The sequence below is a fragment of the Trichoplax adhaerens genome, genomic scaffold, assembly GCF_000150275.1.
Source record: "Trichoplax adhaerens TRIADscaffold_1 genomic scaffold, whole genome shotgun sequence".
NCBI classification, from domain to species: domain Eukaryota; kingdom Metazoa; phylum Placozoa; class Uniplacotomia; order Trichoplacea; family Trichoplacidae; genus Trichoplax; species Trichoplax adhaerens.
The window spans coordinates 8,390,922-8,535,100 of record NW_002060943.1 but is presented as its reverse complement, the minus strand read 5'-3'; the positions used below and the strand labels follow the sequence as shown (position 1 = coordinate 8,535,100).

Sequence of the window (144,179 nt, the reverse complement as noted above, 5' to 3'; positions counted from 1 at the left end):
ATAGCTATAGTATCATAGTATTATTAGTATTAGTATGATGTTATAGTTAAACGCTATAGTATTATGGTCTTATTAGTATTAGTATTAGTATGATATTCTAGTTAATAGCTATAGTATCATAGTATTATTAGTATTAGTATTAGTATGATATTCTAGCTAATAGCTATAGTATTATAGCATTATTAGTATTAGCGATAGACTGCTATAAAGTGTCCTAAACAAGCCTTTAGCTATACTATTGTTATACAACATCCAAAACATGACTTTATAAATACAAAGATAATATGACTCCAGTCCAAAAAAATGGATTGCTAATTTCAGCTTAGTCATGGTGACAAAGCATTCCAAAGATTTCTATACATTCTATGATAATACAGCACGGCAGAGAGATTAGATATGAGCGATAGTATTACATTATACCCTACCTTAGCACAGCCAGCCATATAAAGTATTATACCCTGCTGATTCAATTGATCTAATCCATACTGTTTACTAGCCATTGATAAAAGCTCGTTTGCTATAGTAAAAGGAAAATTCAAATTTCCCCGGTTGATTAATTAATTCATTAATTAACATCTCAAGCTAATTAATCTTTATCATTCGCCTTCAAGATGGCACGCAATATATTTTGTAGCCGCAATGATCCTTTTACACCAGTATGGGTTGATTTTGGTTTGTCAGTTTGTTTCTATAGAGTAATCGCAGGCTGTATATTACTCTTTCTTTCCTTTATCGTTGGAACTGGTTACTGCATTCACTTACGAAGGCGCTATCATGGCAAATCGAGCAGTAAAATTCCATCGTCATTTGCTTACAAACTGCAACATTTAGTCGCTTTGGCCATGGCATTTATCAACGTTGCTTATATCATCATCCATGCTATCATCGGTAAGGTACAAGTCATATTGTTGACGACTGTCATACCATTGTAGCTATGGGTAATTAGTAGTAGCCATGACCGCCATCATTGAACATGATGGGTAATATCTACTTTTTATGCAATGCCGGCTTTTCATCCATAACAGTAGTAACCTTCTACATTCTTTCGCAAAGTGATGAGATCACATTATCAAGGGATTAGACATACTACTAGACAAGTAGAAATCGATGGATAGGTTATGTACATAGCTTTTAGTACATAGCAAAGAATGGCACATATGCTAAGCATGGATGATGTCTTTCCATCAATACATCCTTATTGACTACATCGTATCGCCATAGCGGGTATATTGAATACTTCAATGTTAAATTATACAGTAGTAGATCACATTATCAAGGGATTAGATATACTGCTAGACAAATAGAAATCGATGGATAGGCTGTGTACATAGCTTTTAATACATAGCAAAGAATGATACGTATGCTAAGCATGGATGATATCTTTCCATCGATACATCCTTCTTATTGACTACATCAAATCGCCATAGCGAGTATATTGAATACTTTAATGTTAAAGTATACAGTAGTAGATCAATGATTAACTATGCCAAGTAACTGATACTTATGAATTTTTCTGACAGTTGATATATTAATTACTCTTTGTATAAGATACTGCACTAAAAATACACAGTAAGAGGCTTCTCTTGTACACTTGTAACTGTAGTTCTGTAATGTGCTCCATACTCGTCATTCAAATTGATATTGCACCTGTGACTACAAGGAGGCAATTAGGCAAGCTATCATGTGAAGATCCCAAGTCGATAGTTTTTTTTACTCTTGAGTAACAATAAATCGTGCAAAACATGGATAGCATTAGGTGCGGAATCACCCGTTTATTCATCAATTGAAGTTCGACACAGAGATGACTTCATATCGGACTGTAGAGATAGCTAGTCATACAGCACGTATAGAAGAAAAACGGTTTCAACAGTTCTTGCGATTTACACTATAAAACAATAATTAATGAATTCAAATGGCTAGAAATTCAGGCATTGATGGCATATCTCATAACGAATTACTGTACAAATTAAATACACAATCGTACGAAACATCGAGGAGTAAACACAAGTATTAATTATCTCGTACATTGTATGGCTGTGCAGTTATTGTAGCATTAAATTGAACTGATATCATGCATGGGCATGAAAGTTAATTTAGTCTATTTTGTTAGATTAGCTAAAGCAGTAATTTATATCACACAGCACGAAATTAAAGACAGATATCATGGGCCAAAAAGATAATCCTGTACTGTATAGAAACAAATAAATTGCAATGCTTGCTATGATAAAAAGCATCTGAGTAACATCCAGCATTACGAGTACCATAAGCAAACACACACAGAAGGTACATTGATTTTTGCTGTTAAATTCAATCAATACTGTGCCACTTATACACTTGCAATTTATTGTAGTAAGACTAAATTAGATAAAGTGTAGATGACATCGTACTCATGCATGAATAATTGATAACGAATTATGCATGTTCAGCCAACTCAGTTAAGTATAGTTTGCATTATGACCTGTGCTAGGTATAGATTAATTCGATGGATTCTAGACAGTCAAGAAAGCTAATGTTTACGGTTGTAGATGAAGCTGTAATGGGATCAGAAAGTACAATGACAACTTCAACCACTCATCATATGATCAAGCTGATACATAATTGATAATCCCATAATTAATTTACTAATATGACTTTAAAGTGACTGCGGTACCAAAATTTTTCGGTAATTTATTAAATAGAAACGACTGGCAGGCTACCTCCTGATTATATTATTGTAGCTGCTTGCTTAAGTTTCTTGGCATGGACTTACTCAATGCTAGTTATGAAGATTGAAAGATCTTACATTTTGCGATCTAAAGCTACAAGACATGGATGGCCATTATTTCTATTCTGGTTGACTGCCTTTGCTTTGGAGAATATAGCATTCATATCGTGGAAAAGCCCTCGATGGTGGTGGCAAATGAAGCGAAGCAGTAAGTATGACAAGTTCGGCTCTCATAATTATTATACAGTACTACGCTATAATGTCCTAGATTTTGATCACGCCTCAATATAGTTATACGCGAATATATCTGTATTGGGCTTTGCATTTATTTGTAATATACAGTAGTGCGCTAATATCATGGCGGTGACAATCGATTGCTAGTACTCGTAATAATTGCAATTTTTTTCTCATTTTTTAGTCGATATTGCCGATTTATGCGTCTTCATTTTGAAATATATCGGTGCATTTTTATCTCTCCTCCTTGGCTACCACGGTGCTGCCTTCAGTATTATGCGTCGTGGAGCACGCTTTGCACTATTAGTCAACGCGGATGTCGATGAGGTAAGATAATTATAATAATTATTGCAATTGTGAATCGGGCAAATTAAGCGATCATAACTAGCTCTACTTTACTGTTCTTACATTTATTAATTAATGCATTTAATGTTACGATGTAAATACTATGAGAGACGGTACTGCAAGATTAGTGTAATTTCGTTAGCCACTATACGGCTATTGAATCCTTTATATATTCAGACTGAATGACCATACTTACACTTAAAATAAATTAGCTATATTGGCTTCTTAATTGGATAGACGAGGTATGGCAGTGATTAATTAGTTATCAAAGAAATGATTGATAAATAGTGATATTACGAAGTAACCGTTACGTGTGACTAAGAATTCCTCATTGCGATCCTAATCATGGTTGTTTCGATTGAAATCATCACCATTTGTAATAAATTCTACTGTAATTCACAATTATTATAATTACCTTTAGTAGGTTTTGTAAGCTTCTACTATTTGTTCATATCATTCTTCCGCAAGAAGTAAATTCTGCTCTATGTTGTATCGTTGCATATATGTTAATCACTATTGCATTTACGTTTTGATAGGATAAAGAGGACGGGAATATAACATCAGAGTCGAAATCGACGTTTAATGCTATCAGCACTAAATTTAAGATGTTATGGCCGTATGTATGGCCTAAAAAGAACAAGTAAGTTTTGCATTCGCATTTTATATTGCTACGAAAGCCACGCTATCAATATTAATGGATTGGTTTGGTATGTAAGTGAAGTAAAATTTTATAACTGGATAATACTCTTCTCATTGCATCTAGGAGACTTCAATTCCACGTTGTATTATGCTTTATCCTCTTGTGTTCTGTGAGAGGAGTCAATTTATTGGTACCATTATATTACAAATATATTGGTAAGTTAAACGTTTTTAACAAATATTTGTTATTGTATAGATTTCTCTATCATAGTAACTTGAAACGTTAATGGTTTTCTCAAATCGAATTTTTATAGTAAATGCCCTTACCGGGGTTCATGGTAAAATTTTAATGCCAACCGGGTTAATTTTCGCGTATGTTGGTTTCAAGTTTTTACAGGGAGGAGGAGTAGGTAGGTTTACAGATAATGCCTACATGATTACATATTAAATTTGATCTAGAAATTTATTCTTATAATTGATGTAACATTATATTTGGCGTTACATTCAGGATCAATGGGCTTTGTAAGTATTATTCGTTCATTTTTATGGATTCGTGTTCAGCAATATACAACAAGAACCGTGCGTGTAGAATTATTCGCTCATCTGCATAGGTAAATAGATTGAACTGTCAATTAAACGATTGAAAAGACTTAAGTTTAACTAAGAATACAATTATTTTCATTAAAAGCTTATCCTTACAATGGCATTTAAATCGTAAAACTGGTGAAATCTTACGTGTTATGGATCGTGGCGCTAGCAGCATTAATACGCTACTGAGGTACAGCATAAATATCAAGCATCAATGTTCGCTTCAATCAGTGCGATTATTAATGGAAGTTTTACTATTTATATTATCTATAGTAATGTCATTTTTAGCATCCTTCCAACAATAGCTGACATCATTATAGCTATCATTTACTTCATACTGGCCTTTAATGCTTGGTTTGGCGTTATCGTATTTTTCGCCATGGTATTGTATCTGATTGCTACGATATATATAACTGAATGGCGAACAAAGTTTCGCCGAAAAATGAATAAGCTGGATAACTCTTCACGAGCTAAAGCTGTTGATTCCTTAATAAATTTCGAAACTGTAAGCAGGTCAATTTTAATTAATTTTTTAGCTATGGTATGAAATCAGTTTTACATCCTAAATAAAATTATTTCAGGTAAAATATTACGTTGGAGAGGAATTTGAGGTTGACAGATTTAATTCTGCGATTGTTGAGTATCAGGTGATACGATAGTAATCAATTAAGATTAATATCATTTTTTACCCGAGATATTACAAACTGTCTATCCAAAAACTAATAGATGTAAATCTTTTGCTTTCGCCAATTTATTTTCATTAGAGATCTGAGTGGATTAGCCTAGCCTCATTGCAATTATTAAACCTTTCACAAAGTATCATTATAACTTCAGGACTTTTGGCTGGTTCTTTACTTTGTGCGAATCTTGTAGCGGAAGGATCCTTGAAGGTAATACTGGTTATGGTTCTACGTACTTTTACACTAATACGTGTAATATTAACTTCCAAAGTTTAGTATACCTCTCCGCCTATGAGCGTGTACATTCATTACGATACTATTAACTCATTATATACTCAAATTAAAGTTTGTTTTCTGTACGGTCACGTACCAATCCCTAGGTTGGCGACTATGTGCTATTTGCTACTTATATAGTGCAACTCTATGCACCTCTGAATTACTTTGGGACATACTACAGGTAGCGTAAATACTGTACTAGGCTGATTATTTTTCTAAGCAGATTTAGCAGTGCTTTTAATTATTTTATACTGTCGTTGACTTTTGAAATTATAGAACTATACAGCAATCATTTATTGACATGGAAAATATGCTTGATCTAATGAAAGCTGAAGTAGATGTATGTACTTATTAGCATGTAACGGAATTTGCAAAACGTTAAATATCTTATTATTACGATGTACTTTGTACTAACATCTCTCTGTACTTATTTACAAAGTACGCGGCTCATTCCGATCTAAATTTCAACTTGTACTACACAATGAATTACATTAATCTGATGTTACAATTTCTTTGCTAGGTGAAAGATATTGATAATGCACCAGAACTCAATGTAACTAAGGGCGAAATAGAATTTCGGGATGTTTGTTTTCATTATAACTCTAGGTGATGATAGCGTTGTTTTGATAAAGCTATTTTCTACGATAGTTATACAGTTTCTAACATTTAACATTGATATTCTGCTTTATCAGTCGCCCAGTTCTCAAGAACATCTCATTTTCCGTTCTCCCGGGGCAAACTGTAGCTTTGGTAGGGTTCTTCATTATGTTACTGACATAGCTTAGCCCTATTATATTATGATGAAATGTTATATCGGCAATACGAGTATCGGTCACTACATACAGTAGAACCGAAAAATTATCTTATGGTACCACAATTCTACTTGATCATAGTACACTGATTATTCATTTTTTCTTAGGTTGGCCCATCCGGTAGTGGTAAAAGCACAATAATTAGACTCCTATTCCGCTTTTATGACATCCATAGCGGCACGATATTATTTGATGGTCAGGATATCACCAAGGTGAGGTAGTATTAAAAACCAGTTTAGAATCATAAACTTACTGTATTAGATGCTTTTGTACGAATTTATTTTTCTATATTGAGTAGCATTCTCTGTATAGAATATATGTACTGTACTATCATGCTTAATGTTATTTCCTATTTTAACTTACATTGCTATCAAATCAAGATTTCTCAAAGATCTCTAAGGAAAGCTATAGGTGTCGTTCCTCAAGATACTGTTTTATTTCACGAAAGTATTAGGTACAACCTTAATGGATTATTAAATATATCATAGTAAAGAGCGTTACTAATACGCCAGATAATCATTTTTCTTTTCTTGCATCAATTTAGGTATAATGTAAGGTATGGCCGTGCTGATGCCAATGACGATGAAGTCGAGGAAGCCGCAGCAGCTGCAGATATTCATGACCGCGTGCTACGCTTTACAGACAGTACGTATCGTAGTAAAGACAGTTATTCTCTTAATTAAATAATTTTTATTACCTAATTATGGTTACCTGTTTCACTAGAATATGATACAGTCGTTGGTGAACGAGGGCTAAAACTGAGTGGAGGAGAAAAGCAAAGAGTAGCTATTGCTAGAACTATTCTAAAGTCACCTCAATTTGTGTTACTCGATGAGGTATGTCTAGTAATACTATAATTACAATCGAAGCTGTACTCGTAGGTTCGATTCAAGAAGTTTCCAAAGTCTGAATTTAATTTTAATCAATAAGGCTACATCTGCCCTCGATACTCAAACTGAACGAAACATACAAACTTCGTTAACTAAAGTATGCGCAAATCGTACCACAGTTGTTGTCGCACACAGGTTAGTGAAATGTTTAATAGATTTACTCGTTTCGATATATAAAAGGAAACTTAATCCTGCTTTGCTCTATTTAATTAATTTTCTATAATTAGGCTATCAACTATCATAAACGCTGATCTAATCCTTGTACTTAAGGATGGAGAAATAATAGAGAGAGGACGGTGAGTTCATAATTAGCGGTTGTTATTCTTACTATGATGAACTTAGAAACGTTATTGCTAACATCTTTTCTGTAGCTAGTTTAAGTTTGATCAACCATGATTGTCAACGTATGCGTATATATCTTAGGCATGAAGATCTTCTTGAAATGAACGGAAAATATGCACAAATGTGGGCTCAGCAAAGTGAAAATGAAGAAAATAATGATGCTAGTCGTAATCTTATTTCTCTAGAGGAATAATGGATCGTATTTGAAAATCAATTAGCTCTACTTAAATATATTTGAATAGTTAATTATTATGTAGCACTAGCGCTTACTAATTAATTTCGACGCCTGAGTCTCGAAAAGTTTTACTTTTTAAAAGCACTTATGCAAAACGCCTTTGCTGTGATGCAAAGTACAGTAACATGAACTCGGCTCAAATAGCGTCTAAATAATACTACGTTTACTGCGGTAATGACTTACCAAATAAGTTCCTTTAAATTATAACTTGTTACTCTCATACTCGGGTCTCCATTAGATGGTGATGGTAGTTATTTTTATCGAACTTCTTGTCGATAGTTTCTAACTTTAGCCACTTGTAATATTTACCAACCGATGTTGCTGTCATACAGTTATTTACACCTTGCTGGATAATCAGTAGGATTGAAGTTACGCGTAAATCTTTTATTTTATTTATACATGCGGTATGTGATACTCTGAACAATTAGTGCGCCGTCAAAATAGCATCTTGAGTGCATTGATTAAAAAGTGGAGTTCATATAAAATCAAAATGAAAACTTTTGACCACTTTTATATAATAACTGTTGAAGCTTGAAACTTTACTCTTTGCATTATTATAAGGCCAAATTTATTGTATATAAGTCTTCAATTCATTGTAATCCCAAATATTAAAATTAGTGATTTATTATAAATTTTTGGTTCTTCTCGTTAAAGATATCTAATTTTACCTGACTTGAATATCTTGTAACGTGTTGTAAGGAATACTGTACACCACAATCGCATCAGGCAATAATGATTATAACATTCATACAATGCAAAATGTCACATTAGTGACATCTTGCTCATATAATTTTAAAATTACCCAATTCATTATCTGAGTCACCTTCAAGAATGGTAGTAGGCATATAATATAGTTTTTTTACATAACCGCATTATAAGATCGGTTCTTAACGTGAAGAATCTTAATAGCGTATACGTACATATACAGATATCAGTATTTCGTGATATAAACTGGCATTCTATCGATTTTGCTGATCATCGTAATGATTAAAATGTACGATTCATAATCAATAATAGTTTTAAATTTGCAACATATAGATATGCCGTCACCGAAAGCAATTAAATCGTACGCAGCTTGTAATAAGTATGTAATTATGCCTTGCTAAGTAAAATAGATTACAGCAAGAATGATCAAGCTTTGATTACATAGCTTCACGAGGATACTAAGCAGGGCTTAGCGAAACATCTCTAAGTGATTGCATTAATATATCGGTAAAGTGAATAGTAAATTAAGGCTAATTTATCTTAATCTCATCGCAAATACGATGAACTTCGACTTTACAAGAAATTATATTTTTTAAGATACAAGAAAAATAAAAAATTCCTTTGTGAATCACCAAAATAAAAAACAGTGAGCTGAAATTTGTTATAGCAGCTCTGTAGCTTACCAATACTAAAATGTAAAAATATCTTTTAAATAAATATTGTACAGCAGTTATTACTTATTGAAGACATGATTACTGTGCAGCTATAGAAAAATATATCTTATATGGGATAGATACAATTTTAATTGATTTTTTACTAGCTGCTTTAAACAATAATTGTTCCTAGAAACAATGATTTGAGATGATCCTACGTGCAGGCAAGAAAGTTCAAGATTATTAGAATATCGGTTGATTTAGAGGTCGAATTTAATGTCGTTGTCGTTTTCTATTCTTCCGCCTCTTTACCGGATTGAATAATCTCAAAACTATCCCTTACAGTAGTTCGGCAATAAATAAAGAATAAGCATTCTGCAACTTCTATTACGGTATTTAGATCCATACCAGTCGTCAAGCTTTCGATATTTGAAATAATTGTAATAAAAATAAATTAATTGCGATTGTATGGTCTCCATAACTGTAAATTAAGTTCACAATATAACTCACTTATTTAAACATGAAAATACTTCCGTTGCATCCGCCGCTTTCATTATGTTTGCTCTAAATATCATCAAGACAGCGACACTTACAAAAATGTCAAATGTAAATTCAGAGTTAACATCAACTTCTAAGCCATGAACACAACCACCTGTATAGTACAAAACATAGAAAATTCTATTAACAAGCCACCAACTCAGCATACTTATAACATCATATTAAAAAATCATTATTGTACCTCCTTTTTCTATTTCTAATATTCTTTGTTGTTCAATTGCCATAGCACCTTCATATGAGTGGGGTTCAAGATGCCCACTATATATGATTTCAAAAATTTTAAGACTATCATCAAACGCAAATTCCCTTTTGAAAGTTAGCAGTAGCCATCTGAAAATGATTTTAAGAAGGTTTCATGATTTCATTCATCCAGTGACAAATAACTTTTAAGTCAGTTTCTAAAGGTAACTGCATAACGTGTAGCGTTAATTAATATCTTATGCCAATATTTTACCTATGACAGATCATGAGATCGCTAGCATTGAGAGATTCCAAATATTCAAATAATTTACTATCAAGGACCATGAGTAATCGCTGAACTGAAGCTAAAATAGGAAGTAATTAGAATCTCATTAACTTAAATATATCGTCACCAGATCTACCTTCATCAGGCGTATTTACATCGTAATTATATAAAAGCTATTTCACAAAACGAGTTATAAAATGAAACCATAATGAATTGAAAATTGTACACTAACACTGTAAGCTAGATATATAGTATTAATTGTGATTCTACATGAGACCAACAATACAACCTTTACAGACAGAGTACTGGTTATATAATCAAAATATTTCGTATGAATCGCACCGATTTTAAGTAACATCCCACTTTCGCGAAAATCGTTTTCTACTCTTTCAATAAAATAGTTGAAGCACCAGAAAGCATCAACTTCAGATTCTAAAACTACTAGAAATCTACTCAGAACATCATTCATTCCTTGTGCATAGGTGACACCTGAATAGAGAAGAATATCACGAAGATTAAATTACTCCTATTATTGTTGAGTTCCAAATTTACACTACCGGTAATACATTTATTGTAGATGGAATAAACAATACCTGGGTGAAAAGCGGCAAATGTTATTAAAATATGACGCAAACTTTCTAGCCTTTTATCGCCCTGTTCACCTCTACGTAATGATTGTTCCATAAGATATGGTGTCAACATTAGTACTTTTACATGAATAAACTACAAAACAACTTAGTTTAATATTTAAGAATAACCAATAAAGCAATATAAGATACATAATATTTAGGATCTTAAATTAATAATTGAGAGCATGGAAACGAATCTAACTAACTACTAACTGATAAAAATCAATGACACGATCCGTTCGAGGAACATCTTTATCAATAGTGCGTATAGCTTGAAGAGTTAAATTTTCATCAAAAGGCTGGCGACACGCATACAGCTATTAGAAATTAGGTTAATAACATTCATTGCGGTTAATATCTTAACACATTGGCCGATTCTTACAGTTAAAATACGATTAAGTGATAGTAACAAGAGTACACATTCTGTACCACGTCGCCACTGATTGTTATGTACCGTATTACAAATGTCCTACAGAGGTTACTAGTATTCAATCACACGACATACTTCTAATATAAACTCAATAATGTATCAGGTAATTTACTATACCGTGGCATCTGTATATAGAAAGTTGAAATGTTGTTGTTGCTGGAAATCGCTGCAGTCATTGTTTAAATAATATTTAGAGAACTCGTTCTGTAGTTCGTGTTATCACCATGAATTCAGTTACATTGGAATAAAAAAAAAAGTATTCAAATTGGGTCGTTAAAAATTTCAACACTAGATGATTAGATAACTTTGATGCTCATTCAAAGTGAATTTCTATGGTGACTACAAATTTGTTAACATTATTACAACCAGTCAAGAACGAAGCAAAATATACTTTCTGTTACAATATGATATCATAATTGTACTAACTTTAACTTGTTTCTGTACGACCATGAATACAGGTTCATCTGAATTAATATTATTAACATCATCCTGATGATATACGTTATATTTTCTTAGTTCAAACTGCCAGCGAGCCCTTAAGGCAAAGTATCTTACAGCTCTCTCTTCGTCTAAAGCCTGCCTTTCTCTAAATGTGGAATTAAACAAGTACATTCCAAATAGAAATTTCCAAACATCTTTGCGATCAATCGGATTGATGCCACCTATCATAATCATACGTATTTAAGATAAAATCAACATTTTCTTGACTACTATTGCTTCAAGTTATGATTACTGAAACTATGAATTTAATTGTTCGTACAGAACGATTCAAATTAATATACTGTTTATTTCTGATCTTCCACGAAAAAATTAATGGATAGAACTGTTAGTAATATCAGTCGATAAATGGTATGCTACCACTATATACCTTTGAATATACGCTCGCGTATTTTATCTTCGTTAGTAACTCTACCATCTTTATCGATATGCTTTTCCCAAATTTCTTTTGTTAAAGGCGATTGAGCACTACGGTCATTAACAGCTGCAGTACGCTTCCATCCAGTTAAATTGAGATTATTTCGGTCACCTTGGCCGGTAGCGAGAACATCTTCTAAGATAGCAGACTTGCTTTGCCCTTCAGCATGACACGCAGTTGCAGCGTTCACAATGACTTGTATACCCCCATTACATTCAGGAATCTCTCCTTCGTCCTCTTCACCATCAATACAATGAGCTACATTACCATCCATGCTATTAACTATTATGGTAATCCACTGAATAGCTATTCATTCATCCATGTAAATAGAATGAGAACGAATTGAAAGCTAGTTAATAAAGATAAGCACAGTGTGTTATAATGTTGGCAGAATTACTCAACATTATTTTATAGGCTCAACAAACGAAATACAAATACTAAATTTATAAGAAACGGTACCGTTAACGTAGAGATCTGATTTGGTTAGCAAGAAGATAAGTTCAAATATTCGCTATACGAGTGCATCATGTTGCAATATGAGTTGCAAGTATGACCATTCACTATACTGTTATTTAGTTGATAACAAGTAATACATGTCACACCCCGACAATCATTTCTTCTAGTTAATCGTAGCAATCTTTACAAGATTATAAAACATCATAAAGTAAATAACCTAAACATCATATATACACCGTAATGATAGAGTAATCGTCAACAGTATACACATACAGTATTAACAACAGGCAGTCTTGATGATGCCTATTTCAACAATATTAATTTTTATTTAGTAATAGTTAATAAATCCGGTATTATGAGGATCATAATTTGGAGTGTATCCTTATTAAAAGTGATCCTATCGTGTATTCTCTACTATTAGCATGTCAAATTGGCACTCAGCACGGCACAATTACTACCTGTAAAGCATTCCTGCTGCAGTTACTACGATGCCAGTTAGTTGGTTTACGTTAAGAGTTGATGTCATCTTTGATGATCAACTGAAATTACAGTATCATTTTGATATACCATTTTTAGTCTGATAAGTTAACTTGGGCATGAATACCTCAATGCCTAAACGTTCAAGGAACAAAATTACTAATGCACTTACTGTGAGACAGCCTGTAGTTATGTGAACAAAGCATAATAAATTAAACAACTACTGTACCCTTATCGTAAGTATGTATAGTGATAATTCTATTATAACGCCAAACGGCTAGGGTGCAGCATTCCTTCCTATACAACTTGATTACGATATTGAAGAAAAGTCTACTTCAGTTTTAATCTATCCGCTTTAATACCCGTTGGTTAAAGATGTAAATGAGTTTTCTTGCTAGGCAGCCTGTGTACGTCTCGAATATATCCAATTATAAGCTGTTTATCCAGTTTCTGCAAAAGGTGCAGGCAAGCAGCTGACACAATATCTATTACTACGAACAATCGATCCCAAATATAGTATGTATTCTTCGTCGTATGTAAAATTGAAGACGAGGAAAGTTGTATCTACTATCAATTAACCAAACCTATTCCATTTTGATGATAGAGTTGGCGTCATCAAACTGAACCTAAAGTCTCTACTTTTACTGACTAGTTGAAGGAGAATAAAGTTCAAGTATGAACAATGTTGTCACTGTTGGAGGGGTGCATTGTCGTCATTCTTTTTATTTCCATAACAAGATGAAATTAGCAACATTGTTCCTACCTACAGGCTATAATATGTTTGTTATTGAAATAGTCATATTGTATCTACTGTACATGGTCATGTAGTAAGTTAGTAATATGTAGTGATTGGCAAGGCGTTAATCCATCTTGGAAGGGGCAAGTTGAATAATAACTTGGTGTCAATATCGAGGAAGAACTTGTCTACCGTACAAGGTGATCATCAGCAGATCTGTTTATTTTCGGCGTACCAATGAGTGTACTATACATAATTTCTAGGGATAAGATTCAAAATGGGGTAACGTAGGTCTAATTTAATATTAATTTGGACGTTTGCCCAAACTACGTCGCTTCCATTGGGTATTTTGGGCATCCATCGACAATAAACAGAGGTCTGACGAATCCTCCAGTGACTTGCTATGAGCATAAAGAGGGTGGATATACCATGTCACCGGTAGATTGAAAGTCAAGTCATTGGCGATCGGAAAAGTAGCACAAATTAACATTTAATCATGTAGCTATAGCATAGGGCCTATTTGAAGCATAGTGGTATGACGATGATCTTCAATGGTCATTCTACCCTTTCTCATTTCTTGTCCAATAATTCATTCTGTCTATCAGACAATCCATAACAACTAGCTATCATACCACTGGAGTCGATACTTACAGCAAGGTAGCGATAAAAACGCTCTACAAATGGCTGTTGCAGACAGGCATCCCTATCAGTAGGCTTCTCTCCCAACACAAAATACCCTCGCTTTGATTCTAGAAAGAAGCGATTTACTATGTACTTGTACTAGAAAGCAATTGAACCTGAATATTCTTTTTCTCTTGGACAAAATATCTTGGAGAACGAATAGTAAATCGATGTTGTCGCTATCCTTTCCACTCTTTCCCGACTGGTCTTTTCCTTCTTTTCACTGTTGTATGCGGGACTGGATGACGTCAATCAATGGGAAAATAGTGTTTCATGTATGACATTTGGCGTCATAGTAGACCGTACAAGCGACCTTCTTCCAACGCTTGTGGCCCAAAGAAATGCACGACCGCAGTCAGCAGACAAGCGAGTGATTACGAGTGACTACAGCTGCCCAGCCCACCCTGGTGAGAGTACCGTACCGATCCGGACCGGACTGATCCGGACCGGACTGAATTGTCAGTTTACGTCATAGTAGAGTACAGTGCTGGCAAGACTCCACAGGCAAGACTCTTTGCCGTCATGGACAGATGCACTACCGTGTAGAAGAAAACTAATTCAATTATAAAAAGCAATCTTCTAGAGTTCTAGTGGTCTATGATACTGCAAACGCGTATACAGTCGGGGAATTGATCAACAGAAGCTTCTGAGGGAGCACGATATCACTCTCTTTCTCTCTATTTATTAGCCTTATTATTCGGGTCAAGTAGGCTGTCGTTCGTGCTCAGTTCTCTCTCATCTTGTCGCTTAAGTCTAGCGATGATGACACATTGAGCAATCCATGGTATAACATTTCTTACATCTACATAAATTACTTTCACTCAGCAGTCAGTAGTGACTACTGAGTATACTAGTAAATACATATTGTACTGCATATTAAGAAATGATACAATAGTTTGATGACACGGTAATTATTAAATTATACGGGGCAGGTGCACAATACAGTATTTTCAATTTATGGTCATTTTACCGGTAAATGGTAAACAGCTATATTGAAACTTGTGCAGCTGTTATACGTAATAATGATCGCATTTGAGCACTTGTGAAGGGGAAAAGACTGCGACTTCTTGTAGATGCTGGTAGATACTTGATAATAACTATCATAGAAAGTGTCTTGAGCTAGCATATAAGTGAATTTCACTTGTGCTTTCGTCCACTCTGACGCCGCATTTACTCTCTGTCATAGTATTCGCGACTCTGGTCACTCTGCATGCTCAATATTTTATAGCTTTTACTATAAATTACGGGATACACTTAGGTATTGTTGTATAGTTGACCCTTGTAGTCTTTCTTCTCCAAACTACTATTCTATAGCAAATAAAGAAGTACACTATACTGCTAAGTGTAAAAAGATCAAGGTTAAGCCTTCCTCAAACAAATAAGACTACTAATACAGTAGGCAATATATATCAAATACAAAGTCACATCACCGTCCTACCACATAACAATATACGTTACGTAATGATTTGAAAGATTACCCTACACAGCACTATCATATCAAGATAGCGTAATACTCGTACATTAATATTTTAATAAATTTTACGATAAAGGTCAATAGTATGATAGTACAATAACACCGCTCGTACTATCTAAGTGCAGGGTTATAAGAAGACTAGCTTCTTCATTTAAACATAGTAGTGATATTAGTATCACATTACAAATTACAGCATCGTAGGAATAATAGTATTGTGTCTTATATAATTTAACACGGATTGATGAATATTAAAGCAAGTTAAGAACAGATATATTTGTGCGATATCAACGGATAATCAAATTTAGATCGAGAGCAAAGCTCCTACCTAGCATATTTGCATTATTCATTGTTTTCACGTAAAAGTCCATACAAATCCAATTCTCATAAGAATAAGCAATGCACAGACCACAATTAATTCATAATTAACTAATCATAATAATGAAATAGTATAATGGATAATAGGATATTTTAAATTTGAATACGTCATTTCAAGAATAAATCAGTGTACACATACCGTAAACTGTAATGAGAGCTGCGTCAATGCCATTTCTTGTAATTACATACTACAAGATACTACTGTGATCATCTTAATATATCGGTTACACGCACGTAGTGCGGTGAGTTTTAAAAAGCAATCTAGAACAGACTGCAATTTTTTTAAGTTTTTACAACAGTACCAAGCTCGTAAAATGCCGTACTGTATTATTTACATAATTGATCTAGTTTAATTTTCTAATACAAGACGACATACAATACAATGTAAACAAATTCATAATGATTCAAAATTAATGATGTTAATAATAATTATTATCTTTTCAGAATATATTTCTACTAGTTGGGTATAAGTTCGTGCATACGATATTTCTCCTTTATTAAGGGTCTGACATCCTCATCCTATTATGAAATTAGTAAAACAGAATCAATTTGTATTTCATTCTCATGTCAAGGTTAATCTCAATTGATTTCATAGTGTTATAGTTTACTCACTGTATTAACAAGCTCTTCCAAAAATGGGATTAGTAATAATAACTCTGCATCATTTTTATCAGTAAACCAGCTTTCGATAGGGATTCCATTTGAAAGCTAAACAAAAATTATTTATGATATAAGACAATGTACCTACAATAATTTATTATTTCTTACAACTAAAATAAAAATGAATATCAAATAATGTAATATGAAGTTGATAATAACCTGATAACCGAAAGCTTGAGGTGAATTATCAACTATCACAGTTTTCGATAAATCCCTTCCTAGTATTCCAAGATCTTTCACGTAATTACCGTGAACGAATACACAGTGCTCACGAAATAAGCGATGTCTAATTACAAATAACAAGTTTTAATTTATAGCGGAATCTATTAATAATCCAATTATAACCATATTGCAAATCTTTAATGCTTACTTAACAAGCTTTCTACCGGGGTCTATAATGTCCATTAACTTGTTTGCGTATACCTATTGATAAATAAAGATATACGTTATGTCTTTGGTATAGACACGATATGGCTAGTTACGCATTATATTTATGGTTGTTGTGCTAAACTTCAACAGCATTACCATAAAATACTCTAATATGCTATTACTTACTTTCTTGGAAGCAGTAAATAATATAACCTGTAAGAAAGATAATAGAATAAGAACTGGTTAAACGAAATAAGCGGATAAATTTTTGTGTTGGTATAATCTATTTCTATGTCGTAAGCTCTGTTAATCATTTCGCTCACTTCATATATTTTGGAAACGCGTTCTAAAAATTCCCTGTAATAAGGACGAAGTCGCACGTATACCTGAAACATTTTCAACAAAAGAAGATTTAATCTCCATATTTAAGACAATTTGTGCCTAAGAAAAAATATAACCTACATCATAATTATTGTTTTTAAAATATATAGGAAAATGTAAATTTGCGTCTTCCAGCAAGCTGAGACTACAATGGACCAATGTTTCGTCCTACATTGAAAGAGATAATTCAAACAGTTGCTTCAATAGATTATTCTGGTACGTTCCAGGAAATATAGGAATTCATAATTTGTAAACACAAATATGTCCATGGCTTATCTTACCAAATCGATTACTAAAGTAAATTCTGGAGTTCCTCTGGTTTTCAAAGGCAAAACTATAATACAAACAATCGGATAAGTTTCATCGTAAATGTTTTACTACAAATCTTACTTGTTACTAAAATTAATAAAGCATTCCTTCCCTAACCTGGTGTCCGCCTTTTCATCTCATCTGATAGGGGTGGCAGATCTCTTATAAATAAATACCTTGGCAAAGAACGGTCCTATTTAACTACGACAAATTAACTAGTAATAGTTACAGGTAAAATAATTTTACTTACGGATCAAAGATTTCAGGATCAACTTCTAGCTCAGGCGAATAACTCGACTGAACTATTTCCTAGAAATGAATACAAACATTTTGCATCGTTTAGACAAATATAAAGAAGTATATTTAGAGGATGATTGCAGTTTTGAATGAAAAGTAAATAAATTTTCTCAGAATGGCACTGTACTATCTTAAGAAATCACTTAGATAGTGATTAATTTACCTTGTTAGTGTTATCATTTGAAGAAATAGCGCTATCATCATCATTCATTACAAATTCTTGCACACAATTTTCACCTAACACAATTTTATATTTGTATAAGAGCAAGTCCATTCTTACACACAAGATATCTAATCTTAACTACAATTGATTTATCAACAGGTTCAAATATAATGTTGTTCTACTTACAACTGGATATCATACAATTGTCTTCTAATTTCCTCAAAGAATCCTCATCACGTTCTTTATCGCTAGTTTTTATAGCAAGGCTATCATCGATATCAAAGCGATCTCTAAAGCCATCTAAGAATTAATTCAGATAATGTTACAATTTTAATATTTTTGTTATAAAGTAAATCCAACGATGTAACTTACTATTTTGACTTAGCAAGGATAAAACTGGAGAAAGAATAGCGTCCATAAAAGATTTCCTAAATAAAAAAATTTATTTTCGAACGTTGAGTACATCTAATTTAAAGGACAGTTTTACTATCATAAATTGTACCCTTGTTCGCTAGATTCATCATAACTGGTATCGGAATCACCTATAGTTGAAAAAGTAATAGCGCAACAACAACAATCTTAGCACATTGCCAGCAAATTTGAAAGATAGCAAAAATCAAACAAACTGTATAGTATCGTTCTACTTCCAGGTTAAAAATAATTCTTATACAATTACTAAACATTATAGAATTGTGGGACTATGTATTGGGAATTATATTAAACAAATGCTGCTTAAGTTCATTCCAATTATTAATTGTTTACCGTCATCAGTATCTAGGTAATCTGGGTACATCCCTAGGTCATCAAAATCCTGAAGGGACAATTTTAGATACATTATTTGTCAGAAATACCACGAAGTTATTTTCGCATATTAACAAATGATTGCATCACTTCGAAAAATCAATATATTATATCATATTGTAATTTACCTCTCCAGCACTCTTTACGTCATTTCGGAAGCGTTTGGCCATTTGCGAATCATCCTAATCGTCAAAATTGCGGCACACGTAAAACAACTAATTTACTACCTTATTTCAATAATTTTTAATCAAATACATTGTCTATTACCTTATCAAGTATTATAGTATCAATATGCGTATTATATAATCTCACCTTCCAGAAAATATACTTAAATGACGAAAATAATCCATGAGAATTATGACATTCAAACTGAAACAAATAAATGAGAAATAATTAATAAAAAGTAAAGCATATCCAATAGACTTGCAAATACAGAGTTAACACGAAGTACAAATTTAGCACAGTAGTTCCTTAATAATAAATTAGCGTCATCAATTAGTAGTATTTCTAGTTGTATACTAGTGGCAAACATAAGACGATGTAACAACTCATTCATTCTATTGGTTAATATTACACAATTATAATTTAAGAGTTATTACAACAGTTGTAAATCATCAGTGAATAGTTTTGTTTAGATTGAGATATTAACAGTTAGTTCACAGTGTAAATAATTAATAGAATCTGTTACACAGTGTTAGGATAAGGTAGTTTCATCAATCAGGAAGAACTACACAAAATTCATTTGTTTACACAGAGTATATACAGTGTAGTTAAATTTAGCTGATTAGAACTAATCATTGCAATACAAAAACCTATATAAGTACCTCATCATCGATGACGCTATGCAATAGCATTTCGTCTTCGTCAGTATTCTTTCTTTTGATTCCACTAGCAACGTTATCATCATGACTGACCTAAATTATAAAATAACAATCAACCAAGGTACCTTATATCAAATTTGTTTATTGCGACAGTATTGTTAAGGCAGATACGAAAATAAAATTATCATGGATCCCCTATATCATTACAGATATATTGGTTTTTACTGCAAGACTTTGCTAAAACTGGAGCAAATACTTGATTCTTTGCAGTGTTATAAGCACAAAATAGTGGTAGAGTATGGTATCTTCAATAGTAACGTCTCGATGTATGCTTACTAATACTAATTTTGAAATCTTTATAAGTTAGTCATAATAGTATCATGCTGGTTGACCTGCTTTTTTCGCGGCATTCCTTAGCTTAGCACTTGATTTACGATGCAGGCCACAACAACAGCAGGAAAGATCGACTTTTACCTGAGCTCTTCAATAATTTGATGGAAGAAAATAAGAGCATTTTTGATTCATTACTATAATATAGATTTAGTGAAAATCACAGGAACGATAATATTGCATAATAAATATTGTCATTATCAGAAATAGACGGATAACGACAGTAGAATTGAAAATTTCGAAGTGAATTACTATATGATCTGCAATACAACTGATCAACATGGTAAGTCTATAATGTATCGGTACAGTACGGTGCAGTAATTGCAAACTGGATTAATTTACTATATTGTATCCATACAGTGTACAGTACTGTCATTATTAGTGCTGGAATATACTGTACTCTGTACAGTAGTTACTATGGGTTCATGGTAAAGTACAGTACAGTACAGTGTTTTGAGTGCTGTCCCTTGGTACCGTAGTACATAGTACTGTAAGGGATTGTACTGTACGTGTACGCTTTTTGTTTTCCAAAATCCTATGCAGTTTACGAAAGGTCTCCGTATGAATTTTTGACTCCTGTACCAGACTGTACCAATGTGGCTGGATGGTGTAGTGAGGATTCTATAGAATTAATTTCAAAACGGTAAAGGCCATCGCAAGGCTTAGGTTGTTTGTTTTTACTACGACTTTGTACCAAACTTGTCTGCAGGAGTGGAAACAAGAATTCAAAGTTGGAGCGACAAGAACAGACATGCATAATCGGTTCGAGTTTCCAACAACGATTCTAGGGGTCTTTTGTGGTATAGAGCAGTGTAGCAGCGTTGCATGCCGTATTTGAGTCACATAAAACACACAAAGTTTTTACTCTCACACTAGTAGTAATTGTGCATAATAGGTACGAAGAAGGTCCAACAGAAAACAAAGTAGTATACTGTACAATTACTCTAGTCTTCAATTCCGAGAAATGACCAACTTCAGACAATGTAGTAGACTAGAAAAAAATGAAGTTTTTGACGGGTTACTGAAATTCCCCACTCAATACTATGCTATAATCGTATAAGATTGCTTTCGTCGTTCTCACCCTGAAATTTAACCGCTAATTGATAAATGCAAGACAATTATTTTGATAAAAAGTTATTACAGTAAATGTACTGTACAGTACTGTTTACGATTCTTCTAGAATTTTTTTAAATTTAATTGAAATAATACCGTAAGCGATAATGCATAATTGACATAATTAATATCCGACGTGTTATAAGCGTATGTAGACGATATACCATAACTATGAGATAGAAACTAGTGCATTACAATGCTTACTACAAAGACAACTTTAAAGTGACACGATAAATCCTTCAAGTTGAAACGGTGTTACTGCAGGACTGAATTTAATATACCAATAATCTGTATGTAATTATATCATGAAGCTGAACATCCTGTTAACGCCATGCGCTTCCTGTAATTTTATATGACAACTTTATTTCTATCCTAAACGAAAGGCTGATATCAGATTGCCTCAACCTTATAACTAAAACGAACCTTAGCTCGTTAACATAATACAGAGCGGCGAGATAAATACGGAACGTGGAAATTAATTCAATGTACAGTAGGTAAAAGGTAAATTTTACGTATGCGTACTTACGGACTTTCCAAAAAAATGAAAGTCCTTCATACAATTTTTAGACCGCTATACTATGCATGTAGACAGCCGCTTCATCTGTAACATCATAAATAGAAGCAGCATGCTATCATAAGTTCGTAACGCGTTTAGTAAAGTGCACCATTATTGTAGACGGTCTAGTTGACATTGAATACATTTGTACAGAACAGTACAAAAGTGCGTAATTAATTCAATATTATCACGATCATTTGCAATTCAGAATGGAAGACAGATGTAGCATCGTACCTCGGAAATACCGAAGCTATACAGATACCATACAGCCTAATTTTTCAGTAATATTAGTGTATTGGGTATGAACGATAGTGAGGCACATTGGTCACTAAATTATAAATTATCAAATGAATTTCAGAAGATGAGCAACGATTACTATTTATATTGTAAGTGCAATTGTCACGTAAGCTACTTCTGCATTCTCTTCATTAAAACATTGTGATCTAGTACTACACTGCACTGTACGCAATACGAATAGACTCGGCAGTATTCACTGATTGGGACAGCTCAAGTCAATTTTTTTTAATTTTACTTTCATCATGACCATTCATTAGCAGGAGTGAACTTGATCCAAGTCTAGTCAACTTAACGTATTCGTTCACCTATATACTACCATCGTGTAGTTTTACAATTACAAATCGTTAAATACCTTCAGACGTAAGTTTACCTCTTATTACGGGTCTCGTTGAGCGGATTGTTGCTCTATACTGCATTAACAAGCTATCGGTATAGAGTGTTATATAACAGTACTGTCGTTGCGCATTTTACGATCAGCGGATTCAATGGCTAGCGACACTAATAACTATTTGATATTATTAATGGTACAGTATTAGGTAAAATGACAAACCCAATTTTTCAACTATCTCAATCATTCGATTATCAAAGAAGTTAAAATACGAGGACTGGACGCAATAGGTACAGTAGAGTGAATGAGAAGGGTTAGTAGGTGTATCTATATATACTGTACAGTGTACAGTACAGTATACAGTATATCCTATTTTTGGAGTTATTATTATGTGAAATCAATAAGTTAAACACTGTTGCTCAACTACGAATAACTGCACCACAGTAAGCTGCAGCGATTCATACGTAATACTGCTACAGAACTGTAACAAGACAATCGAAGAATAATAACGCATAGAGTAGGGAATAAATAGGACAAGATAAGCGAAGAATTAGCGTATTAATCGCGAACAATTTAAAATAAATGTGGAGATATCTATAATTGATTAATGTATCGCAAAAACAGCAGGAACGGGCAACTGTACGTAGGGTAATCGCTCATTATAAAATCGTCACTCTGATAAATTGTCAACATCTATCGGTTCACATGAATTGATTTGTTCCTTTTACTATATCTAATGGAGGGTTTCATACAGTTTTTCTAAATATTGTATATCAGAAGCAGAGGAAATTTCATGCCAGAAAAAGTTGAACGTATGGATGTAGTATCCAGCACCGTACAGTCCATAGTAAATTAATAAATAATGCACAATAATATCGATGTCGCCGCACTGGATTACATAATAAGATAATTTACTGCAGTAAATTGTAACTAATAATTACAAGCAACAACAACTTATTGGCTATTCGAGGAGTAAGTTTTACTATTTCAATTGAGTATAAATCATACTATACTTCTAAGCAAGATACAGTAGACGACGGCATTGCGTAATAGACAGTTCCGTGAATGACCGACCGTTGATGTGGATACAGCACACTCGTACAGTAATACTACTATGGTACTCACACCGTAGTATCGTCAGGCTGGGTTGAATGTCGGTGAAAGTAGAGTAAGGGGGCCATTATCCTATTCTACAAAACTCTGTCATTTTCCAATTGCAGGGCACACATACCAACTGCATGGGTAATACCTTAATATGTACTGATGCACGTCCTTTCTTGTAAGAACGATGTAAATTGACTGTGAATTTCGTATACAGTTCAGTAGAAAAGATAAATAAAAAGTGGGGCAACACTGCAGACTATAGCGCACCAGTGTTTCAAAGCTGGACGGCAGGAATTGTTTAATGATGATAATATCGTATTCAAAGTGTTCAATTGCAATTATGGCAAATGAATTTATATTTATAGACTTAAAGAATCCTTACTTACCTTTAACTAGCAGTTACTAAAATGTTCGAATTTCAATTCAATGTACCCAATTAGAAATAGTCGCTGCAAACGTACGCAGAGTTGTAGTCATTAATTATTATGAAAATGATTGATGCGCGTATAATCATTATTACAATAATCACAGCAGAAATTTCAAAATTTTTGAACAAGTTTACAAACTAACTGTACTACCGCACTGTAGGAAATGATTGAAAATTGTTTGTATTTTCTTGCTATTTTTCATCAAACACTTACTCTATCAGCAAGCAGTGTATAGAATATTGTTCTACCAGTTTCTCCACTTTGCTTCTTGTACTTTATTTAGAAGATATTATTGCAGATGCAGCCAGCAAGGTACGTTTAAATAAGAAAGTAATTTTGTTGTTTCCTACTGCTCAGCCCTCATTCTTTATGATGATACCGACTACATTATTTTTTTACGGTCTAAAATAGTCAACCCAATCAATGGCCCGGTACAGTACAGTACAGTACTGCCGTAGTGTATAGTACTGTACTAAATCGCAGTGTCGCAATGTATGGCAACTAGCTATGACTCACTCCTGACGTCACAGTTTTTCTCTTTGAACTGACTCTACCAGACTCACGACGGCAAGTCTACGACTACGGACGACGGGACGAGTCACAATGTCGTTGTTGTCTTCCCTGAACCTCTAGTCTGCTCAAAATTCCAAAATCGAAGTCATAAAGTATTATTATCAATACTTTAAGCGTGTTACAATCAGGGACCAGTTAAAAAGGTCAATCAGGATTCACGTAATTGGTATTATCTATAGGTACAATTGAAATCGTTTGATGATGCAGTGCTACTTTATCGTCATAAAACTCACTTATGACTTTTTAAGACACCGTCTGACTACAAAATTTGGGGGGAATCAATGGATGTGTCTGCACGGCACTTTAGTGTACAGTGTACAGTATTGTATCACTGTAGACTGTACTGCGCACTGTACACTCTAGTGAGACGGCAGTCACGGCACACAGTCACGACCCTCGGTCCTGTAGTGTACACTAGTACAGAAATAATGTACCACTGCTAGTGTCCACAGTACTATACTGTGCTACACATCAGCACCTTGGGTATTGAGCAGTCTTTCAGTGGACGTTGTCGAATTCTCAAAATGACCTTCGAACTTTCACAGGCATTCAATTCGGTGTGCAATCATAATGAAATTTTATCATTCCTCTTTCTACCATCTTTGACTTGTTGTGTGTCTATTCAAGTCAGTAATTACTACTGAACCATGTGCACTTGTGCAGTGTGAGTGTCATGTTCGCTCTTCATAACTAGACGCCATCATCTACTGTATTCGTCAGGCCAGGCTTTGCCACTACCTCAGAGTGGTGGTACGGTACAATAATCTGGGCCGCCGTAGTCACGTACGTGGATGATTTTTTCCTTTCAAGCCACTGATTTGTTCGCGTAAATACTGGAACTCACCGTCCAAGCTCTATAGGCCAATTATAGAATGAATCATTAATAAATAATACTGTCTCTAATAATGATAATAAATATATACAGTAATTAATCAGATAAAAGAAAGAAAAAAACCTATTTTGCCTTAGTTACAGAGTGTTACAGTAGCTGCACTACTCAGCCCTTCCACTCTCTTCCATCTGTCCAGACCGTTGTACTGATACCGTGTACAGTACTAAAATGAAAGTACAGTACTGTACTGTACAGTACACTCTTTCTTTTCACTACAATACAGTACTGTACGTCATTAATTGCAGTCAACCCATAGAGAACGCGTAACCACGGTCACACAGTCAAGTCGAGTCAACTCCAATAGTCTACAGGAATACAATACTGCACGTCGCTCTACGACCGCTTCAGCTCACTGCCTGACAAGGATAGAAAATCTCTTACTAACGACATACACTGTACTACCATGGTTACCACCTTGAGAAAGGTAAGAAAGAAGGATTAAAATGTTTACTGCAGATAGTGATAGAGTTGCTGAAATTCTTGCAATCTTGAAAGTTACTATCATGATAGCATACGTCGATAATAACGACCCAGCAACTCAGCACCTGCACAAAATACGATCCCATCTGCAGCTCATTTTCACCTATAGGTACACTAGGTACAAACGTAAAGACGCTTCTCAAAATGATAATAATCTTCACCGATATTACTCTACCATACGCGTATAGTCCTTAAACGCAATGACATGCTCGCGATAACTTATTTTCCCTCAATTCTACTTTTCTCAGCCATTACTTTTACCGTATGACTGCAGGAAATCTGCAGTATTGACAGTTCTGACCTGCAATCAGCTGATTCATGTTCGAATCGTTGGATGATCATCTTGATCTCCATTAGACAGACTCAAGTCAATAATGGTGCAATACTCTACCTGCTAACGAATACACAGCGAAGAAGAAATGAACAAATAAATAAATTCGTTTCAACACACTGCAATAAAATTTCATTGATTTGCCCCCATCCTATCATACTCGTATCGTATTATGTTGATTGCAATTGCCATTATTAATTAAGCTACAGGTCTTCCGACACAATCCAACGATCATCTCTATTAATTATATATATTATAGGCTCAATTTATTCATCCATGAAATAGTCTTTCCTTGGGCATTGAGTACAACTTAATTGGATATCAACTGACGTAATTAGACTGCATAGCGGCTATTACCATTAGAAAGGTACGCTCAACACTCTTCAATGACCATTCCAAGGGAAAAGCGTCAATTTTGATATTCAATCGAAAATTAAGCAAGAATCAACATGGCAGATTTACTTCCGAAAACGCATCAAGATTTTGCATTGACAGATTACTGGGATAGTTTCTATAAAAAGCGCGATCAAAAATCCTTCGAATATTATGGTGAATATAGTGATCATTGCGTCTTACTTCATAAATATTGCCGAAAACAAGATAAGATATTACATGTTGGCTGCGGTAATTCGCGTCTAAGTGAAGATCTATATGATGCCGGCTTTCATGATATTCTTAATATTGATACGTCGGATGTTGTAATACGTCAAATGACGGATCGAAATCATCATAAACGCCCACAATTAATCTTTCAAAAGTTAGACATTAAAGATACACATTTCGATGATGGTTACTTCAATGTCATTTTGGACAAAGGAACTCTAGATGCTATGACTGCGGATGAGCATGGACTTGATCAACAAAGTATCAATGCCATGTTTACCGAAAGTAAGTTTATCTTTCAAACTTAAAAAGATAGACCATAAACGCAAATACTAATACTGATAATAATGGGACACTTGATTAACAATTAATATTGGAAAGGCGCAGAATACATGAAATGATAACAAATTGAATAGGATAAAGACAAGCTGACGATTAATAATTCTAATCACTATATATCTATATACATATACAACTGTATTTATTCTTTCATGAACTAATCTAGTTCACAGGATTACTCGCGTATATGGTCGATACATTTGTATATCGTTATGTCAAGAGCGTTCACTAAAGGCAATCGTGGAATGGTTTAACTCTTCCAAACAATGGATGATTCGAATCCATAAGGTACAAACTGCTGATATGACAACTGAAAAGAGTCAAGGATTGCAGCTACAGGTTTTTGCATTAGTCTTAACAAAAATGATGCCTCCAAAGGAAAATATGCCAGCTATCAAACCGGTAACATTTTTTGTTGATTGTATTCTACTTGATATCATTCATGACTTAAGCTCAATTTAAAAACGTTGCATCAATTAGTTTTTAATTGATGGAATAATTTTATAAGATTTTCCTTACAAACATAAACGTAATTCAATCAAAACTTATCTTATCTTACTCGTATAATCTATTCATTAGGTGTATGAAATTGCTACTGACGATACTAATTATCAAAGGATTGATACAATGGATAAGCTAATTTCAACGATTAAAGACATGCAAATATTCACATTAGCTCAGAAACACTTATCAAAGTAGGCCTTACAAAATAACCACCAGTTGTATGAAACCATGTCAGGCTATACGTAATTGTTTCTATAAAATGCTCTCTAGTTAATTTTGAAAAGTTCTTTTTAGCAAGTTAATTATTTACGTTTATTACTGTATCATTAAGATTGCGCATTGGAGAAGAATTTCAAATTGAATTGTGGGGTAAAGATAGCACCAGCAATCCTCGGTATAGTTTAACCTTGGTCGATAGTCCACGTGCTAATAGCAAGAGCGGTAAATTCGCTGTATTTATTGTGCCAGAAGGAAGGTATGTTATCGCTGTTCTTGTGAGTAGTAACATAACCAAATTTATTTTAGGGCTTGTCCTGTTATCCTTTCATGTCCAAGTCTAATCCTTTTTACTGTGCATTAAAAATACTAAAAACAGTCATCATTGAGCAAACATCATGTGTCATTCTATAATAATTTATCATTTCAAAGCATCTAAAATTGTTTCATTCATGAAATAGAGAGACGGAGTGGATGTTTTCAACATGCGCTGGTCGAAGTCAGTTAGCTGCAGATGCTGGTTTTGAGCGATTGGTGGTCGTTCATTTGCAGCGTGGGCATCAATATAAAGACATGCAGACGATTCAGGATGAGCTCTCAGCAAAAGTTCTGGAACTTAAACCTGATGGGCTGTCCCATAAGCATCAAGTAATTAAACTAGTGTAGTACTGGCACTCACATTATGACACCTTAGTAATTTACTATGTAACTCATTACATTTTCACCTTTATTCATAGATTCCATACTTATCAGTAGGTGACAATCTTGGAAATCGGACAGTCATCTGTGAAGGAAAATCTGAACTGAGTGGAGAATACATTATAGAAGACGTTATTGTTGATAATCAAAAATTTAGGTTCCTGATTTAGTATTAATAACTTTATATATGTTCCCTAAAAAATTTGCAAATACTTTTAAATAATACAAAATAGAACGACTATTATTACATACATTGAAGCAACATGGTGCATAATAAAAGTACTGCTTGTTCTATTAGAATTATCAGCAATGTAATACTCGATGTCTTTTCTTAATGCTATATATAGGAGACTTCTATTTTTAAGTAATAAAAATGTTGTCCAGTCGGAGGGCCTACTAAGAACAGGTAATCAATTATCAATTAATTTTGTTCGAAATTAAAAATTGTAACATTAATCACACATTATCACCTATCATAACAGTAAAAAAGAAAAAGAAAAAGGGGAAAAGTAATTCCAGTAGTACTCGAGAAGAAATTAATCACTTATATCTCGCTTGTAATCATCATGCAGTTATTGTTAGCGGGCTATCGCTAATGGAGCAGTTGATTGACAGTCTTGGTTAGTTAAGTATAGCATATTTATCTTTACATTTCTTACAAGGGAATATTCGCCTCTATAGAAACTTAATAGTTAATAAAATTGTATAATCCTATTAATTATTAATGATTAGATACCGGATTTAATGTATTGTTAATTGGCTTGGGTGGTGGAAACCTGCCTATGTTCATGCATAAATTGTTACCGCAGGTCTAAATGAATGATAAACGTTTGGTATTCCATGGTAACGAAAGAGCATGCTGAGATGTTTTATTATTGTTTGCAATAGATATCTGTGGATTGTGTAGACATTGATGAGGCTATTGTCGATGTCGCAGTTAAATGGTTTAACTTCAAAGCTGACGATAGATTAAATGCCCATGTTGATGATGGTCTTCAATTCATAGATCGTTATGCACGTATGGCAGACCTTGAAGGTCCTCTTATCATTTTGTGAATGTATAATGCATTTTTATACTAAATTAATCTACTAAATTAGCTACCTACTTAAGTTATTTCATTTGCTTTATTTACTAATACTTTGGTCTACTCCCTTCCTATTAGGTGGAAAAAGATACGCTATTGTAATTTTTGATGTCAATTCCGGAGATAATACTACTGGCATGAGTTGTCCCCCAAAACAGTTCACAACTTTAGACTTGCTTCAGAATGTAGCTAATATGTTATCAAAGAACGGTACAGTGATTTATTGTATTAGTAGTTTTAAATTTACTAAATTATAATTTTAATACTAGTTTCTTTCTTATTAGGCATTTTCATGTTAAACTTGGTATGCAGAGATAGTGATCTTAGAGCTGAAGTGATCGGCAATGTAAAATCAGCGTTTAAGTACCTTTTTTCAGTTAAAATCGAGCAACAGGTGAATGAAATCATATTCGCAATGAATTCTCTAGAAAATCCTATTTTTATTGAAAAAATTAAAGATAAGAGAAAAGGTATTTTTTTAATAATTTGCTATAAAATTTTATTATCTCATATGTAGGGTGCATTTATATTTCATTGTCGTAAAATTTGTTTGATAATTGAACAATTTTCTAGGTAAATCATCAAAAGTTGACGTTGTAATGACCGAATGGTTCTTGAACAATATCAACATTTTACAAGATAAATATAACATGTTGTTACAGAAGTTTAATTGCAATACTGAGCAAAACTTCGATTTTAGACAATTACTAGCTAATCTAGTAAATTTATAATTTTAATAAATTGTAAAATATTATAGGGGAACAACATCTAATGAAAACACATTGTAGACCACAATTTGTACAACAAACTTGATTATGATTATACACTAATAAAGCCTACTTAAACCTAAGAGGTCGCCTTTATTGCTATTACGTGTTTGAACTGTAACTGGAGTTCTTCAGAGATTTATAGGATGCTTAGGTATCGACGAACGTTCACCCTCATGTATTGCATCGTGTAGTAGATTATAAGGTGTCAGTATTTTTCTTTGTCATAGAGCTTGCGATATAATAAAAAAGATAACTTTCTAATTACTAGACTTACAGCGATTTACCCTCAACTGAAAGAAGCGTAAATACAATTTATGATTGAAAGCACATGATAGTCATAAAAGTTTTCAAAATTATATATGTTCCATTAAACTGAGAAATCACGATAGTAACCTACTGCTGATCCATTATTGTGTAAATGTTAGTCTTTACATGATCACAGTACTACGTGTATCTGATTAAACGATACTACATACAATATGAAAATCATTACGACTTTTCCCTTTAAGATGCAAACCCTTTTGATATGTATTATTATTATTATACTCAATCTTGGTATCAATGCACTAAATCAAGACAAAATTTGAGACAGTTTAGCTATCCCAGAATATAATATAGTACAGCTTAATAATTTAATAAGCCGTAAATTAAAGATTTTAAGTGCGTCTAACTATGCCATTTGAGCTATTGGCGACAGATTACATTTACTGTGATAAATCTTACATACAATTTATATTATATTGAAATCAGTTTGTGCGTTTATTATACTTCGAATTGGATCACAGTAACAACTTACCCCCTTGCTATTACTATATTTTGAAATGGCAATGAAGGGGCGAATAAATGGGCAAGAGTTTCAATATAATTTATTGTCGAATTAATATTAAAATGCACCAATTAAGACTGTACAGTAAATAAAATATGATTTTCATAAGACCATAGACAGAGTACAAGTATGTCGATTTAAATTATCGTATAATTTAAAATGATTAAAAATGCTATTTTACACTCTTATATCATAATTAGGATTCCTTAAATTTCAAGTATAAATAATTATAATATAACAAACAGCTAATTTTCAATTGATCTATTAACGTTGATAACAATCTAGCTATTATTCTTGGCATTTCTTGCAATATTGCCCGTATATGAACAAGTATATCTTAGTTGAACATATTATATTTCACAGATGTAGACAATACTATGTTCTGTAATACCTTGTGCACACATATAACTGTGAAAGAAAGTTACTTTGACTTCAACATAGCTCAATGTGACCATTACTTTCAGGTATAACGTATATTAATTTTTCTACACCGACTTTTCACTAACTTAGATATGATAATAATGGATCAATAGATGATTAGAGTTTTATACCGTAATAAAATTACCTAAATGCGCTACCACGAGTTAACTCAGCTTTTTAAGTCGATATCAAGGCAATAAAGATTGTAAACCTAGTTTATATTCCATTTAAATTATAAAACAGTTACAGTGATTTGAAACTAAATATAATTTCGATGTGTTCGAGTGAAATAGTTTGATGAGCAGTTAGATAAAAATAACAGAATTTTATTTCATCAATAATTATAAATATTGATTTTAGATAGCAATGATATTTTTCCTTTCGTGAGCTTGAAGTTTAATTATAATTTATTAACCTTGATATAATTGCCAAGCACAGAGTAGATTAACTTTAATTCCTCCTATAAAAATTGGTTGTAAAGCCAAATATAAATATAAGCGAAGCTAATATACAATCTTATAAAAGGGACCATTACTTTATTTTTATTAATCGGATCGATGAATATCCTAACATACCGTAGATGAAATGATTTTGCAACGCTGAGCGTATAAACATTTCATAATGGCCTGCATGTCGAGAACGTTATCTGTTTCAATCATCTCTATACCATTAAAAATACCGCAAAATGTTCCACACCTGGTAGAACCATCACTAAATTGTGATATTTAAATATAGAATGATCATAATTAATACATCCATAAATTATCTAAATCAGGTAATACTATTCTTATATCAATTGAAGAAATTGGTCATTATATTTCTTAAATTGATAGCAAACAAAGAAGCCAAAAATAGAATTGTAACTATGAATGTAAGTTAACATTTAGTTCAATCCAATATTTGAAGTACAGTGTAACATTAATATCAACACCAATATTTAGTGGTAACTTTACATTGACTTCTGTTTAAGATAAGTTAGACTTACTCGCTATGAAGGATGATAGGCAAACCTGCATCAATTTTGAGATAGAGTCTAATAAATTTGGTAACAAATTCCATGACTGAATTAACAGCACCGGAGTTAGGTTCAGTAGGCCAACTTTTAAAGCGAAAATGATACACCAATCGCGTCTGCGTCCCCAAATTCTTTTATTAATCAAGAACTTGAGTTATTATCATATCACATACTAATGATAATGTAAGTAAGTCTTTTGCATATGTTTAACAAATAAATTAATCTCGTTTGTACTTTATCATAGTTAGCATACTCCTCCATTTATCGCTATTACTACAACTACCGTATGAAAACGATGGATCTAGCTATATTGCAATATCCTAGTGGCATATACAAAAATTGGCTACTCGATTACAATTGCGTCTAGGAAATAAAATTACTATGAAACTATAAACCCTTGAAGTAGATTTTACTAATGTATTAATACCAGCACCTTAAGCAATAAGGCAACGTAGTAAAATGAAAACCATAGAGAGTAAACAATACTAATATTACAAATTTTTAGCCATCTTTTAAAGATTTATAATGTTATTTTACCTCATTATGACAGGTTATCTTATATTTTTGTTGAAAAAATGTAGCATATTGGGTAGTTTCTATATAGTCAATATGATAATCATCATGGACGATAGGAATATCTTCTTCTGCCCAGTATTTAATACACTGTTATTGGATAATAAACCGATTAATCTTTATCAGAAAAGATAATCTTATTAATTTAATAATTTAACGAATTATGGTCATATAGTAAAATAAATCTAATTCTACTCAACGAAAAATATTAATACTAATTTAAATGAATTTAACTCTAAAAACATGTAAACGTGAGTAATAGACTTTATATCATACTCGTAAGTGCTAAATTGGCGATATCAACTACAAGATGTTTCAAAGTGCAGCATAAATATGAAATAAAACGGTTAACAGGCATATATAATATAAGGATTTATAAGCAAAAGGGAACATCGTAATCTTCTTACTGAATTAGTTTAAATTTTAAAATAATTATTATCATACAGATAAGCTGTGATAGAAAATTTATTAATGATTTACGTAAATGGTATAACCTGCTAACTGTTACATCTTTACTATACCTCCGTCCTATCAGACAGCATAATTATAAATTCAACTTTTTGCTCCCATACTAATGTCCAAAAGTCTTCGATAGTATTTTCAAGTGGATTTTGAGTTAGGATAAACCGATTGACTTTTTTATAGCTCTATTTAGGACGCAATCAATGAATAAATAGAAATTATTAAACCACCAAATTTATTTATAAATAGAACTAGAATTTATAACATACCCGGTATTCGTCATATTTTCGGATTAGTAATATAAAGCATATTATAAGTTATATTAACGTATACTCACATTTATATAACTTGCATTGATGTAATTATTGCCAAGTTTATTTTCTCTGGATTGTAATAAAACTCGGTTATGGTCGTCTAAATCAACAAGTATAATCTTTATAAACCTGGCATATATCATGGCACACTTCAAATTTTCTTGAAACATTACAATTGGCATAAATCTTTAATAATTATAATTATTGTCTTTATTATTGATTTCAAATTCTAATAACAAATATTATATAATCTAGCCCTACGAGTGCATCTTATTGTAAAAACCGAAACTTGAAAGAGAAATTAAATTACAAGCTTACTGCCAGAGTTACCCTGGACGGCATTTACTAATAGTACAACGCAAATCCTGACCATCTGTCATCAGAATATTGTAGTAGTTATACGTATGTTTTAAATTAAACGATAAGACCTAACTTTCATTAAAATCATTAACTTACAGTTATGTCATATAACTATTCATTATGTTATAAGTTATAACTAACTGTAGAGTTACTTTGTAGCACCGATGCAAAAGATCGTTTTAAAAATTAAAACTGTAGTACATAACAAAGATTATAATCGCAATTATTAGTCGTTGGGTTCTTACGCACATGGAATGATGTCTTTATATCGGTTCTTATGTACACAATTTGGAGTAGAAGCTATAAAAGTTGATGATTTTGTAATCCAAGTTCCTTTAATATTCTATAATTGAGATTTCATATATTTAGCCATTATTAGAGACTTTAAATTATACATGCCTTTATTATATGGAAAGGAATAATTATTAGTTTTCATTGTTGCAGTCAACATTATCTCTAACATAATTATTTTGAAATGGCTGTCTTAATTTAGATCGTGGGATTAAAGCATTAGTGAAAGACAGTATACCATAATAACAAATAAGATTACTGTTCGGTAAGTAAATCTGTTATTTGAAAGTTACTAACGCCTAACAAGTAAATGTTCAAAAACGTCGAGATATTCACTATACTGTCAACAAGTACGTCAATGTAAATGATAAGTCAAGAATAATTCTTAAGAATTTAAGAATGGATAAAATTCGCTAAAATATTATAAACGAAAAAGTAATAATTTTATCATTTATTTATAATAGTGGTTATGATAAAATATAATTTTATCGGTCCAATCATATACGAATAGAATAAAAGTCGGTTATTAGTACGCTTTGAACCTGCAATTCTCTCTCTAAGTGTTCTTCATTTAAGTTAGACACATAATTCGGGATGCTAGTTAGCGCAATTTCACTTTTTTCGGAACCTATTGCTTCCACAATAACATCGTAAATGAATGCATATTGCTCCTAAATTATATTGTAAATCATAGTAATAAGAACAGTTATCGGAATATTTCTTCTACGAAATAATGCAAAAATTAATATTTGAAACTGATCGCATCACAAAAAAACAATTATGCGGTTATGTCAAAATTTAACAAAGAATCAGTACTTCTGTTTGAACCATATGCTGCCGCTGGCTTCGTATATGCGCCAAGAATCCGGCTACATCAATTTTGCCGATATCTTTTAGCATTTCCAACATTGCATCTATAACAATATAGACGCCACTTCTACCTACTCCTGCACTATATATTTAAATATAGAGGTTTTGTATATATCAAGACTCACACAGTAATTTAAAAGAATTAACATTGACTGAACAGAATGATGTACAAAGGTAATGCTTATTCATTTTCTATGTTTAGAACATGTTTTACTAATAATCGGAATCACGAGCTAAAATACCTGCAGTGGCAAATTATGGGAGCTTTGGATTTCCCACAAGCTGCGTTAATTCGATTGATTAAATTGGTGATAGTGACAGTATCTGATGGAATACCAACATCAGGCCACGCAGTAAAATGAAACTGTCGAACAACTTTGAAATCAGTAGGACTTTTTGTCTAATATGGTCGGAGTAGATAAAAATTAATTTCATATTCGTGAAAAAGTAACACCTCAATAATCATTAACCTTTAGTGTGCTCAGTATTACTTGCAATTAAATTATAGTGAGAAAATTTTAATACCGAAGATATCCGAAACTGTCTTTCAACAAAAAGCGCAAAATCCTTTTGTTTATCTTTAATAACAAGAATATCATCGTAAATCGCTTCTGTGTCAGGCCAGTACTTATAACATTTTTCCTGAGTCAAATATAAATAATTGTTATCCAAATGATAGAAGTATAATATAGAATTGCCTGCTGATAAGTATTTTAAACATATTTAGTATTATCCTAATAAAGTTGCAAATATACCTTTTCACCTTCCGTTAAATTGGTTAACATAACAATACATGACGATTTTTCTTGATGAACCATTCGCCAAAAATCATTCATTGTTTCCTGTAAGGGACCTAATATGAAGGTAAATAATTCAGAAATTGTTTAAAACTTTGAATTTAAACTCTTTAACTAATAATAGCAGCTTAAGCAGGACTTATTAGCAAATATTACACCTTCACATATTGAACTGATATTACCTTGTGTAGCTATATATTTCTTTGCAGATTTATAGCCCTGTAGTCAGATCATAATCGATGCGGTAATCATTATACAAAATAAGAGTAAAGATGATAAATATTTCAATATTAACTGGCATTTTCTATAAATAAGAATAAGCTTATAAAATGGGTTCGATAATTCTCATTCTTTAACTTTCAAGTGATGTTGATCATCATCTGCACTTGTACTACTTTTAGATACGCTAGACATCATTTATTCTCTATATAGCTTGGCAATTAGATGCATTAATAAATTGATATTATATATACAGAAATATGAAATCATTAGTCTTACATCAATATAGTTTGCGTTAATATAATCCGATCGAGTTGAACCATTATCATTTTTTAAAATAACTCTTGTATGATCATCTAAAAATTAAGTATTGAAGCAGACGCAAATCTGATTATTTCACAAAATGTTTTAAATTTTATGCTAGTTATATGCTATACCTAGGTTCTAAAATCATATACTAAGTATTTCGTTCAATGTTCAGTTCAGTATTTTATGATTATTAATTATCAAGAAAAAGAAGTTCGCTGACATTACCTAGTACATGATACCATTCATGATCTAGCTGTTTAATTATTAGCTTATTCAAATTTGTTTTTAAATTTTAGTGTATAGTATAATAACAGAAAAGATAGAAATACTTAAGATATCCCAAATTATGTTTACTTAAATAAGCTTGCTTTCATTAATATTTGCCTACAATGATTGATATGCAGTGCAAATTTGATATAGATAAGTATGGTAAGAGACAGACTCTAATTAAGCATTTACTGTATGCATTGCAAAAAGAAATGGAATATAATATCATATTCATAGACTGTATTTTAAAATTCCTTTGCTAAAGTATATCTTAGGACGATTCTCAATCATATAATTTGCAGAATGATGACTATTATCAATTGCATCATACTTTCTACCGAAGTTGAATTAAATTCTTTTATGTATGAAGTTACTACGATAGACTTGGGCACCTTTATTTACCCGATTTTGCTAAATTAAGACGTAACTTCAATGCAATAGCTATTATTTACGTTGTTACTTCTTTGTTAACTTACATGCTAAGATATTCTGATATCTGTTTTTTGATTCATTTTGTGTACCGCTTTCAACAGAATATATACGACATGGCCTTCTGTCCTATTAATGAAGTTGATAAAAATTTAAACACAAAAGTTGATTTTTAAATATTTTCGTCCTCATCATAAATGCGGTCTTATATGTATTTAAGGAAATTCAGACAATCCTTAATTTATTACCTCAAACTCTTCAGTAAATCCATTACTGTCTTGCATCTTACGGGTAAGCATTTCGATATCAGCTATCGCTATGGGATGAATTGGATCAAAACAAGTTTCTATAATATAAAGGAATAAGACGAAGAGGTAGTAAATAATGAACAGCTTGGTATCCAAAATTTAATAGCTAGTATGTATATAAAGCTTTCAATACCATAACCATGGTTAAAAATAGAGACTCAATATTAATGGCAGTTTCGTATTTTAAAATAATAAATGGAAAATAATCAATTCCAGTCATCATTAGTTAAACTAACAAGATAGTTTTTCTACAATTCCTACTCAAGAAATAAAAGTTCAACAGGATTGAATTTATTGACAAAATGCTGTCACTTTTAAAAGTTTGTTGAGGTTGATAAAATTAACTGCACTTAAAACTACAAAAAATATATTTTATCTACAATATTCGAATTTAAATCTATTAAATTTGTAATTACAATATATTGGTACATAAAATACTTTCAAGATAGGAAAATAAAGCATTCCTGTACTATTATGACTGAAACAGATTTAAATCTTATATATCCTTACCTTCGAGTTTCGTACCATTTGAAGTTGATGTTGGAAGTCTACGCATGGCAGTTATATCCAAGTCTCCGCTTATATTGCTATTTACTGTAATATTAGTGCAACGGCTTTTACCAGAGGTACTCGCATTGATAGACCTTTTAAATAGATTCGGACGCGTCCTCCTATGTATTATACCATTAATTAAAGTAATTAAACAAATGGAGTAGACGTTGTTCGTAAGTTAATGTCGGCTTATTAAAACACTTATAAGTATGAAATTATCTATCGAGTGGTAAATGAATTCTGAAGAGGAAAAATTGTAGACTAGCAATGATGCTCGTGTTAATCAGCTTGTATTCTTAGTGAAATTACCTTATACAGAAGAGAATTACGATAAGCAAACATAGGAATCCAACAACAGAGAATAGGATTATTATTACTTGAAAAACTTGATCAGGATTTTTGGTATTAACTGTTGAAAGACCACAGATTGAAGATAAACAGGCTAATTAGCTGAATACTTCTAAAATCATAACGATCACATTATGGACATTATTAGTTAACATTGTTCTTGTGTTAGATTTCCGTTGCTGCTACACGAATTACCTTTCTTATGCAATACAGTAGACAAAATATCTACATAGTACTATATTGTACAGTGAGTGCACATCGTAGGATAAATGGTGGGATAGTTTATACACGAAATTTTACGAGATTAACAACTATCACAAATTAAAATCTGTGGAGCATCAGAACTTTGTTATCATCATTATCATAGGGAATATGGAACCGTAAAATATCAAGAAAAAATTTCCAGTATACTTTGGTGAAGCAAGTCGCTATACTCAATTTAAAATGATGGGTTGTTATTCTGTCGAATAAATGGATAGAAAATAATCTTTCAGAACATATAGCTATAAAATAGATAGGATAAAGGTTATAATACTGGTAATAATTTGTTTTGTAATTTTAAATTAATTAAATAAATGTAATGATTTTGACTTCATAATGCAACGGTAGTCCTAAAACAGAAAGATCTATATTATGGCAAAGAAGCTCATGAAAGTATGTCCCTTGTTACCAATATATTTTTATTAGCCACGCTCACTTATATTGGTCTCAAATTTTATGACCTTCAACAATCGATAGAGTCGAAAATGATTACAATTTCCAATTAAAATAGCAATTATTATTCTCTACTTTACATCAAAATTATTTATGGAGCATTCGCATTTTTATCCGTTTGTGATGACATGGATCAAATTTCCGAAAATTAAAAAATTAAGGATTCACTCGTTTTATGTGCGTACTATATAGAAACATTTTATTTTTAACCTTAGCCGAACAGAACCAGTCAAGAACTGAGAAAGAACTGCTAAATTCTCTAATGCGAACTATTTAGGTGCCTTTCCTAGTATCTATACTGCTAGTTCTACCCTACTTTACAAGTACACGGATTGTAACAGAGCATCTTTACATGCTGAGGTTTATAGTTTGTATGATACTAGACTCAACATGGCTAATAATACTCTACAATTCAATCTTTAACTATGTTACACTATCATACTATAATATAATTCTAACGAACAGCAACTTTACCTATATTTTACCAGGTTTAAAATTAGTATATCGTACGGGTGTATGGATCTTTATTGCAGCACCGTAATAATGCATGCATTTTAAGCACTACACATTACGCATTGGATGTTATTTGATATCATCATAAATACCGAACTGATTACCATATAAGCAACTTTGAATTAGGCTTATCTCGTCTATACAGTATCACGTTATTACAGTATATAAATTTCAGCGAGAAAGTTAAAATCAAACGATATCAAGAGCCAACTGAACTGATGGAACGATCACATAAGAAATGTTAGCAGTGTCAGTATCTACGCAAGATATGCATTTAAGCGGGTAAAATTACGAGACAAGGCACCATTGCCCATTGGCCTGATCTTCAACGATTTTCCTAGTTTCTTTCCTTTATCGTGGAGATCAGGCCAATGAGCAATCGTGTCCTGTCGTCTTGTAATCTTACCACATTTAAGCCGATCCAATTTTAATATAATATAAAACAGCATTGACTATGGCCTGCCCGTTCAATAAAAATACTACAGTATAAATTTAACGCAAACGTGTATACGTGTAAATTATGTTTATTGATTTCAGTAACTCAGTTATGCTCATATGTCTTTCCGATTATTCTTTCTAATTGATACAACTGTCATGTCTTTATCTTGCAATTCTAAAAGTGGGATCTTATTTTTATATCGTCTAGTCTTGTTTATGCGCACATTTTTTTAATCACTACCATTTCAATACTAAAAGTAGCAAAAGAAATAGAGAAAATGTTTCACACTACACGTACAATGTCTCAACTTTTCATAAGGATAGACATTGATCAACGTGTTATTCGATATTTTACTTTGATCCAATTAGGGAACATGTATCAAATAAAATTCGAGATTTATACTTATAGGCGGATCTCAAATGTAAAGCAAAATAATAAAATTGGTATTAATTTATTATAAAATATTTGCAAACTTCGATAGAATGATTCCTGAATGAAGTAACAATTCCAATCAGATTTTTATTTTCTCATTTACGTACATAATTCTTAAAGTACTAGTAAGCCGTTGAACTTTTGTTTAAGAGAGCCTGCAATTATACACGTAATCGAAATCAATTCGAATAATCTGTACCGTATTTTAGATGTTAGTGTAGTTGATTGCTACTATAATACACGGATAATTTTCCATGTTATACTGCCTTAACCAAGTCGAACAATTAAATAGATATCGATATCGATAGTAATTAAATTTCGTTAGGACTTAGCTAACGATATTTTTACCGTTAAGATTAAGTGAAATGGCAGGGACACTAATTGTTGTCATTTCATTTTTATTTACTAGTTGTTAACCAGTGACTATATCTGTATATCGGAGAAATTTAATTATGTATCTTAATAGTTTAATACGAATTAATGAAGATCAGTCATCCAAACTTTTTTATGGAGATATTAAAAGTAGGAAAAGACCTTTTTAATTCATTAGGACTCAACTACTAAGGTTACATTGTTGAGATCGAGTGAAATCGCAAGGACACTAATTGTTATTATTTCATTTTTATTCAATACCTGTCAACTCGCGACTATATCTGTATATTGGAGAAACTTAGCTAAATATCCTAATAGTTTAGTAGATACTAATGAAGATCGGCCATCCAACTTTTTATTGGGATATTTAAAAGAAGGAAAAGACCTGATTAATTTCGTTAGCATGCAGCACTGAGATTCTACCGCTGAGATTGAGTGAAATGGGCAGAGATTCTAATTACTATTAATTCATCTTTATTTGCTAGTTGTCAACTTATGACCATATCTGCATATCGGAGAAAGTTAATTAAGTATCTTAGTAGTTTAGTACATACTAATGAAGATCAGTCGTCAAATTATTTTTGGGGGGAATAAAAAAGCAGAAAAGAGCTGTATTAATTGAATTTGTTGTAACTAATCACAATAGAGTGAAGATTGCTTGGCTACTCTAGGCGTATACCGAATTTAAGTAGCATTGAATTACTGATACGGATTCTATTCAGACTAAGAACTTTAAAGAGGTTAAGCTGTGTAGACTTTAAGAGTTTCTCATATAATAAATTTGCGATTTATTTCCTAAATGAATTTGTCCTCTCTATTTACAACTCTACTTAGTATGATTAACAATCGATGTGTATATCATCATATTTTGAAATTTATAGAATCTCGGACAATTGGCGAAAAAACGTCATAATTGACGATTTGACCATTTGTATCTATGTTATGGACTAAAAAATGCTTAAACTGCAATGCATACTGTAGGGACAATTAAGGTAATGAATTAATTTTGTAATGGAGTTACTTCCGCGTTTCAATTTCAATTTACTCTACTCATCTCTGTAATAAACGTCTTCCGCTTACGTTTATTAAACTTTCTATATTCTTTTAATAGTATAATTTTAACTATTATTCATTTAATATGTGGCAACCGATCAAAAAACGTCCCCAAAAATTCAAATTTGAAATTTAATCCCTTTGGTCTTTATCTGCTTTATTCCACCTAATTTGTTAATTATACTTAAAGAATATTGCTTGCCAAATTGTTTGTTAGTATATCAAGTATATCGTATTGTTAAAATCTGGTCTTTTCACGAATAGTGTCACAAATTAATTTCACTTGCTATGCCAGATGCCTAATTTCTATGCCGGCTTAATTATTCCAAAACTATATAATAAACCTTCTGCCGTAACCGTCTTCTTTCTAGTTAAAATGGAAATTATTTCTTCTAACCAGGGATAGTTTTAGATAATGGAGTGAGAATTACTATCTATCACGATACTGTTAGTATCGTCAAATCTAAATGTTGTAATTCAACATTTTAAATGCACTTAACTAAAGGTACGTCTCGACATAGGACATTCATGTAGTTAGGACATCCATATGTATGTAGACATTATTATTGATATATTTTGATAACGTAATGTGGCTGCGTGTTTAATTCTATTACCCCGAAACATTATTTTAGACAAGAGAAATGGAAAAATTAGGATAAAAATTGTGTAGCAACTTGTCCGTATACTTACTAGAGTTATAAATTCTAAGTTAGGAAGAGCAATGACGAAAATAACTTGTTTTTGTAAACAATCTTTTCTATCTAACTGGAATCCTTTCGTGTAATAAAAAGTCCCTGTAGTTCAAGAAGAATAGTCCTAGCTGTGGCTTTTTACCTTATATCTATCTAATTAACTACCGGTCCTTTCTTGTTTCAACTCTGTATAGCGGCATTCTCGTACGCATGTTAAGGGGCACAGGCATATTTTATATCTACGTATATACGATTTTAAGAGGCTAAATTGTTTTTAATCAACTTTCTGAATTATGACTTCAAGTGTGGTACTAATACAGGATAGCACCTTTGCCAACGAAAGATATTACTGCAGTCGGAGAAAGAAAGGTAATTTATCCATATTTAAATTTCAGAAATGATCTATCGTAATACGATAGCAAAATTAACTACCTGGTATTAAATTGCGATGATTATTCGCCTAGGCGTTAATATCTCCTTCTAATTAATTTACAAAAGAGCTTCAATAAATTACTCACGGCCTAATCTGTTAATTACTTTATTTAGGCCAGGGTCGGTAAGGAAATGGAGCAATCCTTGAGAGAATATTATCAGTCTGTAACAATTCTAGCTCTTGCAGCGAAAGATAACTTCAATTCCATCTCGCTAATTTTATGAAATATCTTATTCTCTGCATGTGTGATATTTGCTAAATTAGAAAACACGTCAGATTTTCTATATTATACTACAGTATTGAACATGATCTTGTAATATCTGACAATAGATTACTCTAGTATTGTTACAAAATGTTAAGGGACTGAAATTTTAACAGATATTATTTTATTGGTTAATCCGATCGTTTGTCAATTTTATGAATTACTTGCAGCAATAAAATAGAGTAAGTTATGCTTTACATCAACTTTCTAACAAAATTTGATGCACAGAAGTACAATTTGATATTTCTTGAAATATCTATTTGAATTTGAATTACCACCAGTAATAACAGCTAGAATTTTTTTAAATGCTCTGTTGAGATTATTAAGCAAAGCCAGATTAGATATTTCTTGTAGTTCCTCGTATTCTAATTTTGAGATTAATTTTAGTAGTACTATAGGAATTTTCCTTTGGAAGAGAATCCGGAAAAACGATTCATTCAGTCTCTGAATAGTTGCTTCAAACGATTATATTTTCCTACGGCAATTTTGTCAAATAGTCCCTGAAGCCAATCCGTTACTTAAATTTTTTTTCTTTGAATTAGTTTTAATCATTACTAAAGAAATTACAATCATTTTCATCTTTAAATTTAATTTTAACTGGATCTTGTCAAGCTAGTCCATTGGCAACTAATCTCTACTATCTCTGTTTTTAATAACTCTTGCTTACTTCTTGAGTAAGAAAATAATAAATACTAAGCTAATTTAAATTACTTCGTATACAAATAAAAATATCTAAAGCAAGATGCTTACGTTTTAGATCCGCTGTATTAAGTCATTCATATACATTACTTATTCTCATCTAAATAACGGATTCAGTTGTCAGTTTTTATTCGCATTGGTTGTCTTCTACTTCCTTCCTTCCCCGAGCTGAATATAACAATTCATCCCTGATAAATGCGATTTAATATCCCAGTAAACTTTTAAGGTTATATACTTATCAGTCAAGTATTGACTTATTTCTGTATGGGCAAAAGTAGCCTGGAGTTGTAGATTAAAATATAGAAGTAAATTATCATATGTCATCTTAATACCGGTGAGATACTGGGAGGATCTTTAATACTACTAAGCGTATATGCAAATTGTTAGCTAGTTCTAAAATACTTACTATAATCTAAATTAAATAAATAGGAAACAATCAATGCGGAAAATATCAGACACTTGGGTCCATAAAATGCGATTTATCTCTTTCGTTGAAGAATATGATATCTATAATGATAGATGTATTGATTATTTAAGATCGAATTATTAGTCAGGGTAAATGATGTGGTCTATTAAACTTTTTACGCTTATAATTCTTATTCATTATTTACGTTTTATCATGATACCCTGATCTTAAAAATCTACTCTGTTTGCTATAAAATAGCATCACTAAATGAAGAGCGTCCGATCTTCGAAACTGATTTCTTTTTTAATATGTAAGTTAGCATCATCAACAGGGAAAAATCAAAGGTAAATACAATACTAGATACCGTTCATCGTGACTAATCGATTACATTGTTTGATTACTTTTCCTAAATTTTAAGAAAGGATAAGTAGAGGACGAATTGGATAGGCTACACTCATAGAACGTGATTTTTATGAATATTAAGTTGGTAAAATTGTAAAAATAAAGTAAGCAGATAATCAGTTTTTGTATCTTACTTTTATAAATTCCATTTAAAAAGATTTGATTAAAATATGTGATCTTTACTCCTTCAATTCGTTCGATTAATATATTTCTAGATTATTTTTACCTTGTGGGGCACCAGTAACATTAGTCTTGCCTATAGCCATTTCTTAGTAGAGCGATTTAAATGTCGATGTTGCGGTAGAATTGTTTAAAATGGAAGTTCTACCTAACTAACAATATAGGTAAATATTCACTATTTAAGAACATCATCGACTTTTGACATGAAAAATTATATCTAATATCGTGCAGCTCCAGCATTAAAGACTTATAACAAGTCGTGTTGCTATAAACAATAAAATAAGTAGAATTTATTGCTATCATAACGAAATTACACTCTTGATCATTTACATCTATAATGATCTGAAGGTATCTTCCCGTTAACAGTAGGTAGTACTGTCAGTAATCTATTGCAAATTAATTAAACTAGGCAACTACTGTACTTTTATTCAAGAAAAGTTATCGAGACATGGCTCTATTCTATTTTTTTACTTACCTTAGCCAGAATTTATATAGATTTGACGTCTATCAGTTTTAATATCTGATTAATAACCAATAATACGATAAGCTTGCCAGTAGAATTCGAAAAATGGCCCAAGATATAACCCACGACCTTATTTATCAACAGTAAATATAATAAAATATAATTATTCGCAAAGTAACAGATGCAAAAGAAGATGATGATAATAAAAAATATCAAATGCTTCCAGCTATAAATGAATTGATCCAATAGGTTATAACAATAGTCAGACAAGTACAATCGATTTAAATAAATCAAATATATTCACTTCTATTGATAACTATAGATAGCATCATTTACGGTTGATGAATTAAAGGGTCTCTAAATTAATAGTAGCTGTATGAAAGCATACGGTTATTAATGATATTAATTTTACCCGTAGGCGCTACGCAAATTGGTTCAGGAAGATCAAATATTCAATACCATTTTAGGTATTTTACTATTATTTCCAAGCGTAAGAATCCACTAACTTACTTTAACATTAGCATAAAAAATATATAGCCAGATAATAGCTTAGGGTATTGCTCAGATCAGTTCTTACACGTAGAATAATTTAGACTAACTTGGTGCTATGTATTTGTGCCATAAATATCTGGCCTATCAACTTGATAAATGTCTTGCGTTAGTGTACGAATATCTTGTCTACAACATTTAATATACTGTATTATGAATGACATTGAGCGGCCATATATAAAAATCAAATCTTGATTAGGGCTGCAGTTCATAGGAATACGGATAGAGTATGGTAATGGGATGGTAGAATGGACTGTATTTAATTTACTTAGCAAATATTGATACACTTCCTTCTACATTATGACCTTGTTCCATGTATTTCAGCATATGGTATGAAATGCTAAATATCTAAAATTGATCCATTATGATTGCCTACGATTGATGCACAAAATAGAATTCTTTCCCCACCTTTAAATTCACCTATTGATAATCAATATCTGGCAATATATGATGTCAATTTTCATATCAATCTATCCCATCACGTCTTGGTTGAGCATTTAATCGAAATAGCATATCATATTTATTTACTATGATCAGGTTTATTGGTGTAATTAATAAACATCCAGCAAATATTCGTATTCAGTAGGTACTGGTACAACGATAATTTTAAATTGTAAATGTAGGGAAAGAAACAACTATTGGCGTAAATGTATGTACTAAATGATTCATTAATGAGCAGTTAGAGGGTTTCAGTTGTAGATATTGGACAATAATGTTAAAATTTCTGATCATGATTCTACGCAATTTTATAATAATTTATCTATCACATGTTTTGAATCATCGTGACCGACTTGTGTGAGTATTGTTATAATTTGCTTTGGTATTGTATGGAGTGTGGAGGTGGACAAGCCTAAATTTAATTATGATAATTTAATACTTTGGAGAAAGTACACATAAAAGAGAACTAATCATATTGTCTATTTGTGACAGTTGATAGTATATTTAAGCTACCGTCAGAATACCCCCCCCTCAAAAGAAGTTCGAAAATTATCTATTGAAATATCATAATGGCTAGACATCATTTTAGATCGAATAGTTTACTGACAGTCTATTGCTATATGTTTGTCTATGGAAGAGTATAAAGCCCGTAAAATTGAATAGCTTCTAAAATAAATTTGTCTTTACTAACATTATTAAAGTTATAAGTTAGTGCATGTCGTGAAGACGTACTAAAATATCCATAGGCGATCATGAAATAAATCAGTTCTTCAATACAATCAATTTTCGTACATCGTTAATAAATTTTTGAATCAGGTCAATTAGAAAAGAGATGAGGCTTATAGCTTTTATTTGCTGCACTTGCATTCATCATGACCAGAAATATGTGAAGTATAATGATCATCAATGCATTGTAGCTTTACGCTATGTATAAGTGAAAAGTGGTAGGGTATCTTTGTAGTAGTGCGTGGATTTATAATTTAGCTGTTAAGGAGTAGACTAACTACTAAAATTTTTACATTATCACAATATAATTATAGCAGAAATACGCCCAGTAATTGATGATCATACACAATGTAATACACCACGATTATCTAGAAAAGAGATCTCTTTCTAGTAATTTATATTCCGGGAGTTGATCAGTTGGAAAACTATTGATCACTATGCTTTTATTCTATCTTCCTATAAGAACTGGCATTAAAATGCTTGCGCGAGGTAATAATAATTATGTTGCATACTAAATCATAAGCATGTAAAAAAGATCTTCTTCAAATAGTGTGTGGTTCTATCCCTCTTAAGTTATCATCGGTTGGAAAAACTCAAGGGTTACTAATTTCATTCTTAATATACGCGTGTATATATACTATATTTTATATACCTAAAATTTGACTAAGAATTACTATTGTTGATATACCCGTACAGAGAACTACTACATTATTCCATTCTTTAGTATCGTTTACTTTCGAAATCTGCCCAGCAAGAAGTTCCGTTGTAAGTTTACAACTACGCGGCAATTCCGTATGGAGATTCATTCAAACAAAGTTTTCTTCAAGAAGTCAATATTAATTATAATGAGTGCTGGAGGGCTAAGTCTTAGTAGAGTAATGTAGATGTTTTGATTTTACGGCCATCCCTTTTCAACTACGCTATTGTAAGTTGCTACAAATTACTCTAACTCTGACGATTTTAGTTATTTTTGGCAATACCGGAACATCTTCCTTTGCTTTCAAGAGTAGAAAGAAGGTAACACTAAAGCGATTTATAGTATTGTACATGCTTTATGACGAGTATAATTGTTCATCGATGAATCCGTTGAACTTGATATGTACATGCATAAAACTAATTATCGAAGAATGATTACACACTAAATCATAGTCTTATAGTTCAATAATACTAACACAAAGTTTGATTTTATGCGATGCAAAGGGGGCTAACATATCACTTAGCGATTGTTTAACCTGATGCTTACCATAACTAACTATCTTCGGCTACTCTATTATCATGGCCCTGTATGTGCGTAAGAGGAATATTGATTTCATTTTATGGACGATCTTTATACCATATTTGCCTATGCAATACTGAAGAATGAAAGTTCTAAAGTTTCTTTGTTCCTAGACAATCATACATACTGAAATCATTTTGCCGGTATGTTATTTGTTGTATCATGAATACAATTATTATATTAGGCTTGTATAAGCGTATATGTATCGATATAGTGGCGACAAGGGAGGATTCTACACCATGATTGCTCGGGTAGTTCATTTTCACGAAATACTTCTCATATAAGCATTTCTCTGCGGTTTTGCGCTATCTTGTTATACAAGGTGTATTGAAGAAACGCTTTTAGAAAATTTCGATCTAGTCTAAGGGTAACGCACGGCAACAGACATAGCAAATTTTGTCGTAGAACTAATTCGGAACAAGTAGCTTAACATAATGCTAATTAACTTTTCCATTTATGAGAAAATAGTTTATTTTGTACACTCGTATTCCCACAATAATTCTCCCAAAGTAAAACGATATTGCCTAGCAATTATATAAGTTGAGGATTAAATATATAATTTACGTATCTTCTACAGCTGTTCATTCAATTTGTAATTTTTCAAAGTTGTAGTCATAGAAAGGATATTGGTATCGAAACAATTTTGAGATGGAACTTATAAAGTTAGTACCTATTCAACAGTATATAAAATCTCGATCTAATGCAAAATAAATATTCTTTCAATTGTGTCCAATCGGAATCTTAAGTGTAACAATGTAATTAGAGTCTGATATAAATGAGTAAAATATCTTGAAAACATTACGGTTCCAAGCATTGAGTCCTTATTGACTGTTTTTTGTAGAAGACCTTCCAACAAAAAATCACTCAATCATACAAAGAACTTTGATAAAAAAAGGTAAAAACGATTGCAAAGATCTCACTACTACCTACGGTATGACATAAACCGGTATATATTAGCAATTTCAAATTGTTAACCTAATTAGATTATTGTAAAGTAGTTTGTAATGAAACTTTGTTTGTCGGGCTTATGATTTAATTTGAATCGCGGTAAAATTTTGAAAGCAAGACATTTAGTCAGTGAAATTAAAGATCCCATATAGTGTAAAACTTATGGTAGATAATATAGAAAGGCATCTTGCCTAGTTCATTTATCTCGATTTATAACCTAAAATTAATTCTCTAGTTTATCAAGTGATTTTAGGTATGAAATCGCTTTCTCAACTACATGATAACTTGCAGATTTACAGTATGAATGAACAGAATTCATGGGGAGGGTAGCAAATATGAATCGTAATACTGTTAAACTGAAGTATTAAAAAATATCATAGATCGAAATAATAATTATTATATAATGAAGCTGTTGCCTATTGAGCGTAAGAAGCAAAGGCTGAATCGATTTAGAGTAAAAATGAGCAAAAACTGGCAAGAAATGGGCATAGATTATCAGTTTAGAGACATTTGAAATTAATTTAGACGGATACAGTAATCAAAGGTAAGGAGAACGATGAAGCTTAAGTATCCCATGTGATCTATATTGCATCTTCGAACCAACGTATTATAATACTTTGAAATAAACTATTTTTAATGAGCTACGATGATAAGAATATCTGAGATACGAATGGTCTTGTCGACAATGTGCTAGGCATGACTGCTTACGTGTATGCTGCTATCGATTGGATTACTCTATTAAGTAAGAAATGATGGCTATGAGAAGACCATAACGTTAACAGTTGAGTAATGGCTACCCGTTGATTACGAGCCCAGTTCTAGTACAATATTTCAATCACGGATTAAGTCGTTATTAACCAGCAATATCTACTGATACATAATCTGAAGCAGTTTACTATTCTTACCCAAGTATGGATCGAAAACGATTGAATCTTTCCACTGATTTGATAGGCTAAAATGCGTTACTCCAACTTCTTTTATAAATTGAACTGAGATCAATGAATTGATTACGACTTGATGGCTTCTCAGTAGCTATTTATCTAAGCACATACTACGGTGTTTGCTCGTTGATAACAGCGTCATTAATGGAGTATAAAGTAAACAAAATATGATAATATGAATATGGATATTTTGTTAATTTATTATAACTAGTACTAATTTGCATTTCAACCAGCATCCTGGCTACCCCATTTTTAAAAGTATTCATGTAAGCGTTACAGATGTATCATCCAGTTACTTAAATCTTCTTCTACAATAGACTTGCCTGATATTTAATAAACTCTTCTCTTTTTAAAACATATTAAAAATGTCGAATTTATAGTACCGTAAATATTTTCTATGTAAGTAACTGTTGAAAGGGCAGGTTGATAATTCGCCTTTGGTTTGGATAGGCAATCGTCACGGTGCGAACTACAGTGAAGAGTAAATGACTAAATTTAGTGTTTAACATTTATATATGGAGATAACTAATAATGACTTACAGTAAGAACTACAGTAGTTATTATTTTGTTACAGTAAATTATGCTGTATTGTAGTAAGAGTTCGAATAAGGTAACTAATATTAATTGATTATAGTGTTATGTCTTGTAACGCTTGTGATGAATATCCAGAAGATATTCAGTTATAGATGATACCATAAATAATTCTGTGTGTGGACATACTGTAGTCTAATTATCTAGAATCGTTCAGTAAATGTCCCAAATTATGAATAATGTCTGTATTAATTTAGCTATCCAATAAGAGCTAAATTTCATGAACTGTTATGACTCATACATGATAGCTGCTGCCGAAGGGTATTTAATTTAAGTTGGGCAGATAGTTGAATAAAAAAAGAATTTTATAGTTGTTTTAACGTAGAAGCAAAGGCGTCTCAATTCTTGTGAGGTAGTGAAGGGATACTGAACGCCGGAGAATATAGTAATTTCGAGATTTGTTTTATATCTTTGTCATGAAGCTGGTTTGTGACAGCAATGATCATAATTACTTTCACGGAGGCATGGACAACATTTGCATTAAATATTGAATTGTTCACTTTCTACGACAGACATTATTTACAGTTCATCAATTTGAAAATGCACTCAATCCACCTGCTCCTTCAAAAAATTCTCGAATGGTACTTTGAGATTGTACACAGTACACGTAACAATTTGTAGTGCAAGCCCAAATTAGCTTAAGATGGAAATTAGACTGCGAATAGATCGTCCTTAGCATACGTAGTTAGAAGAATCAAGTTTATGTAATCAAATTTGTCAGAAACTGTACAGTAGTAACATTTTGAAGATTCTTAATGACACTGTTTTAAGAACGGACTGTTCGCTTTTGACTTGGATAGGAAATAGTCTTGGTCTAAATTACTTTCACGAGGCATAGAGTACTGTACAGTTGCGTTGGATATTAAATTGTTCTTTTCCAATTCACTACTAATGTGAAGTAAGCTCGAAAAATGTACAGGGGCAGCCACAGACTATTTATTCGTCTTTGGCCTAGGTTAGAAAATTACATGATTAAAGCAACACTGTCAATCTACGACTAGACTAATCTTGTTGTCCCGCTGGCTTAGTACTGGTATGGATTCGTAGTAGTATGTTTGCATAATTTCCGAGAAAGGTATAGAAAGATTTTAGCATTTCTCCACCGCTATGCATGATTAACAGAAAGAAAAGAAGGCAATGGACTGCCATGTTGCATTTTTGGGGGGGTCACTGTAGATTATTATCTATTGACAGTGAAGGAGGCTTGAAACACCTTGCAGCCCATAGGGTCTCAGTCTAAAATAACGGCAGGACTACAGGACTAAAACAGCCAGTAATACAACTCGAGTAATGAGTAAAGTGATTTGATCTATAAAAATAAAATATTCACTAATGTACAGTAGTACTAAGACAAACTCCAGTTGAGCGCAGAGAGATTCATTTTAGCTGAGCAGTTGCTGATCCTACTTCAATGCTGTATGTATGCAGCTGCAGGATATCGCACAACCAAACCCGTCGAACACGACGACTATCCATTTTATGTGGGTATTATGCGAATAATTATGTCGGGTACATATATATGAGAAAGACACAGACAGTCGTCCCTTATATCTAGCGTAAAACTTGCATAATTCATGCAATAACGTGGAAATCAACAATAGATTGAAGTTTTGTCATGCTCAATTCAAGGTACTTGTTCATCACTGAAATACTTGTCTAATGATAAAGTAATTGCCTAGGGTTGAAAAAAGATGCAACTTTGCTATGTTTGCAGTTGGGAATGGTGTGGATAGCGTCGGCTGCAATGCCTTGCAATGACTTATTGACCATGGAAATGGGCAATGGCAGGCATTTGCTTTTTTGCAAGTCCGCTGTCTGGTCCATGATTAATTGGCCAGGGCCACAGCTAGCGATCTACAGTACTGTACAGTATATGGGCTGAGTAATGGAAGTTTTTCGACATGACATTGACATCGACATGTTGAATTGTGATTTTTGTAATGGCTGCTAATGCTCAATCATAAGCATGAAACGAAAGGGTTGATAACCACCCAAGTGACTCTCAGGCAGAGATGAGGTGGACAAAGGCTTCATACTAGGGTATTGAGTGTCGGTCCCGTCACTCGTGTCTAGTCATAGTACTGTACAGTGTACAGCTGTACTGTACAGTCTCCGCGTCGACAATACTTTTGTACACTGTACACTGTACAGCTCGATGGTATTGTTGACGACTGCAAAACCTTCTGAGAGAATTGCAGACTGAGTCAGAATATTGTGTCGAAGTTGGTGATTGTACAATACTGTACAGTACTGCAGTGTGGCATTGTATTTGCCTAAAGCAACAATGAACCTTTGGCATCAAATGTACAAGAGCGAATGGCAGAGTACCGTAATATTCAATAGCAAGTAATAAATGGCGTAAGGTTTCCCATAAATTGACCTTTGATCTACTGTCTGCTTTAACCTTGCACACTATTGCATTCCTTTGACATCAACTTCCAGTACAGTACAGTGCTACAGTGCAGAGCCAGTGTGTTATCGCCTGCCATCAACGTACTGTACACTGTAGACTCAGTATACAGTATGTACAGTACAGTACACTAGAGTCCGGCATCTTGTAATTCTATTTTACTACCTACTGTATTGCTGAAAGTGCAACGCGGAGAGCAGTTTCAGCAATAGGTAGTAAAATAGAATTACAAGATGCCGGACTTTACAAACCCAATTGTCACCCCCTGAGTAGAGTAGAGTAGAGTAGAGTAGAGTACAAACCAAACTCGCTACAGTACAGTACAGTACGGTAGAGTACTGTAGAGTACCGTACTGTACTTTCAGTACAATACTGTACAGTACAGTACAGTACAGTACAAACCAAACTCGCTACAGTACATACTTTCAGGGGTGACAATTGGGTTTGTAAAAAAAAGGGTGTACAGTACAGTACAAACTCTACAGTCCAGATTGACAATGGACTGTACAGTAACTTGAGGATGGAGCTGAAGGACAGTACCACTAAGAAGACCAGTACGGTACCATACCATACCGGACCGTACTGCAAATGATATCGTCCAAGTTCATCATCCCATTATGTCCTTTTCTCTTATTCTGACTGCATCCAAGCCTAATCGTAAGTACCAATGGTAATATCAATCAAGCCAAGTTGTGGCAATACCATAGAAAATACGTGCTGCTAGAAGACCAAGTTAGCAGCGATCAACGTGTTGAAAGGCGCGAGTAAATCGTATTGTGGTTGACTTGATGGCGTTGATAAGTTGCTTTTTAGCTTGTTAAACTATCTTGAAATCTTCTAAACTTTCTCTATTTAGAATAGAGAGATAGATAGACATTAAAATTGAATTGTAAGTGTATTTGGCAATCATGCTATACCACCAATGAAGTTTGAATCGTTTCTTCTTTTTTAACTTGCGATCTAGAGCAAGCGTTGACGTTTAACCATTGAATAGAGTCCACCGTTTGGTCCATACTGTAGCCATTACACAATCATATAATCGATCATTTTGACACCATTAAGGGATATGGTAAGGTTGTCTTGAACTTTGTAATAGCGTTATCACACTTTCTATCTTTACAAGGAATGCCTTGTATTCTTGCGCTAAAGTTGACACAGGATTGTGCACAAGATACAGCCGTTATCGTGCCATCATCTACAGTTGTTGATGAAAAGTCCAACTTTTCATCAATCAAGACCAACTGCGATAGTGGAACGACAATATCATTTGTTGGTGTATTCAAAAAGTACCCCCAAAAAATTGCATACTCTTTTATGACCAATAAATCCACTTTTATCGGATAGTGATATAAAATGCCTGGTTGACTTGGCTTCTTCTAGTGCTTGAGTAGTGATAGAGTAATTGCAGAATCAAATATCAAGTCTGTTAGACTGCATGAAATAAATACAGTCCCCCTCCCGCTAATACAGACTACACAGACCACTTGACTGTGCTCTACTGTATGATAGCACTTTCACCTTAACTTAAGCCATCACTTTCGTCAGTCTGATCGCATGAGCTTTTTTCACTTTTTCTATCCCTCACACTTGACCAATGTCAACGCCACAATTGACTACTTTACTACCAGGATCAGGCTGTCAAGTTGACGCTAGATTTGTCAACATGAATGCAAAGGCTTGCAATAGTTCCCTAGCCTACTACACGGACAGTCTGCAATTGTCGTTTTTTGTCGACCGTTCATTCCACACACCATGGACAGCAATCAGATAAGAAATCAATTAATTATTTACAAATCGATCTCGACATACTACAGAGAAAGTATGACTACAACTCTACTTAACATCAGATAATATGATTATGATAGACGGTATCGATATCAAGCTCTACAGTAAAATCGGATAGTCAATTGTCTCCAATTCTGAATACGACAAGATATTGCAAGAAGCTAGCTAGATGCCACAGATAAAAGAGAAGAATTCATAGTTGCACTTAAACTGCCATGGGGATCAAGTCCAATATCAGACGGATAATATAAAATTCGTTGGGTCCGTCTATTGGACATGATCCCTGTAATAAATAGTTCATGGACCTGCAATGATTTGAAATGAAATAGAGTAATATTTATGCTTAAGAGTAAATAGGATCCAATAAGATTAACCTTACTATATGTAGCTGAATACTCGGGATAGCTGGTTATTTCTAGATGTTAGTTAAAGTATTCCAACACGCATCATGGCCACTTTAAAATTCGCTACCAGTATATGGCATCTATCAATGCGTGCTAGACGGTATAGACGAAAATATAATGCACAGTATTCGCCCTTGGCTTTGTTGCTATCAATAATTCCACTCTAGTAAACAGGCTAATCCATTTTATCTACCAGATGATTACGGTAATCATGGAGATTTTCTCCCTCTTCAATCCAATACATATTTATTCCATTCAATGGCATGTAATGTATTAAGATTAATAAATTATTCAAAGAGGGTCCTTGCATCGGTATAACAAGAATGGTTTTACCATAGTATAATCGGATCTGGGATAATTTCTAACCAACAAAATCGATAACCTCTAAAAATGACTCAAAAACCATTATAAACTGATCAATCCTAATGCGTGTTATCCATTGTAGTGCACGATTAAAGATGTATACGAGTATACCTGTCGTAATTTGACCAGCACATTAAAAATGTCCTTGACCATATCTTTGGGCAATAAATTAATAACTAGTAGTTGAAACCGAATAGCTTCTGCTAACTTATTGTTCAGAATTATGTTAAATGGTTTCAGGTACTTATACAAAGGGTGAGTATTGTATTTATAATTTACAACCATTACCGTCTTACTCATAAATAAAGTAATTACATAAATGGTAACCATGTTCATTTCATTTTCAAGTTAAATTGAAAAGTTCACTTTGTCCGACGGTATATCTACATAGCATGTATAATATATCCAACTCAGCTTCGTTAAACTGTTTATCAATGGTTGGTCTAAGCTTTGCAAATAGCGATATAATTTTAATAACTGATTATCTCAATTCATGGATGTAGAATTACCCCGACAGAAGATACGACGGTCGTAATAAAAGTAGAGGACCTGTTTATAGGAACCAACGTGAATTTAACAACAATACCGGAAGAGGTCGAAACTACTATAGTAATGATAAACCTCGTAATCGTGGTTATCCACCACGCAATGCAGCTAATGGATACGTTAACAGGTAATTAATTCATGTCTATTTGACAATCACTAATCTTTAAATGATACTGACAGTTATAAAATACCTACTGCAATTATGGGGAAAAATAATATAATTAAAAGATGGAAAAGCCGTTAACGGATGATTATACACATTGCTACAGTAGTTTTTATGTGTGCGATCGGTAAAATTGATTTTGGCTACATTACCAGTTTACAGCAAGCAACGATACTATTGTACCTATACTATATGAGAACACGAATATTGGCAGTAATGAATACCATAAGTTCATACAGATATGAATGTATGTTATTAATATGTTACTGCTGTAGAGTGCAGTATCTCATAAATTTATTTTCTTTACCTAGCCTAATGCATACGACCTAGTGAAACTTCTCTAATACATTTGTAATTTATGATCGGAGTGAAAGTTTATTATTTAAATGATCTTAATACACGTAAATATTAATATTGTCTATTATATTCTTGGATACATAAGTTACAATGACAATAGCAATGCCAATAAACAAGCCAACAGCGCACCCAATCCAACTACAGATATGAAAATGTTCATGTCTAAGTTAAGGTAATGTTGAATGCCCCGTGATAAACTTAAATTACTTTATGAAGCGTCATTTATGATCAGTATTGGTACATTAAATACTGAAATAACTACGCAAGATAACGACCACTATGTACTTTACTAATGTGTCTCTCGACTATGGTTAGCCATTCCAACGGCAAGATTGTTACTATGACGGTAAGGAAAGATTTATTTCTTGGATAGTATCGTATTAGTCTAGATGAGACGTACCGTAAAGTAGCCGTTCAGGTGTAAAGTTCAGTTGTAAAATTTGACGATATCGTCGGCTAATATACTTCAATTTTAAATATACCAGCATATGTATGGATATATCTCAGCTGTACATGGAGAACTCTTATTTTTCCCATATGATCAATATAATGGCAATATCAATAAGGTTCAAGTTGGAGGTAAAGAACCAGCTATAGGATTTACTAAATCATTATACTTACACAGATAATGGTGTTTGCGTAACACACTTAACCGTAAGATAATGTACGCATATAGTTTTAGAACTATCGATGTTGGGATGCTCATTTCATAGCCATAGTATTGATAACTTAATTATCATAATCTGTCATAAAATATTTAGAACAGTTTATATGACGTATGAAACTTTGAATATCTATTAGATAAAGTGAGTTTTGACATCAAGTATGAAAGCGATCGCCCTTATGGTATCTCTAATTGTCGTATTGCTTACAACATTCAATTGCTTCCAAAAATGATGGAACAGGTCAATAAAAATAAATCGCTTTAACTATAGCAAATAGTAATTTCAAAGTAATTTAGTAGTTCCTTGGATGGTTGTATCCATTATTACGATATTGAAGCCTCGCAATAGCGTTAATACTTCCATTTGTGCTGACTGATTTTATGTTTTCATTCTCCTAAGCAGAATGGTGATCGGACGGATGAACTTGCTAATGTAAATGATTCATCTGATTACGAGGTTCGTACATTACAAGATTTCCTAAACCTCTTGAATCTGTCTCAAGTATACCGTAATGTATATCTCCTACAATACTTTGATTGATGAAAGATTAATTCGATTTATCAAATTCTACATCTAGACTATTATTAATGAAAAGCCATTAGATGGTTCAATAATAGCAACATCAGAGAAGCTTACCGATCAGGTTAATATCTTTATAACGGAATTGATGCTACATTCTACCGTTTGCATCGTATTCCCTCGAATTTTTGAAATATTGATATCGTGTACGACTTTTAGGCTACCGACTTGGAGAATTCTGCTTTTGCTATAAAATATATTGACAATAATGGGTAAATTAATAGTTTTAAATTGATGCTAATATAACTACATATTTACAAGTATTACAGTCAGATCTAATTAGAAAACCGCTATCGCACCTATTTATTGCATTAGGCAAGAAAATACAATTACTCTTGAATTAAACACTGAAACTAGACAAAGTCTCCGTATTGGCGACAAAGTGCAATTTGATATTGCTACTGGTAAGGCACTTTCTAATTAGCAATAGCTTCGGATAAGTATATATATATATATAAAACGGCTACAAATTGTGCGCGTAATTCAAGACCCCGAATCCTGTATGTAATAATTACAATCACTTATAGACAAGAAAAATGGTCAGAAACATCCTATAAATCTTTTGATATGTAATGCAAATAATCTATCATCTAATGAAAGTAACAATAAGGTAGGTTATTAAAAATTTCATGACTTACAGTATAATATGCTATCAAATGCTCAACTATAATTACGTAATTGATAGTCAGTTTTTCACGTATGTACGTATAAGATATTAATAAATAATTCCGCCGCGAAATAATTTTAGGGGGTAATTTTAACTTATGGAGAGAGATCTGGTCTGATTGATTCTATATGCTGTGATTCATTGGTTCATTTTCCCATAAAAGAGATTATAAATCCAGTTCGTAAAAGATATTGAATTATTTGCTATTTTACATCGGTATGAAGCCATATTAAATTAAAATTTTTATTTATAGGATATGCAATTATCTGTGCTTAATCAAGTCGAATTTACTATGATGACTGTAAGAATTACTACTGATAGATTTGAATGTTAGATTAATAACAATATTAAAAGTTATTCAATCTTTATGTTTAAGGATCCCAATACTAATAAAAGTAATGCTATGGAAGTCAGAATATTACCGCACAATACCTTCGAATATGCGGTAAATTATAAAGATTACACTATAACTATCGTTTTCAATTATGGTTAGAGTTAATTGCTTTATGTGGCTATGTCCATTAACTTTAGGATATCGATACAATAATACATGATGGCTTGATTGAAAAAAGCTGCTTATCAGCTTTAACCTTTAGGAACGGGTAAATTGATAAAAATAATTTATAAAATACAGCACAAAATGGGTATTAGATATTTATGCATGGCTTTTTATATTGTTGTTCGTTGCCATGTGGTATGTGATAAAATAGGAAGGATACGGATGTTGGTCTTCTTTCTTATTATGATAAACAAGGCATTATACAAATTTTACGATATTTCCCTAAAGATATCTACTTAAGTAAATCCGTCCCTGAATTTGGAGATAAGGTAACAACTGATATATATATATAGTTAGTATTATCATAGTTTTAATTGCCTTTAAAGCTAGTACCAATTCGTCTTTGTGTCACTTTTATATACGTATATTCTAGGTAAGGTTTAATATACTTACGACGAAAAAACTAAAGAAAATCTTTGCAACTAATATAGTGGTTTCTAGCACAGAATCCAAGAAAACTCTTCGGGTATATAATAATGTGTCTACGGATAATTAGAAATGTGGTAGTCTGTTTCGATAATAATTTCGGAAATTTCTCTATTAATTTTAGCGATATAATAAAAAATTTCTATTTTCAGGGTTTTGTTGCAACTCTTAAGGATAACTACGGTTTCTTGGAAGACTATAACCATTGCCGTGAAATCTACTTCCATTACAGGTTAATATTTAATACAACGTTATTATTATGTCGATTCAAAGGATAGACATTTACTAAAAGTGATGCTACTGATTGTTTGTGTCAAGTATACTTAAGGCTTTATTTACATTTTATATTATACATGTAGCTCTGTTAAGACACCTCTGCAGTACTTAAATATAGGCACAGAAGTTGAATTTAGCTTGGAAGTCAGAAATGATAAAGTATGCGCCGAAAATGTTATACAATTGCCTACTGGAACTTTAGCGAAAGAGGTATGTGTAAAAATGTAAAATGTAGCCAATTTGATTGTATAATTAATACAATTACATAAAATTGCTTAGGTTATTTCGCCCGAAGTTTTAAACGGAACGGTTGAAAGGGCATTATTGGTACCTGAAAAGCAGGTCTGGCTGTTGTTATTGCATTACGAAATATACTCTAAGATTAATAGTATATAGTAAAGGCATTTTTTTCAAATTTTTAAGGGTATCGTATTTGAAGGAATTATTAAGCTTGGAGACCAATCGGAGAAAAGTGTTGATTCCGGTCAGACAACAACAAACAACTATTCCTTTCTATCGTCCAGCATGATCACATCGAAAGTTGTTCTTCAAGATAACGAAAAGGTATTTTAATTCTTAAATTAGATATTATAGGATCATTGATAAGTGAAACTTCATGCATAAATTGTTGGTATATCTTCTTAGGTTAAATTTCAATTAGCTACGAATCCCCAGACTGGAAAAGTCAGGGCAGTAAATGTAGAGCCTGTAAGGCAAGTTATGGTTGGTAGAATTGAATCCATGAAAGGGGACGTAAGTACAAAACTTTGATTATGTTCGTTATAGTTGTAGTGAATAAAGTAGACGTACACAGATTGATCTATTGCTCTTAATTGTTGCTGTAGTACGGATTCATCGAATATCACGAAGGTGAATTTAAGAACTTTTTCTTCCATATGAATGACGTCTCTCGAGCTGATGCTACATTCAAGGTGATTTCGCTTCTATTTTTTTCTTTATGAACAAAACATATTTAATAATAATAATCGTAATCTGGAAATTAGGTTGGTGATACTGTTCAATTCGTTATACAACAACAACGCAACGGAAAGACCCACGCGATACAGATTCGGACTATTAGGTATTTTGACATAGTAAACTCTCCTATTAATAAGACACGTTGATCTAATTACATTGAATCTGTCCTAGTTCGAAAGGAGAATATAAGGGCAATACTTTTTCCGGCTCGCTGATAAGTAATGAAAGGTTAGTGACGTACTATAGTAGCGTAACCGTTGATAACTGCATAGTAGTAACGAAGTTATTTAATCTTTCTAGAAATAATGTTAGTATAATAAGGCAACCGAAAGGACCTGATGGTACCCGAGGTTTCCAATATAAACGTCTGAGTAGTAACACTTCGGCTCAAGAATCGACTTGAATTCACCGTTCATTGTAATCTTGTCGCCATCAATATCAGGCTTAGATGCGAGAATTAGTCGAACAATTGTTGAGTCAACAATTCCATGTTGGGTATGCTAATGTGCCGATAGTTTTGTGCAATTTGCCGTATAATCGTTATAGTTCGGTTACGCGTATGTCATGTGCATACAGTTAAATTAATTAAAAGTAAATTTCAAATTTATACACAATTACTTGATAAAACATGGCGATCTAGTTGGATCGTTTGTGTTCGTTTGCTATGCTCTCTTATCGAAATTTAACACCAATTTAATAAAATATGGCAGAACTAGGGGCGTTATCGATTGCTAAGCGAGCAGCTATGGTCTTGTTAATATCGCTTGCTTAGTTAATTTGTCGCTAATCAATATAGAATGCTATATTTTGCATGATGAGGAGAGTTTGTATGCTGTTAACATGCTAAATTTAAAAAAGTCTTTTAATATGATACATACAGTATGTAGCAATCGTTTATAAATTGCAAAATCAATTTAAGTAATAGGTGACTGTATTTACAATGATTGGTTCAGTATATAACAGTTCCATTTCTACCGATTTCTATGCTCAGATTGCGGATAACATACGTACAATTCGTGCTTTGTATCTAGTAATTTTGTCTGTTGTTAGCATCCAATTTGACAGTAATTTTTCGGATAAATTGTAAAATCACCAGATACTACTCCCCAGTACTACCGTCGATACGAGAATTAATTAAATCTTAATGTATAAGTGTATTGTGTACATACATAATGGATAGTAGGTACATTCCAATAAATACCCACATACCGAAAATTTGAACTGAACTAAAATTTTCTGTATTATATATAAACGTTTTAAATATAATACGGCTACTTCTATTTTCGTGACTAGGAATCTAAGGTAAATTTAACTATCGCTGTCTATATTCCATCTATAATAAGGAAAGGACTTAAAATAATAAATACAATAAATCCATTAAGGCATTATTCATTGTCTGGTAAATTTATTTCACCGTTCTTATCTATAAATCAAATAGAACGAAAACAGATAATTGACATTTCTTAATCTAGTTTGTAATTGTGCATTAACGATTTAAGGCGAAATATAGTAACAATCGAATAAAATTGATCATCTACTACATTATTATTGGAAGTAACGTAAGTTTATCTGCGATCAAAGGTGATAATATTGAAATTAAATATTTTAGCAATGATCGATCGATATCATTTAGTAGGTGCTTAATAATTTGAAAGGAACGGTATTGTACAAAGTTATTAATTTAAGTGTATCAATGTATAGTAATAGTGTATTTGACTTAAACGACTAAACGAGTATCACAAAGATAAGTATAGAGTGCCTCTAATTACTGAAAACCCGTAATGTAATACAGTAGCGAAATTTTGCAACGCCTTTACTACTATTCCTGTATAGTTACGATGCTATATATGCTGTAATCTCATTCTTATGAGAATTTCGGTGATTTAGCCATAACCATAGACTATATGCAATAATTGTACATGGCATTAGAATACTAAGAATTTTATCGAGTTAATTCAGAAATGGCGTTTATTTCTTCTTTGGTTCTTGGTCCTCAATGCTTAAAATAAATTCGTATTCCTCTACAGTGCAAATAATTATAATAAGTTACACTAAATATAATATTGATTACAGTAAACAGGTTGACCGGTGTTAGCTGTACCTACCGTCAGTAACAGGCTGTACAGATAATCGCCTATTTGTAAATAACCTCATATTTTTTAACGGGCCATCATTAGTCTTGTGTTTCTATTGATACGCAAAAGAAAATGATAAATATTTCAGTACTTCAATCAAAGCAGTTTAATAATCTTAAAATCTATACACAAAGCCTTTTGAAGTACCCAAAGTACCCAATATCAGTACAATATACCTCATGGTAAGATTTTAACTCAGATAGAGAAATAAATCGCTTAAGGTCTCGAACATACTTCACATCTACCTAGAATAGTCAATTATGCATATAACATTGCATGTTAAAATAATGCTGGTAGATACTATCGTTTCAGCGCTAGTATAATAGCTAATCACATAGTGTCAAATGATAACCCACCATGAACCATTTTGGACTTTTCCGTAGACTTGTTCTAATAGTTTAAATGTAATACAAATCGATTGAGAATTAGAATCAGAATCAATAATTGTATTGGTAATAGTAAGCAAATTCAGAAAGAAGATACATACGAATCAAAGTGTGGATCTTCTCGATTAAACTGTGTTGGGTCAACGTAACTCTCCTTAACGACCTATCATAGAAACAAAATGTCCTGTAAGATAAACTGAGTTTAGCAGTTCAGTATGCAAAATAGCCTGTGCCTAACAACGAATTTGATTTCTGAAATTTTTATTCACTATCTTCTTAGTTAATCAATCTCATGAACATGAACTATAGTGCACTGACGTTTGCATTTCGACAGTAATTAACTAATAGCATTAGTAGACGTACTGCTAACCAAATTGACTTCTTTAACAAATTACTACATCGCAATATCTACTGTACTTAATGCAGAAAAAACATTGATTTTCTACACGTATGCTACCTTACCTTGACTATTCCAGCAATTCCAGGATTCTTGCAATTACTATGATAAAAGAAGCCCAAGTGACCTACTTTCATACAATCCCTCATTAAATTACGCGCCTAAGTCACGTAAAAATGAACTTAGTAATCATTAAAAATGATTACACATCAAAGTTAGGGAAATACTGCAGAATTATTCAATCTGAAAGATGTTTATATTATTCTAATTACAGTACCTGAAAATTTCGCACACCATCCCATTGCGTTATTTGATCAGGCGAACTTTTTAAATCATCGAAACTAAACTGTGGTACACGTATAATAAAATTAGTTACAGCTGTAAGAATACTTTGCAAATGGAATTAGTGTAGGATATTTTGAAGTCAAGTATGACTTTGGAAAGTAAATTAACGGATTGGATGGGCTACTATAAAGTCTACTCAAACTTTAAAAGGACACAAAATGGGTTAGATAGAGGTTCACAAATTTCAAGAATTTTCAATCTCCAGTACTGATTCTTTAAACATCAAGAGTGAAATTTTAAACGTATATAAATAATATAATTTGTAATTAACCTTCATATCAACTCCATTTTCAAATCTACTATCAGGTTCAGATTTCAAGAGCCATCGCGTCTATATCAAAGAGAATAACAGCGTAATCTGTTTCTTGAATAGTAAGGAAAATTTATTATCATCGACACTATAGATCATACAGTAATTAAATTAATTTATTTAATGTAAATGTGGTAATCGAAAAAGTATTAGGCCTAGAAGCCATCTAACCTAATAAGTTTCGCAGGCTACAATTTATATACGATATAGGCGTATAATACTAATACTGTACGTGCATGACGCTGACTATAAGTCTCGTTCATTAACTGTTAATACTAGTATAAATATATCCTTATCTAAGCGAATAAATTTGAATCTAAGTTCGATATACACTATAAAATTTCATACACCCCTATTGTATCTAGAATCCAAAATTACGATAATTCATTACTGCGATTGCTCTTACTTAGTTGATTTTATACAATCAACGTGATGAAGGCACGTTGTAAACAGTTTAGCAATTACCTACTGTATCAAGTAAAAATTATTCATTTATTTTACGATCAGTTTTTGTAGACAGTTTAATCTCATTAAATTAGACTTCCAATTAACTATATAAAATATATAAAGTTTTCCGATTAAATGAAATACCATATTTGCAAATGAAGAGTACAAATAACGGTATACCTGCGTTATCGACTACCTGATTGCTGCGTAAATTAATTACTGTATATTATCGACTGTATGAGTTACTCTGATTCTGCTTGCTATGTTTGCATGACAGAGTAAATATAATTTAATGCATTCTATTGTCAACACTTTTGTATTTATTGCAAGTTGTGAGAACAGTTTCACTGACTCAAAGACTCTTTCAGTTTTATCAGTAGCAGGTAAGTGAATCATCAACATGAATCATGTTAACAAATGTTACAAGGCCGATTAGAATACTTACGATATGACTATTCTTGTTAGCCGTTACGCTTGATTTTTTACCTGTTGAATATTTTTGTAGATGGGTCAAATTAGAATGCAATCCAATATGATAAAATAAGCTATTACTGCAGTCAGTGTACCCTATGATAGCAAAGATACTGAAGTGCAGAGCCGCATCGCAGCAAAATCAATAGCTTAAAACTAGCGATATGAGTACTTTTGTAGGCACTTTATGCTACTGTCATTAAAACTTAGTACTTAACAAGCAATAACATAACTTTAGTTGCAACGACCATTTAGGATATCTGAGCAGTCAGGTCCACAGTGACCACAATACAGTATTTTTGCAAGAAATTAAAGTTATCATCAAAATAAGTCTAATTATGTTCAGCTAATACTGTACTGTATGTTTAACGTGCATGATATACCATAGCGATGATGATGACGATATGCAATGCACATGACCTATGCACGTTCATCACGTCGCTGTTGGTAATGATATATAATGGATGAGGCTAATTTTTTAAGCATATAAGACTAATAATTAATTCACAGTTATTACACGTTTCGCATAAGATTACTGCATGCAATAGATAAAGTTTGCATGCTTATCGACTCATGAACAGCTATTAGGTCAGTCATTGTTTGCAATGATGAGGTCTGCTTGCACAAGACTAATGTACAGCTACGATATCACTATTCGATCACTGCCTGCAATGGATGAGGCCTGTGAAATTCAATTGCATCCATCCTAGCCTAGCTTACTCAATGCTCATTCATTCGTACGTATAGTATCAACTATTAACTCGAGCTTAAAAAATGTCACTTTGCAATGGATGAGGCTTGTGAAATTCAATTGCATCCATTCTAGCCTAGCTCGCTCGTAGAGTATGACTAGTTACTACAGGTTGAGTAATGACACTTTGCAATAGATAATAAGGCTTGCGAAATTCAATTGCATCCATTCTAGCCTAGCTCGCTCGTAGAGTATGACTAGTTACTGCAGGTTGAATAATGACACTTTGCAATAGATAAAGCTTGCGAAATTCAATTGTATCCATTTTAGCCTAGATCGCTCGTAGAGTATGATTAGTTACTACGTTGTTGAATAATGACACTTTGCAATAGATAAGGCTTGCGAAATTCAATTGTATCCATTTTAGCCTAGCTCGCTCGTAGAGTATGACTAGTTACTACGTTGTTGAATAATGACACTTTGCAATAGATAAGGCTTGCGAAATTCAATTGTATCCATTTTAGCCTAGCTCGCTCGTAGAGTATGACTAGTTACTACGTTGTTGAATAATGACACTTTGCAATAGATAAGGCTTGCGAAATTCAATTCCATCCATCCTAGCCTACTTTGCTCATACTCGAACATACTGTGCACTGTACCAGTATCAGCTATTTACTACAGGTCCAATCATTTGCAACGGATGAGGTCTGCAAAATTCAGTTGCGCCTTTGCCCTCGTAGGTAGAATATGAATTATTTTGGTACTAGCCTAGCTTGCTTATACTCGTAAGTACTGTACAGTAGCAAGTATTTTCGTACTATACTGTAGGTCAAATAATGACACTATGCAATGGATGAGGACTGGGAAATTACCTTGCACTATCCTAGCCTAGCTTGCTTATATTACGTATGCCCACTGGTGCAATATTGACTGCAGGTCAAATAAAGACAACATTGCAATAGATGAGGCCTGGGAAATTAACTTGCATCTATCCTAGTCTACCTTGCTCATACATATAGTAGCAACCATTTACGACAGATCCAATATCATGATACCTATACTAGCCGGCCGCTTCCCAATAAACATAATAATGCTCTTCATTGCTAGCACATATCAAGGAGCAGCATGAAAAAGCGACGGACTTGAGTCCAAGACTACTGATGACTTTGTTAATTAATAGGACACTGCTGCTACCGAGTCAAATTCAACAGCATTACGGACTCCCTTATCTCTTGCCTTTCTAATCCTACTTTACCTAGCGAATTTTTGAGGGTTTTGCTACCACCAGAACTCGCTGCCTTTCTTTTACTACCGACTTTAGCCACCGTTATAGTTGCCATGATGTGCGATGCAAGCTTTTCTGTTTACTGCCAAGCTATACAAGTCTCCAGGAGAAGCACACGTGCAGCTCACTTTGATTTGTTATTAAAAAATAGATTAATTAATTAAAAATGACGCGACCTTGTCTTCCGTGTACTATACGTCTCGATAGTACAGTATCGTACTATACTACATTCTCTTGCATGCTACGTACTGTACCCTGCTCGTATGAATTTATTATTATTATTATTTAGTAATATTATTATTATGATGATGATGATGATTTATTTATTTATTTATTTATTACCGTACTATTCGCGGCGCAGTGTACTGTACGGGTAAAATCGTGGTCAAATACTGTACAGTACAGTACTGTACCGTACAATACAGGATACTGTAATAAGGAAGGAGTTTTTATTGGAACAATATACTGTACACTGTAAAGTACATGTCTGATTAATTTCCATGGCACCCTGAAAAGATAGAATTGTGTGGGTTAAATCAGGCCCAAAGTAGATAAATTCTAGATGTAGTTATCTGTGGAGATATGCTTTTACGGGTATATATATAAATATATTACAGAAATTTCAACGGAATACAACTTTGATTTATTAACGAAGGGGTGCCATCGTAAATAATAAGACTATACTATACAGTACAGTATGCTACAGAACGACGCGATCCTATTCTGGATCCCATACTGTACATTCGCACATTCGGTATTACAACTCTTGCTTCAATTGGGACAAAACTGTTCATAAATGCATGGTTTTAATGCAGGATAGGAAGGTCCATAACCAGTGATATTCTTGGAACGTTTTACTTACTGTATACGTAGTTTTGACTATTCAAACATATCAAAGAAACAGATCACATTGTACATACTATGCAGTATACAGTACTGTAACATGATGTAACGTAACTCAACCACTAAAAGAAAGCCAACAGCATAATCTCAAGAATCAATTAGTTACCGTAGAAGATGATGGCCACTCTAGTACTAATAACAACGACAAATTACATTCAACTAAAATTGCAACAGATATTGAAGGAAATTACAAATTTAAGTGAAATGTTTCAGTCCTTGATTCTGATTAATGTCTCATGCAATTAACCTTAAACCGGTAAACCTACTAACAGTAAACTACGATCCGCTATTCTGTTAATTCAATTGATCAGAGTAACAAGTGAGAAGTTTCAATTTCGAATAATGATATATATTCGTGTTTAACGGAATCAAAACTACAATAGTTGAACGCATTTACAAGGCATAAAAATTACATTTAATAAAAGGGTTCGGCTTTATTCTAGCTCAGAATTTGGCCAACATATGAAAAACTGAATAAAGTAGTTTCGTCATCAGAAGCAAATACAATTTTTATTGCTATTTTTCGATAACGCCGTCAAGATGGTACTTTATCAGTTGCTTAAGTAAACGGTTAAATACATGTATATATGCAAGATATGTTCGATAAATTGAATAATAATTAGAATTAATTTTCTCTATTCTCCAACACGAAAAATCCTAATAATGCTAACATCAAATACTAGAAATAAAAAAGACAAAACATGGTTTAGCTTTACAATGTTATGGTAATAGTAATGAATTAATTCAGAATCATCACTAATCTAAAACCTTCACTACTCACCTTCAGTTTGGGATAGTCGTTCATCGCTATAGTCACCATGCCAACATATGGAACGAACCTGGTAAATTAAAAGATTTAACGTGTGATCAATAGGTTAAAACGCTATCAACTGAAGGCAATTGACCGCAAAAATCGTATTCTCTGCATCTAATAAATTGTTCATACAGCATGTGTGTACCGAATTAATAGCATTCCTAAGATATAAGATCATTCCGAGTACGTTATAATAGTAAGCTGTCATCATCTCATGAAGGTCAATTTAAAAGCTAACTATTCTGCGTGTAAAACTAAGAGCCAATTTATCGTGTAAATAATAGTAAATAGGAATTTATCATTCCAAAATGGTATAATGTAAATTGTTTGCAGATATCAAAATGGAGTCGTTGTAGAGTCTATACGTATATTTCGATCATGTAAGCGTAACCTGCAAAAATTATATTAACAATTATAGCATAAACCGGCAGCATAGTAATACTTTTTGCCTAATATATAATGTACGAGCGGAATAACATCATCTGCATTATCGTAACGGTAAGATTATTTACAGGAAAAACAAGAATCAGAAAGGTCATGAGTAGAAATGATGAAGCTTTCTCTCTTTCGTCTTTAATACATATATAGTCCATCTATGATGCCGTTGCAGTAAACGAGTACATTAAGTAAGGTATCAGATTTCAGAAATATAAGTTCGAAGAATACGTTTGGTTTTTAGTCTCATTAAGTTTGAAGTTTTATAGGACAATAAAATGATTGTTAATATAACCTTTCATTTTATAGTGTTTCGCCCGTTAGATACCAATTTCAATACAGTTATAAGTGGTGTACTTTAAACTGACAGTATTGAATTTAAACATAACAGGTTATGGTCTTAATACGAGCTGTGTCAATTTCAGAGAGATTGAATAACAATTATTGATTATAATTAATTAACTACCCCTTAGCGCGACCAATGACGTCCTTCTTTTCTAACCAAAATTGTCCATCAGCATATAAACCACGGTCGTCAACTATATTATTATCGCCTTTGGTTAAGAATTTCACAGTTCCATTTTTGCTGAAAATTTCAATTAATCCATTACATCAATATAAGTTATAATTCAAATAATTACATATATATATATACATATATAATTATCAAATGCACGCAAGTGATTGAAATACTGAAATAATACATAAAAAAGATATGATTGTACATCGTTATACCCGTACAATGCAAATTAGGATTAAAGATTTAAGTATGAATCCTTAGAAGTTGAAATTCATCAATAGTTGTATAAAGTGTTGTGCTATACTTTATATGAATACACTCGAATTGCAGCCATAGATGTATAAGCGTAAATGGTAAGAAGAGAATTGTGTAGAACTTACTCTTCGTGGATTCTCAGTACACGATGAATAATCGGTATTTCTCTACCTCTAATCTTGAATACCACAATTTCACCAACACGGATTGGCTCACTTTGGTAATTATTGAGCATTAATAGATCACCACGATTAAATGAAGGTTCCATCGCACCACTACATTGAAAGAAAATTTTGTATTTATCAATATAGTAATAAGGCTAGTAGATTAGACACTCTCTGAACAATTGATTCAATATTTGGACTTGGAAATTTTCGAAATCATTTTTTATATCCAGTGTCATTCAAACTACTAGTACTAGCTGAAATGAATTAGCTTGAAAGTAACAGTAAAGGGTTACATGGTGTACAATCAGAGAATATGCGTCTATTTATACAGAAAATACAGTAAACTTTGCACAGATATATAGTATTATCACCTCAAGAACTTGTTTTATGTAGAAATGACTTGTATTTTAATGTTGCGAAGCATACTTGATGAATTCGGTAGACAGTAAGGGCGTGAATTAGTGTAGAACTTGGCTATGTTGACGTACTGTGTACGACTGTACAATCATTCCACAATAATCGCCTTTCATTATTTTCCACGAATTATTTGATAATTCGTTCTACTTTGCTCCATTCTATGGCGTGCATGCATACTAAAATTGCAGATAGTGAATTGCTTGCAGGATAGTCATTTGTACGGATTTCACTATCACTAATATCAGTAATATATCATTAACGTATGTCCTTGCACGTGTATAAATATGTGCATAGCATAGCATTTAAAAAGTGCCACTCTTATTACTTTGAGATCGATGCACAGTATCCATAGCAATTCTATGAAAATGACGCACATTGTATCCAGTCCAAATTGCTAACAGTTATTGTATAGAACTGATCAGTATTATCCAGCGGAGTAGAGTCTGATTATTTTCCTATGGCCGCTTGTAACAACTAGTCCATTATTCCAAAATATACGTTTAGAAAGGAGTCAAAAAGAAAATCTTGACTAATAAGGGCAGAAATGTCTTGTAAATGGTGTCTCGATTGTCACGATTTGATACTATGGATACGCGTACCACTAGGGATTACCTCAAAACGACGACAATTGGGCTTTCAGTGCACGTTGCGACAATCAAGGATTTCCAGATCATTAATGCTGTCGATACTACCATCACTAAGCATAAAACCTGATAGAGGACCTATATATAACAGATAAAGGAAATATTCACAAAATGAATGCCGATGTTGATCAGTAATTCACGTCGAAATCTGCTAGCCAAGGCAGTCTTCACCTTGGACAAGTACAGTACAATATAATTCATTTATCATGTCATCCGATATCAGTAGGAAAAATTTCAAATTCATTTTCACTTACACGACGAAATCCCAATCGCAGTAAATCGCCCAAACCGATCGTTTCAATTACATTTTTAATCAATGCAATGGTGATCAGAAAGTTAGAGCAAGAGATTTCGAACTTTCTGTCTGTCAATGGAGATGGCATTACTCTATTAATCGCTCCTTACAAATCCCTCTTATTACACTAATAATTACAGTATCGATCTAGTACAGTACACAGTTGGTCATGTGAATCGGATTTGGCTTTTGGTCGTAGTATGGATTCTACTGTCGACGACTGAGCACGCGTACAGTACAGTACAGTAAGTGTACAGTGTATTGTAGTCTCCAATACGGTAGACTGTAGACTGTACTATAGAAGCACTACTTGGAGCTTTTCACTACAGCTCAACTTTTTGGACGACATTATTCAAGTTCATGAAGCTAAATCATAAATAATTTCAATGGAAGTTCTTTTGCAAGATTGCACTGACTAGTTGATGATCATTTCTTTCTTTTGGGGGCCTGAAATGACTTGACTGCTGGTAGCACAGTGTGTAAGAGATCTACAATAATGTAGTGCACAGTACAATATACCGTACACGCTAAACTACTGCAAATCATTGGATGCTTACAGCAGGCGGATTAAAAACCTTCAATCAATGCTAGCCATCATAAAAAGAGTATGGATGGAGTACACTAGGTAGATATTAAGTAGGAAAACACTCTGTACACAATAACAGCAAACTACCCTGAACTATCCACTACCGGAGGATGTAGAGCCTGCGTCATAAACACCCTGAAAAGCCAACACAAATAAGACAAGAGGAGAAGCATTCTTCTCGGCTATTCTTAAACCCCATTGAAATGCTTCTTCTTTTTAAACCATAATACAATGACTCAATCAGGCGATATGTCTATTAGGAACAGATAGAGAGTGACGTAGTTGACCAACCCTTTCATCTTGCATCAAGTAAAATGTAAAAGAATAGCAGCAATAACAACATCATTCCATATCATAGTACAACAAGATAACTGATACTCGTCCAAGCCATTTAGACTAACTATCCTGATTTTAGACTATTGCAAAACTGTCGGATAGAAACTTGTTGTCGACATCATGGCTACCGCTACTGTTAAGAAATCACGAATAGTTCAATCCGACTTGAAGAATTTATTAATTATCTCATCGAAAATTCCCTCTCCTGCGGTCTTGATTGCTGCTGTCAAATCGCAAGTGATTGTTGTCCAATATCAATATGAAGAATCCACGTTACAAATGTTACGCGATAAAATTCATCGATCGTTGCAAGGGAAGAAAATCGCTTTGATCGGTGTATTATTGCATGGCCAACCGGGTAAATGCAATATCACCGGCAAAGACAACAAGGTAAAAATAGTGCATGAAATGTCGCCAACAGGGTACTCTCCTGATTCTGTATGCAATGCCCCAATCATGTAGTTTTCATGTTTAAACCGTTATTCATAAACTTGTTCAAGGATTTCAAATGCCCTTCGATATCTTATGTAAATTATCCAGTAGAAATCGACTCAGCCCTATTGCTTACCGTAAAATACAGGTACACCATGTAGTGGACACCGAGAGTGCAGAAAATGATATCAACTACCAAGAATTAATTTACTTAACGGACCTTGAACTCAATTATTCAACGTGACAAAAAAAAAATACTAGACCTACGATTCATTGGATATGGAGGTTGCGCGAAATTGTATCGTCGTGGCATCGATTGCCCGTCAGCAAACTCAATCAGTTACCATCAAAGCACAAACACTATCCCATTTGACTTGATTATTACAGAAAATTTCACCCCATTACTGATCATAAAATAATCATAAATTTCACTGATGTTGCCATCTTCAACACTGATATGGACATACAATACAAGCAAACTATTTGTTGACTCTACACGTAGATAGTAGAAGGCAACCAAAATGGAAATATTCCACTATGTATAACTACAAATGGTTCGCTACACTCCTTCTTTACCTTTGTAATTTTTTTCTCCATTGAATCAAACCTTGACAAGATTACGCCTATTTTCTCTTTTTCTCGCTAATATTTTAGAGTAGATCAAAAGGAACAAAGTGAATCGATCGATAGACGGTAGTATTCGCGCTTTAAACATATCACCTTCATGTTTAATTCGCTGCAATTGCTAACCATACTGTCTTCACTGATTCATGATAAGCAGTTTATTCAATCCATGCCATGTAGACTGTTTAGTGTACATGAAAGCAAATGGAATGAAATTTCCTCTCCTATAAATAACGATCAATTATGACACTATGATATTGTATAACTTGAACGGTTACAATTTTACCTTTACAACCTCAATAGCCACATATTCCTATCCCAATATACTGTCCCGTCAATACGTCGTCTATAGATGACGAAAACTACCTACAGTTTTCACTCTATTACATGATAGCTAACCATGGTCAAACCTGAACTCTATAATTTTATCCTTACAGCCAAAATATCCACTTTATTCCTACGTCTATCTCGACATGCAGTACCCTACTACCGTAGTCTACGGAATCCCCGCTTTCAATGGCACATTCTATCAATGAATCATTCATATTAGACTGTCCACAATTAGCTACCGCTCTCTTTCTGTATGTACATGCAACGAAACATATTTTGACTTGAACGATTATAATTTTACCCTTCAAGCCAAAATTTCTCCCACTATTTTGATATACCACATTCTACATGCACTGTTATTCAAGGGAATATCCTACTAACATATATAACAGTCAATAAACAAGATTAAGTGCAAATCAAACCTTTATAATTGTATCGATGCTGTCAAAAATAAATACTTTGTTCCCATCTTAATGACTAGTGACCTCTGTAGACTGTTCTTCAATGTAATTTCTCACCAATTTCTCACTCAATATATATAACTATCTATGACAGTTTAACTAGTAACCGCTGCTAATTAACTTGTAGCCATAGACTTTGCCAGTAATGTTTCTATATTTAACAGTAACTTTTACTTGTTCTACAAAAAGCTTTTCTTGATATACAGTACTGCATGCGCGTACGTTGAGTCCTTTAACACTTCATTTTGAAAATTCCATTACTTTTCATCTGTTGCTACCAGATCTACAGATCTCGAATAGGTTTTGTAAACAATAGAAAAAATCAATGTCCATCTCTAATATCTTTCTATCCTTTCACTATCAATTTCTTGTGAATCAACTTGTAGTCATTCCCTACTCAATTTGATCCATACTAAACATTATTTTAAGCCTCAATCGAATATTCAATAGCCTTTAATACCATAACAAATATCGCTAATATTGTCCTTCTGATTTACTAAAACTTAATACTGACATCCTAATAGACAAGATAATTAACCTTTTTTCATTAGTACATTAAACATAGTATATCATTAAAGATTAATTAATCATTTATAGATATTATAATATGAGCAATAGAAATTGGCATTGATCGTACCAATTCTTTTATCCTATTCTTGACGGTAGATAAAATACTGCAGCTATCGCCATTTTCGATACTTGAGTATATTCTAGATAGAGAGAGAGATTTCTTTTTATCTCGACTCAACGGAGTAGAGTAGTTTTTATAAGGACAGTAATAGAATAACAACTATTTAACTTTAGTTAAAATTACTCCTTAACTGAAATAATAAAAATGTTGTAAATTTCTGTGGATAAATTCTGTGATGAGCATACTCCATCTCGTAAGTACCTACAGAAATATCCTTGATATACAGTAATGCAGTCAGAAGACTATAAAATTTTCGAAGCTTTTGAAAGATTTGTCTATTTATATACCAAAGTGATCATCAAGGTGTGTCTTACTATTCGATGGAGTATAAAATAGTATTGCTAACTAATTGAATACATTAAAGGCACGTATAGATATAATTTTCAAAGAAATGACTAATGAATATAATAACGTAATAATGAAGCAACACAAGGATAAATTGAAATGTTAGTTCGGCCAAGTTTTTTCTTAAATAAGTATAAAAGAATGTAACATAGGCAATCCATCGTTGTCCAAGTAGTTAAAAGCATAGTATATTCAAGGCAAATGCTATAGCTGTGTAAATTCCAACAGGGAAACTATTAATCGGAACTCGTTGTTCAATTCTATTTCTAGAGATTCTTCCATCATTTCGACAATATTACTTTCCCCGAATTTTTCTCCTATCAGTCAATGTGATTCATCAAATTGCGCATTGCATCGCTCTCATCATACATCAACTTTATCACTTTCTACATGACGTGATCATCAAAATGACAAAATATGATATACTCAAGTTAATAAGATTCTATAAATATAGCTTACGCTGGTGGTTGGCATATTAATTCAAGCAATGGATTGCTTGAATTTTATGTCTACTTTACCACTTTCTATATGTTGCGATCGTCAAAATGTGATGTATTCTAGTTAATAAGATTCTACGAATAACAGTTTATGTTCGTAGTTGGCGTATCAATTCATACAATCCATTGCAGCATCATCTATACGAATTGAACTATTGCTAAGAAAATAGGAAACCATAACCGTAACTTATCGACCTTACCACTATCCATTATACTAATGGTTCCTTTATCATTTTAAGATTGGCTTAATTAGTGCATTATTTAGCGCCATTAATATTGTTTGCTATGTATTACAGTTTAGATATTACTATAGCTGATCTAATACCTTAGACCTATAAGTTTCAGGCGATACATAGCCTCTTCTCTTCATTTTTATTATTCTTGTATTATGTGATAATAGTCTATGCTATAGCTACTTAGCGCACATGTATATAAATCACAATTGCACAATACTTTACTAAAAAAGATAACAAAATCACTTACATTTTTGGATTGAAACAAAACTGTTTCTAATGTAATAGTATGATCGGCATAGCTGGATAGCTAGTTTACGATTACGAAAAGACGTATAATTTACAGGCCGCGCTTTAATTAAGGATAATGATTGTAAGATATTGTATTGACGAAAATACATGGACTATTCATCATAAAATTAGACGCACACTGATAGATTTTTAATGAGTTTAGTCCCGCTGGACTGCAAATAAAAAACTCATTGAAAAAAAGGATATTAAGAGTTACAGTTTTTGTCAATCTGCTTGAAAGGAATTCTCTCTATTCAATTTTATACAATATGCGATAAATTAGTTGTCACTATGAAATGGTTCTTAATAATGAAAAGAGAGGAGTGCCATCTTACTTTATATCTTTTACTAAGTCGTTCAACCATTCAATAATTAAGGCCAAATCCATAATGAATGTTCTCTGTTTCTTAATCTATACAGTTCATTGATATCTTTGATACCAAACAACGCGATACAGACATATTTGAATTCTTTGGCGATCTTGTCAAAGCTTACATTGATCCAAACAGTAAATCCAAGCAAATCAACTTTCTAGCTTCATCTTTGACTACCATGAATGCAAATATACACCCCTTAATTCGGATGTTGTCAACTTTTACCGAGGTAATTAAGCGTAAATTAATATAAAAGCGTGTTTTTGTACAATTGATGAAATGCTTTAACCGTGATTTTGTCTAAAATATTATTCAATACTAATCTTGGACGATAAATTTACATTTATAATTAATTCGTTGCCATTCTTGCGTAATTATAGGTTGATGTTTACATTGCTAAGGATATTATTGGTAATGAAGTTTACACGGCCGATGGAACGTGTAGGTAAGTTGTTTCATAAATTAGCTACGGGTTGGATATATTATGGAAACTTGATTAGTATCAAAGTTTTACCTTCGGTAGTCATTAATTTAAATACATCTTTTCAAGAATATCTAACTGCTTATTCATGTGTGAATTTATTGGATTGCTTTAAAGTACTCCTGTTGGAGAAAATTTTTTTAAAACGGGAATGATAAAAGGCTGGAAAAATTCAAGTCAATCCTTGGCAGATTTTCAAAAGTGTCGAGTTGTTGGCAAAGGTTATAGACTAGTAAATCAATATCTAGTGTTATTATTCAATCGATAATGTATATGGTAATACGTATTCATGTTGCCAGCTAAGGACTCAATTGTGCTATTGTTTTGGGATGATATAACTTTAGGTGCTTATGGATCTGCCGTTTTATGTCGTAGAAAGTGCGATAATTCTGAAATTATTTTGAAGCAAATCCCTATGATTGACTTAAACGCATCAGAAAGGCGGTTAGCTATTAATGAGGTAGGAATGCATCAATGGATAATTTTTTTACTAGAATAACGCGTCTAAAATACTATAATGTTAGCAATTTTTAAGATTAATAGGAGAAAAATTGCTTACTTGCAGGTCAATGTTTTATCCATGCTTAATCATCCAAATATTGTACACTATCACGATAGCTTTGAAGAATCTGGCATGCTAATTATTGAAATGGAATACGCAGACGATGGGTAAAGCCATTTATTCATTTGCATACTATACTCGTATACAGTATTATGCTATATACACTTTATTTATGCTCTCTGGCGATATAATTATCAATACTGCTTGATAAAGCTCTATTCGCGAGTACGACGATATTTTTGAGAAAACCTTAAATAATATGTTATCAGTATTAGCTCAAATACTAGTTATGCATTTAGATAAACTAGAAATCGACATGATTGCCTTTTTGCAATGTGCAAATATCAATTTCTTCGGAGATTCATTGAAATCTGAAAGTGTAACTATACAACAGATTTATTCCGCAACCTAATACCAATATTTTTTATATATATACATTACTTTTCCTTTAAACTAATTATAAACAATACCTTGGCTATTTGTACCCTGATTAATACTGAAATTCAAACGGCATTCTAATCCATAATTAATAAATTATCTACGTAGCGATCATCACTGATTTAATAACAATTTTAATTATTTTTTATTACAACATAGGACACTACAACAATATCTATCACAAGCGAATGAAGAATTAGATGAAAGAGAGATATTACATATATTTAAGCAAATTGTATCTGCACTTCGTTATATTCACAGCTATAACATCTTGCATAGGTAATCTTAATTGATGATTAATAGTGCAATCAGGATGCGATTTCCCAACTATCATCATAACTGACACTATATCAACTATTGACAGAGATTTAAAGACCGCCAACATATTTCTTATGAAAGATGGTACCGTAAAAATGGGAGATTTTGGTATTTCTACTGTGTTATCAGATACTGCGAAAGAAGCAAAAACTGTCTTGGGTACACCATATTATATTTCTCCAGAAATGGTAAGTTCAATAAGTCAAGGAGGTTAAATTAATAATATTTTACTTTCTAAAAATTATCCAGCTCATTATTCTATTACTATTAAAAAACATAAAGTATTTGCGAAAGTATTCGTGCTATACGTAATGCTAATATGTTCTACCATGATATTGGAACTGCATAATACGGTTTTAGTGTGAAAGTAAGCCTTACGATGATAAAAGTGATATCTGGGCATTAGGATGCATACTGCATGAAATGGCAAGTCTTCAGAAAACTTTCGAAGGTTCTAATCTTCCAGCTTTAGTTAATAAAATTATGAAGGTAATCTTGAGAAATTAACTTTTAGCGGTAAAATTTGGTTATAAAATATAATTAGGTATAAGCATAGCTCCTCTGATTAAACTTTCATTTTATCTAGGGTACTTTTTCTCCAATTAGTAGTCATTATAGTGCAGGACTTTCTAGTCTTATTTCTGATATGTTGCAAAAAGATCCTAAAGTTCGCCCATCAGCAAATGAGATATACTATCAAAGGCTGCCTGAGGTTCTGTTCATTGCTTACTTACTTCAATTTGTGATATTCTAATTAATCTAATACACTAGTTAGTAAATCTATTTATTCCATTGACTCTTGCTAACAGATTATTATGATACTATTTTATAGATCGAGCGTAACTTTGACCCCAATGAATTCGAGGATGATCAAATATCTTGTATGTCAGATTCTGCCGCTGGTAAAAGGAAAAGGTATATTAATTTAATATTAACGGCCATCGCTGGCAGCCTACATATTTTTTATTCGTTTCTGCAACACCAGTAATATACCTTTAATTTGATTCAGATCGGTATTATATTGCCTTAATTTAACTAATATAATCATGGACCAGTGCGATTTACCAAGTCGAAAATGTTTCATTCAGGTAATATCGTAAGGATCAATGTTTGCTATTTGCTATTGATTTATAAAAATGTAAAGAATATACCTTCTCAAGCTATCGTTTTACAAACGAGAACATAAATTTCTTACCATGTTGTAATCAATTTATTATAGCTTGCGGTTGGTAGCTCTCACGTCGTAGCCATTTCATCGGATAGAACAGCATATAGTTGGGGAAATGGTTGTATGGGGCAATTAGGTCATGGTAATCTTATGAGCTATGAGAGACCAACAATGATCGAAAATTTGAAGGGAAAATCCATCTATAGGTTTTGTTGTGCCCATCGATATGATAGTTGTCTTTTATTTTTAACATTTATTATGGTTTACGCGCTATACAGTACTTGCGTAATTACTTCCACTTTGATTTACGATAGTTCTTTAGACTGCAAAATTCAAATCTTCTTAGTTTCAACTAATGCTATAAACTTATACTTTTTTAATAATAGAGCATGCTGCGGTAACCGCTTTTCGATATTTCTTAGCGAAAATGGAATAATTATGACCTGTGGAGCTGGTAATTCTGGCTGTTTAGGACATGGTGGATGGACACCGTATACAATACCTCGCTTAATTGAATCACTCTTAAGCAAAGATATTTCTAGCATCTCTTGTGGAAACGAACATGTTATGGCTTTAACAACTGATGGAACGGTCTTTACTTGGGGGACGGGAAGTTATGGTCAACTTGGATTAGGGGATGAAGATGACAGGTAAAGTGTTAATACAATATCGAAATTAATATCAATGTTAAATTAATGGAAGTGTCTATATACATAGACAACATTTTACTCGTGTAGTATTGTCTAATAGACTATCACATATAGGTGCATTCCTACAAAGGTCCAATTTCCAGCTGATGTATCAATAAAAACTGTAATATGCGGTACCGATGGGACAATGTTTATAACCAATTCTGGCAAAGTTTACGGATGTGGAAAGTAAGATTTACTTGCAAATCAACAAACTGTTTAAAATTGGTCTAAAATAAGCAGTATGACGTATATACATATATCGTCAAAGCTAAGTTAACTAAAGCGTAAATTTACTGTAATTAAGTTTTTAAACTAAATATTAAGAGCGAAATATTATACGTGTATAGTACCAAATAATAACTTTTTTGTATTTTTAATTTTCCTATATCAGTAATAGCTATAATAAACTAGGTCTAAACAAACGTCGAGGATTATTAAAACGAGTGCGAAACACTATAAGAAAGGTATCGTAAGAATTAGTTTTATAATATTTGAAGTGAAGAAATCTTTAATATATAATTATCCTAGTCAATTAACGATAACAAACGTGTATCTCATCCATGTCATCAATAGAATTAATTTTTTTTTATTTGACAAACAGCGAACCGTAACTGTCGACCGTGCGATCCGCCCTTTGCCTGTTAAATTATTATCAAGACATTTTATCATGCAAGTTTGTCTGGGGGTTAATCACACATCTGCTGTTACTCAGTCGGGAGAAGTAATCACTTTTGGTAATAACGATTTTGGCCAACTGGGTACTGGTGATAATCGACCTACCGATTATGCAACGACAGTCAATTTACGAGGCTATAGAGCTATTGTAAGTTAATTTACCGATATCAATAAAAGTATCAGAAACGTTTTATAATATTAGAAGTCTTAAATACTAACTGCCATTAGCACCAGTCACATGAGATTGCAATCAATAAAAGATGAGAATTTACTGATAATTAATAAGTACTTCTATAGACTAGGTACAAATTAAAAGGTATCATATAGACTGCAATCATGAATAGATTCTTCTTTCTTTGATTCTAAATAGAATGTTACGTGTGGTAAAACGTATACATCTGCAATATTGGATAATAATTCGGTGCAATTTTGGGGTAGTCGAAAGAAAGGAACAAATGCTCCGGTTCCTGGCACCAAATCTATAGCTACTAATGGTTTAGGTATTCGATTATGTAAGCAAGCAACACCAATTACAGAGTCAACATCAGAAGGAAACATCCAAGAACAAATTGCTAATGGCGAAGAAAATAAATTTAACCGAATAGATAAAAAAACTTGGCGCCAGTCGCTTAGATTAAAAAGAAGTCGAACTACCTCGATGACTAATAGTAATAATTATTGGCCGGTTTATACCCCAGATGCTATATTTTATGGGCATGCTAAGGAAGAAAACGAGAATGAAAAATCAAACAGCAAAGGACACGGATATAAACATCCGGTAACCTTTGAGAAAGTTATCAGCCATGAAAACAATCTGTATCTTATAGTAGAAACTACCGCTCCTAAGCCACTACGTGTTGGCTCCAAACAAAGCAAGCGTAGTAAATACGATCATTCTAGGACAAAAAGACCCAGACCGTAAGCTCATGAATGAAATGAAATTAAACATAATGTAGATTTACTTTCATGCTTACCTTTAAATAAGTAAATATAAACTCTTTTCAATTTACTCAACATAGCGGTAGTTCTTCAGATATAGCGTTATCTCCATCTCATAGCGAAAATGCAGCTATAGTTTCAAAAGTCGACAGTGGATTTCAATGTGAATTTGAAACGGTAACAACAGCAAGTAATTCACAAGTTCATGAAGATTCATCACTTGCTAATACAGCTGATGAGGTAAAAACTCCACTGAGTTTCAATAATAATAACTACTTTAGTCAAGGTTATTAATCTAAAATAGCAACAATAGGAGTCGAAATGCAAGTTACTTATTTAGACATTTATTTCTTACAGATTCCAATATGGTTGCAAAATGAACTACGTGCAACAGAAGAGGAAATGGAAGAGATTAATGGCCACGAACGAAAGACTGATGAATTATCGGAAATATGTTCTGCTAATAGTTCAGCAACTTTAGTGGCCAAAGACGACAGTATCGTTGAAAAGAAATTATATCGTGATGAAGATTATTCAGAAGCAAAGGCAGAAATTCAGAACGAAAATGTCGATAATGCAACTCAACCACTAAAAGAAAACCAACGGAATGATCTCAACAATCAATTAGACATAATTGCTGAAGGAGATGAAGACGCTTCTAATTCTGATAATAACGATAAATTAGATTCAACAAAGACACAATTGCAAGAAGTTTTGAAAGAAATAGCAAAATTAAAGGAAGAAAATAATAGGGTAAGCAATTTAAACTTCAAATTGACTCCACAATAATTTGTTTTGAAACTTGTAGTTGTATTTGAGTATATTATTTTACTAATTGTAAGTTAGCTTTAAATTGATGACATTGCTTAATTTTCGATTTATAAGGCTAAAAAAGCGTTATTTGAAATGCAACAATTACAAAAGGAAGAACGAGAGACTCGAGAAAAAATGCAGCGGTTGTTAGTTGAAGTAATTACATAAATTAACAATTACTATTCACGTATAATATGGTCACAGTAGAGTACTAGTACAATGTTAAGGTATAGGATTGCAATCTTCAAAAGACTGACAAATATTATCAACTCTTATACTATAGGAAAGGGAAGCTGCTCTTCGTAAAGAAATAGAACAACTAAAACTTAGCATGAATACAGATCATAATAAAACAAATTCGACATGAAATTACTTCATAAATTTAAAATTCATATTTATCAGCATTATTGAAGATGTAAAAATTTTACTAGTGTATTTTTGATATACCGTCAATATATATATATATATATAAACAATATGAATGAAAATTTTTAAAAGAAATTAAAGAATATGGTCTCATAAACTAAATTTTACGGTTTTATTAAATGTAGTTATCGACGTTAAATAACTTTTCTGACTTGAAATACTATTACCATAACACTCATCAAGGAGTAGCATCCTTATCGAGGAGCTATTGGAACCCTGCCACGGTTTACAAATATCTAGATGCAGAATTTACGGCAGGTGAATGAATAATTAATCCAATACTGCTAGCAACATAATTTTGTATGGTTTGTATCTATACATTTAGGTACGGTAATATACGTAAAAGGATTTGAGCGATTCAGATATAATAATTTAACACTATTGATCTTGTTGTTATTGGATAAGTAATGTAAATGAAGAACAATTTAAATTCCTGAAATTTGTTAGATTATTGGATCAATTTGTACAGTAAGTTATATACTGTATTTCATAATTGATTTATTTCAGAAATTGTAGCACCAAATATTTAAATTCAATATTTAACAATTTCGCTTCTGTATTTCTATTGGTATGATATTTCAATCATAATCGTTTAAAGATTTTGTGCTGGAACCTTATTCTATAGACAAGACCTGTATGACCTTTATAATATCGTAAATAATGTACAGGTGAAAACAACACACATACCTGTAAGAATACTAATAGAAAACTACGGTATGCCATCCCATCCCGCTAGCACCATTATTAGTGGTTGATCATTGCAACTAAAAATTATTACAATATAATTCGTTGTTGTTCTGATACTGTATGGCTTTCATTTAGCAGATTCTTCACTGCACTGAAGTCAATTACAGTACATTAATTTATCAGGGTAAGAACTGCGACAGTTGAACGTATTTAGAAGATATTAAAAATTACTTTTATTGGAGGTACTTAGCCTTATTTTGGCTCAGAACTTGGGCAACATAATTTAGAAAAACGGACAAGTAGTTTCTTCATCAGAAGCAAATTACAATTTTTTTGTCGCTACTTTTTGATTACGCTGTCAAGATAGCACCTTATCAACAACATTTTAACAGAAGTCAGTAATGTTGATAGTTTAAAGTTTTTAGTTTTGTGAAACTAGTTGATATCATACTTGAACTACGTAGTCAAGACCGTCAGTGCTTGAATCGAAATAATTCAATTTACTACGACTAAGAAATTTTCTAAATTATTTTCATATCTGGCGTCATCAAACTACTAGTATTAGCTGAAATGTTTAATTTAGCTTGAAAGCAACTTTGAAGGATTACGCGGCGTAGAATCATAGGATACATTTATACCGAAATTACAAAAAGGCTTAGCGAGCATGTAGATTTAATGGCCTTTCGGTATATGTAGAGCGCAAATCAGCATAGAACTTTGCTATGTTGACGTATACGACTGTACAATCATTCCTGTTCAATTGCTTTTCATTATAATTATTTACGAATTACCAAATGGCTTAGTAATTCTACTTGCTCGATTCTAGAGTATGTATGCGTGCTAAAATTGCAGATAGTGTGTTGTTTGCGGGATAATCATTTCTACGGATTCTACTATCAATAATATCAGTAGTATATCAGTAACGTACGTTCTTGGACGTATACAAACATACAAAGCATTTAAAAAGTGCCACCCTCGGAAGATAGTTATATAGCATCCATAGCAATTCTATAAAAAAAGTTACACATTGCATCAAGATCAAATTGTTAACAGCTATTGTATAGAATTGATAAACGTTGTCCAGAAGAGTAGAGTCTGATTATTTTCTTAACAGATTGTGATAACTAGTTCATTATTCCAAGATAAAGTGTACTATAAGTCTAGAAGAGAGTCAAAAGGAAATCTTGACTTATGGCAGAAATGCCTTATAATAGAACAGTGTCCCTATTTGAGTCGATCGCTACGATTTGATGCTAAGGATACGCGTAGCGGCGTACCGCTAGAATAAAGATTCATAACGATTACCTGAAAATGATGACAATTCGGCTTTAAGCGCACGTTATATCAAGGATTTCTAAATCATTAACGGTATCAATATTACCATCACTAAGCATAAAATCTGATAGGAGACCTAGCAGACAACGGATAAAGTAAATATTTACAAAATGAATGCCAATGTTAATCAGCAATGCAGATCGAATCTGCTGACCATGGCATCTACGGTACATCTTATACAAGTAAAACGTAATTCAAATTTTAAGTGAATTTTATCTACAGTATATCTTACGGGTCGAAATCACGGTATTTAAAGCAGAGTTAGTTACGTGCGGGACTATGCAAGGCTATCCATGCTGCTAGTCTTCCGGGTATATAAAATGACCAGCAAATTGGTAATGAACAGCCATTGCAGCTTAGGACAGACCCGAGTAACTTTGCGTGATCTCGTTAAGTTTATGCTGTACTATTTTTAATGTTTAACACTGTTGGTTCATTAGCTTGTGCAGCACTAAGCTATTCACTACTGTAGTACTGTGGGAATAGTTAAACCTGAGTGCTAACCAGAGTTGAAAAGATGTTACAGCTAATACTACAATGTGCCGAATAGTTAATAGGCGAAAAAGAGACAAACAAGGTTCAGCTTGTAGAAACAGGGAGATCAGAGCAAAGCACATGCTGGCACCCTACAGTCTAAATTTGCGGATAAAGTTATAACGACATAAATACATGCTATGTAAATGTATTGGACAATGCTTAATTCGGGCAACGTATTCAAAATGTGACAGCATTGATGTTAACAAATACAAGCTCTAAACTAGAACGAATGTGCATTAGCAAACGGCACTTTTACTAAAATGCATTGCACAGTTGATAACTACATTAATGATAGATCTGTCTATCTGCTAACTCAACGTATCATAACATCATTGATGACTAGAAGTTGAGATTAAATATCTCACAAATGCAGGCTTTCAACAGGAAAACTATACCGATAGTTCGATACACTAGTACACCACTTAATCAATTTTAGAGATCATTCTTTATTTGAAACGAAATAATCCTACTACATAGTATTGCAAAATCATCTAAGCCATGAGTTACCTAAGGTAATGAAACTTTAACCTTTAAAATAATAATATCAAGCTTACTATCGGAACGTTTCGATACTATAAAATTGCCTAAAAAAACTAAAACTTTACTAGTGGACTGTCTAAAAATGTGATTAATAATATTGATCAGAAGTTCCACTTCGTGGTCATAACGTTAAATAAATTGTTCATAGTCCAGTAAGGTAATAGTATCTACGTCCGATCTTTTTCTGCTATACTACTGCATCTAAGCATTTCTTCGAGATCCCAGACATTAATTGCGAACCATTAAACTTGAAATAAGGAAATTGAGAACAACCAACAATGCTGGAATACCAAAACTTATTTTCGCAGTCATTAACGCTGATGATTTGCAGTAATTCGTGGCGTTCAAAGCACCCAAGAAATTGTTTCCAAGGTAGCTTTTATACGTTGCAGCAGAATCTAAAGGTTCTAGCTGAATTGTAGAATCTTTAAATAGCAAATCTTTTCCGGCATTTCCAGACGTTGAGGTATAATCCTTTGAGCTGAACATCTTGAAGCTTTTATCGGTGCCAACGGTACCAAAAATTCCTTGCATTCTCTGCAATAAATTTTTATATGCTATCTGGTTAGTAGACGATCTCAAAGATGAAGTAACAATAGCATGTGAAGGTACACGAGCAAGATTGCACTGAGTATACTGCGTTACGGGTTTACGTGAACCATCTTCACATAATAATTCAAAGTCATCTGATTTAAGATTGGAAGCCCAAGAAGCAGTATTTTTTCCATTGGTATTTTCATTAACAGTTAAATGTTTGATAAAGGCAACATCACCAGCCTTCTCAGCCAAACATCGAAATGCACCAGCATAGTTGTAATAGCGCTCATTTGAATTTCTTGCACATTTATTTTTGCCGTTGGAATCGCCAACACATAAACTGCATAAATTTGATGGATTATCGCCAATAGGATTATATTCTGCAGATAGGGCACCAGGTGCACAACTAGCTTCAAAAAATGATCCTACATTGTAGGCAACGTCGCAACTTCTTTTTCGAGGCATGATATTTTTACTTAACAACAAACCAACTGGAATATTCCATCCTGCAGTCTTGTTAATACCTGTATGACACGATTTAGCACCCCTCATATTCTTCAATGAAATTGTTGATGATTGCTTTCTGGCCACTGCAACAGCATAGTAAGTGACACCGCTACCTTGACCGTAATTTTCGGCCATAATAGGTTTCAAATTATACATTTCACCACCAACAAAAATATCGCTTGTATCCAAGTCGATAACGTCAGCTAAATTTCGGTTTATTTTTTGCATGCAATCAAGAGACGATTGTCCTTCAACACATTCTATAAAAGGGAATAAAACTGGATGTTTCTTCACAGCTGCTTTCATAGCTAAACATTTCTTGTTTTCAGCACTAGAGACAGCACAAATTCGTAAAGGCTTTGGACAGCTATGTATCGTTGCAAGAGCTGCAACATATTCAGCACCTAGATAAGTAACATACGTTGAGTTGGTGCCTAAACCATCCAGTCGTTTCGTATTATCTTTAAATATTAAATCAGCACCGGTGCGGCCACTAACTTGATACTTTGAAGAATTGAAAAGCTGAAATGTTGCATTTTGATTAAATATGTTTTGCGCTGACATCAACATGTTAATTAACTGCTGGCGCATAGTCTTATTCGTTTTGGCAGAAACCATCACCGCATGGGCGGGAACCTTTGCCAGATTACATTTTTTGTAATCTGCAGGCATTGCTTTTGTGCCATCTTTACATAACAGGCGATAATAGCTGCTATTTTGCTTGTCATAATCGAAAACTGTGCTTTGCTTAACAAAAGCAACATCGCCGGCAGCTTCCTGAAGACATCGAAAAGCTCCAGCGTAGCCATAGTAGCGTTCCGAGCTATCCCTTGCACACTTATTGTTACCGCTGGCGTCACCTACGCAGAGGGCACATAAATTAGAGGGGTTATTTCCGTAGGGATTATACTTCGATGATAGAGCTCCTGGCGCACAACTTTTTGAAAAGTAGTTGCCAACACTCAGTGGAATATTACAATTTTGGGGCCGCATAAATTGTTGTTCAATCAGGTAGCTAACTGGGATATTCCAACCAGCTGTCTTACCAATACCAGTATGGCAAGATTTAGTACCTTTCAAATCTTTTAAAGACAATTGTGAATCGTTTCGAACCAATGCTACGGCATAGTAGCTAGCACCAAAGTCAAGTCCATAATTTTCTGCAACAATTGGTACCATATTGTACTGAGATCCAGCAATGTAGACATCGCCGCCATCTAGAGTAACGATATCTGCCAACTGACTGTGGATTTTACTCATGCAATCGGAAGTAGAGGTACCACGAACGCAATCAATTGTGCCAACCTGATTATGGCGGAATGAAGCCTTCATATCTTGACATTTTTGCATTTCTAGGTCGGAGATGACGCACCATCGAATAGCTAAAGAGAAATATTACAACTTTAAAATTATATTCCTAATCATAGCATATCATGCCCTACTGATATTCACATGTAAGAAACTTTATCAACGTATCAGATTAATCAGCAGATTAATAATTAATTGGAAGTATGTCTGCAAATCCCCCAAAATAGTATGACATTAACTATCAACGTGTGCAATCTTAATTGATATATCATATAGTACTATTTCTTTCGTCCTACCTGCAAATGTATGCGTGGCCTGGTACGTCAAAGTGAAGAGTAATAGACTAAATATTAATCGGGTCATCTTCTATTCCTAATCACGATAAATATTAAATATATATATATAAGTAGAAATTCGTAACGGGAAATAAGCTGTGCAACGTTGTACTGTATTGATGAAATTGATTGCAATAAGAGTAATGCTTATAGAGAGATGTACTACGACTTATCGCAAACTATTCATACTATGTATTCAATGCATTGATCCGCTAGCTGCGATATGACAGCGTTTTAGTGCTTTCTACTGCTAAGCATCATTCTCAGTACATTGATACTTCTATCTTCTTTTGTCCGGATCTACAGTATGATCTGTGTCCATCAGTAGTCTGTTATTACCCATATTCAAGTAAAGTTATTATTTTAAGTGTGATAAAGAGTAATACAATTGATAAACAGGCGTACTCTTAAAACAAATTATAGTAGTAACAGACTCTACAGTACAAATAAACGAACTCTTATAAAACTTTAGCAAGTTAAATTCAATATGCGTCACTAACACCTTTTGGATTTCTACAGCGACACATTTTACGGCACAAGGACAGTACAATCAAGGTAAAAGTTTATTGGAACTACAAAGGCTATATAAAATAATTGAATTGCGAGCTACGTTTGGCATTATATTACCAGAAACGCGATCGTGATGGTATCAAAGTAATCGTCCCATTCAATATCTACCGTTCTGTCAAACGCAACTTGTACAGTATACATGGAATGTAGTACAATCTAGCAGTTCTCTGCAACAAAAATAATCATAAAAGGCTAACCCAGTCAAAGGTTACCAACTTTAACCCCAATGACAGCCATGGACTACTAGAAAAAAATCGAATAGATCGTGGCCCACAACATACGAGTATATTCTGCCCCCAAGTACACCTTTATTGACTGTTTTAATAAATCAATAATACTAAAATCAGGAATCAAGATGTCTGCACCGTCCCCTACTATATTACGATTTAGACGGTACTGTCATAATGAGATATCAATGAATACTGCAGTAAGGGCAGCCTTCTTCAAAGTAACTGGCAGCGGTCATCGTCAGAACTAATAACCGTTCCGTTGTATGCAACTATAATGCATGATCGTCCATTGGAAAATGAAATATTTATGGCATTTGAATCAGCTTTGAATTGCAAAAAATGTACATGGCGTGATGCAATTTCTATTTGAATGAAACAATAAAATGAAAACAATTGGATCCACATCGTATTTACTAAAGCGCAGGGCTACAAGAGTTCTTGTCTATGCTAACAAGTTGTTTAAGCATAGTTACGTGGACTCTTGCATTGTATTACTTGTTAGCTATTTCCTAAATATCAAATGGTGTGCCGCGCATGTGTTTACTTTGGGAATTAGTTGTTGAAAAATGGCATGAAATTTTAGTCCACATTCCGTGGATGAACTCGATACTGTCCATTCCTGTTTCGATTGATTGACTTTAGGACCCTGGATAAACATACTTGCTAAGTTACGAGTATATGCAGCATTTTTTTCCACCATCGTATAGCTAGTATCAAGACTGCTACTGTACAGAGCATACTTGTACATGTTCAGCGACACTGTAACAGAGCGTGGCCTCCAACACCATCATGGTCGTATTACTCTGCAGTCGAAGTACCCAAAATTCTACCAACAAATCCAGCATTAATTACAAGATTTTTTTGCTTCTGCTGCAGTATATTGATCGTGTACTGTACTACAGTATTACTACTATTAGACGCTACTATTGTTATTATATAGCAATGATGAATCCATTAAAGCCTCCAGCTAGGAATCAGCCGCCATGAGGCCATAAATCGGATGAGGAATCAACTATTTAAAGTCGAACACACCATTAGAACTGAATAAATAAACAATTGTACAATATCGCACGGGTAGCCAATTTGTGTCAATTGGCTATAGCGTAGTAGACGTTTTAAATAGCTATCAAAGTTACAAAAGTATATGAAAAGAAATGTAGCAACCATAGCCTTTCCGATGAGTACAGTAGAAGAAAAGTTAATTCAATTCCTTCAATTTTTGTCCTGATTCTGACACACAGGAAAGATGAAATGAATGAGCCTTGATTTTGGCATATACGTAGACTGTACAGTGTACGCTACTCAAACAGTGGAGATCAGTTCAAAAATGTTTCGGTTCCGATTTGATCCGTTTAGTCTACCGTACACTTGCTTGCTCATTCCTCAGAATAATACAGATTATAGCAACGATAACAGTGAATCAAAATCGGACCACGTGTACTAAAAATGGAACCGTAGCGTGAATGATAACCTACAGTACTCGTTTAAGGGTCTCTTAACACGCAGCATTGCAATGATAAGTTGTTGTTACCAGGCTTGCGAGCTACTTGTATTTGGAAGTTGAGTGTCTATTTTTGTTCATGTCGAATACTATTGTTAGTTTAAGTCATCAAATAACGCTATCGTAAACACTGATGTCAAATTTTCAAGCATTAATCCAACTTTTCCAAACAATGCAACATGGCTTCCATTGATAATTACAATCAATTAATTACGAAGCAGGAGATTATTGACGAAACTTGCAAAATCAAAATTTATTTTCAATATAAAAATAGAATTGAAATTTTGGATTAATCCTTAGCAGTTAGCACACTAGGACGTTTTCTGTCCTAGCGTAGAACGTATGCGATGATTGCACTTGCATTCTTTTCAGGTCACGTTACTGGACTAACGTCCATTATCAGTTGGATCACGCAGCGTCTTTGAAGTTAACAAAGTTCAATACCGTGGATAGAACTACTAGAGCTCATCTACGGTATTCACTATTCAGTAAGGTTACCGCGGATGCTCACCTGATCCCTCGCTATTTCAAGATTGGATATAGTCCAATCCATTAAAACAATCATGTTATAATAGGTGAGTAGGCAACCTGCAGGTCGCCTATTAATTATTGACTCAACATTAGAAAATGGTCACGTTCTCTCCCCGCCTCCTCGTAAAATCATGAACAGTAGTGTAGTAGTACTAGAATAAGTCAATCTGCGGGAAGCGCGCTGCAGTCGGAGATCATTAATCCGTAGCAAGCCGTGGTAACATAGTCATGTATGTTGATACTATCATGTTTCCAAAGTAATAAGGTAGTCACGTCTGTCATGAATATCGGGCAAAGCACAGTTGTGGCAAGCAGTATACCAATCATCGATCACGTTTATTATGTTAACAACTACTGTCCATGATTTGTCATTTTCATAATTATACTGTACTAGCAACATACTAACATGGTGGAAAATTGAATACAATCTTGGTATCAATTTAGTCCATTTGTTGACCCCAGACTATTCCAATGCCATGGATGTGATGGTAAAAATGATTGATATACAGTCATAATCTACTTTACAGATGTTGAATGTTACCATACAACGCAACGATAGCTACTACGATTATCCGACCATCTATTTTTTGATGAGCAAAAAAGTGTATACAGGCTGGAGACGACTTTGAATACCAAAATGCAACCAAATGTTGCATCCATTTTCCTCTCTTCATCCATCTCCAAGTAAAGTAATAACAAGATACATTGGACAACTACCATTTGATCAATAAAAAATGTCGTTTATCAGAGATACTTACACAACGAGAGAAACTTCTAATTTGCTTTATCAACCAACGCAATTCTTGCTACAGCCAGTCGGAGCTGGAACTCTTTTGTGATCAATGCTTGAGTGAGTTTTGTCTTTTATGGCTTTTTATCCAAGACTAGACAGACTAAGCGAAATGGTCAGTACTATACCGTACACTAGTGTACGGTATTGAATAATTCCAATTATTAATATTATTCTTCTTCTTATTATTATTAATTATTACTGTATGCCAATGGCCGGGAAATGGAAATTTCTATTTGTTCAAGGGCGAACAATAAGTTCCTGGGCATGCTGACGATGATCAGGGAGCTGTTCACGTGATCCATTTTCTCTAAAATGGAAAAATTCATCAATTATCAAAGGGGACAAAGTCCTTGGATTCTATCATCATATAGTACTGTATTGTACAGTACAGAGAACAGTACTACAATCCAAAAATAAAATGGTGCAGGTTAAATGAAGTCTAAAGTGAGTTCCATGGATAGGTAGATGTTGTACAGGCATCCCTGCTCGTCTACTGTATATCCATTTTCTCCCCAAATATCAGCAAGTTCCAATTTTCCAATTTGCATTCTTGCCAGTGAAAATACTGTACAGTACAGTACAGTACAATAGAGTACGGAACTGTAGTGTACCGTACCAGTACTGTTACTACAGTATACTGTACTGTACTGTATTAGTAGACAATAACATCACACAGTACCGGACAGGGGTATAGTTAGCCAAAAACAAGAAATGACTTCTCATGGGCTAAAATGGATATCCAGCAATGTCACTGTTCATAACTGTAGAGTATTGTACAGTGTACACTGCACAGCGGACATTCATACCTTCAAAATAAATTGAACACAGATATTACTGAAAGACTGTTGGTGGCGCGTATACTGTACTTGGTGGAGAACATGCCGGCTCTATCATTTTAATACCACGTATTAATATTTCCCCATCTGACACTGATCTTCTATTTCAGTTGATACGTCGGTAATTTCCTATATGCCCAGCATTTGCTATGACTATTAACAAAAGCCAAGGGCAAACTTTGAATCAATGTGCAGTACTTTTGTCTACCAGCGTTTTTACTCACGGCCAGCTATATGTAGCCATAAGCCGCGTTGGAAATCCTCGCGATTGAAAGGTGTTTATTGATCGAACGGAAATTAATTCCTTACTCCATAATAGAGTTAACAGTAACTTGCCAGGCTACAATAATGGCATATGCCGAGTGACACGTAATGTAGTTTATAGGGAAGCTTTACATTGAAATAGTGATTATAATACTATACTTAGGATAAAGCGTCTAGGCAAATATCACTTTATATAACACATTTTGCAGCCACAAAAATGGAATGCTTTAATTCCGAACGTAAAGTCAATCAATTTTATTGCATTATGAATTTGTGATATGTAAGGGAGTAATTGTCATATTACTTTTATTGTTCCTTTGCAATACATCAATAATATTCTAATCAGCATTATACAGTAATCGGATGTTAATAAAATGTTGTCAAATTATGCAAAGTAAACTTGCAAATGAGTGTTCAATCATAGTATTACTACTCAGCAATGGTTGATATAATTTTAATCTGTCCAGTAGTATTATTCTTCACATTAGGATATGTAGGACAGATATTATAATTGCCGAATTATTATTATCAAAGACTGTAACAAGGTTTCATCCGTGAATGCATTATTGAAAAGTAGTATTCTAGAAGTATAGTTGTGAATACTGTATAGTACTGTACAGTAGTGCTCGGCTATTACCGGGATATACAGTACATATACAGTAATGTAATGTCGAATGGTAATCCTATCTATCTATTAATTATTAACAAACGGGTACGTTATCATATGCCCGAGTAAAAGTACTGTACAGTACGGTATTGTAGTGCTGTACCGTACTCTTGTACAGTTCACGGTATAAAGTTACTGAACCTGTGACAGGTCTACAGTACACTCTACAGTATCAAATGGTAATACTATCTGTTAAATGAGCACATTATCGTAAACCGTCAGCAAAGCGACGAGAGTTTGTACTAGTACCTCCGAAATGAATTGAACACAGATTCTGAAATCATTGAACTTTAGGTAAATTTGTGGTTGGTGTACTGTACAGTACTTGTACGATCCCGGAAATAACACAAATTGAACTCATATTTGCTCGTCCAGTGCGTGCGTACTGTGTACAGTATTGTACACTCAGTGTAATCCTTTTCCAAATGGAGGAATCAGTACCTATTATATGCGCGCATTTTTTACATATGGAAATGATGTACTGTACACTGTCTGTACAGTACTGTATATTATCTTCTATTGGTTAATACTAAAGCGTTGTCACTTTCCTATTCAAGAATGGAATGAGAAAAGATCACGATGTACAGTGTAAAGTACTGTAAGGATGTACTGTACACTGTAGAGTGTTGAAAGAAGAAAACGCTTTTCATTTTAGTACAGGACAGTCCGACAGTGTACTGTACAGTACAGTACAGTACTGTAGTGCGGGCTACGCATACTCTTTTTAGTACTGTACTGTACAGTACAGTACTAAACAGTTCATTACAGTCCAGTACAGTGTACAGTGTACAGTAGAATGGACAGTAGTGCGGGCTAAGCATACAGTACAGTACTGTACTGTACTGTACTCTTTTTAGTACTGTACTGTACAGTTCCTTACAATCCAGTACAGTGTACTGTACAGTAGAATGGACAGTAGTGCGAGCTACGCATACTGTACAGTACAGTGTACAGTACAGTACACTCTCTCTTTTTAGTACAGTACAGTACAGTTCATTACAGCCCAGTACAGTGTACAGTAGAATGGACAGTAGTGCGGGCTACGCATACTGTACAGTACAGTGTACAGTACAGTACTGTACTCTTTTAGTACTGTACAGTACAGTACAGTTCATTCCAGTCCAGTACAGTGTACTGTACAGTACAATGCACAGTAGTCCGGGCTACGCATACAGTACTCCTTTTAGTACAGTACAGTACAGTACAGTACAGTGTACAGTACAATAGACAGTCGTGCCGGCTACGCATACTCCCATGCAATCACTGCGTGCATGCCTGGTGTCCCAAAAAAACCGATCGCAAGGGTGTCACTGGCTGGTTGACTGGACGCATAGTCAGGAAAAGCAAAATTGGGAGTTTCCCTATTTAGACAGGCCAACCCTAGTCAATGCATATTGTACATACAATTGGCTTATATATTTGCTGCAATCAAGACGCTGGTGCTGCCATTGCAATTTAATATTTTACTTGCAAGCGAAATGGGTTCCAAAGACGACGAATATGATTACTTATTCAAAGGTAGGCCTTGAATCCACTGTTGATGCTGTACAACTTGATGATGGGGGCATTTCCATCCTTTAGTTTGGGTGCTATCTTGATCAACAACCTTAGTGTATTCCATCATCGTAGTCAAGGACAAATGTCCTCTAACTAACTATCCTTTGCAGCTGTGAGTGGATAGCGTACGCCACAAAAATCAACCTGTTCCATTTGTTATTCTATGATTTGCCATCGCTTGGATAGTGTATCGCAATACTGGATGATATCATCATGAGTCCAATACTCCTCCTTCAATCATGTTAAACGGTCATGGATGGAATGATACACTTGTAGACTATCATCAATCAACCGTTAACGGAGAAAACCATTGAAAGAATGGACGACGTCGCCTTTCACCGTTAAAAGTGCAACATACACGGTAGACAAATTCCATCTTCTTTCATCGCTATCCAGACATCGATCAATACGGCATTATCATTTCTACTACTGTACAACTTTTTAGTCTAGTATAGGCTAGGCCACTCTGTCAGAAAAGTGCAACTTGTCATCTTGTATGCTACCATATTACTACAGTACCACTAGCATGACTTCATCGCTTTACCTTGCTTCTGCTCCGAGAAAATAGTGAACCCTCTTGAAATCGATCGCTCTCTAGCGTAGTTATAGCGTCATGATTGACTCCACTTGTATAGTACATGACATAGTCGAGAGATCAAAATGGATTACAGTCATGATTGCATCTGCCACTTCAATTACATTACTTCTTTATTTCGTCGAAAATTGAAATGATTCTATGACTCATTCGCTTTCTGTACGGTACTCGACGCCATACAAAAAATGCTTTGCCAGCCAAATGGACTAGGCAACAACAGCAACTTTTCTAACCGTGCATCCTCCATCGCCACGACTAGTTCACAATTATTCTCTTGTCAATCGTATTCTACTTTTTCAACTGGTGCTTAAATCATGCTAACGATCAAACCCGATCGAGTTGATTCTTAGTCGAGGCTGTTCCATCCTTTCCGTTTCCTCGGATTTGCATTACTAGACTGTAGACAACAAGAGACTTGAGAACTAGCTACTGTTGCAAACAACACCCGTCGCTCCTATGTTTTGCACTGTTGTCATTCGACTGGCTGTTTTTATACTAACCTTTGCACAGTCCCATACAACTTCCATAGACTACGCAATGCGCCATGCGGTGCTTGCTAAAACACTACTAGACCCAACATTCAAGTTGATTTATCCATCAATCGATGCAAAATGCCTATCAAATCAGTCCTTATCCTTGTCCATTTACAACATTCAGTGTTTGAAAGAGTGAAAATAGACAACAGGGTAGTTTCCCTCACTTATTGAACGACGCCATTGTCGATATCCATGTCTATATGGGTCCCCTTGTAATAGCAGTAGACATGTACAGTAAAATGATAAAATTATCAAGGACGATTTAGAATAGAATTAATGTTTATCCATTGCTTGAGTTATGGTTGTCCTACTACAGGATCAAGCTTGCAATGATCACTTTAAAACGCATGGATCGATTCAAGAAAAAAATGCAACAATTACAGTACAGTAGTCATCAAATTGCATTCGTTATTATCCATGGAGTCGTACTTAGGCGTGTAGTAAACGTTTTGCACCAAACGCCATCACGGTGCTCGTCGAGATCAAAGCGATCCATGTCGGCGATGATCATCATAGCTCAACGATGGACAGAGAAGAATTTGTCAATTCTCACCTGGCTAACATGTATTCATCAGTATTCATTCTATCAGTTAAGAAACTGCTGTTACTCATTCTAGAATGTTTGAAGCATCGCATCGAGTCTAACATGGATCATGCTTAGCAATTCAATAGGAAGTGTTTACAAGTATTGCTTTGCAATGTCAAATAAAGTAGAACGTAACTAGTCCTAATTTAGACCTTTCTTGAAATAGAATGATCAAAATGTTTCTTCTCATCGCTTAAAAAAAAATGGAATTTTACCCAATGTGTTGTACAATTCAAGGCAATAGATCAATTGTTATGCAATTTGCGAAAAATCAATGCAAATGAATACAGTCTTCTATATTACAAATCGAAAATTCCCCTTAGATTAAGTAGGAAACAGAGATTTACTTGGTGAGGAAAAAAATAGACTCCCAACTGACGTTGCCCAACTCCCGCCATGTACACTAGCATCAATTGATTTTGAATTTAACCTACATTCTAATGACTTCTATATTTATTTGGTGTAGTTGTTTTAATCGGTGATTCCGGCGTTGGTAAGTCCAACCTCCTATCTCGTTTTACGCGTAACGAGTTCAATTTGGAATCAAAATCCACTATTGGTGTAGAATTTGCAACTAGAAGCATCCAAGTTGATGGAAAAACAATCAAAGCACAAATTTGGGATACTGGTAAGCATAGGCACTTTATAAAATTATGTCCATCATCTACTCCAACGATACGACCAATATTGAAAAAGGATGAGTATTTAAAGTCTATCATGATGATTACTTTAGGCCCATCAAAATGATATTCGTATTACCTCTAGCTTGGAGAAAATTATTGTTTCTTTTATAATCAAGTCAATTAGCCAACTTGAATCATTTGACGACAAAATACATGTATGAGATGATGATATGGAATATTTCGTAGACAGTGGAATAGGGCATGCACACATCTGTTCATCAGCATCAACTTTAGCCAATATAATGGCTATTATCGACGCTACTGTCACTAATTGGCCCATAACTTTACCTTCTTCAATATTAACTTTCATTTTATTTCCGTCTACACTACTATTGAATTGATCATCTTCGCTTGTGTACTGTTGTAACTGAGGGTTGCGATCATCTAGTACTCAGTTGCCATGTACTGTACTGTTTTACTACAAGTGAATATTCATTCGATAATGTATCCATGTATTGCCATTTTTAGCAACTAAACAACTAGCACTAGCATACTAGCTACCGTATAAAGGAACGTAGAGTGATTTACGTAACTCAAATTCAAGAGATTTTATTCAACTGTAAATACCAGTCATTTCCGCTGCACGGCAACGTAATAAATCTATCGTAGTCAAAAGAGCTATTTAAAACTAATGGTAACCAGTTGGCTATACTACACCATTGTCTAATTACTGTAGAAAGGATTGTAATTCCCTTCATTAATTATTTTTACGCCCTGACACATAAAAATTCAATATGCAAGAATGGATCAATTAATAAATACTGTAATTATTATACAATGTGCTCCATGTAGTGTTTTTCAGTATTCTCGAAATATGAGCTAGTAGCAGCTGGCCCTTCAATGGAATTACTTCCTATCTACAAAAATATCGATTATACTTGAACGAATACATTTATGTCCAAATCCTGCCACATGAATTAGTAAAGAAATAGATTCGGGTAGTGGCACGCCATTCATTTCACAATTTGCGCAGTAATTTATGCTATTGTTGCAGGATTAGTCAAGTTAATGTGAAAAGATCTTTACTACTTACTAGGCCACATTTAATGGCTGTTTATTCTTTTTTATTGACCAATTTGCTTTGAAAAAGCAAATATTAAAAAACATTTTGTTATTTAAAATTCGAAATTACTTAATTATGATTTTGATTGAAATTGCATCCAAAATGTTTATTCATTTCTTTTAGCTGGTCAAGAAAGATACAGAGCCATAACTAGCGCGTAAGTCTATCACAACATTACACATTTTACTGATGCCAATATAGGTTTAGCTTGTTATATCAAGAAAAGGTCTAATAGCGAACTGTAGTTAGACTTAAAATCGTCCTTATCCAATTCGATGTAGATACTATCGTGGTGCCGTTGGTGCATTGTTAGTCTATGACATTGCAAAGCATCTTACATATGAAAACATTGAAAGATGGCTAAAAGAATTACGTGACCATGCTGACGCTAACATAGTAATTATGCTGGTGGGTAATAAATGTGATCTACGACATTTAAGGGCTGTGCCGACAGACGAAGCAAAGAATTTTGCAGGTAATTTTAATTTCTATCAAGTACAAATGACGGCGCAATCTATTCTAGTCAATTACTTAATTGTCCATTTCATTGAAATTACAATCTTTCAATTATCCTCTACCTGGGATGACAATATGAATTTAGTATTCCTTTCTGTTTATAGAAAAAAACACTTTGTCGTTTATCGAAACATCGGCTCTCGACTCTACCAATGTTGAGACAGCATTTCAAAATATTTTGACAGGTACGTTATAAAATTAATAATAACTGTTAAGAATGGACACTTTTTCTGATAGCTAAACTAAACGAAGTTTTGCTATACAGTATCACTTTTCTATTTGGTTAACTATGTCAATATGAAAGCAATAGTTATTTTACTGTAATATTAAGTTGTGAAGGTACCGCATTTTCTTATTTATGCATTTGCGACGCTTGCTTTACGATCTACGGTATACTGTACTATACGACAGACTTAGTCATTTTTTTATATTACATTTTGGATGCTAACTTACTTGATTGTTTACAAGTCTCTGCATTAAGACCGCTTTTACTAGACCGTCCTTGAATTCAAATGCTTATACTGCAATTATTCATTTAATTATTTTATTGAGTAAGCTGTTATTCACTTTACTCTATATAGCAAAGGAAAGATTCATTAATTCTCTTAATCTATTTGAAAATAATTTATTAGCTTATTATTTCATTCTGACAGTAACGGTACGATCTTAGGCATATTGTAATTGACAACTGAAAACAAATACTATTCTGTATTTTCGTCTATAAGTTTCTTTCACTTATGATTTATCACGATAGATTAATTACCATTATTACTACTATAAGTAATAGGTTGATTGTTTAGCTAATAAGACCTATGGTTGTATATTCAGTCATATATATATATATATATATTATTTTTTTAAACCAATAGAGTTTGGTTATTTACTCTTACACTATTGATTTTTGTATGACATTAGCATACTTTAGGATAGTACTATTTGTATTCTTTAGATCATGTAGAATAAGGTAATTAATTGTTCGTGATATAATATATAATATACTAAGAAAGGATAGTAGTCAATACCGTTTTATGAAATAAAATTGATAAGAGTATAGATTAATATTGAAATGATCTTTTTTGATCTATTGCAGAGATATATCATATTGTCTCACAAAAGCAAATTAAAGATGCACCCCAGAATAGCGAAATTTCAAGTCAACCGATTGTCGTAGGGCCTACTGTAGACTCAGACGTAAAGAAAAAACCGCAATGTTGCTAGGGATTAACACATGTATTTCTTACTACTTACTTTTTCGATCTTCCTTTATTTAGACTTACTTAAGATACCTTCACTTTATCAGTACTAAATTTCGCGTACAGCAATCGAAGGTAGTATACCTTGTAAGACCGTATTAAAACAGAAAAGATTCAATGTTCTAAATTTTGTGTCATAAAAGAATATTATTCCGTAGGTGCTATAGTTAGCTAGGAACACCATGCAATTGACCTCTTAAGTCTTCTCAATTGAATATTATGTAGGGACGGTCATTACAGACCTCCACCTTACATAGAATTTATGTAGTTTCAATAATACTGCTGCAAGTGCTAAATTTAACTTCCAAAATTTGAATATTTAAAGGTGGAAGTTAATACTGTAAGCTACTACTGTATACTTAGTGCAAGATGTAGTTTTTTTTCTCTTTAATTGGCGTTCATTTTTATATCTTTTGAGTATTGAATGCATTGTGTGATTTACACATGGAAATAAACTGGAGTGTATGAATGAATGAATGAATTTGATGCTTTCTTTGTCCTTGGTAAATTTTGTTAGCACATTTGTGCTGGGATTAAATATGCTATGAATACTCGCAACATCAATTACCAATTAAAAAAATTGTTATCCGTTTGCTGGGATAATGTCTAGACTATTTTTGGTAATTTGAAGAAATGAACAAGACACTTTAAATAACGCTACCTAATTCTAAATAGATATGAAACCCAAGCGTTTAGGGTTGGGAATAATCAGCGGAAAGCGCCTGTGAAATCAATAAGCTAAATTTAAAATTTCTTTGTGATGGCGTTATTACAGTATACATCGCTGTATCGTGAATATATGTATTCGCATCAGCAAAACACGAGATCCTTATTTCATTACATGGAAAGGTCTACTTACACGTATATAGTGTAAAAGAGCGTGTGTACCTGGCCATAGCAGCGAAAATCTAGTGTGCGCCTTGAAGGAGATAAATATAAACTATGCTTAAAAAGTACGTCGTATGATATACAGTATACAGTAAAATTCGTAGGTAAACCGATATTTCTCTCCAATTTTAATTTACTAGTAGAACCCTTTACTCGTGATATGCTCTGCATACTTATCTACTTTACTGAGTGGAATATTTCAGTATGCTTAGGATTTATTGATACGTATTTACTGCTAGTTTGCGAGTAGCTTGCATAATAAACTAAGCAAGTTGAAGTAGTATACACGTATTTGTATATTTAGTACAACACAGAGTGAATCAGTCGGCGGGTGTAATATTGAACATTTTAGTCATTTCTGCAACATTACTGTTCGTATCCATATACTGTTTTGGACTGGCTAAGTTAACGAAATAGACTTGGACAATATTTAACATACAGTAGTACTGTGGGTCACTATTAACCGCTACTATGTCAATATGACAGAGTACAGTAGGTAACTTGGGACAGTATTCGCCTACATGAATAACACGTACATGATATTAGCGTCTATTTAAGTATACTTGGTTTGCATTAATAATTATTATGCTACCACTAGGCTACCTTGCATGATAAACTAGGCAAGTTGATGCAGCATATTTGTATATCCGGTATAACATAAGGTAAGCAAGGTGAAGCAATAGACTGGTACAATATCGGACCTTTTAGTTATAGTTACAGCATTATTGTTCGTGTCTATCTGCTATTTTAGACTGGGAAAGTTAAAATAATAGACTTGGACAACACTTAACATACTGTATAGCAGTAGGTTATTATTAACCGCTATTATATCCAATATGATAGAACAGGCAATTTAAAATAGTATATACTGCCATAGTATATGCCGTCAACGTTGACAACTAGGGTCACCATAGCAACCAGGTAACGAATACAATATGAAAGCTTATCCATGAGCTAAATTCCCATACAAGTCTATTTCTATTTTTATGCTTAATCATCGCTTTAGTTATTAACTTAACCAGTAATAGCATCTAACTACGATATACAATAGGAACTGGCGATCGTCTATCCATACAAATTCTATATTACGCGATCATCACAGTAACACATTATTGTGTGTCGACTACGTTACAAACAGCAGTCAAAATTTCTTCATCATCACAACATCATACTTTGTAATTGGATTACTTACATAATTTAATACTATAGCAACGTTAATATGGCGTCTAGATCGTTTAAAGGTGGAAGAAAAGGTCGCGGTGAAGATCGTGATAAGCAACTCCACGATAAAGGTGGCGGCGGAGATCAGGGAGATGGTAGTGGAAAAGGTTAATGATAGAATTGATCAGCAAAAGCTAATGTGATTATTATTATAAGCATGGCTATATTATGCATATAAAAGTAAACGTTTATGATGTGATTATATTACAGTGATAGACTATATTATTGTACGTCTCACATAAGAAAATTACCCTGTGCATATACGCGTATAAAGCAGTACTCGTTTTGCATTACTTATGGCTAGTTGTACATGATAATGACACTTGCAGACTACCATCGAGATACCATTATAAATGGGCATAAGCGATAACAACTAGTGTATGCATAAATATAATAATATAAGGAAAAATCAGTTTAGTCAATAAATTGGCATACGCTGTCGTAGAGTCTTGAAGTTATATCTTTATTAGATTTGTTTATCAACATTTATCAGAACCCTATAATCCAACTGGAAATTTGGAGGTTGATTTTGGACAAATGTGCTTGCGAGCAGAGATAAATACTAAAATTGAAGTGGTCATCCGCGGCAAGGCGCAACCACCCCAATCTCAAGACCAAAGTAATGAACCTCCAGGGAAGGAGTCCAAGGGTAGTAAAAAAGATAGTGATTCTAAAGGTCATGGAAGAGACCATGGAAAGGAAGATAAGCATAAAAGCTCGTATGATGAAGAAGGATTTACAAGTAAGTTATGAGAGCAATCAATTTATTCAATGCCACTACAAGTATGGTAATTGAAGTTACGGGAAATAACAACTCAACTATATAATGCGAAATAAGTTGCCATCGTTACTCTAACACTGCATAAATGATTGGCTAGTCCTTGTATCTTATACCGTTTACTATTCTTTTATATCTTCATAGGGCATAGATCAAAGGCATCATTGCATATTATTAACCCTAATCAGGGACAAGGTGAGTTGTAGCTATAAAATTAGATCATTAAGGTTGATCATCGAAATCCAAAGATGTAGAAGAGAAAGCCACTTATTGTACCAGAATGAATGATAAAAATAATGTCTATCACAAACATAATTAGTTCAAAATCAAGAACCTCCAGCAGAGCCGACAGAACCGCAACCGACAACCTATTCCGTTAAGGAAAAGTTTGACTATTTTAAACCTAAAATTGAAGTAGAATATGATAATGAAGATAACAAAATGACGGCAAGAGAAGTTTATATCAGAGGTCAGCTCTAGCATATATTCAATTTCAACTTACTTACCAATGGAACATTTCCATAGTTCAACTCCATTTGCTTTTTTCAACTATATGATTTGATAATAACAGGCTGGCGCTTGGAGCTTCCAATAATAACAATTCTTTCCAGTGCTTTACCAAAGTGTTCTCACCTGACGACAATTAAGTACGATATAATATCTCAACATGATAAACTTTTGCAATTTGAATTAATGCTACTTCTGTACAGTATTTGAACAACCTTAACTAACATAGTTATTTCGTTTAATCAGCTTATGGAACGTGGGGTTAAAAGATGAAACATTAGCTGGCGTCGCAAGTCTGACTTTACTTTGTAAAAATTTAAAGTAAGCCAAATAATATTACACTGGCCATTAAATCAGATGAAAAACAACATAACGTGTTATCTACTTTTTATTAACACAAGGCATGTACATTTGGATGGGAATAATGTTCCTGGACAACGTTTCTCAGCTTTTATAACTCCTGAAAACTGGTACAAAACAGTGATACTAGTTTAATTGATTTTACGCATATCCCAATTTAAAATAATTATGTCGACAGTATTCTATTTATATGGCATAAATCATCAATATATTAATCTAATAACACAACCATCCTATCACCTCATAGCAATATCCATACGTTATCGCTTCGAAGCTGTGGAATAACTTCAACTGGTGCTACCATGTTGGGGCATGCACTATTTAAGAATAAAAGCTTAGTAACGCTCGATCTTTGCAATAATAAAATTGGATCGGAAGGTGCCAAAGCACTCGCTATGGTAATAAAGTAATCAATCATATAACATTTAAAGTTAACCATAGTAAAAGATATTTTCTATGGCGTATACTATCCTATCGCTACATTACTTCGATCTAGTTTATGCCAACCTGCCGGAAAGTATACGTATTAAAATAGAACTTTGAAATGCTGCTACTCTAGTCTGAAATTAACGCATACTAGAAATCATGAATATCCTAAATCTCTGAAAATTCTTTCTATATCGCTAGAGCTTGCGTTTAAATAGAACTTTACACTGCTTAATGTTAGCGAACAATGAAATTGATGACTCAGGAGGACTCAAACTAGCCGAAGTATAAGATAGTTTAACGCGCTTCTTAGTTCACTCTAGCCACAACAGCTTACGTTGAAAATTATTTTCTAAACTTACTCTACCTTGCTCTCATATAGGTACTCAATCGGTTCCCACTAACACACGAAGAAATAGTTCAGCGTCGATTATTGTTGTCTAAAAAGAGCGTATCAACTGATGATGGAACCCATCTGGTAAGGGATATCGATGATTCAACCGCTGAAATAGTCATATTAGAGAATCTACCCTATTTCTTCTACCATTCTAGTCTCTTTCACCACATAATCGCAAACATGACGGTGGATCACGCGATAATAGACCACAAACATCACGCCAAAGGTAAATCCCTAAAGTCAATTAGATAATCGCCTACTGATGGATGTTAACATTAGAATTTTTCATGCTATATTAACGAGACGAGTGGACGATAAAACTATTAGCTAATGCAAACCAATTATCATGGCTAATATATTCGATCTTCACCCTGTCTCTTACAGTATTCATATGTCGCCAAATGAAACGAAGATTCGTGATAAACCAAAACCTAAGAAAAAAGAAAGCAAATCCAAAGATGACAAAAATAAAAAGGATGACTCAAGAAGCAAGAAATGTAAGAGTTAAATTAGTAATAATGCGTAATCCAACTCCTATCCTAGCGGATACTCCTCTCTCTCTCTCTCTCCTTTACAATTACTTATAGTGATGATTACTATTATTGGTAATACTATACTATCATTTTGGTTTAGCATCTGGTGGCGACTCATCTAGTAGACCCAAAAACAAGAAAGCTGCATCGAATCGAAGTAGTGAGAAAAAGGTCGTCCAACAGGAACATGAGGTAGAATTTTTAAAATTGATCATTACTAGAGTAAATTGTGAGTTTGACGCCTGCATGAGCGCGTTAAAATTTAGCGTGATGGTGTTATAAATCATTTATGAATTTCTTCTATGTGTAAAAAATTCTAGCCTGAGCAAATTGAGTTGACAAATCCCCTTATGGAACCGATCGTTGAAGAAAATGGAGAAATTTACTTACGTGGCAATCGAACTCTGATCCATTTGAATCTTTCAAGTTAGTTTGAATAGTAATTCAACGTCAAAAATGAGATAGTAGGATATCCTGTATCAAGTGGTTTATTGTTATCGTCGTTATTGAACAATTTCTTCTACTTTAATATAGGAAATAAATTAGGAGAAGAATCAATTAAAGCATTTTGGGCAGCTGTTCAACACCAGTGTAATCTCATTCCACCAACGGACGGCCATGTTATAGTTAATAACAAAAGTGCACCAGGTTTACTTCGATTAGCATTGCAGGTATACTAGAGTAAGAAGGTTATTTCCATAGAATCAACCTCAGCAATAATCATTCATTTTAATAATTCAATTTGACAGCGTAATAAAGTCGATCCATCATCAAGTGAAATTATGAAATTGTTAGTGGCTAAAATGCTGACTCGAGATCCAAATTATGTGCCACCTCCTGAAGAAGTTAAAATGAAATCGCAAGAAGATTCATAGAATTTGTAGTGATGTTACTAATATCACTTCTGAGTAGAGTATGGTCAATTTAAGCAACTAAATAGTCTAAAACTTTAATAGCTATGATATACTGATTGTTATATCCAGTTCATCTTAATGTATTTTATAAGAAATGGATGGCAGTTAATGCTATCAATCAAGCGAATTAAGGGTGTTCTATCTCAAGTAGTCACTGTATATTATATTTATTTTCTCGTTCAATTCTCCTGCTGTGAATTAATTGAGTTAGTGTCGAATGGATTGGACATAATAGAGTAGGACTAGGAATGTATAGTTGGATTATATTGGTAATTATACAGAATTTAAAAGTATTCTATAAACATAGTGGATCGTATAGTCATCTTGATCTCAGTGAGTAGAATGGCATTCAATGCTACTTTGTATAATAAAATTTCCATGGTTTTCATTTACTACGTCTAGGTTTTCAGTTAAGGTATTGATAGATTTTACATCTTTCAATTTAATTGCTTAAAAACACATATAATATACTCTAGGACCTTCACATTATAATACTATCATAATAACTAAAAATAAGCAGTATTTAATAATTACTGCACGAATTAATGCGAATTTTCTAGCGACAGTCGTCCAAAAGTATCCTTCCAACAAGATCTGAACATAGTACTTTTGAACTCTGTCATTCTAATTTGAAATTATGTGAATTGGCATTTGCTACCTGTCACAAAACAGCTTTCGTGATCGTTCCTGAACTAAACTATCTACTTTTAAGGTTCCCCGACTAACTCCGGAGATCAGTAAAGGAAAACTAACTTATTCCTATACTATAGAAAACAAGTCCAAGGATAAGTTTATCATTAGCAAATTTACTAGTAGCCACTTATCATAGAGCATCAAGCTCCATAACACTACCATTTACTGCATCTCGTTATTTTCTGAGCACGTAAAGTGATATATTATCTTTACACAGAGATTAGAACATGCCTGAATTCGTAAAATAGTAAAAATGACTAAAGGAAATCCAGGACTTAAAGCGTTAACTTGAACGCATGCATAACTACCTCGACAATGATCATGGGTGCTTTTGCATTTACAGTACTACAGTTGGTTTATCCCAATTTATATCTACTATGTATTAGAAAGTTTCTCTAATTACTGACATCTTGACCATATTAGTAAAGCGGTAATATCACTAGGATCAACGAGATACTCCAGTTTGTTCTTCAAAACTTATGCTTCTATTGAGCAGATATCTGACTGCCAATACTTTCTTCAATGAAATAATGATGTCATCAAAGCGAACTAGGTATTACAGTTGATTCTTCTAAGCTTTAATAAGCTGTATCGGATAAATATCCTGAATGCTGATACCTTCTTTAATATGGTAGTAATGTTGCCAAAGTGAGCTAAGAATTCCAGCTCACTCCTCTCAAGTTCGATCTTTCTTGAACAGTTACTCTGATCATCAGTAACTTGATAAATTAGCAAATTAGCAATATCTCAGAGCGAACAAATTACTCCAGTTTGTTCTAAGCTAAATCCTTGATCGAACAGTTATGGTACTTTAAATTACCTATATCTTAATTCCTTTAGCAAGCAGTAATGTGGCTAGAGCGAACTAGAAATTCCAGCTTATTCTTCTAAACTTGTTCGTATATGTTTATTTAACTGCTACTCTGATTACCAATATCTTCACAACTGGTAAGTAGTAAATCACGAAAGTGAGATAGATGCTCCAATATATTCTTCTAAAATTAAGCTAATATTAAACAATTACTTGGATTACCGATGTCTTGACTACTTTAGCAAAGCAGCAACATAATAGCAAATTAGATACTCCAATTTGTGATTCTAAGCTTAAATATTATGAAATAAATCCAATGATACCCAAAATCTTCTTTAGTAAAGCGGTCATGCCCCTAAGATAACTTAGAAACTCTAGCTTAACTTAACTACTTTTACGAAACAATTATACTTTAAAGCAAACTAGACATTTCTACTTCTAAAATTATCAAACAGTTCCCATGGCTACCAATTCTTACTTTGATTTATTCTTTCAAACTTAAAATCTTTTACTGAATAATAATTTCGATTCCAAAATCCTCTTTAACAAAGCAGTAATCCTGCTAAAAGGTGTATTATTTTAAATTCTTTTTCTTACATAAAAGTAACTTAGTTTTACTTGATATCGCTAGAATATTCGATAGAGGTATCGTTAAAATTAGAAAGCCAAGAATTAATAGCATAGTTCCGATAATCTTAGTCGTTGAAAAAGTTTGATTTCGAACTAAAACATCAATAGCAGCATTGATGGGAATTCCCAGCAATGGTCCCATTGACATATAGATGGGATAAGTAAAATTAATACCCAAAATCATAAGTATACTATAGAGAAAAAGGGTAAATATGCATAGGAAAAATGCAGTCCATGGAAAAGTAGAAAAGGTAATTTCTTCAACACCAGTAAAATATAAAATAGGAATAGGGATCCAAAATAGGATGAGAGCTTGAAAACACGTTACGCTTAAGTAAAGGCTGGCTCGAGCTAACGATGCTTCTCCAATAACTTTTTTCGTCAACACCTAATTTATTGATAAAGACACAATACATTGAGAACCTACAGCTAGTAATAACCTTTCTTGAACATTTTTAATGCTTTAAAATGCCTTCTGCATCCGTATAATATCCAGTAGAATTAAAAAGTTAATTACTTACTCGATAAACAGCTGCAAAAGCTGCACTTCCAGATACTAAAATGACTCCAATTGCTCCAAAAGATCCAAATCCCTCAGAGTAGGCTATTACCACAACACCCGCTACTGACATTAATACAGCCAAAAACTAGTCACGATACATACAGAAAATAATCAGTAATTGTATTAATGAATTATTAATGCAATTCTCTTCATAATATTTCTAATTTATAACACTGTATAAGATATTCTTAAGCTCTAATGATCATCATCGAACTTATATATCGCCTTTACAAAGATTTCAAGCTTAATTTATACCCGCAAAACTACAAAAGGCTCATTCAAAACCAAGAGAGACAGCACGTAAACTATCGCTGCTGAGGCGGAGAAAACGGCAGTTACGTCCGTTGATGAGGTATAACGCAAAGCATAGAAGCTAAGATACGTTGCACCTGTCGACAATGCAGTTATTGGTATTAGTCTGAGAAAAGCAGACATAACTCCATGCCTATGCTGCCCGAAAATCTTGGAAGCTTGCCTATCAATTGTAAAGAGTTAATTTACATTTAATAAATTTCTAATGGTAAAAGTGCAATGAAAGATGCTAGAGTTGCGTAGCAGCTGTTTAATATATCTTATAATTTATATCTCCATAGGATAAGGAACGAGAGGAATTAATTATCTTTATGTTATTAGTATAGATACCTCTACAATAATACGGTATAAAATTTTTGAATAGTTTGAAATTTTAAATAAAATGAAACAAATTGTTTCTAATTTACTATGCCAAGTTGATTGGCTGAATATAGAAATGCAAATTTTAAACGAAGGCAATTTAAAACGAGTTATTTTGCGATCTACATCTTACTTATATGTTTCTCGATGACTTTGCCCACGAAAAGTATAGAAAATGGATACTGCTGGATAAATAAAAACAGCCATGGATCTTGAAGACCTACGTGCAAATACAGGAAAGTGGCAATAAAACGATGGTTATATCTAAGTATATTTTTTCAGATTAAATGAATACTATTCTGGAATTAATGTAAAGTTGTAAAAGTTTCAATATTTTAATTAGATATGATTTTAAGTCAGTAAAAAATGGACACATAACAAGATCCTATCTGACAACAGGCGCATAATTAAGATATTGTCTAGTAAAAGTCTTAGAACTTTTAAATTACATTATCTTTAATTAAATGACTTTAGTTCTATAAAAAATTGACTCATCGTAAGATCTAATCAATCATACAATTAAGTTAAGATATGGATAAGTAGATGCAATAAAATTTCAATATTTTAGTCAGATAGGATTTTCTTTACGTATAAAACTACATATAACAGAATCCTAACTAATTTTATAATTAATTGATACAAGCCGTTATAACGTAGAAGTATTGTAAGAAAATGTATCGCAATAGGACTAAATGACGAAGCTATTCAAGAAAAAAAGTAGCTATGATTTTCTCTATCAGTCGTAAAGCCTATTCCTATTGCTTATAACGATTACCATGCTACCAGTGATGTAGAAGTAAAATTGCCTTCTTCGTATAAATCCTTTCCGAATTGAGTTGCACCAGCAGTACACACTGCTATAGCTATGACAAAAGCTACCCCAATGATGATTTGTTTTCTTGATTGGGCCTGTTTCTTGTTACCTGGTTGGTGATCCTCATCTTCTAAAACTTTAAAAAATACAATTATAGTATTACTATTTACAGTAATTGATATAACAGGTGGACCGCTATTCCACACCAACTATGGCTATATTATATGTAGAGTAAGTAACCAATTGGCATTGATTATAAATCAAAAAATCTTTACCATTAAAATCTGATTTTAAAAATTCGTATATACCGCGTACGAGTTATATTATGCTATACCATTTGAAATAAAATAGTTGATAACATTCCTTATATAATACTGGTAGCTATCGCTAGCAATGGTTTAAGATTGTTAAAGGTATTATGTTGATTTACCTGCTTTTTGTCCAAAATTCGCCGCGATGGCTAGTTGATAACTGTTGATTGATCCATTGCTAGCTTTCTTCATTCCTCCTGTAATGAATCAATTATATAATTTATATATACATATGCAATGAAAACAAATAGACCATAGTTTAATTGGAGAATTTATAGTAACCTTGTAGTCTATTTGTACGTTTAGTAATCAACCTAAGTTAAACTGCATTGGATTTGATACAATTACACAGTATAGCTATGAAGTATAATATCACTATGATAACATAATCCTGTCTGCGCATAATTTCTTGAAATGCATAAATTGTTAGGCTTAGCTAAGATATTGCTAATGGTATTTCCATTTCCATCAGGATAAGAAATGGAATAAGAGCTAAGAATACCTTTAGCTATTAGATCTGATCGGTCTTGTTTAGTGTACCGACCAATAATTCTCTCCTACTACAGTTATATTATCAATATCTCAATTTAGCTGATAGCAGTTTATCTTCCATCACATATAAAAAGAATCAATCTTACACAAGCTAACTTTCTATGATGATTTGCGGATAACCAATGCTCTGATAGTGACTATAAATATTTTACTGTATCATCTAAGTAGGACATTTCTTGTCTTTCTTAAAAAATATTGAACATTTTTTTACTACCTGAAGTATTCGTTTCCTTACCATACAGTAACATGACTGGACTAAATTATTGAATCTCAGATTTTATTTAATAGCCATATGCTACAATTATACTTTTTCTCCAGCAGGCTCAAGCTGAAGAAGGCATAAGTGGATTTAAAAGTAATTTATCGATAAATTTATTTTGAATGGTAAAAAATTTTTGCGTGAATTATTATTTCGACTTTCTCATCTCGTACTAACCTCCGTATTTATTTTTATTTGATTTCTCTTACTGAGGAAACTTTGTTAACTATTGCCCTCCAAGGATTATTCGCTTCACGTCTATCTTACTGCTATTATTAAGGGATTTCTGTTGACGACTTTGCTTTGACTTATTCAAGCACTTGCTTATTTATTTAGCTTCCTCGTCTTCGTTAACTCCGTGTCTGTTTTTATTTGCTTGTTACCGTCTTTGATGAAAATCTGTTAATATTTGTCTACTTTACTCGCCTTGCTTTAACTCCGTCTCTACTTTTATTTAATAGTTGCTATCCTTGACGAGATTCTGTTGATTTTTGTTTGGCTACACTTGTCTTATTTTAACTTTGCGTCTACTTTATCTGGTTACAATTATCCTCGATGGAATTCGGTTGATTGGCCTGTATCTGGTGCACCCGTCTTATTTTAACTGCACGTTTGCTATTATGTGATAGCCACTATTCTTGATGGGATTCTATTTATTGATCCTTGTCTGGCTGAATTCTGCAACCACTTTTATCCAATGACGATTCTTGAGAGATCATATGAGAAAATAAACAGAGTACCGTATTTATAAATGCGATTCTAAAACAGGCATTCTAATAGTACGGATAAGTACTCGTAGCCCTAGTATACTCTTAGGAACCTCAGAAGTTGTAGTGATAATAATCTGCTCCATATTGCATAGCTATAAAAGTTAGGCACTAATTACGTATCTATTCCGTTAATGGCACTGAAGGGTTGAAATCACTTAGCACGAATCTTAATAGCTAATAACTAATATATAGCTAATAAATAGCTAATGATACTTTGATTAATTTTGCTAATAGGTGGATTAGATCATTTTAGATTAAATAATTAACGAACTACAAGGCATCGTATCTATACTATATATTAAAGTTTGACTATCTGAACTTTGCACGTCTAGTTATCATATAGTAGAAGACTGTCTATTAGTCTCTAAACATATGCGGATATTACTAGGAATACACTAAATATACGTCTGATTCACATTCGCATCAGATCATTTCAGCTTAATATTGAAGGAAATAAAAGAGTATAGTATCGTCGTAAGATGTACCGCAAAAATTGCCTGATTCACCATTAATACATTGCTAATGAAGATTGACAGTAATATACTTGCTAATAATTGGATTACTTTATTTCAGCTTTATATTTTAAGGATATCAAAAATATTATGCCATGATGACTTGTACTCGTACTATAGGAAATTGACTGGCTACTTGCCTAGATCATCTCAAACTAACAAGAAGGAAAAGATGTCAATGGCATGCTTACTGAACTATAATAATCATGTCCATTGCTGGTCTTCACTCACTTGTTACGTTCCAGTACGATCTTGAATCGAATCGATTTACTTGATAAAATTGAGCCTAGTAAATTTCGTCGATAGTCCTGGCAATCATTCGGTGACAGACCTACGCGTATGTCTATCTACCAAATAATAAATATTATACCAATTGCTAGCCTTTGCTTATTAGTTATGTTCTAGCAGGTGCTTGAATTTAATTATTTTACTTGATGAAATTAATCCAGTAAATCTTACTGATAGTCCTAGCGATTATTCCGTGATAGACCTTGCCAACAATACAGTTTAAAATGGTAGATAATGCTTTAAATCGCCGTCTGGTCAATACTATCAAATGCCATGGACGTCCTTATGTATGGATATACAGCTATTCGCTTAATTAAATTAATGGTATAAGAATATTAACGTGATGAAGATAGACCACCTAGGGATTTAACTTAACACAGCAGCGAGACTTGAGGATTTCATGGACTCTAAAAATCGCGTTTAAACAGAGAAAATGTCTTGCCTATGTTGTCGTCGAAAATCGAATTTCTCGAATATCTTTGGTATTCCTTATCATACAATCAGTGCATGCATCTTACTGATCAAGCTTTGGGTCTAGAAAATACCAACTTGTAAACTTAAACATCAATCTACAATTTAGAAACCGTCGTTAAATGTCTGTCTATTCGCTTATTTTTTCTTACTGCTACACTGATGATGAGATAAATAAAAATAATTTCACGTCTTGCGCCTACAATGCCATCAGACCATACGATACAATAGCCATTTTAATAAGTGTGCTGAATTATTGTTTATACGTATGCTCCACCTTTATTTAATGTTATTGTTATTTGTTCTCTATTTTATGTATTGTAGCTTTATCACAAGTAACTTTTAACTAGGGTAGCCAAAAGTCTAGGAAAATACATTAACGTACAATGTACATCTTGACATCTAAAACCAGTATAGCTATACTACACATCACGATGTTGAGCAAAGGAGACTAAATGATTGATTGGATGTCATAAGTTCAACTCCAGGCGAATTTATAATGGTATAAAATTGATATGATTTAATATGTCGACAGTCTATCAGCGCAGTAGGGAGGGTAACCGAACCTTTCTCAGATCTATCTATCGTTCAAAATGGTACTGTAGCATAGACATAAACAAACTAAATATTGCCAAATCTTGTCTACCTAACTTTCTGTCAAGAGTACTCTTAATTGCTAAATCTAAAGTAGGCTAAGTAATTAAATCGGCCTTTAGCATCGCAAAATCACACACACGAGTATAGCCAAATTTTACTTTGCTTGCGAGTAGAGAATTGCCTTTCAGTAACAAAAATACTGTATGGTAGTTCTATGTATTAAAGCAGGATCAAATGGAATTGTCACATATATCTCTGCCATTGAGCCCGTATTCTCATCATTTATTATTCAAATTATTATTGTTATTTCTATTATGACGATGAAACTGACGGCAATGATACGAATCTTACGGTAGAAGTTAATTGCAATCGATAAAGTCGAGACTTGATAAAATAATTACTACTAGCTCGCCTTGTGCTTAATCGAGCACTGTGATATCATTTATGATTAAGGGGAAAATTACAGCAACCAAAAATATATAGCATTAAAAATTGATAGAATAGAAAAAACTATGAAGATTCATGGATACACAACTAGAATTATTGTATTGTATAAGATTAGGAGATTTTCACCTGCTTCTACTGGTTATATAAGTTGCTTTATATGAATGGATTTTATAAGTACAATTGTACTTCTAGTCAAAAGGGTCTTGCTTTAGGATAACAGTAATATAAGTGACCATCTGGCTGGATTTACCTTTGTTGTTGTTACCGTGGTTGGTTACTGTCTTAGCATATGGCTTGTACCGTATTCAATTAGGCGGTATATGCTTGATTTATAAGATCAGCTTCAATATGCCTTTCAATACAAATTTAGCGGTTTGATAATGGTATTAAGTTATTATATTACTTTTCCTTTACGGAAATAGGGCATTCTCTATTTAAGATCAATGTTTTAATAAACAGCATAAATTCATGAAAGCTCTGTTAAAATTTGATACGGCATTTTGATGATACGCCAACATATACAACATCAAAGCGTAAAAATAAGTACCTAACTTCGGTATAATTCAAGAAGATTCAATAGAATTAAAGAATTTTTCTTAATTATTTCTGAAGTAGCGTACAAGTTGATTAAGTTCAACATCTACTCTATCTGATATAACTCGTGCTACTCAAAGTATCAGTATTTTGGCACTCTATGGTAGCCGTATATGCATATAATATACTGGAATAGTGAACAACTCAGAATAAGATAATGATCGCATGTTACTGTTCTTGGCCAAAGTATCTATTTCACTAAAAAATTACGTAGCATATCGATATAGTATTATTTCATAAAGTTGAAGTTATTATTAACTCGATTAATACTGAAATCGCTAAACTCCTATTCCCACTCGATTAGGGAGTATAGGAGCTTTGTAGTATCTTCCGGATTACTCTGCTTTACCAGCCCCGAAGTAATTATGCTCTTCAGAAAGAAAGAAATAGCAGACGCTATATAAAAATCGAGGAGTAAATTTCACTAACTAACTTAATATCTACTACGATGACCAATACAAAAGAAAATGGGTGAATGACTATCAAACACTATTTTAGACAAGAAATAATCAAAAAATTTAAATGGAGATCTAGTCTTCGTAAATTACTGGGACAGAATTATAAAATATAGATCCTTCATGTACGATGCCGGCAGCTTAGTGCTTCAAAAGCTCTGCCATAATTTAAATAGTAAAGAAAACGGATTAATATATTTTACACAGCTATACTGTAAACATTTATCTTTTGGCTCAATTTTAAGATTTATTACGGAAATACATCGAATGCAATTTCATAATAATTAGCATATTTAATGGTTTCTTCGTACTATAATTTTACCCATTTTCGACCTTGAACATTTGTTATAGAGATAACTTATACATTATTTTACGACACAAGATTGAATACTATATTAAGTTTCAAATATCTAATAAAATTATTTGCAAGCCCTTTTTCCAATACTTCACTGATTATACAAGAAGTGAAAATAAAATAAAAGCTTTCATCTATTATCATATTAGTGTAGCACATCTAGCCTAAAGATATGGTAGAAAAGTCAGGCTTAGACGATCTGGTATAGGTAAGTGTAATTAAGACAAACGATTTATCAAGAAATGATGTCAATGATAGCTTACCGATGTATTAGTTAATTTAAGCCAGTTAAATACAGCATGCATACTATAAAGTTGGTCTGCAAAGTAAATTACGAATAGATAAACGTATTTTTGCTGATACAGATATAATAATGTTAAGTGGAATAGTGAATACTATAAATGCAATAATTAACAGGATAGTACCTATAATTTCTAAAAGTTGAAAATTTTGATGTCGTACAGTTGAATCAATTATAGCGTTAATTGGTATAGTTAGTAATGACCCAATCGAAATATAGATGGGATGGGTATAGGCAATGCCAATGCAGACTAACAGATTAAATGTTGTGCGTAAAAGTATAGTCAACATAAGCCAAGTCCAAGGAAAATCGGGTACTACAATCACTTCTACATTTGTAAAGTGTAAAATTAAAATAGGAATCCAAAAGATACAAAGGGATTGAGTTCCCATGATAGTCAAGAGAAAAGTCGTCTCAATAACTGATGCTGATCCGATAATCACTTTGGTAACAACCTATAAAATAGTGATATGAAGACAGTAGAGAATTAATTGGCGAAAATTTGTAAATCAGCCATTGAATCTTGGGCCATTCTATCCGATAGATGATAAATAATTAAAAATAGTAAGATCTATTTTTGGTCATGAAATTTCTAGATTACTTAAATTGATGATACTATTTTTTAATATATTCTAGTGTATTTAATGAAACAATGCTTCATTAATGAAACTGCGATGACATATCGTCTTATTCTACATAAGATTAATTATGATATACAGAAGATAGTATTATTACAATTCGAAAAGTATGTTTCTGCATTTAAACTAATTCATTTTATAGTATCATTTTCGGAATATAATAATAGAGTCAATCAACAGTCAGTGCTAAACTGATACGATCTGTACTAACCCGAAAACTAGCTCCACAAAAAGCGGCCGCTAGTGCCAAAAATACGCCTGATACTATAAAAGAGCCGTCTTCTTTGGCAATAGTAATCAATACCACGCCAGCTAATGAGATTACCACGGCCAAGAACTAAAATAGTAGCAAAAATTTTTATAAGAACTGATGAAAAAGATCAAAATGATATGAAAATTATTTGGATAAAATATGTAGGTATATACAATAATATGAAAGCGAAAATACCCGCAGGAATAAGAAGGGTTCTTTCAAGAAAATTAAAGACATAACATAAACAATTGCTGCGGAGAAGGAATATATCGCCGAAACATTTGTTGAGGATAAGAATGATAGCGAAATCAAGTAGAAATAGGCAATGCCCAATGATAGGCAAGTTAATGGAATAATTTTGATAATGGTGATTCTCAAGGAAGATCCCTTTTGCATATAGAATTTAGAAGCACGCCTAAATAGATGGTGTCAATAATACATAAGCATAATACTTTTCCTAAAATTTATGTGCAATATTTACGATAGATATCGTACAAAATAAATAAAACATTATTTTATTACTCATATAGTAAGCTATATGTTTCTATTTACAATCGATACAGACATGATTCTTAGCTTATAATTTCATCGAATACAGATAACACACAGCAATATCATAATTACTATAAATTGAAAATTTTCATACACAATTAAATAGACTGAAATATATATGATATTTAAGTTACAGCTTGAGCAGCTGAGATTCCGAAGTAATGTTATATTTTTACAGATATTATTTTAATTTGCACTTTACATGTAAATTTCGTCGTAGCTTTGACCAGAAAATAGTAATGATATGACTATTATGGGATAGAAGATTAGCAACAGCGATCTGGAAGACCTAAATTTAAATACAAAAATAACAATTGCTAAAATCACGCTGCTAACAACTGATGCTAAATTTTTCATTTTTAGACATTGTTAGCATACACTAAAGTCGTTTGTGTAATTTGATTGTAGCTATTAACTTTATTGTTTTGTAAAAATCGTGGTAGTCTTGTTATGCTATTACAATAAGAACCTTAATCATAGCTATAAAATATTCCAATTTTATAACGAAAAATTTAAATTTCATATTTACTTATAATTTATTCCACCTTCAGTTTAATTTTTACGTCCAATATTAAAATAATTTAATGTCCTTTACTAAGTATTTCGTTACCAAGCAACTAGTGAGGCTCCAGTGAAATTACTAGTAGTATATAGTTCTTTTCCAGTTTGGGTAGCTGCAGAGAGACATATAGCATAAACAACAACTAGAATGACGCCAACAATAACTGACTTGGATGAATTTTGGTCTTCAACTTGTGCTTCTATAAATGCAAAGAAATACAAATATGCGAAGGATTAGCAACGGTTTACAGAAATACTGTATTATCATATAAGCATTGTATTCGTAACAAATTTACTTAGACATCATAATTTCTGCAAGTTCATTTCTTAATGTAGATTAATTTATCTATATTAGCCAAACTTATGAGATAACTTATATTTATAAAATCATAATATCCACTTAGTAAGTCGTAGTCATTACGTTCATATAAGAACGAGTAAGTATAATGATCTAGATTTTTATCTTCTATAGAATTAACTCAATGTCTAAATAACCTGTTGGATTTGGTATTGCTTCATCTTCATTTGCCGTACGATAACTTTTGCTCGATAAATCATTTGTATTACCTATCAGTGTAATTAAGTAGATTTATATGCATATTTTCTCAAATGCTTTAAGTGATACCTTAGTCTTAAATTATAGATGTACCAGCAATTAGAAAACAGTCATCTTCGGCTGTCGAGTAACCAGCTGTGCCAATTGTAGAATTACTATCTAGGGTGGAGGGTTGCCCATTTTCTGTAGCTGTAGGTTACACGAGTATTTGTAAGACAATATGATAAAAATCATGAAAATATACATGCAATATATATTTGTACAAGTTGATGGAAATCATCTCACGATGGGTTTTATTGCCATAAAAATAGATGAATAGAAATAAATGACTAGTAAAGTTAATATTGGTAGTTTAATATCATCTAGTCTATCAAAATTATATCTATAATGTACTTTTAGGAGAGAAAAGAAGTTAAAGAACTTACTGCCATATTGAGAATTGCGGTTAGCTCCGATGAGAGAGCGAGATTCATGTGCATCTGGATTATTCTGATTTATAACTACCATAATCTATGAAACATGAATCAAGAACGATTATGGCCTAACAACCAAATACAGTGCTTCAACAAAGTGTAATTTAGATAGTATCAACCTTGTGACGTTTTACTCTATATTCGTGTAGTCAACAAGTTATTTGTTACGGACAATGCAGCATATTTGTTAGCTTTTATTCTTTATCAATAGTTACTTTAAATTATAAAAGCTAAATTACTATTATCAATTACCAACATTTCCTAAGCTACATCATGTACTCGTAGAATAGAAATTCCTTAGTTTGAATTTCAGAATGGAATTAAATAGGCTTATATGTCTGATTATTAGTGAAAAATTAATAAGTGAATGTTTACCGACGAAAATTATTCCTATTTCCCTTCAAGGCCATTGGTCTATTGCTTATACTATTGCGTAGTATATTTATGAATGTACTCGAAGTCTAAAATATCTTCGATAAACTGAGCTACAATACAAGGTCTCTTTTTCTTCTTAATACTAGAGAATGAGTTACTAATAGTCGAGAATTTGCGTACTGTTAAGCATAAAGAAGTGCATTAATATGCTCAGATCAAGCTTCATATACAATATTTTTTATGAACAATGAATCTTTATTGAAGTGATTCTAAGCATTCTTAATGCTTGATAGTAGCAACAATCATCTCAGTATGGACTAGTGTACTGTTATAATGAAGGTTTAATCGAACTATCGACTTGAGCGATTTTGTTCCTGCAATTAAAATCTAAAATAGCAAAAGTACTATTTTAATCGTTTAAATCGTCTTATCTACTTGGTTAAAACGATAAAAATCAACCATGTTATGCAGCGTGGAAATAAATTTCCCTCAGTAAGTATAAAATCAAGATCACTATAAAGAAATATTGAAAATACCCAATGAATAGCGCGATTGATTTTAAAGAGCACATGTATCAAAAAAAAGCGAACCATGGAATATAGCTGGTAAGTTGAGTAAAATTTAAGTGTAAGATAACGTACCGGTTAAATATAGATTGAAAGGGTTGGAGACTCGAGCCGTTATCTGCACGATTACTCGATATTCTTTATCCTGATGTTTCCTTAATCGTCAATTTCTGATTATATATGAAATCAAATAATCGATATGACAGCATGTATTCAACCTACGTAGAAAGATTGACTGACTCTTACACACAGGGGCTAGTACACAGCTATTACGATCCTATACAGTGTTAATTATAAACAGAAAACTTATTTTGATGTATCAAAATGTTTAATGACTGCTAAGAATCAATCTTTAACTATCATTTTCATATCAATTGACTAAAAGCTCTTACTAATTTCTTGCTTGTTTCAAAGTTAATACTGTGGTATGAACAAACTGCTGTGATAGATATGATTACTCTTATAATTATTTAGTACGAGTACGTACATTAGATTAGTACACTTTGTATTGACAGATACTTGACAAAGTATAGCATGAGAAAAGTATGTCTATGTTTACTTCAATAACAGACTATCTCTTGTTTTGCTAGTACGCAATTGAAGATTATGAACGACTCTACTATAAAAATAGGATATATAAAAGTGAATAATAACTGATTCAGCTGTTGATAATTTCCCAGTACTTTTTGACATTAATAAATTAGTTGATATTGTTATAAAACCATAAATTAGTACCACCCGTACTGGTGTAGAAAATCAACAAGTAGCTAGTCAAACTAATCGTAATCTATGTACTAAATTGAAGACTAAATCATTGCTAATATTTATTTATATAAGAATAAACCTGAAAAACAAATAAGGGGACAATTTATTCAGTACGTGATCGTATTACGATTACGAATCATAGAATGAGTAATAACCAGAAGTCATTAGCAAAGGAGTAAGAGAAAAAATCCTGGGTCCCTAACAATACGAAGCATTGAATAGTATCGAGTATATGCTACCAACTACTGATTTCTTCTACTGCACTATATAGCATACGAATATATTAATCAACAACCTTTAAGGAGTTCCTCGGATATACTTATAACACTAAATACAGCGTCATATGCACGCATACTTATATAGGCAGGATATCTTATAGAATGTTGTTAAATCTTCGTTAATACTGTATATCCTCAGTTAAAATTACTAGAAGTCTTATAATTATCCTCTTTATGAAATAAAATTATTAGTAGTCTGGAATATCATCATTAATTGGTTATGCATTTCATTCATTTTTTAACGAAAAATGCAATTTCTTATCAAAATGTTAGAGTTCAAAAAGTTCGAATTAAACTAAAATTAATTCGATATTAGTTGATGTATGCAACGATATTATTACAAGAAACCTTGATATAGTCGTATTATTGCAATACTGAAACTGTATAGAAGTTAATCACTATAGATGGTGAGAAATTAAACATGCATGCATATATAAAATCACCTTCATCATCACATACATATTTTAAACTGTCTTACCGAAAAGATATCGCACACGTACAATTCTTTATTTGTACATTCTGGGATAAATGGCAGATAAATTTATAACATTTGTGAAACAAGTTGTTTAAAAATTCTAAGTTGCTTATTGGGATATGATAAGATCATTTAGAATGTTGCAGCAACGTACTTTTATTTAAATCAAAGGACAAATGCTATTTTATGAGATAGAATCCTCAATATATTAGGATAATAATATTAGTATTAAGAAATCCAGTCGCACTGAGAGACGCTGCAAGTTGAATTAAGATAATTTTAGGTCTTGTGCTCGATGTATTAACATCAAGGCTAGTGGTAATGCTTTCATCTCATTCTAATTCAGAATTAATTTTTAATAGGTTTAAATGTAATTAATGAACGAACTTTAGCGGAAAATGTCAACATCAATGGCAACGGGACTGTCAGGATTAAAAATCCGACTACTAAAAATACGGTGCCTAATATTTTGTAGGTGTTAAAGACTTCCTGTCGATACCCAACATCAATCGCTGCATTCAAGGGAATAGCCAATAGCGGTCCTAATGATGCATATACAGGATAGGTAATAGCGATTGCAATACAAAGAAATAAGTTATACAGAACATGAAAGAGAACAATTAAAGGCAAAGTCCAAGGAAAGCTTGCAATTGTTATCGGCTCCACGTCAACAGCATGTAAGATTACAGTGGGAATCCATAGCGCCAACATACTATAAATGCCTAGTAAGGACGCAAATAAAGCAGCTTGAGATACCGATGGATGGACCATATATTTCTTTGCAACTATCTACAATGAAAAAGTTTCAAATTCAGAAGGAAAGTATGTCAAGTAATATAAATTAGATACCATCCGGTACGGTTTTGTTTCATAGTTATCAAATTCACCTTTAGTATCAATGCTTACTGTACAATGCCGTAATGGACATCAACTCAAGGTAGATCAAACTAGCAGTTAAATCGATACGCTGTAATGTATCCTTACGAATATGAAAGCAATCCCAACGCAGTAAAAAATGCCAAATATTAGATTTACTTTTTCATACTTACTCTGTAAACAGCAGATATTAATGCACTTGCTGCAGCTAGTAAAACACCAATTGCTCCAAAAGATCCTAACCCCTCGGAATAAGCAATTAAAACTACGCCTCCAATAGAGAAGATCACAGCCAAGAACTAAAAGGGTTTTAATATAAACATTGATGTCAAGAAAGATTCAGATTGGAAGATAAAGCAACAGTTTACAACTCAAATGATGCAGTAAAACATTGTAAAACATGTTAAAACTAAGCAAGTATACCACTGTATCCTAACATCTAATAATCTCTTCTTCATATTAAATTAACGTACTACATGCTACATCACAGTCTATTTAAACATCATTCGAGTAGTGGCAAAATGCAGCACTACGAAACTTTCACACTCTAACTTCCAATTGCACTATTGGCAGTAGCTTCACACATCCTAGTTTTTAACTTATATTAACAGCTGAAAATTTAAATTCTATACTTATATTTATACGTATTCCTACCCGAAAAATAACGAAAGGTTCTTTCAGCCATATTATAGAGAGAATGTAGACAAAACCCGCGGCAGAGGAAAAAACCGCTGTAACATCCGTAGAACTGGTAAATGTCAGAGCGTAATAGTAGGTATACGTTGATACAGCTGTTATGAAAGCCAAGGGTAACATTCTGATAGCTGCACCTTTAAGAGTGAACCCATCTTTACCGCATATGAGACCAGCCTCTCTAAGAGCAACACGTAATTACAATACTACTATAAATATGATGCAGAAGTTCCAAAGTGATCATTGCTATGACTTTATACTACTGCTTTCACTTTTGGCTTAATTTTACAGCTATTAACGTTAAGACGCTAAAATATAACTATGATACTGTAATCTAGCTAAACTGAGCCTTTCTCAGGTCTACATATTACTATCGAATTACTTAAAAGTGTCATAATGGCTTCGGCCAGAGCAAAAGAAAATCATTGAAATTACGGGATAACTTATAGTTAATCCAGTTCTAGATAACCTATAAATGAGACGAGATATCAATTTATTATAAGGTTAAATAGTATTGTTTGTAATGAAATAAGGAACAGATGTCTTTCAAATAACATATATTACTGCAGATATTTTTTTGGTTTGAAAGAGTAATTGTAATGTTCAAGTCTTTACCAATTCGCTAACGCAGTAGATGTAAAATTTTCCTGGTCATAAGAAACCTTTGTAAACTGTGTAGTTGCGCAAACACTTATGCTACTACATATTACAATTATGACACCATACAGGGTTTTTCGTAATGAAGTCTTTGAGCTAGCTTGTTTGCCTAGTGCATCTGTGGTGAAAGTAAGATTGTGATAGTAATACACTTAGTAAGATAACAGGTCTGTGAATAAATTTGATAAAAAACTTAGTTGATAGACTACAGTTTGTTAACTTGGAATCGACATTATCTATTTATAATTAATTGATAAAAGCAAATAAAATGTAGTCAAGAGCTAAAATTAAACAAGTATATCTTTATAGTTAATTATATTAATCAAAATTTGAGATACCACCATGCACAGCCATCTCATAACTACTCATGGAGTTGACATCGTCACGGCTAGCATTTTTATCTATCAATTGTTTAAACGAATAGTAAAAACAGACATTAGTTCGAATCACGATATGGTTAATCCTTCCTTGATTGCATAATATCCATTAACTTGTGTACATCTCAAACGATAGTAACAAAGAAGTATTGCAAGCTAAGTCATAAATATGCTGAACTATTTTAACATGAAAGTATGATTCGAATTAACTAAAAGATAGATAATGAAAAGTGGGGGGCATTTAAATAGCAGAGATAAAAGTATTGTAAGTCTAACTTTAGATTATTGTATCATATCGAATATTTCGAGGAACATGTATTTCTACTACCAATTTGAATTGAAGGTAAGTCTTTGTTGCTTCTAATCTCTACTTCGGAATTTCGGTCCACTTCTTCCGACTGAACCATTGCTATAACTAACCTAGAAGGACGATGTAAGAAAATAATAAGATTTAGCCTGCACAGTATAATAAATTGGTAAACACCCTTTGTACACAAAATATTTTTGTGTAGGCAAAGCGAGCATACTACTAATTATATTATCAGCATATGTATAATTGTCAAAACGCCAGTGTGAAACAGAACACAGATCGACAGATCTCTAAATAGTTTACGTATTGTAAGAACTTGTAAAAAATTAAAGCCGATCATGTTAACTTGGATAATTTATTATTTTTTGCCTAATTAGATGTAATAGTATGTGGCTACATCAAGAAACGGAGAAATAATTCACTCATCGCTGATTGAAGGCGGTTGCAATTTATTCGATTTTAATACAGCGTGTTAATCTGATGTGGAAGCTTTATCTGTAATTTGATTGAGAAAGTTCAAGATCTGGCCATTTCGGATGTAAGAGAACTATCAAGGTAAAGATTGAGACAAAATTACAGAGTTTCCTATTGACTGCGTTGTTGGACAAGATTAATTGTTACTCATTTGTTAAATTATAACTATCAGATGTAATCTTTAATTTTACTTAATATCAAGCGGGCAAGGCAATGAAGTTTATACGGTATTCGATGCAGGTATCGAGATTGTCTGTTAACAGGCTTTATGCGTATCCTACAGAAATTAGCGGAGGCTCGAGAAGGTTTAGATGCCACAGTTTGATCGAAAACGCAAATAGTACAATGCAAGACTGATCAAGTATTTACGGCTCATTATCTGATTTCACATATCCCTTTTTTTACATACTATTAGTGAAGGTGTTCCTTTAGTAATCGACATTCCAACTAATCTATGAATTAAACTACATAGTGTTGTACGCTCGATTAGAATTACCCAGGTGCAATCCTTAATACTAATAAAGTAGCAGCTGAACCGCCATGCGTGCAAGTTCTATATAACGTTAAGGTGCAAGTGGGGTCCAATGGACCCCATAATATTGAATTGCTCAAATAAAGACCAAATAATTTAAATAGAGGACGTTAAAACTATGAAGATATACTCGCTAGATTCTAATCTTTACACCATATAAACAACCATGAAGTTATATAAGCGACAACAAACATTTATAGACAATATCTACAGTACATAAAGAATGTTACAATTTGGATATTTTTCTCAATAAATAATCTTTTATGAGAAATTGTGGTACCATTGATCCCATTTGCACGTATCCTCGAGGGTTAAGCAGGTGATATTTTGGCGCCTATCATCAAGTTTGATAGAAGGTATCGGATTCTCGTTATAGACTTCAAGTAAATGCAGGTAACTATACGGATGATGAAATTATGGCATTCTGGGTACAGCAGTGTGAAAATCATAATTGCATCGTACAGTATCGCCCAATATGATTAATCCTGTGACTTCAAATGAGGAGAGTAGCCGAAAGTTTGGCTTATAAGTAACAGTTCATATGCAGTTAGTTACTGCACTAAAGTAGTACAAAGTGTGCTCAAGTAGCATTTCAAACGACAAGCCATTTGAAATATCGCCTGGTGTAGTAACCGTACTTTAATGATTTCAGCGAATGGTAGTACATCATTACCATAAAGTAGAGAAGAAATGTAATTTCTGAGAATGAAAGAATTTGGATGCAAATAGAATCATTTCTTTCCACTGAACGGGATGAAATTGAAGTGATACTGGCATGTCTAATGCTATGCATTTACACTCTCTTGCAGTTAGGCAAAAATATCTGAAGAGTACTAAAAGTGGAATCTAATGATATTCATCACTGAATGCGTTGCTTATCCATTGAAAAGGATAGGATGCATCAAGTTGAACATAAAAAAAGTACATCAAAGACTATAATAGAGATTTAAACAAATTATTCGAAATTGAAAGCAGGTAGAACAATAAAGTTGACTTGATCGATGGAGTTTAAAAATGATGTCATCTATCATCACTATTAAGGGTTCGTGGAGCTACGTCGAATAAAATCAAGAGGTGGAATAATCATTTAGTTCTGTGTAGCACAGAAAAGTATCCAATTACATTAGAGTAGCTGCTGTTAAATTTGGACGAATTGAGCAGGAAAGTCGAAAAACTAGGCGGAGTTCATTATGAATGATATCATAAATTATCTCTTAATTTTTTTCCAAAATAAGTAAATAATGAAGAAAAAAGAGATAAGTAAAACTTGAGTCAATCCCTGTCACGCCACTATGTATGGCTTTACGTTAGTATGTAGTTGTAAATACTGATTATGACAATTATAATTATTGATCATCTACAAATGTTCAAGATCGCCATCATCGACGAGATGAAGAAGGGAGTATGTGTCGTAGTTAGCAGACAACATGAATACTATTCTTATGGTATCTGCTAAAGGTCAGTCAAAATACGATGTTTCACTGGGAAATCCTAGCTAAACGGTTTTTCCAATCTGATCGAATAATTGTGTACTACGCTAGTCTATCCATCATTGCAAACTATTCACCACAATGTCCATGTTAAAACATTGCTTGTTTCCCTCCATCATCAAGGGGAAAAGAACATATTGATCCTGATAAAGAAGAGGATCTTTACTTACCTTTTCCACAGGCTTCGATCCCAATTTTGACCGAACGGCCAACAAAAATTGTCTTCAAGTCAGATTGATTACAGCAAAGGCCGGCTGGGACTTGTATCTCTTGCAAGAAGAAACTGCAAGCAAGGAGAGCAAAAATTGTCTTCGAGTCAGATTGATTACAGCAATGGCCTGCTGGGACTTGTGTCTCTTGCAAGAAGAAACTGCAAGCAAGGAGAGTAAAAATTGTCTTCGAGTCAGATTGATTACAGCAATGGCCTGCTGGGACTTGTATCTCTTGCAAGAAGAAACTGCAAGCAAGGAGAGCAAAAATTGTCTTCAAGTCAGATTAATTACAGCAATGGCCTGCTGGGACTTGTGTCTCTTGCAAGAAGAAACTGCAAGCAAGGAGAGCAAAAATTGTCTTCAAGTCAAGATTAATGACAGCAATGGCCGGCTGGGACTTGTATCTCTTGCAAGAAGAAACTGCAAGCAAGGAGAGCAAAAATTGTCTTTAAGTCAGATTAATGACAGCAATGGCCTGCTGGGACTTGTGTCTCTTGCAAGAAGAAACTGCAAGCAAGGAGAGCAAAAATTGTCTTCAAGTCAGATTAATTACAGCAATGGCCTGCTGGGACTTGTATCTCTTGCAAGAAGAAACTGCAAACATGGAGAGCAAAAATTGTCTTCAAGTCAAGATTAATTACAGCAATGGCCGGCTGGGACTTGTTTCTTTTCCAAGCCAATTACTCTTCACAGTGGTACTATGCCTTCCCATGGATGACTTTGAAATATATTGTTTAGTATGGATTTGAAGACGTGAACACGTGACCTTAGGTCATTTATTTATTTTAGTTGCCGTTTCATTTTAATAGTGGTGCTCATAACAGTAGTGCTGTGCCAATAGAGTAGATGTTCATTAGCGTACGTGACAAGTTATACTATCAATCACGTTGTCGCTGGTTTCCGCACCAGACTCCTTCAGGCCAGGAACTGCTTACTGGTACTGGTACTGGTACCGGTACTGGCTACCGGTACTGGCTACTGGTTGCCTATACTACCAGGAGTCATTGGCGTTTTGCTGTTGTTGCTGGGTGTTCTAAAATGTTGCAAAATAGCTGAAGAAAATGATGTGCTGAAATCGCTAGAGGGATTAGCTACTTGTTGCCTTTACTACCGGGTGGACAGCACTTTACTGCTATATTTAGATGTTAAAAAAAGTGGCAAAACAAGTGGAGAAAATGAAGCGCTGAAATGGGAAGACTTGACAGACATACAACCACCATATTGCCTGTTCAATGCGCTGTAGAGTACGTATCCATCTCAACTTTTATCCAAGAATTAGATTATTAAACTAAACAACCAACAGTCGGAAAATGCACACTGCTCGATAGTGAGTGCCAGCTAACTTTCCACTTCTATAACATGGCAAGCAGTGAATTCTCATTTTTTACGATATAGTATCCAATTGCATTGATCGATTAAACCCTAACCCTAACCCTAATAGTACTATACTACAAGTTATCGACGAATTAAATAAAATGTGCTCATCTTTACATCCTTCTTCATACACGATTAATTCATTAATCGAGTTTATTTTTGAACTTACTGCAATAATTTATGACGGATTGTTATTGTTTTACGCTCTTTTCATAGTTGCCATAGACTGTAGGTAGTGCCATAGTAGTAGTAGTAGTCACTGTACGACAATTCGCTAAGGGTAAAGGGCATGTTGTTGGTCTACAATACAGTATACTACAGTAGATTGGCAATCAGATTATCACTACTGATACCAAGATAGCGGTAACTGATAAATGCTAATAGTATAATTTCATTTGTATTTCAGTCCTATCACTCGTGTGATTAAATAATCATTTTATAGCTAAACCGCAACAACATCAGATGATGTACTTGCTATCATTTAAAATCAGCAATAAATTCATTCAATTTTATTACTGTAGGCTCTGAACCCACAACCAAAAAATTATATTTACTATTGCCAAAAATGATTAACAACGATACTATGGTTCTGATGACAACTTATTTGTAACAAACATTATGGAAAAGAAAACGCAATCATCAGGTATTTTGGATAGAATATTCCAAACGCCAACACTCTTTCAACTAGTTGACTTGTCTGATATATTGTAGAAATGATCATTCTATTCATTAGAAAAAAGTAAAATTATTCAAAACAAATCAAGATGTCTTTACTACTGTTCAATGCGAAAGATGTTCTAAAAACGCCTCAAAACAAGCAATAATAGCGTTCATGTACCTCAGTGATAATTAGAATTAAACCTTATTGCTGTGTATACTAGATTGCATGACTTTTCTGATTAACTATAACAATTTACTAGTACTTGCAGAGAATCATACAAAATCAAATAGCGGCCGCCATCCATCGATGAATAGCTATGATCTTGCTATTGAACTTAGAAATAGTAAGTCCTCTTCATAAAACTAACCTTGAGAGTAAACAACTACAGTAATATTTTATTTTAATTACGATGTACACATAATTACCGTTGAATGCATTGAGAAATAATCATTTACAATATAGAAATTGCATTAATAAGTAATAAATGTAATGATTGTCTGGTAGACGATGGCCTATTACGGGAGAAGCAACAACTGAAAATTTCTTTATCAGTTAAAGAAGCAACTGTTGGAATTACCGTGGTGATACTCATTGCTATTACCTTTAGCTTGGTAAACCAATTTGGGAAAAATTTATATTCAATCGAACATAATTTTACTTCTGTAACATTTTATACATGGTAAGAAGCTCAGGCAATTGACTTCAAGAAAACTAACATAATAGTGATAGATAATAATTTCGAAATCGTTTCATTGAATGTACGTGCTGCAATGTACTAGTTGTCCGATATATCATTTACAGTCATGGCTAATAGGCTAATATAACATAGTTAGCATGACCAAACCACTACAAGTTGCATCATTCGGTGTGTTTGTGTCCACTTTGTCACCATATGTAATATCGTAAGTTAGTATTTTATGCCAACAATCTAAGACTTTAAACAACAGTTTTACAAAACACTTTCAACTAACAGAAACTTTACTTTTGTATTTTTAAATAAAAGGTTAGGAATGTCTTCATATGTTATCATATTTCCAGTTGTCTCATTCTTAATGATTCTATTTAATGGTTACAATTTCCAACAGTGCTACAGGTTAAAATTATCAACTACGCAAGCATATAAATAACTTTCGATGTAGAATTGACTGTTTATGAAATTCTGAAATTATATTCATGTTTGCCTTTACAGAGAAGCTAAACTTCTTTATTCTGAGCATGGAATTATAAGAACAGTTTTCCTGCGAATTCTTTTATTGGCATTATTACTAGATAGTGCCATTATTACGAATTTTTACGCTTTACAGTTCATTGCGCCATCCGATATGACTGCGATTTTCTCTTCAACTGCTGGATTTGTTTACATTCTTTCCATCATACTATTGAAAGAACAATTTATTCTTCTTAGGGTAATTTAAAGCAATTTTTAGAACCTTTTTATTCATAGAAAGATCGGTTGTATAAACACACCAATCGCTTTTAACTACGTCTTTACGTATTCTAAATTTTTAGTAGGCGTATGTTTTAACTAAAGTGATCGGAGCCTTAATAATAGGATGAATTCTAGAAATAATTTACCTGACAACTATTAACACTCGTATATTTGCATTTGTGGATCTTAGGCTGGAGCTGTAATTTTATCTATTATTGGTGTTGTTTTGTTTACAGCTGCTGATGGCTTCGGGACCATTACGATTATAGGTGTAATATTGGCTGTTGCTTCCTCTATTATAAGCGCCTTCTATCGTGTAAGTAGATCAAACTTTCAAAAATTACTCAATCTATAATTGTATCGGTTATATCTAATTACATCATATTATATCATGATTATGTCTAATAAGTTATATCGATATAAGACGCTAACACTTGTTCCAAGTTATGCGTAATCGTTGTGCCTTCTTATCACTACTTTATATAGGTTTCCGTGAAATTAATAATTGGCGACAGGCCGCTACTTCAGGTATCATTTCTAATTTCCATTATTGGTGTATTATCGCTCTTCTTATCTTGGATACCAGTAATTATACTAAGCAATACGGGCGTTGATATAAATTTATGGTCTACTATTCCTTGGGGAACGTTACTGGTCACTATCACATTTAATATACTAAATAATTTTTTCCTTATACTTGGAATCGCCGTAACTTATCCGATATTCGTTTCCCTTGGTGGACTTTTTGGAATACCTTTAAACTCGATTATTGATGCAGTAACACGCAATTTAGCTTTTACGGAAGTCAAAATTTTGGGTACAATTTTACTTATTGTAGCTTTCGCAATTCTGTTAATACCAACAGGAACGGCTATAAAAATTTCTCAAAAATTTACCAACTTCATTCTGTGCAAAGCATCACGAGATTTACATGATCCTCAAGATTACAATTAATTATATTTATTCATTAAATTATTTATGTAAGCATTAGTGGTAATTTAAAGAATTCTGTAGCAATCAGTTACCATAAAATATTCAAAATGAATTGCGTACTAGGTAATGAATTATTTAGATCACATCGGTATGATTGTGACTTGTAATGCAATAAATGTTAGCAAAATAATCTCTTAAATATTTATTAATTAATTTATTAATAAGTCCGTGAAAGCGACAAAGGGTGAAAGTACTCATTTATTTTTTACGTGATCATTAATTGTAAAATGAATTGATAGTTAGGTAATAAATTATATTATTTAAATTATTGTGATAATACTCCGGCTAACACGGTAATTATTCATAATAAATCTTTTAATCATTCATTCATAACCCACAAAATTAGGAAAAAGATTTCTAAACCGTGTACGCTAGATCCCTATTGCAATCACCAAAAAATTTGGTGTAATAAAACTGTATAATAACAAATTTCCGCTCCAACGGAGACATTGACTACATGCTACTAAGATGGATGTAGTCGTAGAGGTCAAAGAAGAATACGAAGAATGTTAAGACTTTTTCAACTTTACTATAATGTACAATTCATTGCTACATCTAATTTAAACTCAGAATTGAGGATTTGTTGGCTAATTACACGTATACGAATTATTGAAAGCATGTTCTACGAAGAATAGTTTTAAAATGCGCTCCAATACTGTACAATTTAGCTTTTGAGTCTTATTAATTAGTGATCGTCAGTTCAGCGATGACTCTGTTACACTAGGCATGGAGTCCCTTAAACCAGATAGGAAAATTTCCTTTAATTCGCTAAACCATGGACTACAACTAACTTGAATAGTAGTAATTACCGTATTTGAATAGAGCATTAGTACTGCACTCTACGACACTAGAATCGATCCTGGCCAGTGGCAAGTCACTGGCCACAATGTTGCATCTATCAGGGGCTTTTTAGCGAAAATCTTGGATGTATTTGCAGATTCGTTCAGACTTGGTTCAGATAATAGGATAATGATAATGTGCTTTGTCCCCGGCACCTCCCCCTACTAAGATAAAAGTCAATTCCTTAGGTCTTTGTCCAAAGTGAGACAGTAATAAAAGTCGACAGAATATAAAAAAAAATTATTTACTTATATTTTGCCTCGGAGGAAAAAGTTGGAGGTCTCTACAGCGTAATTGGTCTTAAAATAGCATGTGACCGCTATCGTAGCGTTCCACGTTCCTTGAGACAAAGTAGATTATTCCATCATTTAAACGAATTTGTATGAACCATTGAGACAGTAAGAGCTATAAGCCCTTGCTGACATTCGCGTAACCAGGACTACAACGCGGAAGAAAAGAGAGGGACAAGAAACGACTTTCCATCGACAAAAAATGTGAGGGCTTTTTTTTCTGGTCATTTCTGCTACACAGTACGTCTGTCTGTAATCGTACATTGTACTGTTTACAAGTGCGTCCCCAAAGTAGCCATCAAATTGGTTGGCTACCGTACGCTGCACGGCCTCCTGGCTACTTGTTGCCTTTACGGATCAATTGATCCGCCTTCACTGCTTGGTAGACAGCTCTTGCTATAAACTATTACCAAAAGGATATAGTGGGTCTGATTAGATATTCGTAACTTATTTGTAATAAACGCTATGGAAAAGAAAACGGAACCATCAGGTAGTTATAATAGGATATTTGAAACACCAACACTCTTTCAACTAGTTTACTAGTGCTAGAAATGGCTATTCCATAGACCGGAAACTTAAATTTCATTCATTAGCAAAAAGTAAAATTATTTAAAACAAATTAGGACATGCTTACTCTTATAGAGACTCATTGTGACTCCTGCTCAATGTGAAAGATATTCTAAAAACATCTCTTAATTAAACCTCTATTGCTGGATATCGTATGCTAGATAGCAATGACTTTTCTGATTAACTGTAACAATTTGCTAGTACTTGCAGAGAATGATGCAAAATCCAATTGCAGCCGCCGTCCATCAATGAATAGCTATGATCTTGCTATTGAACTTACAAACAGTAAGTCTTCTTCATAAATCTAAACTCGAGAGTAAATAGCTAGAATACTGTTTTACTTTAACAGAGATTGCTAAAAGAAAAAGGCGGACAAGGAAACGGCCTTCAACGCAAAATAGTGTGGAGGCTTATTATTTTCTCGGTCATTCAACTAAACTGTGCCAACGAAGCCGTATACCACACTATACAAACTAATTTAGCAGGCTTATAGCAGTTAATTTAGATGTCAACTACGGACAGAACAGTGTGTCGTGGAGACATACAATACAGATGAAATGACCGGTAAAATAATCAGCCTCCACATTATCACTATAACGAACGACCGTTTCATGTCCCGTGTCTTTCTTTTGTAGGAGTTCGAGATTTTAATTACGATCCACACACATAATTTACTGTTGAAATCACTTTGAAACGATCATTTATAAAATAGAAATTGTATTACTAATTTATAAATTTAATAATTATGTGGTAGATGATGACCTATTACGGGAGAAGCAACAAAATAAAATTTCTTTATCAGTTAAAGAAGCGATTGTTGGAATTACTGTGGTGATACTTATTGCTGTTACCTTTAGCTTGCTGAACCAATTTGGGAAAAATTTATATTCAATCGAACATAATTTTACTTCTGTGACATTTTATACATGGTAAGAAGCACAATAAATTAATTCTAATTTGCTTAAAGAAACATTAACATATACAGTATACTGTATAGCAATAGATAAAAATTTCGAAATCGTGTAAATTACGTGCTGTAATGTACTAGTTGTCCGATACATCATTAACAGTCATAGTTAATATGCTTATACAGTTAGCATCACAAAAAGGTAAGATCTATAAGTTGTATCAATTCAATCAGTGTGTTTATTTATCCACTCTGTCACTATATGTAATAACTTAAGTTACTATTTTATGCCAGTAATCAGAGGCTCTAAACAGGAGTTTTATGAAACACTTTCAACTAACAGAAATTTCTTTTTTATATTTTTAAATGTAAGGTTAGGGATGTCCTCATATGTTATCATATTTCCAAGTATCTCATTCTTAATGATCCTATTCAACGGTTACAGTTTCCAACAGTGCTGCAGGTTAAAATTATCAATTATGCAAGCATATAAATAACTTTCGATGTAGAACTGACTGTTTATGAAATTCTGAAATTATATTCATCTTTCCTTTACTAGTGAAGCTAAACTACTTTATTCTGAGCATGGAATCATAAGAACAGTTTTCCTCCGAATTCTTTTATTGGCATTGATGTTAAATGCTGGCATTACAACGAATTTTTACGCTTTACAGTTCATTGCGCCATCCGATATGACTGCTATTTTCTCTTCGACTACTGCGTTTGTTTATATTCTTTCCATCATACTATTGAAAGAACAATTTATTCTTCTTAGGGTAATTTAAAACAATTTTTAGAACCTTTTTATTCGTAGAAAGATCGGGTGTATAAGTGTATCAATCGCTTGTACCTACAGTACAGTACTGTATATACTAAATTTTTAGTAGACGCATGTTTTGATTAAAGTGATCCAGCCTTAATATAGGATGAATTCCTGAATAGTTAATGTATCTGACAACTATTAATACTCGTATATCTGTATTTGTCGATTTTAGGCTGGAGCTGTAATTTTATCTATTATTGGTGTTGTGTTATTTGCATATTCTGATGGCTTTGGAACCTTTGCGATAATAGGCGTAGTATTAGCTGTTACTTGCTCTGTTATAAGCGCATTCTATCGCGTAAGTAGATCAAACTTTCCAAAAATTGATCATCGTAAAATAGTGTTTATACGAGTATTGATTAAGGCACCAACACTATTTATTGTGTAATTGCTGCATCACCTTATTATTACATTATATAGGTTTTCGTAAAATTAATAATTGGCGACAGGCCGCTCCTTCAGATATCATTACTAGTTTCCAATATTGGTGTAATATCGCTCTTCTTATCTTGGATACCAGTAATTATACTAAGCAATATCGGCGTTGATATAAATTTATGGTCTACTATTCCTTGGGGACCGCTAATGGTAGCTGTTGCATTTAATGTATTATATAATTTTTTGGTTATACTTGGGATTGCCATAACTTATCCGATATTCGTTTCCCTTGGTGCACTTTTTGGAATACCTTTAAACTCGATTATTGATGCAGTAACGCGCAATTTAGCATTTACGGAAGCCAAAATTTTTGGTACGGTTTTACTTATTTTAGCTTTCGTAATCCTATTAATACCAACAGGAAAAGCTATAAAAATTTCTCAAAAATTTACCAACATCATTCTGTGTAAAGTATCGAAAGATACACATCATCCTCAAGATTAGAACTAATTGTACTATACATATATTAAATAATTTGTGTAAGCATTAATCGTAATTTAAAAGAATTTTGCAGGCACGATCTACTCGTATTATCATAAAGCATATGATTGTGACTTTTAATGTCATAAATGTTCGCAAAAATAATCCTTTGATCATTTATTAATTTATTAATAAGTCCGTGGAAGTACTCATTTTCTTTACATAACCATTAGCTTTAAATTAAAGGAAACTCTTTTAAAAAGTTTCTGAGATGATCTGATTTTAATAAAATACCAAAATGAATTGATGATTCAGTAATAAATTTTATATAGGGACATAGTCGTATATACGGGTATTTCGATAAGATTATTATAGTAATACTCTGGCTTTAAGTACAGTAACTATTCATAAACAGTCCTTTAATCATTCATTGATAACCCAAGAAATTAAGAAAAAGATCTCTAAAGCGCGTATACTAGATCCCTATAGCCCTGTCAAAACAATTTCGTGTAATTATACTCAGTACAGTAATTAAAATTTTCGTCTCAACGAAGACATTGACTACGTTCTGCTACGGTAGTGCATGCAATTATACCAATATTCGTAAACGCGTATACTCGTTGTAGTCAAAAAGAAGACAAGAAATGCTCGAGACATTTGTAGGGACTTCTTTCCCTTTAGAAGTCCACCAAATACTGTCAAATTGCAAGCACAGAGAGAAAAATCCTCTTCAATTTATTTAGAGATAGTCTGTACTCTGCTGCAATGAACTGGGCTACAAGTCCACCAAATACTGTCAAATTGCAAGCACAGAGAGAAAAATCCTTTTCAATTTATTTACAGTTAGTCTGTACTCTGCTGCAATGAACTGGGCTACAAGTCCACCAAATACTGTCAAATTGCAAGCACAGAGAGAAAAATCCTTTTCAATTTATTTACAGTTAGTCTGTACTCTGCTGCAATGAACTGGGCTACAAGTCCACCAAATACTGTCAAATTGCAAGCACAGAGAGAAAAATCTTCTTCAATTTATTTACAGTTAGTCTGTACTCCGCAGCAATGAACTGGGCTACAAGTCCACCAAATACTGTCAAATTGCAAGCACAGAGAGAAAAATCCTCTTCAATTTATTTACAGTTAGTCTGTACTCTGCTGCAATGAACTGGGCTACAAGTCCACCAAATACTGTCAAATTGCAAGCACAGAGAGAAAAATCCTCTTCAATTTATTTACAGTTAGTCTGTACTCCGCAGCAATAAACTGGGCTGGGCGGATGTTAAGGTACTTTTTTCTCTTTTATAATTGTACAAGTCCATCAAATACTTATGGACTAGTCAGCGGAAGTGCCGCGGCGGCTATACTTTAGGGGGGGGGGGGGGAATCTCTTAGTCCTAAGTCAGTCAGTACAATACAGTACAATACTGTACTGTACACGTACACTGGGTGAGTGTACAGATTGGACCTTGACCGGTGGCGAGACATGCTTGCGTGAACGTCAATCATGGAGACTGTACTGAATATTGTACAAGCAACTGGTGACATCCGCCTACAGTAGTCACCCGTGAGCTTGCACTCCCCCCCCCCTCCTAGCTATTTGTTGCCTTACCTTGGCTCGGTAGACAGCACCTTCTGTAAGCCAGTAAACTAGCGAAAAATTTCAACACAACTGAAAAAAAATCGTCTCTTGAAATCGGTAGACATAACAGATATACGTCCACTCCATTTTGCCTGCTAAATGTGCTGTACGTATCCATCTTAACTGTCATTCACTGAACTTAAAGCCAACAGTAGATCGAGTGATGGACCACTAGAAGAAAAGGTTTTCTGCTAGTGATCCATGATAGAATGCACTGCATGTGTCCATCGTTACAAGACTGTCAGTCAACTTTCAATCATGCACGTTCAAACAGTAAATTCTCTTTTCTCCCGTTCATCCTTTATACAAATCGCCTAACCCTACTATGCACTTGCCTTGATTGATTGAATTAAATCCAATGGATGGTGCAAGTACGCAAATCGAATAAATGGCCTCATCTTCACATCCTTATACGTACGTACCCTACGAGGAGCAACTAAAATAATCATATTCATTACAGTTAGCAATCCAGGCCTAATTGGGTCAGCAAAAAAATCTCTATCGTATGATTATAGAACAAACAAACCATGATTGGAGAATCAACATAGTTAGCACTGAATGCATCGGTACATACTTAATATACATCGATTAATGGCTCTTGATCGCTCCTGACAGCCTTGATCATTAAGTTTGCAACTTACATGCGACGAAGACAACCAAGACAACGTCAGACGTTGTTCAATGATTCATGGTTGAAAAGCAACACCAATCGCATGTTCAATCCAATTCAATGAGCCAAGATAAGTCCTACAAAATTTCTCCTTCTATCATACACGCATTCCATCGACGTAAGTTACCAAATTCTGTCTATGCTAGACCTGAGAAAGGTTCGGTAAATCGATTTAAATTGCCCTTTGTATTATTATTCAACAAAACCTTTATTTAATGATTACGTTTGAAGCCCAGTCGTCATAATCCTATTTCGGTAGGTAAAGAAAGGATGATCGATACCTTATTCAATCATCTTCCTAAACCGAAATGACTACAAGTACCTATATCCTGCCAATTCAGATGATTAAGACACTTGCCTATCCAAGCTAGAAATACAATTTCTCCCTTTTAAAATACGCGATGTAGACATTTTCTTTTATTTCTATTTTTTACTTTCCAAGAAGGCTGGAAGTGTGGCATCACGTGATACCTTGTAACATAGTTAATGTTCCGCTTTCTTTGAATAATAAATATAAGATTTCATTTTTGAGGAAAACTTTTACTTATGTCATTTTAATGGACGTCGACATTAATCCGCAGGAAACGTACTGACTACATGTCAAATTGATTACTCCAGTTGAATATATTGACTCTTATAGCAATAATTGATTATTACCGTTATTATTCGATCTTTCCATATTTGATACAGACTGTGCTACCGTGCAGTGCTATTTTGATCACAATACAGTAGGATAACCAGCTAACGGTAGAGTTACTATTTTACCAAGCAGGCATTAACGACAGATGTTCAGATATTGGTCTACTAGAGCCGATAATGTTGATAAATGCCAATAGTTTCATTGGGTATTTCAGTTATAGGATTAAATGATCATTTTAGAGCCAAACTACGAGTATAACGTACCTAAAATAATGCAGTTGAAGAAATAATTTTCACTGGCAATGATCGAACCACTGAATTAATGCGTATATATCGCAATTAGCAACCCTTGTTATCGTTTAAAATCAGCAATTAATTCGTGCAATTTTATTACTACAGTATAGGTTACGAAGCTCACAACGAAAACGTTATATTAACTATTTCCAATAAGATCAATACGATACTATAGGTCTGATTAGATATTTATAACTTATTTTTAATAAACGCTATGGAAAAGAAAACGCAACCATCAGGTATTTTTGATACGATATTGGAAACACCAACACTCCTAGAACTAGTTTGCTAGCGTTAGAGATGATTATTCTATAGTCTGAAAACTTAAACTCCATTCATTAGCAAAGAGTAAAATTATTTAAAGCCAATTAAGATATGCTTACTCCTGCTTAACGCAAAAGATACTCAAAAAGTCTCATAACAACCAATAATGGTGTTCACGCACCTCAGTGATAATATATTACAATTAAACCTTATCGCTGTATAGACTGCATAGGATGACTTTTCTGATTAACTATAACAATTTGCTAGAACGTGCAGAAAATCATGCAAAATCAAATTGCAGCCGCCATCCATCGATGAATAGTTATGATCTTGCTATTGAACTTAGAAATAGTAAGTCCTCTTCATAAATCTAAACTTGAGAGTAAATAACCAGAATAGATTTTATTTTAAAATTACGATGTACACGTAATTTACTATCAAGTCCATTTATAAACGATCGTTTACAATATAGAAATTGTATTAGTAATTAATATAATAATTATCTCGTAGATGATGACCTATTACGGGAGACGCGACAAAATAAAATTTCTTTATCAGTTAAACAAGCAATTATTGGAATTACCGTGGTGATACTCATTGCTGTTTGCTTTAGCTTGTTGAACCAATTTGGGAAAAATTTATACTCAATCGAACATAATTTTACTTCTGTGGCGTTTTATACATGGTAAGAAGCACAAATAATAGGCTTCAAGAGTAATTTATATAATCGTAAGATAATTTCGAAATCTTTTAATATAATTTAAGTGCTGCTGCGCTAGTTGTCAGATACATCATTTGCAGTCATAGCTAATATGTTAATCCAGTTAACATTATCAAAAGGTAACAATTACAAGTGCATCTTTTGCTGTATTTATGTCCACTCTGTCACAGTACGTATGCAGTAAAGTTAATATTTTATGCCAGTAATCTAAGACTCTAAACAATGGTTTTAAAAAACACTTTCAACTGACAGAAAATTTTTTTTTGTATCTATAAATAAAAGGTTAGGGATGTCCTCATATGTTATCATATTTCCAAGTATCTCATTCTTAATGATCCTATTCAACGGTTACAGTTTCCAACAGTGCTGCAGGTTAAAATTATCAATTATACAAACATATGCGAGAAATAACTTTTTATGTAGAACTGACTGTTTATGAAATTCTGAAATTATATTCATCTTTCCTTTACTAGTGAAGCTAAACTACTTTATTCTGAGCATGGAATCATAAGAACAGTTTTCCTCCGAATTCTTTTATTGGCATTAACGCTAAATGGTGCAATTGTAACGAATTTTTACGCTTTACAGTTCATTGCGCCATCCGATATGACTGCTATTTTCTCTTCGACTGCTGCGTTTGTTTATATTCTTTCCATCATACTATTGAAAGAACAATTTATTCTTCTTAGGGTAATTTAAAACAATTTTTAGAACCTTTTTATTCGTAGAAAGATCGGGTGTATAAGTGTATCAATCGCTTGTACCTACAGTACAGTACTGTATATACTAAATTTTTAGTAGACGCATGTTTTGATTAAAGTGATCTAGCCTTAATATAGGATGAATTCCTGAATAGTTAATGTATCTGACAACTATTAATACTCGTACATCTGTATTTGTCGATTTTAGGCTGGAGCTGTAATTTTATCTATTATTGGTGTTGTGTTATTTGCATATTCTGATGGCTTTGGAACCTTTGCGATAATAGGCGTAGTATTAGCTGTTGCTTGCTCTGTTATAAGCGCATTCTATCGCGTAAGTAGATCAAACTTTCCAAAAATTGATCATCGTAAAATAGTGTTTATACGAGTATTGATTAAGGCACCAACACTATTTATTGTGTAATTTCTGTATCACCTTATTATTACATTATATAGGTTTTCGTAAAATTAATAATTGGCGACAGGCCGCTCCTTCAGATATCATTACTAGTTTCCAATATTGGTGTAATATCGCTCTTCTTATCTTGGATACCAGTAATTATACTAAGCAATATCGGCGTTGATATAAATTTATGGTCTACTATTCCTTGGGGACCGCTAATGGTAGCTGTTGTATTTAATGTATTATATAATTTTTTACTTGTAATTGGGATTGCCATAACTTATCCGATATTCGTTTCCCTTGGTGCACTTTTTGGAATACCTTTAAACTCGATTATTGATGCAGTAACACGCAATTTAGCATTTACGGAAGCCAAAATTTTTGGTACGGTTTTACTTATTTTAG

The 144,179-nt window shown here is 33.2% G+C and overlaps 19 protein-coding genes across 19 annotated transcripts in view; 11 read left to right on the top strand and 8 right to left on the bottom strand.

The window, feature by feature from the left end:
• Nucleotides 1-611: 611 nt before the first annotated feature.
• Nucleotides 612-7,703, top strand: TRIADDRAFT_20003 (uncharacterized protein; the record flags this gene model as incomplete). Its single annotated transcript, XM_002108820.1, has 22 exons — nucleotides 612-888; nucleotides 2,679-2,912; nucleotides 3,123-3,256; nucleotides 3,820-3,923; nucleotides 4,047-4,138; nucleotides 4,237-4,332; nucleotides 4,431-4,533; nucleotides 4,611-4,700; nucleotides 4,784-5,015; nucleotides 5,092-5,157; nucleotides 5,275-5,400; nucleotides 5,571-5,647; nucleotides 5,743-5,806; nucleotides 5,987-6,072; nucleotides 6,159-6,216; nucleotides 6,386-6,490; nucleotides 6,659-6,732; nucleotides 6,823-6,923; nucleotides 7,002-7,114; nucleotides 7,209-7,303; nucleotides 7,396-7,464; nucleotides 7,592-7,703. The coding sequence occupies 22 exons, from the start codon at nucleotides 612-614 to the stop codon at nucleotides 7,701-7,703; spliced, it is 2,508 nt and encodes an 835-aa protein (XP_002108856.1).
• Nucleotides 7,704-9,395: 1,692 nt separating this feature from the next.
• On the bottom strand, nucleotides 9,396-12,376 carry TRIADDRAFT_52272 (uncharacterized protein; the record flags this gene model as incomplete). The annotated part of the gene is made up of 9 exons (XM_002108085.1): nucleotides 9,396-9,522; nucleotides 9,614-9,755; nucleotides 9,843-9,919; nucleotides 10,116-10,206; nucleotides 10,470-10,616; nucleotides 10,721-10,850; nucleotides 10,963-11,073; nucleotides 11,613-11,848; nucleotides 12,055-12,376. 9 exons carry the CDS (start codon nucleotides 12,374-12,376, stop codon nucleotides 9,396-9,398), a joined length of 1,383 nt encoding a protein of 460 aa, XP_002108121.1.
• Nucleotides 12,377-16,757: 4,381 nt separating this feature from the next.
• On the bottom strand, nucleotides 16,758-18,195 carry TRIADDRAFT_18774 (uncharacterized protein; the record flags this gene model as incomplete). The annotated part of the gene is made up of 9 exons (XM_002108084.1): nucleotides 16,758-16,820; nucleotides 16,914-17,009; nucleotides 17,121-17,247; nucleotides 17,332-17,384; nucleotides 17,517-17,543; nucleotides 17,654-17,716; nucleotides 17,793-17,879; nucleotides 17,993-18,045; nucleotides 18,138-18,195. Coding segments are annotated over 9 exons (627 nt in total), but the record flags the coding sequence as incomplete, so codon positions are not given.
• An 8,848-nt stretch (nucleotides 18,196-27,043) lies between these two features.
• Nucleotides 27,044-39,495, top strand: TRIADDRAFT_49728 (uncharacterized protein; the record flags this gene model as incomplete). The annotated part of the gene is made up of 13 exons (XM_002108819.1): nucleotides 27,044-27,482; nucleotides 27,703-27,938; nucleotides 28,116-28,117; nucleotides 28,372-28,515; nucleotides 28,718-28,904; nucleotides 28,994-29,112; nucleotides 29,303-29,361; nucleotides 29,438-29,575; nucleotides 29,688-29,764; nucleotides 29,844-29,973; nucleotides 30,119-30,250; nucleotides 30,325-30,510; nucleotides 39,419-39,495. The coding sequence occupies 13 exons, from the start codon at nucleotides 27,044-27,046 to the stop codon at nucleotides 39,493-39,495; spliced, it is 1,926 nt and encodes a 641-aa protein (XP_002108855.1).
• A 16,847-nt stretch (nucleotides 39,496-56,342) lies between these two features.
• TRIADDRAFT_52268 (uncharacterized protein) lies at nucleotides 56,343-62,280 on the top strand (the record flags this gene model as incomplete). The annotated part of the gene is made up of 25 exons (XM_002108818.1): nucleotides 56,343-56,398; nucleotides 57,053-57,098; nucleotides 57,165-57,334; nucleotides 57,813-57,899; nucleotides 58,043-58,073; nucleotides 58,213-58,306; nucleotides 58,529-58,632; nucleotides 58,795-58,848; nucleotides 58,970-59,035; nucleotides 59,131-59,183; nucleotides 59,287-59,375; nucleotides 59,499-59,581; nucleotides 59,892-59,939; nucleotides 60,015-60,083; nucleotides 60,170-60,240; nucleotides 60,349-60,466; nucleotides 60,776-60,855; nucleotides 60,983-61,109; nucleotides 61,179-61,241; nucleotides 61,323-61,463; nucleotides 61,545-61,652; nucleotides 61,745-61,831; nucleotides 61,904-61,980; nucleotides 62,049-62,105; nucleotides 62,178-62,280. The coding sequence occupies 25 exons, from the start codon at nucleotides 56,343-56,345 to the stop codon at nucleotides 62,278-62,280; spliced, it is 2,082 nt and encodes a 693-aa protein (XP_002108854.1).
• Nucleotides 62,281-63,845: 1,565 nt separating this feature from the next.
• TRIADDRAFT_52267 (uncharacterized protein) lies at nucleotides 63,846-68,399 on the bottom strand (the record flags this gene model as incomplete). The annotated part of the gene is made up of 8 exons (XM_002108083.1): nucleotides 63,846-63,898; nucleotides 63,983-64,064; nucleotides 64,189-64,257; nucleotides 64,861-64,956; nucleotides 65,073-65,141; nucleotides 65,412-65,471; nucleotides 66,343-66,383; nucleotides 68,315-68,399. 8 exons carry the CDS (start codon nucleotides 68,397-68,399, stop codon nucleotides 63,846-63,848), a joined length of 555 nt encoding a protein of 184 aa, XP_002108119.1.
• A 1,393-nt stretch (nucleotides 68,400-69,792) lies between these two features.
• Nucleotides 69,793-72,882, bottom strand: TRIADDRAFT_63529 (uncharacterized protein; the record flags this gene model as incomplete). The annotated part of the gene is made up of 6 exons (XM_002108082.1): nucleotides 69,793-69,926; nucleotides 70,029-70,086; nucleotides 70,963-71,082; nucleotides 71,397-71,546; nucleotides 72,468-72,577; nucleotides 72,754-72,882. 6 exons carry the CDS (start codon nucleotides 72,880-72,882, stop codon nucleotides 69,873-69,875), a joined length of 621 nt encoding a protein of 206 aa, XP_002108118.1. The 3' UTR covers nucleotides 69,793-69,872.
• A 954-nt stretch (nucleotides 72,883-73,836) lies between these two features.
• Nucleotides 73,837-74,526, top strand: TRIADDRAFT_52265 (uncharacterized protein; the record flags this gene model as incomplete). Its single annotated transcript, XM_002108817.1, has 2 exons — nucleotides 73,837-74,106; nucleotides 74,410-74,526. The coding sequence occupies 2 exons, from the start codon at nucleotides 73,837-73,839 to the stop codon at nucleotides 74,524-74,526; spliced, it is 387 nt and encodes a 128-aa protein (XP_002108853.1).
• A 4,238-nt stretch (nucleotides 74,527-78,764) lies between these two features.
• Nucleotides 78,765-81,615, top strand: TRIADDRAFT_19228 (uncharacterized protein; the record flags this gene model as incomplete). The annotated part of the gene is made up of 10 exons (XM_002108816.1): nucleotides 78,765-78,935; nucleotides 79,041-79,144; nucleotides 79,635-79,754; nucleotides 79,840-79,981; nucleotides 80,154-80,282; nucleotides 80,380-80,505; nucleotides 80,626-80,762; nucleotides 80,803-80,881; nucleotides 81,013-81,167; nucleotides 81,348-81,615. 10 exons carry the CDS (start codon nucleotides 78,765-78,767, stop codon nucleotides 81,613-81,615), a joined length of 1,431 nt encoding a protein of 476 aa, XP_002108852.1.
• Nucleotides 81,616-87,833: 6,218 nt separating this feature from the next.
• TRIADDRAFT_52263 (uncharacterized protein) lies at nucleotides 87,834-90,320 on the bottom strand (the record flags this gene model as incomplete). Its single annotated transcript, XM_002108081.1, has 2 exons — nucleotides 87,834-90,031; nucleotides 90,254-90,320. 2 exons carry the CDS (start codon nucleotides 90,318-90,320, stop codon nucleotides 87,834-87,836), a joined length of 2,265 nt encoding a protein of 754 aa, XP_002108117.1.
• A 6,842-nt stretch (nucleotides 90,321-97,162) lies between these two features.
• On the top strand, nucleotides 97,163-102,438 carry TRIADDRAFT_63185 (uncharacterized protein; the record flags this gene model as incomplete). Its single annotated transcript, XM_002108815.1, has 6 exons — nucleotides 97,163-97,202; nucleotides 99,425-99,586; nucleotides 100,828-100,861; nucleotides 100,986-101,179; nucleotides 101,325-101,405; nucleotides 102,311-102,438. 6 exons carry the CDS (start codon nucleotides 97,163-97,165, stop codon nucleotides 102,436-102,438), a joined length of 639 nt encoding a protein of 212 aa, XP_002108851.1.
• Nucleotides 102,439-104,580: 2,142 nt separating this feature from the next.
• On the top strand, nucleotides 104,581-108,458 carry TRIADDRAFT_52261 (uncharacterized protein; the record flags this gene model as incomplete). The annotated part of the gene is made up of 16 exons (XM_002108814.1): nucleotides 104,581-104,689; nucleotides 105,076-105,324; nucleotides 105,505-105,555; nucleotides 105,680-105,829; nucleotides 105,932-106,007; nucleotides 106,114-106,188; nucleotides 106,269-106,337; nucleotides 106,475-106,625; nucleotides 106,855-106,938; nucleotides 107,036-107,131; nucleotides 107,206-107,276; nucleotides 107,435-107,547; nucleotides 107,684-107,775; nucleotides 107,904-108,009; nucleotides 108,118-108,254; nucleotides 108,333-108,458. 16 exons carry the CDS (start codon nucleotides 104,581-104,583, stop codon nucleotides 108,456-108,458), a joined length of 1,755 nt encoding a protein of 584 aa, XP_002108850.1.
• Nucleotides 108,459-110,575: 2,117 nt separating this feature from the next.
• TRIADDRAFT_52260 (uncharacterized protein) lies at nucleotides 110,576-113,182 on the bottom strand (the record flags this gene model as incomplete). Its single annotated transcript, XM_002108080.1, has 6 exons — nucleotides 110,576-111,019; nucleotides 111,153-111,278; nucleotides 111,449-111,668; nucleotides 111,999-112,085; nucleotides 112,641-112,815; nucleotides 113,110-113,182. 6 exons carry the CDS (start codon nucleotides 113,180-113,182, stop codon nucleotides 110,576-110,578), a joined length of 1,125 nt encoding a protein of 374 aa, XP_002108116.1.
• Nucleotides 113,183-119,232: 6,050 nt separating this feature from the next.
• On the bottom strand, nucleotides 119,233-121,658 carry TRIADDRAFT_52259 (uncharacterized protein; the record flags this gene model as incomplete). Its single annotated transcript, XM_002108079.1, has 7 exons — nucleotides 119,233-119,283; nucleotides 119,441-119,566; nucleotides 119,678-119,897; nucleotides 120,645-120,795; nucleotides 121,091-121,162; nucleotides 121,245-121,340; nucleotides 121,577-121,658. The coding sequence occupies 7 exons, from the start codon at nucleotides 121,656-121,658 to the stop codon at nucleotides 119,233-119,235; spliced, it is 798 nt and encodes a 265-aa protein (XP_002108115.1).
• Nucleotides 121,659-124,431: 2,773 nt separating this feature from the next.
• TRIADDRAFT_19828 (uncharacterized protein) lies at nucleotides 124,432-125,811 on the bottom strand (the record flags this gene model as incomplete). Its single annotated transcript, XM_002108078.1, has 3 exons — nucleotides 124,432-124,868; nucleotides 125,129-125,258; nucleotides 125,614-125,811. Coding segments are annotated over 3 exons (765 nt in total), but the record flags the coding sequence as incomplete, so codon positions are not given.
• Nucleotides 125,812-129,429: 3,618 nt separating this feature from the next.
• Nucleotides 129,430-130,341, top strand: TRIADDRAFT_52257 (uncharacterized protein; the record flags this gene model as incomplete). The annotated part of the gene is made up of 2 exons (XM_002108813.1): nucleotides 129,430-129,460; nucleotides 129,674-130,341. The coding sequence occupies 2 exons, from the start codon at nucleotides 129,430-129,432 to the stop codon at nucleotides 130,339-130,341; spliced, it is 699 nt and encodes a 232-aa protein (XP_002108849.1).
• Nucleotides 130,342-131,696: 1,355 nt separating this feature from the next.
• TRIADDRAFT_52256 (uncharacterized protein) lies at nucleotides 131,697-134,122 on the top strand (the record flags this gene model as incomplete). Its single annotated transcript, XM_002108812.1, has 5 exons — nucleotides 131,697-131,721; nucleotides 131,999-132,082; nucleotides 132,244-132,350; nucleotides 133,359-133,484; nucleotides 133,655-134,122. The coding sequence occupies 5 exons, from the start codon at nucleotides 131,697-131,699 to the stop codon at nucleotides 134,120-134,122; spliced, it is 810 nt and encodes a 269-aa protein (XP_002108848.1).
• A 1,634-nt stretch (nucleotides 134,123-135,756) lies between these two features.
• TRIADDRAFT_52255 (uncharacterized protein) lies at nucleotides 135,757-138,470 on the top strand (the record flags this gene model as incomplete). The annotated part of the gene is made up of 6 exons (XM_002108811.1): nucleotides 135,757-135,781; nucleotides 136,060-136,143; nucleotides 136,613-136,689; nucleotides 137,139-137,228; nucleotides 137,761-137,886; nucleotides 138,009-138,470. 6 exons carry the CDS (start codon nucleotides 135,757-135,759, stop codon nucleotides 138,468-138,470), a joined length of 864 nt encoding a protein of 287 aa, XP_002108847.1.
• Nucleotides 138,471-143,177: 4,707 nt separating this feature from the next.
• The window catches only part of TRIADDRAFT_3933 (uncharacterized protein), a gene marked incomplete at both ends in the record, with an annotated part of 1,034 nt that continues 32 nt past the window's right edge, over nucleotides 143,178-144,179 (top strand). Inside the window, 3 exons of the mRNA XM_002108810.1 lie at nucleotides 143,178-143,360; nucleotides 143,580-143,705; nucleotides 143,828-144,179. The exon at nucleotides 143,828-144,179 is cut by the window's right edge and continues 32 nt beyond it. Of these exons, the coding sequence (XP_002108846.1) occupies nucleotides 143,178-143,360; nucleotides 143,580-143,705; nucleotides 143,828-144,179 (661 nt within the window). The remainder of the gene's footprint in view (nucleotides 143,361-143,579; nucleotides 143,706-143,827) is intronic.